At 40.6% G+C, this 144,179-nt stretch overlaps 1 protein-coding gene across 3 annotated transcripts; it reads right to left on the bottom strand.

Annotated features, from left to right (window-relative positions):
* Nucleotides 1–46,979: 46,979 nt before the first annotated feature.
* On the bottom strand, nucleotides 46,980–133,891 carry s100p (S100 calcium binding protein P). 3 transcript variants are annotated; one of them, XM_079245219.1, is made up of 5 exons: nucleotides 133,597–133,891; nucleotides 124,243–124,382; nucleotides 123,971–124,141; nucleotides 48,399–48,594; nucleotides 46,980–47,403 (listed from the first exon to the last, which is right to left on the bottom strand). In XM_079245219.1, the coding sequence occupies exons 2-5, from the start codon at nucleotides 124,290–124,292 to the stop codon at nucleotides 47,119–47,121; spliced, it is 702 nt and encodes a 233-aa protein (XP_079101345.1). In that variant the 5' UTR covers nucleotides 124,293–124,382; nucleotides 133,597–133,891; the 3' UTR covers nucleotides 46,980–47,118. The 3 variants fall into 3 exon arrangements, with proteins under 3 accessions (XP_079101345.1, XP_079101344.1, XP_079101346.1); XM_079245218.1 differs by having other exon boundaries at nucleotides 124,243–124,350; XM_079245220.1 differs by lacking the exon at nucleotides 133,597–133,891 and adding an exon at nucleotides 128,322–128,406 and having other exon boundaries at nucleotides 124,243–124,350.
* Between the last annotated feature and the right edge of the window lie 10,288 nt (nucleotides 133,892–144,179).

Raw genomic sequence — 144,179 nt, 5'->3', positions numbered from 1 at the left:
GACGTATTCTATCAGACTGGGATGTATTCTATCAGAATGGGATGTATTCTATCAGACTGGGACGTATTCTAGTGGACTGGGATGTATTCTATCAGACTGGGACGTCATCTAGTAGACTGGGATGTATTCTATCAGACTGGGATGTATTCTATCAGACTGGGACGTATTCTATCAGACTGGGATGTATTCTATCAGACTGGGACGTATTCTATCAGACTGGGATGTATTCTATCAGACTGGGACGGATTCTAGTAGACTGGGACGTATTCTATCAGACTGGGACGTATTCTATCAGACTGGGACGTATTCTAGTAGACTGGGATGTATTCTATCAGACTGGGACGTCATCTAGTAGACTGGGATGTATTCTATCAGACTGGGATGTATTCTATCAGAATGGGATGTATTCTATCAGACTGGGACGTATTCTATCAGACTGGGATGTATTCTATCAGACTGGGACGTATTCTATCAGACTGGGATGTATTCTATCAGACTGGGACGGATTCTAGTAGACTGGGACGTATTCTATCAGACTGGGACGTATTCCATCAGACTGGGACGTATTCTAGTAGACTCAGACGTATTTGTATCAGACTGGGATGTATTCTATCAGACTGGGACATATTCTATCAGACTGGGATGTATTCTATCAGAATGGGATGTATTCTATCAGACTGGGACGTATTCTAGTGGACTGGGATGTATTCTATCAGACTGGGACGTCATCTAGTAGACTGGGATGTATTCTATCAGACTGGGATGTATTCTATCAGAATGGGATGTATTCTATCAGACTGGGACGTATTCTATCAGACTGGGATGTATTCTATCAGACTGGGACGTATTCTATCAGACTGGGATGTATTCTATCAGACTGGGACGGATTCTAGTAGACTGGGACGTATTCTATCAGACTGGGACGTATTCTATCAGACTGGGACGTATTCTAGTAGACTGGGATGTATTCTATCAGACTGGGATGTATTCTATCAGACTGGGACGTATTCCATCAGACTGGGACGTATTCTAGTAGACTCAGACGTATTTGTATCAGACTGGGATGTATTCTATCAGACTGGGACATATTCTATCAGACTGGGATGTATTCTATCAGAATGGGATGTATTCTATCAGACTGGGACGTATTCTAGTGGACTGGGATGTATTCTATCAGACTGGGACGTCATCTAGTAGACTGGGATGTATTCTATCAGACTGGGATGTATTCTATCAGACAGGGACGTATTCTATCAGACTGGGATGTATTCTATCAGACTGGGACGGATTATAGTAGACTGGGACGTATTCTATCAGACTGGGACGTATTCTATCAGACTGGGACGTATTCTAGTAGACTGGGATGTATTCTATCAGACTGGGATGTATTCTATCAGACTGGGACGTATTCCATCAGACTGGGACGTATTCTAGTAGACTCAGACGTATTCTATCAGACTGGGATGTATTCTATCAGACTGGGACGTATTCTATCAGACTGGGACGTATTCTAGTAGACTGGGATGTATTCTATCAGACTGGGATGTATTCTATCAGACTGGGACGTATTCCATCAGACTGGGACGTATTCTATCAGACTGGGACGTATTCTATCAGACTGGGACGTATTCTATCAGACTGGAATGTATTCTATCAGACTGGGACGTATTCTATCAGACTGGGATGTATTCTATCAGACTGGGACGTATTCTATCAGACTGGGATGTATTCTATCAGACTGGGACGGATTCTAGTAGACTGGGACGTATTCTATCAGACTGGGACGTATTCTATCAGACTGGGACGTATTCTAGTAGACTGGGATGTATTCTATCAGACTGGGATGTATTCTATCAGACTGGGACGTATTCCATCAGACTGGGACGTATTCTAGTAGACTCAGACGTATTTGTATCAGACTGGGATGTATTCTATCAGACTGGGACGTATTCTATCAGACTGGGATGTATTCTATCAGAATGGGATGTATTCTATCAGACTGGGACGTATTCTAGTGGACTGGGATGTATTCTATCAGACTGGGACGTCATCTAGTAGACTGGGACGTATTCTATCAGACTGGGATGTATTCTATCAGAATGGGATGTATTCTATCAGACTGGGACGTATTCTATCAGACTGGGATGTATTCTATCAGACTGGGACGTATTCTATCAGACTGGGATGTATTCTATCAGACTGGGACGGATTATAGTAGACTGGGACGTATTCTATCAGACTGGGACGTATTCTATCAGACTGGGACGTATTCTAGTAGACTGGGATGTATTCTATCAGACTGGGATGTATTCTATCAGACTGGGACGTATTCCATCAGACTGGGACGTATTCTAGTAGACTCAGACGTATTCTAGTAGACTGGGATGTATTCTATCAGACTGGGACGTATTCTATCAGACTGGGACGTATTCTAGTAGACTGGGATGTATTCTATCAGACTGGGATGTATTCTATCAGACTGGGACGTATTCCATCAGACTGGGACGTATTCTATCAGACTGGGACGTATTCTATCAGACTGGGACGTATTCTATCAGACTGGAATGTATTCTATCAGACTGGGACGTATTCTAGTAGACTGGGATGTATTCTATCAGACTGGGATGTATTCTATCAGACTGGGATGTATTCTATCAGACTGGGACGTATTCTAGTAGACTGGGACGTATTCTATCAGACTGGGACGAATTCTAGTAGACTGGGACGTATTCTAGTAGACTGGGATGTATTCTAGTAGACTGTGACGTATTCTATCAGACTGGGATGTATTCTATCAGACTGGGATGTATTTTATCAGACTGGGACGTATTCTATCAGACTGGGACGTATTCTAGTAGACTGGGACGTATTCTATCAGACTGGGACGTATTCTATCAGACTGGGATGTATTCTATCAGACTGGGACGTATTCTATCAGACTGGGATGTATTCTATCAGACTGGGACGTATTCTATCAGACTGGGACGTATTTTATCAGACTGGGACGTATTCTATCAGACTGGGATGTATTCTATCAGAATGGGATGTATTCTATCAGACTGGGACGTATTCTATCAGACTGGGACGTATTCTATCAGACTGGGATGTATTCTATCAGACTGGGACGTATTCTATCAGACTGGGACGTATTCTATCAGACTGGGATGTATTCTATCAGAATGGGATGTATTCTATCAGACTGGGATGTATTCTATCAGACTGGGACGTATTCTATCAGACTGGGATGTATTCTATCAGACTGGGACGGATTCTAGTAGACTGGGATGTATTCTATCAGACTGGGACGTATTCTATCAGACTGGGACGTATTCTAGTAGACTGGGATGTATTCTATCAGACTGGGATGTATTCTATCAGACTGGGACGTATTCTATCAGACTGGGACGTATTCTAGTAGACTCAGACGTATTCTAGTAGACTGGGATGTATTCTATCAGACTGGGATGTATTCAATCAGACTGGGACGTATTCTATCAGACTGGGACGTATTCTAGTAGACTCAGACGTATTCTAGTAGACTGGGATGTATTCTATCAGACTGGGACGTATTCTATCAGACTGGGACGTATTCTAGTAGACTGGGATGTATTCTATCAGACTGGGATGTATTCTATCAGACTGGGACGTATTCCATCAGACTGGGACGTATTCTATCAGACTGGGACGTATTCTATCAGACTGGGACGTATTCTATCAGACTGGAATGTATTCTATCAGACTGGGACGTATTCTAGCAGACTGGGATGTATTCTATCAGACTGCAATGTATTCTATCAGACTGGGATGTATTCTAGTAGACTGGGATGTATTCTATCAGACTGGGATGTATTCTATCAGACTGGGACGTATTCTAGTAGATTGGGATGTATTCCATCAGACTGGGACGTATTCTTTCAGACTGGGATGTATTCTATCAGACTGGGACGTATTCTATCAGACTGGGACGTATTCTAGTAGACTGGGACGTATTCTAGTAGACTGGGATGTATTCTATCAGACTGGGATGTATTCTATCAGACTGGGACGTATTCTAGTAGACTGGGATGTATTATATCAGACTGGGACGTATTCTATCAGACTGGGATGTATTCTATCAGACTGGGACGTATTCTAGTAGACTGGGATGTATTCTATCAGACTGGGATGTATTCTATCAGACTCAGACGTATTCTAGTAGACTAGGACGTATTCTATCAGACTGGGACGTATTCTATCAGACTGGGATGTATTCTAGTAGACTCAGACGTATTCTAGTAGACTGGGACGTATTCTATCAGACTGGGACGTATTCTAGTAGACTGGGACGTATTCTATCAGACTGGGACGAATTCTAGTAGACTGGGACGTATTCTAGTAGACTGGGATGTATTCTAGTAGACTGTGACGTATTCTATCAGAATGGGATGTATTCTATCAGACTGGGATGTATTTTATCAGACTGGGACGTATTCTATCAGACTGGGACGTATTCTAGTAGACTGGGACGTATTCTATCAGACTGGGACGTATTCTATCAGACTGGGATGTATTCTATCAGAATGGGATGTATTCTATCAGACTGGGACGTATTCTAGTGGACTGGGATGTATTCTATCAGACTGGGACGTCATCTAGTAGACTGGGATGTATTCTATCAGACTGGGATGTATTCTATCAGAATGGGATGTATTCTATCAGACTGGGACGTATTCTATCAGACTGGGATGTATTCTATCAGACTGGGACGTATTCTATCAGACTGGGATGTATTCTATCAGACTGGGACGGATTCTAGTAGACTGGGACGTATTCTATCAGACTGGGACGTATTCTATCAGACTGGGACGTATTCTAGTAGACTGGGATGTATTCTATCAGACTGGGATGTATTCTGTCAGACTGGGACGTATTCCATCAGACTGGGACGTATTCTAGTAGACTCAGACGTATTTGTATCAGACTGGGATGTATTCTATCAGACTGGGACGTATTCTATCAGACTGGGATGTATTCTATCAGAATGGGATGTATTCTATCAGACTGGGACGTATTCTAGTGGACTGGGATGTATTCTATCAGACTGGGACGTCATCTAGTAGACTGGGATGTATTCTATCAGACTGGGATGTATTCTATCAGAATGGGATGTATTCTATCAGACTGGGACGTATTCTATCAGACTGGGATGTATTCTATCAGACTGGGACGTATTCTATCAGACTGGGATGTATTCTATCAGACTGGGACGGATTCTAGTAGACTGGGACGTATTCTATCAGACTGGGACGTATTCTATCAGACTGGGACGTATTCTAGTAGACTGGGATGTATTCTATCAGACTGGGATGTATTCTATTAGACTGGGACGTATTCCATCAGACTGGGACGTATTCTAGTAGACTCAGACGTATTCTAGTAGACTGGGATGTATTCTATCAGACTGGGACGTATTCTATCAGACTGGGACGTATTCTAGTAGACTGGGATGTATTCTATCAGACTGGGATGTATTCTATCAGACTGGGACGTATTCCATCAGACTGGGACGTATTCTATCAGACTGGGACGTATTCTATCAGACTGGGACGTATTCTATCAGACTGGAATGTATTCTATCAGACTGGGACGTATTCTAGTAGACTGGGATGTATTCTATCAGACTGGGATGTATTCTATCAGACTGGGATGTATTCTATCAGACTGGGACGTATTCTAGTAGACTTGGACGTATTCTATCAGACTGGGACGAATTCTAGTAGACTGGGACGTATTCTAGTAGACTGGGATGTATTCTAGTAGACTGTGACGTATTCTATCAGACTGGGATGTATTCTATCAGACTGGGATGTATTTTATCAGACTGGGACGTATTCTATCAGACTGGGACGTATTCTAGTAGACTGGGACGTATTCTATCAGACTGGGACGTATTCTATCAGACTGGGATGTATTCTATCAGACTGGGACGTATTCTATCAGACTGGGATGTATTCTATCAGACTGGCACGTATTCTATCAGACTGGGACGTATTCTATCAGACTGGGACGTATTCTATCAGACTGGGATGTATTCTATCAGAATGGGATGCATTCTATCAGACTGGGACGTATTCTACTAGACTGGGATGTATTCTATCAGACTGGGACGTCATCTAGTAGACTGGGATGTATTCTATCAGACTGGGATGTATTCTATCAGAATGGGATGTATTCTATCAGGCTGGGACGTATTCTATCAGACTGGGATGTATTCTATCAGACTGGGACGTATTCTATCAGACTGGGATGTATTCTATCAGACTGGGATGTATTCTATCAGACTGGGACGTATTCTATCAGACTGGGACGTATTCTAGTAGACTCAGACGTATTCTAGTAGACTGGGATGTATTCTATCAGACTGGGATGTATTCAATCAGACTGGGACGTATTCTATCAGACTGGGACGTATTCTAGTAGACTCAGACGTATTCTAGTAGACTGGGATGTATTCTATCAGACTGGGACGTATTCTATCAGACTGGGACGTATTCTAGTAGACTGGGATGTATTCTATCAGACTGGGATGTATTCTATCAGACTGGGACGTATTCCATCAGACTGGGACGTATTCTATCAGACTGGGACGTATTCTATAAGACTGGGACGTATTCTATCAGACTGGAATGTATTCTATCAGACTGGGACGTATTCTAGCAGACTGGGATGTATTCTATCAGACTGCAATGTATTCTATCAGACTGGGACGTATTCTATCAGACTGGGACGTATTCTATCAGACTGGAATGTATTCTATCAGACTGGGATGTATTCTAGTAGACTGGGATGTATTCTATCAGACTGGGATGTATTCTATCAGACTGGGACGTATTCTAGTAGATTGGGATGTATTCCATCAGACTGGGACGTATTCTATCAGACTGGGATGTATTCTATCAGACTGGGACGTATTCTATCAGACTGGGACGTATTCTATCAGACTGGGACGTATTCTATCAGACTGGGATGTATTCTATCAGAATGGGATGTATTCTATCAGACTGGGACATATTCTAGTAGACTGGGATGTATTCTATCAGACTGGGACGTATTCTAGTAGACTGGGATGTATTCTATCAGACTGGGACGTATTCTAGTAGACTGGGATGTATTCTATCAGACTGGGATGTATTTTATCAGACTGGGACGTATTCTATCAGACTGGGACGTATTCTAGTAGACTGGGACGTATTCTATCAGACTGGGACGTATTCTATCAGACTGGGATGTATTCTATCAGACTGGGACGTATTCTATCAGACTGGGATGTATTCTATCAGACTGGGACGGATTCTAGTAGACTGGGATGTATTCTATCAGACTGGGACGTATTCTATCAGACTGGGACGTATTCTAGTAGACTGGGATGTATTCTATCAGACTGGGATGTATTCTATCAGACTGGGACGTATTCTATCAGACTGGGACGTATTCTAGTAGACTCAGACGTATTCTAGTAGACTGGGATGTATTCTATCAGACTGGGACGTATTCTATCAGACTGGGATGTATTCTATCAGACTGGGACGTATTCTATCAGACTGGGACGTTTTCTATCAGACTGGGACGTATTCTATCAGACTGGGATGTATTCTATCAGAATGGGATGTATTCTATCAGACTGGGACGTATTCTATCAGACTGGGACGTATTCTATCAGACTGGGATGTATTCTATCAGACTGGGATGTATTCAATCAGACTGGGACGTATTCTATCAGACTGGGACGTATTCTAGTAGACTCAGACGTATTCTAGTAGACTGGGATGTATTCTATCAGACTGGGACGTATTCTATCAGACTGGGACGTATTCTAGTAGACTGGGATGTATTCTATCAGACTGGGATGTATTCTATCAGACTGGGACGTATTCCATCAGACTGGGACGTATTCTATCAGACTGGGACGTATTCTATCAGACTGGGACGTATTCTATCAGACTGGAATGTATTCTATCAGACTGGGACGTATTCTAGCAGACTGGGATGTATTCTATCAGACTGGGATGTATTCTATCAGACTGGGACGTATTCTTTCAGACTGGGATGTATTCTATCAGACTGGGACGTATTCTATCAGACTGGGACGTATTCTAGTAGACTGGGACGTATTCTAGTAGACTGGGATGTATTCTATCAGACTGGGACGTATTCTATCAGACTGGGACGTATTCTAGTAGACTGGGACGTATTCTAGTAGACTGGGATGTATTCTATCAGACTGGGATGTATTCTATCAGACTGGGACGTATTCTAGTAGACTGGGATGTATTATATCAGACTGGGACGTATTCTATCAGACTGGGACGTATTCTATCAGACTGGGACGTATTCTAGTAGACTGGGATGTATTCTATCAGACTGGGATGTATTCTATCAGACTGGGACGTATTCCATCAGACTGGGACGTATTCTATCAGACTGGGATGTATTCTATCAGACTGGGACGTATTCTATCAGACTGGGATGTATTCTATCAGAATGGGATGTATTCTATCAGACTGGGACGTATTCTAGTGGACTGGGATGTATTCTATCAGACTCAGACGTATTCTAGTAGACCAGGACGTATTCTATCAGACTGGGACGTATTCTATCAGACTGGGATGTATTCTAGTAGACTCAGACGTATTCTAGTAGACTGGGACGTATTCTATCAGACTGGGACGTATTCTAGTAGACTGGGACGTATTCTATCAGACTGGGACGAATTCTAGTAGACTGGGACGTATTCTAGTAGACTGGGATGTATTCTAGTAGACTGTGACGTATTCTATCAGACTGGGACGTATTCTATCAGACTGGGATGTATTCTATCAGAATGGGATGTATTCTATCAGACTGGGACGTATTCTAGTGGACTGGGATGTATTCTATCAGACTGGGACGTCATCTAGTAGACTGGGATGTATTCTATCAGACTGGGATGTATTCTATCAGAATGGGATGTATTCTATCAGACTGGGACGTATTCTATCAGACTGGGATGTATTCTATCAGACTGGGACGTATTCTATCAGACTGGGATGTATTCTATCAGACTGGGACGGATTCTAGTAGACTGGGACGTATTCTATCAGACTGGGACGTATTCTATCAGACTGGGACGTATTCTAGTAGACTGGGATGTATTCTATCAGACTGGGATGTATTCTATCAGACTGGGACGTATTCCATCAGACTGGGACGTATTCTAGTAGACTCAGACGTATTTGTATCAGACTGGGATGTATTCTATCAGACTGGGACGTATTCTATCAGACTGGGATGTATTCTATCAGAATGGGATGTATTCTATCAGACTGGGACGTATTCTAGTGGACTGGGATGTATTCTATCAGACTGGGACGTCATCTAGTAGACTGGGATGTATTCTATCAGACTGGGATGTATTCTATCAGAATGGGATGTATTCTATCAGACTGGGACGTATTCTATCAGACTGGGATGTATTCTATCAGACTGGGACGTATTCTATCAGACTGGGATGTATTCTATCAGACTGGGACGGATTCTAGTAGACTGGGACGTATTCTATCAGACTGGGACGTATTCTATCAGACTGGGACGTATTCTAGTAGACTGGGATGTATTCTATCAGACTGGGATGTATTCTATTAGACTGGGACGTATTCCATCAGACTGGGACGTATTCTAGTAGACTCAGACGTATTCTAGTAGACTGGGATGTATTCTATCAGACTGGGACGTATTCTATCAGACTGGGACGTATTCTAGTAGACTGGGATGTATTCTATCAGACTGGGATGTATTCTATCAGACTGGGACGTATTCCATCAGACTGGGACGTATTCTATCAGACTGGGACGTATTCTATCAGACTGGGACGTATTCTATCAGACTGGGATGTATTCTATCAGACTGGGATGTATTTTATCAGACTGGGACGTATTCTATCAGACTGGGACGTATTCTAGTAGACTGGGACGTATTCTATCAGACTGGGACGTATTCTATCAGACTGGGATGTATTCTATCAGACTGGGACGTATTCTATCAGACTGGGATGTATTCTATCAGACTGGGACGTATTCTATCAGACTGGGACGTATTCTATCAGACTGGGACGTATTCTATCAGACTGGGATGTATTCTATCAGAATGGGATGTATTCTATCAGACTGGGACGTATTCTAGTAGACTGGGATGTATTCTATCAGACTGGGATGTATTCTATCAGACTGGGACGTATTCCATCAGACTGGGACGTATTCTATCAGACTGGGACGTATTCTATAAGACTGGGATGTATTCTAGTAGATTGGGATGTATTCTATCAGACTGGGATGTATTCTATCAGACTGGGACGTATTCTACTAGACTGGGATGTATTCTATCAGACTGGGACGTCATCTAGTAGACTGGGATGTATTCTATCAGAATGGGATGTATTCTATCAGGCTGGGACGTATTCTATCAGACTGGGATGTATTCTATCAGACTGGGACGTATTCTATCAGACTGGGACGTATTCTAGTAGACTGGGATGTATTCTATCAGACTGGGATGTATTCTATCAGACTGGGACGTATTCTATCAGACTGGGACGTATTCTAGTAGACTCAGACGTATTCTAGTAGACTGGGATGTATTCTATCAGACTGGGACGTATTCTAGTAGACTGGGACGTATTCTATCAGACTGGGACGAATTCTAGTAGACTGGGACGTATTCTAGTAGACTGGGATGTATTCTAGTAGACTGTGACGTATTCTATCAGACTGGGATGTATTCTATCAGACTGGGATGTATTTTATCAGACTGGGACGTATTCTATCAGACTGGGACGTATTCTAGTAGACTGGGACGTATTCTATCAGACTGGGACGTATTCTATCAGACTGGGATGTATTCTATCAGACTGGGACGTATTCTATCAGACTGGGATGTATTCTATCAGACTGAGACGTATTCTATCAGACTGGGACGTATTCTATCAGACTGGGACGTATTCTATCAGACTGGGATGTATTCTATCAGAATGGGATGTATTCTATCAGACTGGGACGTATTCTACTAGACTGGGATGTATTCTATCAGACTGGGACGTCATCTAGTAGACTGGGATGTATTCTATCAGACTGGGATGTATTCTATCAGAATGGGATGTATTCTATCAGGCTGGGACGTATTCTATCAGACTGGGATGTATTCTATCAGACTGGGACGTATTCTATCAGACTGGGATGTATTCTATCAGACTGGGACGTATTCTAGTAGACTGGGATGTATTCTATCAGACTGGGATGTATTCTATCAGACTGGGACGTATTCCATCAGACTGGGACGTATTCTATCAGACTGGGACGTATTCTATAAGACTGGGACGTATTCTATCAGACTGGAATGTATTCTATCAGACTGGGACGTATTCTAGCAGACTGGGATGTATTCTATCAGACTGCAATGTATTCTATCAGACTGGGACGTATTCTATCAGACTGGGACGTATTCTATCAGACTGGAATGTATTCTATCAGACTGGGATGTATTCTAGTAGACTGGGATGTATTCTATCAGACTGGGATGTATTCTATCAGACTGGGACGTATTCTAGTAGATTGGGATGTATTCTATCAGACTGGGACGTATTCTAGTAGACTGGTATGTATTCTATCAGACTGGGATGTATTCTATCAGACTGGGACGTATTCTATCAGACTGGGATGTATTCTATCAGACTGGGACGTATTCTATCAGACTGGGATGTATTCTATCAGACTGGGACGTATTCTATCAGACTGGGACGTATTCTATCAGACTGGGACGTATTCTATCAGACTGGGATGTATTCTATCAGAATGGGATGTATTCTATCAGACTGGGACATATTCTAGTAGACTGGGATGTATTCTATCAGACTGGGACGTATTCTAGTAGACTGGGATGTATTCTATCAGACTGGGACGTATTCTAGTAGACTGGGATGTATTCTATCAGACTGGGATGTATTCTATCAGACTGGGACGTATTCTAGTAGATTGGGATGTATTCTATCAGACTGGGACGTATTCTAGTAGACTGGTATGTATTCTATCAGACTGGGATGTATTCTATCAGACTGGGACGTATTCTATCAGACTGGGATGTATTCTTTCAGACTGGGACGTATTCTATCAGACTGGGATGTATTCTATCAGACTGGGACGTATTCTATCAGACTGGGACGTATTCTATCAGACTGGGATGTATTCTAGTAGATTGGGATGTATTCTATCAGACTGGGATGTATTCTATCAGACTGGGACGTATTCTACTAGACTGGGATGTATTCTATCAGACTGGGACGTCATCTAGTAGACTGGGATGTATTCTATCAGACTGGGATGTATTCTATCAGAATGGGATGTATTCTATCAGGCTGGGACGTATTCTATCAGACTGGGATGTATTCTATCAGACTGGGATGTATTCTATCAGACTGGGACGGATTCTAGTAGACTGGGATGTATTCTATCAGACTGGGACGTATTCTATCAGACTGGGACGTATTCTAGTAGACTGGGATGTATTCTATCAGACTGGGATGTATTCTATCAGACTGGGACGTATTCTATCAGACTGGGACGTATTCTAGTAGACTCAGACGTATTCTAGTAGACTGGGATGTATTCTATCAGACTGGGACGTATTCTATCAGACTGGGACGTATTCTAGTAGACTGGGATGTATTCTATCAGACTGGGATGTATTCTATCAGACTGGGACGTATTCCATCAGACTGGGACGTATTCTATCAGACTGGGACGTATTCTATCAGACTGGAATGTATTCTATCAGACTGGGACGTATTCTAGCAGACTGGGATGTATTCTATCAGACTGCAATGTATTCTATCAGACTGGGACGTATTCTATCAGACTGGGACGTATTCTATCAGACTGGAATGTATTCTATCAGACTGGGATGTATTCTAGTAGACTGGGATGTATTCTATCAGACTGGGATGTATTCTATCAGACTGGGACGTATTCTAGTAGATTGGGATGTATTCTATCAGACTGGGACGTATTCTAGTAGACTGGTATGTATTCTATCAGACTGGGACGTATTCTATCAGACTGGGATGTATTCTATCAGACTGGGACGTATTCTATCAGACTGGGATGTATTCTATCAGACTGGGACGTATTCTATCAGACTGGGACGTATTCTAGTAGACTGGTATGTATTCTATCAGACTGGGACGTATTCTATCAGACTGGGATGTATTCTATCAGACTGGGACGTATTCTATCAGACTGGGATGTATTCTATCAGACTGGGACGTATTCTATCAGACTGGGACGTATTCTAGTAGATTGGGATGTATTCTATCAGACTGGGACGTATTCTAGTAGACTCAGACGTATTTGTATCAGACTGGGAAGTATTCTATCAGACTGGGATGTATTCTATCAGACTGGGATGTATTCTATCAGACTGGGACGTATTCTATCAGACTGGGACGTATTCTATCAGACTGGAATGTATTCTATCAGACTGGGACGTATTCTAGTAGACTGGGATGTATTCTATCAGACTGGGATGTATTCTATCAGACTGGGACGTATTCTAGTAGATTGGGATGTATTCTATCAGACTGGGACGTATTCTAGTAGACTGGGATGTATTCTATCAGACTGGGATGTATTCTATCAGACTGGGACGTATTCTAGTAGACTCAGACGTATTCTATCAGACTGGGATGTATTCTATCAGACTGGGACGTATTCTAGTAGACTGGGACGTATTCTATCAGAGTGGGATGTATTCTATCAGACTGGGATGTATTCTATCAGAATGGGATGTATTCTATCAGACTGGGATGTATTCTATCAGACTGGGATGTATTCTATCAAACTGGGATGTATTCTAGTAGACTGGGATGTATTCTATTAGACTGGGACGTATTCTTTCAGACTGGGATGTATTCTATCAGACTGGGACGTATTCTATCAGACTGGGACGTATTCTAGTAGACTGGGACGTATTCTAGTAGACTGGGATGTATTCTATCAGACTGGGATGTATTCTATCAGACTGGGACGTATTCTAGTAGACTGTGATGTATTCTATCAGACTGGGACGTATTCTATCAGACTGGGATGTATTCTATCAGACTGGGACTTATTCTAGTAGACTGGGATGTATTCTATCAGACTGGGATGTATTCTATCAGACTCAGACGTATTCTAGTAGACTGGGACGTATTCTATCAGACTGGGACGTATTCTAGTAGACTGGGACGTATTCTAGTAGACTGGGATGTATTCTATCAGACTGGGATGTATTCTATCAGACTGGGACGTATTCTAGTAGACTGTGATGTATTCTATCAGACTGGGACGTATTCTATCAGACTGGGATGTATTCTATCAGACTGGGACGTATTCTAGTAGACTGGGACGTATTCTATCAGAGTGGGATGTATTCTATCAGACTGGGATGTATTCTATCAGAATGGGATGTATTCTATCAGACTGGGATGTATTCTATCAGACTGGGATGTATTCTATCAAACTGGGATGTATTCTAGTAGACTGGGATGTATTCTATTAGACTGGGACGTATTCTTTCAGACTGGGATGTATTCTATCAGACTGGGACGTATTCTATCAGACTGGGACGTATTCTAGTAGACTGGGACGTATTCTAGTAGACTGGGATGTATTCTATCAGACTGGGACGAATTCTAGTAGACTGGGACGTATTCTAGTAGACTGGGATGTATTCTAGTAGACTAGGATGTATTCTATCAGACTGGGATGTATTCTATCAGACTGGGACGTATTCCATCAGACTGGGACGTATTCTATCAGACTGGGACGTATTCTATCAGACTGGAATGTATTCTATAAGACTGGGACGTATTCTTGTAGACTGGGATGTATTCTATCAGACTGGGATGTATTCTATCAGACTGGGACGTATTCTAGTAGATTGGGATGTATTCTATCAGACTGGGACGTATTCTAGTAGACTGGGATGTATTCTATCAGACTGGGATGTATTCTATCAGACTGGGACGTATTCTATCAGACTGGGACGAATTCTAGTAGACTGGGACGTATTCTAGTAGATTGGGATGTATTCTAGTAGACTGGGACGTATTCTATCAGACTGGGATGTATTCTATCAGACTGGGATGTATTTTATCAGACTGGGACGTATTCTATCAGACTGGGACGTATTCTAGTAGACTGGGACGTATTCTATCAGACTGGGACGTATTCTATCAGACTGGGATGTATTCTATCAGACTGGGACGTATTCTATCAGACTGGGATGTATTCTATCAGACTGGGACGTATTCTATCAGACTGGGACGTATTCTATCAGACTGGGACGTATTCTATCAGACTGGGATGTATTCTATCAGAATGGGATGTATTCTATCAGACTGGGACGTATTCTACTAGACTGGGATGTATTCTATCAGACTGGGACGTCATCTAGTAGACTGGGATGTATTCTATCAGACTGGGATGTATTCTATCAGAATGGGATGTATTCTATCAGGCTGGGACGTATTCTATCAGACTGGGATGTATTCTATCAGACTGGGACGTATTCTATCAGACTGGGATGTATTCTATCAGACTGGGACGGATTCTAGTAGACTGGGATGTATTCTATCAGACTGGGACGTATTCTATCAGACTGGGACGTATTCTAGTAGACTGGGATGTATTCTATCAGACTGGGATGTATTCTATCAGACTGGGACGTATTCTATCAGACTGGGACGTATTCTAGTAGACTCAGACGTATTCTAGTAGACTGGGATGTATTCTATCAGACTGGGACGTATTCTATCAGACTGGGACGTATTCTAGTAGACTGGGATGTATTCTATCAGACTGGGATGTATTCTATCAGACTGGGACGTATTCCATCAGACTGGGACGTATTCTATCAGACTGGGACGTATTATATCAGACTGGGACGTATTCTATCAGACTGGAATGTATTCTATCAGACTGGGACGTATTCTAGCAGACTGGGATGTATTCTATCAGACTGCAATGTATTCTATCAGACTGGGACGTATTCTATCAGACTGGGACGTATTCTATCAGACTGGAATGTATTCTATCAGACTGGGATGTATTCTAGTAGACTGGGATGTATTCTATCAGACTGGGATGTATTCTATCAGACTGGGACGTATTCTAGTAGATTGGGATGTATTCTATCAGACTGGGACGTATTCTAGTAGACTGGGATGTATTCTAGTAGACTGTGACGTATTCTATCAGACTGGGATGTATTCTATCAGACTGGGATGTATTTTATCAGACTGGGACGTATTCTATCAGACTGGGACGTATTCTAGTAGACTGGGACGTATTCTATCAGACTGGGACGTATTCTATCAGACTGGGATGTATTCTATCAGACTGGGACGTATTCTATCAGACTGGGATGTATTCTATCAGACTGGGACGTATTCTATCAGACTGGGACGTATTCTATCAGACTGGGACGTATTCTATCAGACTGGGATGTATTCTATCAGAATGGGATGTATTCTATCAGACTGGGACGTATTCTACTAGACTGGGATGTATTCTATCAGACTGGGACGTCATCTAGTAGACTGGGATGTATTCTATCAGACTGGGATGTATTCTATCAGAATGGGATGTATTCTATCAGGCTGGGACGTATTCTATCAGACTGGGATGTATTCTATCAGACTGGGACGTATTCTATCAGACTGGGATGTATTCTATCAGACTGGGACGGATTCTAGTAGACTGGGATGTATTCTATCAGACTGGGACGTATTCTATCAGACTGGGACGTATTCTAGTAGACTGGGATGTATTCTATCAGACTGGGATGTATTCTATCAGACTGGGACGTATTCTATCAGACTGGGACGTATTCTAGTAGACTCAGACGTATTCTAGTAGACTGGGATGTATTCTATCAGACTGGGACGTATTCTATCAGACTGGGACGTATTCTAGTAGACTGGGATGTATTCTATCAGACTGGGATGTATTCTATCAGACTGGGACGTATTCCATCAGACTGGGACGTATTCTATCAGACTGGGACGTATTATATCAGACTGGGACGTATTCTATCAGACTGGAATGTATTCTATCAGACTGGGACGTATTCTAGCAGACTGGGATGTATTCTATCAGACTGCAATGTATTCTATCAGACTGGGACGTATTCTATCAGACTGGGACGTATTCTATCAGACTGGAATGTATTCTATCAGACTGGGATGTATTCTAGTAGACTGGGATGTATTCTATCAGACTGGGATGTATTCTATCAGACTGGGACGTATTCTAGTAGATTGGGATGTATTCTATCAGACTGGGATGTATTCTAGTAGACTGGGATGTATTCTATCAGACTGGGATGTATTCTATCAGACTGGGACGTATTCTATCAGACTGGGATGTATTCTATCAGACTGGGACGTATTCTATCAGACTGGGATGTATTCTATCAGACTGGGACGTATTCTATCAGACTGGGACGTATTCTATCAGACTGGGATGTATTCTAGTAGACTGGGATGTATTCTATCAGACTGGGATGTATTCTATCAGACTGGGACGTATTCTAGTAGACTCAGACGTATTTGTATCAGACTGGGATGTATTCTATCAGACTGGGATGTATTCTATCAGACTGGGATGTATTCTATCAGACTGGGACGTATTCTATCAGACTGGGATGTATTCTATCAGACTGGGATGTATTCTATCAGACTGGGACGTATTCTATCAGACTGGGATGTATTCTATCAGAATGGGATGTATTCTATCAGACTGGGACGTATTCTACTAGACTGGGATGTATTCTATCAGACTGGGACGTCATCTAGTAGACTGGGATGTATTCTATCAGACTGGGATGTATTCTATCAGAATGGGATGTATTCTATCAGGCTGGGACGTATTCTATCAGACTGGGATGTATTCTATCAGACTGGGACGTATTCTATCAGACTGGGATGTATTCTATCAGACTGGGACGGATTCTAGTAGACTGGGATGTATTCTATCAGACTGGGACGTATTCTATCAGACTGGGACGTATTCTAGTAGACTGGGATGTATTCTATCAGACTGGGATGTATTCTATCAGACTGGGACGTATTCTATCAGACTGGGACGTATTCTAGTAGACTCAGACGTATTCTAGTAGACTGGGATGTATTCTATCAGACTGGGACGTATTCTATCAGACTGGGACGTATTCTAGTAGACTGGGATGTATTCTATCAGACTGGGATGTATTCTATCAGACTGGGACGTATTCCATCAGACTGGGACGTATTCTATCAGACTGGGACGTATTCTATCAGACTGGGACGTATTCTATCAGACTGGAATGTATTCTATCAGACTGGGACGTATTCTAGCAGACTGGGATGTATTCTATCAGACTGCAATGTATTCTATCAGACTGGGACGTATTCTATCAGACTGGGACGTATTCTATCAGACTGGAATGTATTCTATCAGACTGGGATGTATTCTAGTAGACTGGGATGTATTCTATCAGACTGGGATGTATTCTATCAGACTGGGACGTATTCTAGTAGATTGGGATGTATTCTATCAGACTGGGATGTATTCTAGTAGACTGGGATGTATTCTATCAGACTGGGATGTATTCTATCAGACTGGGACGTATTCTATCAGACTGGGATGTATTCTATCAGACTGGGACGTATTCTATCAGACTGGGATGTATTCTATCAGACTGGGACGTATTCCATCAGACTGGGACGTATTCTATCAGACTGGGATGTATTCTAGTAGACTGGGATGTATTCTATCAGACTGGGATGTATTCTATCAGACTGGGACGTATTCTAGTAGACTCAGACGTATTTGTATCAGACTGGGATGTATTCTATCAGACTGGGATGTATTCTATCAGACTGGGATGTATTCTATCAGACTGGGATGTATTCTATCAGACTGGGACGTATTCTAGGAGACTCAGACGTATTCTAGTAGACTGGGATGTATTCTATCAGGCTGGGATGTATTCTATCAAACTGGGATGTATTCTAGTAGACTGGGATGTATTCTATTAGACTGGGATGTATTCTATCAGACTGGGATGTATTCTATCAGACTGGGACGTATTCTATCAGACTGGGATGTATTCTATCAGACTGGGACGTATTCTATCAGACTGGGACGTATTCTATCAGACTGGGACGTATTCTAGTAGACTGGGATGTATTCTATCAGACTGGGATGTATTCTATCAGACTCAGACGTATTCTAGTAGACTAGGACGTATTCTATCAGACTGGGACGTATTCTAGTAGACTGGGATGTATTCTATCAGACTGGGATGTATTCTATCAGACTCAGACGTATTCTAGTAGACTAGGACGTATTCTATCAGACTGGGACGTATTCTATCAGACTGGGATGTATTCTAGTAGACTCAGACGTATTCTAGTAGACTGGGACGTATTCTATCAGACTGGGACGTATTCTAGTAGACTGGGATGTATTCTATCAGACTGGGATGTATTCTATCAGACTGGGAGGTATTCTATCAGACTGGGACGTATTCTAGGAGACTCAGACGTATTCTAGTAGACTGGGATGTATTCTATCAGACTGGGACGTATTCTATCAGACTGGGACGTATTCTAGTAGACTAGGATGTATTCTATCAGACTGGGATGTATTCTATCAGACTGGGACGTATTCCATCAGACTGGGACGTATTCTATCAGACTGGGACGTATTCTATCAGACTGGAATGTATTCTATAAGACTGGGACGTATTCTTGTAGACTGGGATGTATTCTATCAGACTGGGATGTATTCTATCAGACTGGGACGTATTCTAGTAGATTGGGATGTATTCTATCAGACTGGGACGTATTCTAGTAGACTGGGATGTATTCTATCAGACTGGGATGTATTCTATCAGACTGGGACGTATTCTATCAGACTGGGACGAATTCTAGTAGACTGGGACGTATTCTAGTAGACTGGGATGTATTCTAGTAGACTAGGATGTATTCTATCAGACTGGGATGTATTCTATCAGACTGGGACGTATTCCATCAGACTGGGACGTATTCTATCAGACTGGGACGTATTCTATCAGACTGGAATGTATTCTATAAGACTGGGACGTATTCTTGTAGACTGGGATGTATTCTATCAGACTGGGATGTATTCTATCAGACTGGGACGTATTCTAGTAGATTGGGATGTATTCTATCAGACTGGGACGTATTCTAGTAGACTGGGATGTATTCTATCAGACTGGGATGTATTCTATCAGACTGGGACGTATTCTATCAGACTGGGACGAATTCTAGTAGACTGGGACGTATTCTAGTAGACTGGGATGTATTCTAGTAGACTGTGACGTATTCTATCAGACTGGGATGTATTCTATCAGACTGGGATGTATTTTATCAGACTGGGACGTATTCTATCAGACTGGGACGTATTCTAGTAGACTGGGACGTATTCTATCAGACTGGGACGTATTCTATCAGACTGGGATGTATTCTATCAGACTGGGACGTATTCTATCAGACTGGGATGTATTCTATCAGACTGGGACATATTCTATCAGACTGGGACGTATTCTATCAGACTGGGACGTATTCTATCAGACGGGGATGTATTCTATCAGAATGGGATGTATTCTATCAGACTGGGACGTATTCTACTAGACTGGGATGTATTCTATCAGACTGGGACGTCATCTAGTAGACTGGGATGTATTCTATCAGACTGGGATGTATTCTATCAGAATGGGATGTATTCTATCAGGCTGGGACGTATTCTATCAGACTGGGATGTATTCTATCAGACTGGGACGTATTCTATCAGACTGGGATGTATTCTATCAGACTGGGACGGATTCTAGTAGACTGGGATGTATTCTATCAGACTGGGACGTATTCTATCAGACTGGGACGTATTCTAGTAGACTGGGATGTATTCTATCAGACTGGGATGTATTCTATCAGACTGGGACGTATTCTATCAGACTGGGACGTATTCTAGTAGACTCAGACGTATTCTAGTAGACTGGGATGTATTCTATCAGACTGGGACGTATTCTATCAGACTGGGACGTATTCTAGTAGACTGGGATGTATTCTATCAGACTGGGATGTATTCTATCAGACTGGGACGTATTCCATCAGACTGGGACGTATTCTATCAGACTGGGACGTATTATATCAGACTGGGACGTATTCTATCAGACTGGAATGTATTCTATCAGACTGGGACGTATTCTAGCAGACTGGGATGTATTCTATCAGACTGCAATGTATTCTATCAGACTGGGACGTATTCTATCAGACTGGGACGTATTCTATCAGACTGGAATGTATTCTATCAGACTGGGATGTATTCTAGTAGACTGGGATGTATTCTATCAGACTGGGATGTATTCTATCAGACTGGGACGTATTCTAGTAGATTGGGATGTATTCTATCAGACTGGGATGTATTCTAGTAGACTGGGATGTATTCTATCAGACTGGGATGTATTCTATCAGACTGGGACGTATTCTATCAGACTGGGATGTATTCTATCAGACTGGGACGTATTCTATCAGACTGGGATGTATTCTATCAGACTGGGACGTATTCTATCAGACTGGGACGTATTCTATCAGACTGGGATGTATTCTAGTAGACTGGGATGTATTCTATCAGACTGGGATGTATTCTATCAGACTGGGACGTATTCTAGTAGACTCAGACGTATTTGTATCAGACTGGGATGTATTCTATCAGACTGGGATGTATTCTATCAGACTGGGATGTATTCTATCAGACTGGGACGTATTCTATCAGACTGGGATGTATTCTATCAGACTGGGATGTATTCTATCAGACTGGGACGTATTCTATCAGACTGGGATGTATTCTATCAGAATGGGATGTATTCTATCAGACTGGGACGTATTCTACTAGACTGGGATGTATTCTATCAGACTGGGACGTCATCTAGTAGACTGGGATGTATTCTATCAGACTGGGATGTATTCTATCAGAATGGGATGTATTCTATCAGGCTGGGACGTATTCTATCAGACTGGGATGTATTCTATCAGACTGGGACGTATTCTATCAGACTGGGATGTATTCTATCAGACTGGGACGGATTCTAGTAGACTGGGATGTATTCTATCAGACTGGGACGTATTCTATCAGACTGGGACGTATTCTAGTAGACTGGGATGTATTCTATCAGACTGGGATGTATTCTATCAGACTGGGACGTATTCTATCAGACTGGGACGTATTCTAGTAGACTCAGACGTATTCTAGTAGACTGGGATGTATTCTATCAGACTGGGATGTATTCTAGTAGACTGGGATGTATTCTATCAGACTGGGATGTATTCTATCAGACTGGGACGTATTCTATCAGACTGGGATGTATTCTATCAGACTGGGACGTATTCTATCAGACTGGGATGTATTCTATCAGACTGGGACGTATTCCATCAGACTGGGACGTATTCTATCAGACTGGGATGTATTCTAGTAGACTGGGATGTATTCTATCAGACTGGGATGTATTCTATCAGACTGGGACGTATTCTAGTAGACTCAGACGTATTTGTATCAGACTGGGATGTATTCTATCAGACTGGGATGTATTCTATCAGACTGGGATGTATTCTATCAGACTGGGATGTATTCTATCAGACTGGGACGTATTCTAGGAGACTCAGACGTATTCTAGTAGACTGGGATGTATTCTATCAGGCTGGGATGTATTCTATCAAACTGGGATGTATTCTAGTAGACTGGGATGTATTCTATTAGACTGGGATGTATTCTATCAGACTGGGATGTATTCTATCAGACTGGGACGTATTCTATCAGACTGGGATGTATTCTATCAGACTGGGACGTATTCTATCAGACTGGGACGTATTCTATCAGACTGGGACGTATTCTAGTAGACTGGGATGTATTCTATCAGACTGGGATGTATTCTATCAGACTCAGACGTATTCTAGTAGACTAGGACGTATTCTATCAGACTGGGACGTATTCTAGTAGACTGGGATGTATTCTATCAGACTGGGATGTATTCTATCAGACTCAGACGTATTCTAGTAGACTAGGACGTATTCTATCAGACTGGGACGTATTCTATCAGACTGGGATGTATTCTAGTAGACTCAGACGTATTCTAGTAGACTGGGACGTATTCTATCAGACTGGGACGTATTCTAGTAGACTGGGATGTATTCTATCAGACTGGGATGTATTCTATCAGACTGGGAGGTATTCTATCAGACTGGGACGTATTCTAGGAGACTCAGACGTATTCTAGTAGACTGGGATGTATTCTATCAGACTGGGACGTATTCTATCAGACTGGGACGTATTCTAGTAGACTAGGATGTATTCTATCAGACTGGGATGTATTCTATCAGACTGGGACGTATTCCATCAGACTGGGACGTATTCTATCAGACTGGGACGTATTCTATCAGACTGGAATGTATTCTATAAGACTGGGACGTATTCTTGTAGACTGGGATGTATTCTATCAGACTGGGATGTATTCTATCAGACTGGGACGTATTCTAGTAGATTGGGATGTATTCTATCAGACTGGGACGTATTCTAGTAGACTGGGATGTATTCTATCAGACTGGGATGTATTCTATCAGACTGGGACGTATTCTATCAGACTGGGACGAATTCTAGTAGACTGGGACGTATTCTAGTAGACTGGGATGTATTCTAGTAGACTAGGATGTATTCTATCAGACTGGGATGTATTCTATCAGACTGGGACGTATTCCATCAGACTGGGACGTATTCTATCAGACTGGGACGTATTCTATCAGACTGGAATGTATTCTATAAGACTGGGACGTATTCTTGTAGACTGGGATGTATTCTATCAGACTGGGATGTATTCTATCAGACTGGGACGTATTCTAGTAGATTGGGATGTATTCTATCAGACTGGGACGTATTCTAGTAGACTGGGATGTATTCTATCAGACTGGGATGTATTCTATCAGACTGGGACGTATTCTATCAGACTGGGACGAATTCTAGTAGACTGGGACGTATTCTAGTAGACTGGGATGTATTCTAGTAGACTGTGACGTATTCTATCAGACTGGGATGTATTCTATCAGACTGGGATGTATTTTATCAGACTGGGACGTATTCTATCAGACTGGGACGTATTCTAGTAGACTGGGACGTATTCTATCAGACTGGGACGTATTCTATCAGACTGGGATGTATTCTATCAGACTGGGACGTATTCTATCAGACTGGGATGTATTCTATCAGACTGGGACGTATTCTATCAGACTGGGACGTATTCTATCAGACTGGGACGTATTCTATCAGACGGGGATGTATTCTATCAGAATGGGATGTATTCTATCAGACTGGGACGTATTCTACTAGACTGGGATGTATTCTATCAGACTGGGACGTCATCTAGTAGACTGGGATGTATTCTATCAGACTGGGATGTATTCTATCAGAATGGGATGTATTCTATCAGGCTGGGACGTATTCTATCAGACTGGGATGTATTCTATCAGACTGGGACGTATTCTATCAGACTGGGATGTATTCTATCAGACTGGGACGGATTCTAGTAGACTGGGATGTATTCTATCAGACTGGGACGTATTCTATCAGACTGGGACGTATTCTAGTAGACTGGGATGTATTCTATCAGACTGGGATGTATTCTATCAGACTGGGACGTATTCTATCAGACTGGGACGTATTCTAGTAGACTCAGACGTATTCTAGTAGACTGGGATGTATTCTATCAGACTGGGACGTATTCTATCAGACTGGGACGTATTCTAGTAGACTGGGATGTATTCTATCAGACTGGGATGTATTCTATCAGACTGGGACGTATTCCATCAGACTGGGACGTATTCTATCAGACTGGGACGTATTATATCAGACTGGGACGTATTCTATCAGACTGGAATGTATTCTATCAGACTGGGACGTATTCTAGCAGACTGGGATGTATTCTATCAGACTGCAATGTATTCTATCAGACTGGGACGTATTCTATCAGACTGGGACGTATTCTATCAGACTGGAATGTATTCTATCAGACTGGGATGTATTCTAGTAGCCCGGGATGTATTCTATCAGACTGGGATGTATTCTATCAGACTGGGACGTATTCTAGTAGATTGGGATGTATTCTATCAGACTGGGATGTATTCTAGTAGACTGGGATGTATTCTATCAGACTGGGATGTATTCTATCAGACTGGGACGTATTCTATCAGACTGGGATGTATTCTATCAGACTGGGACGTATTCTATCAGACTGGGATGTATTCTATCAGACTGGGACGTATTCTATCAGACTGGGACGTATTCTATCAGACTGGGATGTATTCTAGTAGACTGGGATGTATTCTATCAGACTGGGATGTATTCTATCAGACTGGGACGTATTCTAGTAGACTCAGACGTATTTGTATCAGACTGGGATGTATTCTATCAGACTGGGATGTATTCTATCAGACTGGGATGTATTCTATCAGACTGGGACGTATTCTATCAGACTGGGATGTATTCTATCAGACTGGGATGTATTCTATCAGACTGGGACGTATTCTATCAGACTGGGATGTATTCTATCAGAATGGGATGTATTCTATCAGACTGGGACGTATTCTACTAGACTGGGATGTATTCTATCAGACTGGGACGTCATCTAGTAGACTGGGATGTATTCTATCAGACTGGGATGTATTCTATCAGAATGGGATGTATTCTATCAGGCTGGGACGTATTCTATCAGACTGGGATGTATTCTATCAGACTGGGACGTATTCTATCAGACTGGGATGTATTCTATCAGACTGGGACGGATTCTAGTAGACTGGGATGTATTCTATCAGACTGGGACGTATTCTATCAGACTGGGACGTATTCTAGTAGACTGGGATGTATTCTATCAGACTGGGATGTATTCTATCAGACTGGGACGTATTCTATCAGACTGGGACGTATTCTAGTAGACTCAGACGTATTCTAGTAGACTGGGATGTATTCTATCAGACTGGGACGTATTCTATCAGACTGGGACGTATTCTAGTAGACTGGGATGTATTCTATCAGACTGGGATGTATTCTATCAGACTGGGACGTATTCCATCAGACTGGGACGTATTCTATCAGACTGGGACGTATTCTATCAGACTGGGACGTATTCTATCAGACTGGAATGTATTCTATCAGACTGGGACGTATTCTAGCAGACTGGGATGTATTCTATCAGACTGCAATGTATTCTATCAGACTGGGACGTATTCTATCAGACTGGGACGTATTCTATCAGACTGGAATGTATTCTATCAGACTGGGATGTATTCTAGTAGACTGGGATGTATTCTATCAGACTGGGATGTATTCTATCAGACTGGGACGTATTCTAGTAGATTGGGATGTATTCTATCAGACTGGGATGTATTCTATCAGACTGGGACGTATTCTATCAGACTGGGATGTATTCTATCAGACTGGGACGTATTCTATCAGACTGGGATGTATTCTATCAGACTGGGACGTATTCCATCAGACTGGGACGTATTCTATCAGACTGGGATGTATTCTAGTAGACTGGGATGTATTCTATCAGACTGGGATGTATTCTATCAGACTGGGATGTATTCTATCAGACTGGGACGTATTCTAGTAGACTCAGACGTATTTGTATCAGACTGGGATGTATTCTATCAGACTGGGATGTATTCTATCAGACTGGGATGTATTCTATCAGACTGGGACGTATTCTATCAGACTGGGATGTATTCTATCAGACTGGGACGTATTCTATCAGACTGGGACGTATTCTATCAGACTGGGATGTATTCTATCAGAATGGGATGTATTCTATCAGACTGGGACATATTCTAGTAGACTGGGATGTATTCTATTAGACTGGGACGTATTCTAGTAGACTGGGATGTATTCTATCAGACTGGGACGTATTCTAGTAGACTGGGATGTATTCTATCAGACTGGGACGTATTCTAGTAGACTGGGATGCATTCTATCAGACTGGGACGTATTCTATCAGACTGGGACGTATTCTATCAGACTGGGACGGATTCTAGTAGACTGGGATGTATTCTATCAGACTGGGACGTATTCTATCAGACTGGGACGTATTCTAGGAGACTCAGACGTATTCTAGTAGACTGGGATGTATTCTATCAGACTGGGACGTATTCTAGTAGACTCAGACGTATTTGTATCAGACTGGGATGTATTCTATCAGACTGGGATGTATTCTATCAGACTGGGATGTATTCTATCAGACTGGGACGTATTCTATCAGACTGGGATGTATTCTATCAGACTGGGACGTATTCTATCAGACTGGGACGTATTCTATCAGACTGGGATGTATTCTATCAGAATGGGATGTATTCTATCAGACTGGGACATATTCTAGTAGACTGGGATGTATTCTATTAGACTGGGACGTATTCTAGTAGACTGGGATGTATTCTATCAGACTGCGACGTATTCTAGTAGACTGGGATGCATTCTATCAGACTGGGACGTATTCTATCAGACTGGGACGGATTCTAGTAGACTGGGATGTATTCTATCAGACTGGGACATATTCTAGTAGACTGGGATGTATTCTATCAGACTGGGACGTATTCTAGTAGACTGGGATGTATTCTATCAGACTGGGACGTATTCTAGTAGACTGGGATGCATTCTATCAGACTGGGACGTATTCTATCAGACTGGGACGGATTCTAGTAGACTGGGATGTATTCTATCAGACTGGGACATATTCTAGTAGACTGGGATGTATTCTATCAGACTGGGACGTATTCTAGTAGACTGGGATGTATTCTATCAGACTGGGACGTATTCTAGTAGACTGGGATGTAGTCTATCAGACTGGGACGTATTCTATCAGACTGGGACGGATTCTAGTAGACTGGGATGTATTCTATCAGACTGGGACGTATTCTATCAGACTGGGACGTATTCTAGGAGACTCAGACGTATTCTAGTAGACTGGGATGTATTCTATCAGACTGGGACGTATTCTATCAGACTGGGACGTATTCTAGTAGACTGGGATGTATTCTATCAGACTGGGATGTATTCTATCAGACTGGGACGTATTCCATCAGACTGGGACGTATTCTATCAGACTGGGACGTATTCTATCAGACTGGGACGTATTCTATCAGACTGGAATGTATTCTATCAGACTGGGACGTATTCTAGTAGACTGGGATGTATTCTATCAGACTGGGACGTATTTTAGTAGACTGGGATGTATTCTATCAGACTGGGATGTATTCTATCAGACTGGGACGTATTCTAGTAGACTCAGACGTATTCTATCAGACTGGGATGTATTCTATCAGACTGGGATGTATTCTATCAGACTGGGACGTATTCTAGTAGACTGGGACGTATTCTATCAGAGTGGGATGTATTCTATCAGACTGGGATGTATTCTATCAGAATGGGATGTATTCTATCAGACAGGGATGTATTCTATCAGACTGGGATGTATTCTATCAGACTGGGATGTATTCTAGTAGACTGGGATGTATTCTATTAGACTGGGACGTATTCTTTCAGACTGGGATGTATTCTATCAGACTGGGACGTATTCTATCAGACTGGGATGTATTCTAGTAGACTGGGACGTATTCTAGTAGACTGGGATGTATTCTATCAGACTGGGATGTATTCTATCAGACTGGGACGTATTCTAGTAGACTGGGATGTATTCTATCAGACTGGGACGTATTCTATCAGACTGGGATGTATTCTATCAGACTGGGACGTATTCTAGTAGACTGGGATGTATTCTATCAGACTGGGATGTATTCTATCAGACTCAGACGTATTCTAGTAGACTAGGACGTATTCTATCAGACTGGGACGTATTCTATCAGACTGGGACGTATTCTATCAGACTGGGATGTATTCTAGTAGACTCAGACGTATTCTAGTACACTGGGACGTATTCTATCAGACTGGGACGTATTCTAGTAGACTGGGATGTATTCTATCAGACTGGGATGTATTCTATCAGACTGGGACGTATTCTATCAGACTGGGACGTATTCTAGGAGACTCAGACGTATTCTAGTAGACTGGGATGTATTCTATCAGAGTGGGACGTATTCTATCAGACTGGGACGTATTCTAGTAGACTGGGATGTATTCTATCAGACTGGGATGTATTCTAGTAGACTGGGATGTATTCTATCAGACTGGGATGTATTCTATCAGACTGGGACGTATTCTATCAGACTGGGATGTATTCTATCAGACTGGGACGTATTCTATCAGACTGGGATGTATTCTATCAGACTGGGACGTATTCCATCAGACTGGGACGTATTCTATCAGACTGGGATGTATTCTAGTAGACTGGGATGTATTCTATCAGACTGGGATGTATTCTATCAGACTGGGATGTATTCTATCAGACTGGGATGTATTCTAGTAGACTCAGACGTATTTGTATCAGACTGGGATGTATTCTATCAGACTGGGATGTATTCTATCAGACTGGGATGTATTCTATCAGACTGGGACGTATTCTATCAGACTGGGATGTATTCTATCAGACTGGGACGTATTCTATCAGACTGGGACGTATTCTATCAGACTGGGATGTATTCTATCAGAATGGGATGTATTCTATCAGACTGGGACATATTCTAGTAGACTGGGATGTATTCTATTAGACTGGGACGTATTCTAGTAGACTGGGATGTATTCTATCAGACTGGGACGTATTCTAGTAGACTGGGATGCATTCTATCAGACTGGGACGTATTCTATCAGACTGGGACGGATTCTAGTAGACTGGGATGTATTCTATCAGACTGGGACATATTCTAGTAGACGGTGATGTATTCTATCAGACAGGGACGTATTCTAGTAGACTGGGATGTATTCTATCAGACTGGGACGTATTCTATCAGACTGGGACGTATTCTAGGAGACTCAGACGTATTCTAGTAGACTGGGATGTAGTCTATCAGACTGGGATGTATTCTATCAGACTGGGATGTATTCTATCAGACTGGGACGTATTCTATCAGACTGGGATGTATTCTATCAGACTGGGACGTATTCTATCAGACTGGGACGTATTCTATCAGACTGGGACGTATTCTAGTAGACTGGGATGTATTCTATCAGACTGGGATGTATTCTAGTAGACTGGGATGTATTCTAGGAGACTCAGACGTATTCTAGTAGACTGGGATGTATTCTATCAGACTGGGACGTATTCTATCAGACTGGGACGGATTCTAGTAGACTGGGATATATTCTATCAGACTGGGACGTATTCTATCAGACTGGGACGTATTCTAGGAGACTCAGACGTATTCTAGTAGACTGGGATGTAGTCTATCAGACTGGGATGTATTCTATCAGACTGGGATGTATTCTATCAGACTGGGACGTATTCTATCAGACTGGGATGTATTCTATCAGACTGGGACGTATTCTATCAGACTGGGACGTATTCTATCAGACTGGGATGTATTCTATCAGACTGGGACGGATTCTAGTAGACTGGGATGTATTCTATCAGACTGGGACATATTCTAGTAGACTGGGATGTATTCTATCAGACTGGGACGTATTCTAGTAGACTGGGATGTATTCTATCAGACTGGGACGTATTCTAGTAGACTGGGATGCATTCTATCAGACTGGGACGTATTCTATCAGACTGGGACGGATTCTAGTAGACTGGGATGTATTCTATCAGACTGGGACATATTCTAGTAGACTGGGATGTATTCTATCAGACTGGGACGTATTCTAGTAGACTGGGATGTATTCTATCAGACTGGGACGTATTCTAGTAGACTGGGATGTAGTCTATCAGACTGGGACGTATTCTATCAGACTGGGACGGATTCTAGTAGACTGGGATGTATTCTATCAGACTGGGACGTATTCTATCAGACTGGGACGTATTCTAGGAGACTCAGACGTATTCTAGTAGACTGGGATGTATTCTATCAGACTGGGACGTATTCTATCAGGCTGGGACGTATTCTAGTAGACTGGGATGTATTCTATCAGACTGGGATGTATTCTATCAGACTGGGACGTATTCCATCAGACTGGGACGTATTCTATCAGACTGGGACGTATTCTATCAGACTGGAATGTATTCTATCAGACTGGGACGTATTCTAGTAGACTGGGATGTATTCTATCAGACTGGGACGTATTCTAGTAGACTGGGATGTATTCTATCAGACTGGGATGTATTCTATCAGACTGGGACGTATTCTAGTAGACTCAGACGTATTCTATCAGACTGGGATGTATTCTATCAGACTGGGATGTATTCTATCAGACTGGGACGTATTCTAGTAGACTGGGATGTATTCTATCAGACTGGGATGTATTCTATCAGACTCAGACGTATTCTAGTAGACTAGGACGTATTCTATCAGACTGGGACGTATTCTATCAGACTGGGACGTATTCTATCAGACTGGGATGTATTCTAGTAGACTCAGACGTATTCTAGTACACTGGGACGTATTCTATCAGACTGGGACGTATTCTAGTAGACTGGGATGTATTCTATCAGACTGGGATGTATTCTATCAGACTGGGACGTATTCTATCAGACTGGGACGTATTCTAGGAGACTCAGACGTATTCTAGTAGACTGGGATGTATTCTATCAGAGTGGGACGTATTCTATCAGACTGGGACGTATTCTAGTAGACTGGGATGTATTCTATCAGACTGGGATGTATTCTAGTAGACTGGGATGTATTCTATCAGACTGGGATGTATTCTATCAGACTGGGACGTATTCTATCAGACTGGGATGTATTCTATCAGACTTGGACGTATTCTATCAGACTGGGATGTATTCTATCAGACTGGGACGTATTCCATCAGACTGGGACGTATTCTATCAGACTGGGATGTATTCTAGTAGACTGGGATGTATTCTATCAGACTGGGATGTATTCTATCAGACTGGGATGTATTCTATCAGACTGGGATGTATTCTAGTAGACTCAGACGTATTTGTATCAGACTGGGATGTATTCTATCAGACTGGGATGTATTCTATCAGACTGGGATGTATTCTATCAGACTGGGACGTATTCTATCAGACTGGGATGTATTCTATCAGACTGGGACGTATTCTATCAGACTGGGACGTATTCTATCAGACTGGGATGTATTCTATCAGAATGGGATGTATTCTATCAGACTGGGACATATTCTAGTAGACTGGGATGTATTCTATTAGACTGGGACGTATTCTAGTAGACTGGGATGTATTCTATCAGACTGGGACGTATTCTAGTAGACTGGGATGCATTCTATCAGACTGGGACGTATTCTATCAGACTGGGACGGATTCTAGTAGACTGGGATGTATTCTATCAGACTGGGACATATTCTAGTAGACGGTGATGTATTCTATCAGACAGGGACGTATTCTAGTAGACTGGGATGTATTCTATCAGACTGGGACGTATTCTATCAGACTGGGACGTATTCTAGGAGACTCAGACGTATTCTAGTAGACTGGGATGTAGTCTATCAGACTGGGATGTATTCTATCAGACTGGGATGTATTCTATCAGACTGGGACGTATTCTATCAGACTGGGATGTATTCTATCAGACTGGGACGTATTCTATCAGACTGGGACGTATTCTATCAGACTGGGACGTATTCTAGTAGACTGGGATGTATTCTATCAGACTGGGATGTATTCTAGTAGACTGGGATGTATTCTAGGAGACTCAGACGTATTCTAGTAGACTGGGATGTATTCTATCAGACTGGGACGTATTCTATCAGACTGGGACGGATTCTAGTAGACTGGGATATATTCTATCAGACTGGGACGTATTCTATCAGACTGGGACGTATTCTAGGAGACTCAGACGTATTCTAGTAGACTGGGATGTAGTCTATCAGACTGGGATGTATTCTATCAGACTGGGATGTATTCTATCAGACTGGGACGTATTCTATCAGACTGGGATGTATTCTATCAGACTGGGACGTATTCTATCAGACTGGGACGTATTCTATCAGACTGGGATGTATTCTATCAGACTGGGACGGATTCTAGTAGACTGGGATGTATTCTATCAGACTGGGACATATTCTAGTAGACTGGGATGTATTCTATCAGACTGGGACGTATTCTAGTAGACTGGGATGTATTCTATCAGACTGGGACGTATTCTAGTAGACTGGGATGCATTCTATCAGACTGGGACGTATTCTATCAGACTGGGACGGATTCTAGTAGACTGGGATGTATTCTATCAGACTGGGACATATTCTAGTAGACTGGGATGTATTCTATCAGACTGGGACGTATTCTAGTAGACTGGGATGTATTCTATCAGACTGGGACGTATTCTAGTAGACTGGGATGTAGTCTATCAGACTGGGACGTATTCTATCAGACTGGGACGGATTCTAGTAGACTGGGATGTATTCTATCAGACTGGGACGTATTCTATCAGACTGGGACGTATTCTAGGAGACTCAGACGTATTCTAGTAGACTGGGATGTATTCTATCAGACTGGGACGTATTCTATCAGGCTGGGACGTATTCTAGTAGACTGGGATGTATTCTATCAGACTGGGATGTATTCTATCAGACTGGGACGTATTCCATCAGACTGGGACGTATTCTATCAGACTGGGACGTATTCTATCAGACTGGGACGTATTCTATCAGACTGGAATGTATTCTATCAGACTGGGACGTATTCTAGTAGACTGGGATGTATTCTATCAGACTGGGACGTATTCTAGTAGACTGGGATGTATTCTATCAGACTGGGATGTATTCTATCAGACTGGGACGTATTCTAGTAGACTCAGACGTATTCTATCAGACTGGGATGTATTCTATCAGACTGGGATGTATTCTATCAGACTGGGACGTATTCTAGTAGACTGGGACGTATTCTATCAGAGTGGGATGTATTCTATCAGACTGGGATGTATTCTATCAGAATGGGATGTATTCTATCAGACTGGGATGTATTCTATCAGACTGGGATGTATTCTATCAGACTGGGATGTATTCTAGTAGACTGGGATGTATTCTATTAGACTGGGACGTATTCTTTCAGACTGGGATGTATTCTATCAGACTGGGACGTATTCTATCAGACTGGGACGTATTCTAGTAGACTGGGACGTATTCTAGTAGACTGGGATGTATTCTATCAGACTGGGACGTATTCTAGTAGACTGGGATGTATTCTATCAGACTGGGACGTATTCTATCAGACTGGGATGTATTCTATCAGACTGGGACGTATTCTAGTAGACTGGGATGTATTCTATCAGACTGGGATGTATTCTATCAGACTCAGACGTATTCTAGTAGACTAGGACGTATTCTATCAGACTGGGACGTATTCTATCAGACTGGGACGTATTCAATCAGACTGGGATGTATTCTAGTAGACTCAGACGTATTCTAGTACACTGGGACGTATTCTATCAGACTGGGACGTATTCTAGTAGACTGGGATGTATTCTATCAGACTGGGATGTATTCTATCAGACTGGGACGTATTCTATCAGACTGGGACGTATTCTAGGAGACTCAGACGTATTCTAGTAGACTGGGATGTATTCTATCAGAGTGGGACGTATTCTATCAGACTGGGACGTATTCTAGTAGACTGGGATGTATTCTATCAGACTGGGATGTATTCTATCAGACTCAGACGTATTCTAGTAGACTAGGACGTATTCTATCAGACTGGGACGTATTCTAGTAGACTGGGATGTATTCTATCAGACTGGGATGTATTCTAGTAGACTGGGATGTATTCTATCAGACTGGGATGTATTCTATCAGACTGGGACGTATTCTATCAGACTGGGATGTATTCTATCAGACTGGGACGTATTCTATCAGACTGGGATGTATTCTATCAGACTGGGACGTATTCTATCAGACTGGGACGTATTCTATCAGACTGGGATGTATTCTAGTAGACTGGGATGTATTCTATCAGACTGGGATGTATTCTATCAGACTGGGATGTATTCTATCAGACTGGGACGTATTCTAGTAGACTCAGACGTATTTGTATCAGACTGGGATGTATTCTATCAGACTGGGATGTATTCTATCAGACTGGGATGTATTCTATCAGACTGGGACGTATTCTATCAGACTGGGATGTATTCTATCAGACTGGGACGTATTCTATCAGACTGGGACGTATTCTATCAGACTGGGATGTATTCTATCAGAATGGGATGTATTCTATCAGACTGGGACATATTCTAGTAGACTGGGATGTATTCTATTAGACTGGGACGTATTCTAGTAGACTGGGATGTATTCTATCAGACTGGGACGTATTCTAGTAGACTGGGATGCATTCTATCAGACTGGGACGTATTCTATCAGACTGGGACGGATTCTAGTAGACTGGGATGTATTCTATCAGAATGGGACATATTCTAGTAGACTGGGATGTATTCTATCAGACTGGGACGGATTCTAGTAGACTGGGATGTATTCTATCAGACTGGGACGTATTCTATCAGACTGGGACGTATTCTAGTAGACTGGGATGTATTCTATCAGACTGGGATGTATTCTATCAGACTGGGACGTATTCTATCAGACTGGGACGTATTCTAGGAGACTCAGACGTATTCTAGTAGACTGGGATGTATTCTATCAGACTGGGACGTATTCTATCAGACTGGGACGTATTCTAGTAGACTGGGATGTATTCTATCAGACTGGGATGTATTCTATCAGACTGGGACGTATTCCATCAGACTGGGACGTATTCTATCAGACTGGGACGCATTCTATCAGACTGGGACGTATTCTATCAGACTGGAATGTATTCTATCAGACTGGGACGTATTCTAGTAGACTGGGATGTATTCTATCAGACTGGGATGTATTCTATCAGACTGGGACGTATTCTGGTAGATTGGGATGTATTCTATCAGACTGGGACGTATTCTAGTAGACTGGGATGTATTCTATCAGACTGGGATGTATTCTATCAGACTGGGACGTATTCTAGTAGACTCAGACGTATTCTATCAGACTGGGATGTATTCTATCAGACTGGGATGTATTCTATCAGACTGGGACGTATTCTAGTAGACTGGGACGTATTCTATCAGAGTGGGATGTATTCTATCAGACTGGGATGTATTCTATCAGAATGGGATGTATTCTATCAGACTGGGATGTATTCTATCAGACTGGGATGTATTCTATCAGACTGGGATGTATTCTAGTAGACTGGGATGTATTCTATTAGACTGGGACGTATTCTTTCAGACTGGGATGTATTCTATCAGACTGGGACGTATTCTATCAGACTGGGACGTATTCTAGTAGACTGGGACGTATTCTAGTAGACTGGGATGTATTCTATCAGACTGGGATGTAGTCTATCAGACTGGGACGTATTCTAGTAGACTGGGATGTATTCTATCAGACTGGGACGTATTCTATCAGACTGGGATGTATTCTATCAGACTGGGACGTATTCTAGTAGACTGGGATGTATTCTATCAGACTGGGATGTATTCTATCAGACTCAGACGTATTCTAGTAGACTAGGACGTATTCTATCAGACTGGGACGTATTCTATCAGACTGGGACGTATTCTATCAGACTGGGATGTATTCTAGTAGACTCAGACGTATTCTAGTACACTGGGACGTATTCTATCAGACTGGGACGTATTCTAGTAGACTGGGATGTATTCTATCAGACTGGGATGTATTCTATCAGACTGGGACATATTCTATCAGATTGGGACGTATTCTAGGAGACTCAGACGTATTCTAGTAGACTGGGATGTATTCTATCAGACTGGGACGTATTCTATCAGACTGGGACGTATTCTAGTAGACTGGGATGTATTCTATCAGACTGGGATGTATTCTATCAGACTCAGACGTATTCTAGTAGACTAGGACGTATTCTATCAGACTGGGACGTATTCTAGTAGACTGGGATGTATTCTATCAGACTGGGATGTATTCTATCAGACTGGGACGTATTCTAGTAGACTCAGACGTATTCTATCAGACTGGGATGTATTTTATCAGACTGGGATGTATTCTATCAGACTGGGACGTATTCTAGTAGACTGGGACGTATTCTATCAGAGTGGGATGTATTCTATCAGACTGGGATGTAGTCTATCAGAATGGGATGTATTCTATCAGACTGGAATGTATTCTATCAGACTGGGATGTATTCTATCAAACTGGGATGTATTCTAGTAGACTGGGATGTATTCTATTAGACTGGGACGTATTCTTTCAGACTGGGATGTATTCTATCAGACTGGGACGTATTCTATCAGACTGGGACGTATTCTAGTAGACTGGGACGTATTCTAGTAGACTGGGATGTATTCTATCAGACTGGGATGTATTCTATCAGACTCAGACGTATTCTAGTAGACTAGGACGTTTTCTATCAGACTGGGACGTATTCTATCAGACTGGGACGTATTCTATCAGACTGGGATGTATTCTAGTAGACTCAGACGTATTCTAGTACACTGGGACGTATTCTATCAGACTGGGACGTATTCTAGTAGACTGGGATGTATTCTATCAGACTGGGATGTATTCTATCAGACTCAGACGTATTCTAGTAGACTAGGACGTATTCTATCAGACTGGGACGTATTCTATCAGACTGGGATGTATTCTAGTAGACTCAGACGTATTCTAGTAGACTGGGACGTATTCTATCAGACTGGGACGTATTCTAGTAGACATGGATGTATTCTATCAGACTGGGATGTATTCTATCAAACTGGGACGTATTCTATCAGACTGGGACGTATTCTAGGAGACTCAGACGTATTCTAGTGGACTGGGATGTATTCTATCAGACTGGGACGTATTCTATCAGACTGGGACGTATTCTATCAGACTGGGACGTATTCTAGTAGACTGGGACGTATTCTAGTAGACTGGGATGTATTCTATCAGACTGGGATGTATTCTATCAGACTCAGACGTATTCTAGTAGACTGGGATGTATTCTATCAGACTGGGATGTATTCTAGTAGACTGGGATGTATTCTATCAGACTGGGATGTATTCTATCAGACTGGGACGTATTCTATCAGACTGGGATGTATTCTATCAGACTGGGACGTATTCTATCAGACTGGGATGTATTCTATCAGACTGGGACGTATTCTATCAGACTGGGACGTATTCTATCAGACTGGGATGTATTCTAGTAGACTGGGATGTATTCTATCAGACTGGGATGTATTCTATCAGACTGGGATGTATTCTATCAGACTGGGACGTATTCTAGTAGACTCAGACGTATTTGTATCAGACTGGGATGTATTCTATCAGACTGGGATGTATTCTATCAGACTGGGATGTATTCTATCAGACTGGGACGTATTCTATCAGACTGGGATGTATTCTATCAGACTGGGACGTATTCTATCAGACTGGGACGTATTCTATCAGACTGGGATGTATTCTATCAGAATGGGATGTATTCTATCAGACTGGGACATATTCTAGTAGACTGGGATGTATTCTATTAGACTGGGACGTATTCTAGTAGACTGGGATGTATTCTATCAGACTGGGACGTATTCTAGTAGACTGGGATGCATTCTATCAGACTGGGACGTATTCTATCAGACTGGGACGGATTCTAGTAGACTGGGATGTATTCTATCAGAATGGGACATATTCTAGTAGACTGGGATGTATTCTATCAGACTGGGACGGATTCTAGTAGACTGGGATGTATTCTATCAGACTGGGACGTATTCTATCAGACTGGGACGTATTCTAGTAGACTGGGATGTATTCTATCAGACTGGGATGTATTCTATCAGACTGGGACGTATTCTATCAGACTGGGACGTATTCTAGGAGACTCAGACGTATTCTAGTAGACTGGGATGTATTCTATCAGACTGGGACGTATTCTATCAGACTGGGACGTATTCTAGTAGACTGGGATGTATTCTATCAGACTGGGATGTATTCTATCAGACTGGGACGTATTCCATCAGACTGGGACGTATTCTATCAGACTGGGACGCATTCTATCAGACTGGGACGTATTCTATCAGACTGGAATGTATTCTATCAGACTGGGACGTATTCTAGTAGACTGGGATGTATTCTATCAGACTGGGATGTATTCTATCAGACTGGGACGTATTCTGGTAGATTGGGATGTATTCTATCAGACTGGGACGTATTCTAGTAGACTGGGATGTATTCTATCAGACTGGGATGTATTCTATCAGACTGGGACGTATTCTAGTAGACTCAGACGTATTCTATCAGACTGGGATGTATTCTATCAGACTGGGACGTATTCTAGTAGACTGGGACGTATTCTAGTAGACTGGGATGTATTCTATCAGACTGGGATGTAATCTATCAGACTGGGACGTATTCTAGTAGACTGGGATGTATTCTATCAGACTGGGACGTATTCTATCAGACTGGGATGTATTCTATCAGACTGGGACGTATTCTAGTAGACTGGGATGTATTCTATCACACTGGGATGTATTCTATCAGACTCAGACGTATTCTAGTAGACTAGGACGTATTCTATCAGACTGGGACGTATTCTATCAGACTGGGACGTATTCTATCAGACTGGGATGTATTCTAGTAGACTCAGACGTATTCTAGTACACTGGGACGTATTCTATCAGACTGGGACGTATTCTAGTAGACTGGGATGTATTCTATCAGACTGGGATGTATTCTATCAGACTGGGACGTATTCTATCAGACTGGGACGTATTCTAGGAGACTCAGACGTATTCTAGTAGACTGGGATGTATTCTATCAGAGTGGGACGTATTCTATCAGACTGGGACGTATTCTAGTAGACTGGGATGTATTCTATCAGACTGGGATGTATTCTATCAGACTCAGACGTATTCTAGTAGACTAGGACGTATTCTATCAGACTGGGACGTATTCTAGTAGACTGGGATGTATTCTATCAGACTGGGATGTATTCTAGTAGACTGGGATGTATTCTATCAGACTGGGATGTATTCTATCAGACTGGGACGTATTCTATCAGACTGGGATGTATTCTATCAGACTGGGACGTATTCTATCAGACTGGGACGTATTCTATCAGACTGGGATGTATTCTAGTAGACTGGGATGTATTCTATCAGACTGGGATGTATTCTATCAGACTGGGACGTGTTCTAGTAGACTCAGACGTATTTGTATCAGACTGGGATGTATTCTATCAGACTGGGATGTATTCTATCAGACTGGGATGTATTCTATCAGACTGGGACGTATTCTATCAGACTGGGATGTATTCTATCAGACTGGGACGTATTCTATCAGACTGGGACGTATTCTATCAGACTGGGATGTATTCTATCAGAATGGGATGTATTCTATCAGACTGGGACATATTCTAGTAGACTGGGATGTATTCTATTAGACTGGGACGTATTCTAGTAGACTGGGATGTATTCTATCAGACTGGGACGTATTCTAGTAGACTGGGATGCATTCTATCAGACTGGGACGTATTCTATCAGACTGGGACGGATTCTAGTAGACTGGGATGTATTCTATCAGAATGGGACATATTCTAGTAGACTGGGATGTATTCTATCAGACTGGGACGTATTCTAGTAGACTGGGATGTATTCTATCAGACTGGGACGTATTCTAGTAGACTGGGATGTAGTCTATCAGACTGGGACGTATTCTATCAGACTGGGACGGATTCTAGTAGACTGGGATGTATTCTATCAGACTGGGACGTATTCTATCAGACTGGGACGTATTCTATCAGACTGGGACGTATTCTATCAGACTGGGACGTATTCTATCAGACTGGGATGTATTCTATCAGACTGGGACGTATTCTAGTAGACTGGGATGTATTCTATCAGACTGGGACGTATTCTAGTAGACTGGGACGTATTTTACTAGACTGGGACGTATTCTTTCAGACTGGGACGTATTCTATCAGACTGGGACGTATTCTAGTAGACTGGGATGTATTCTATCAGACTGGGATGTATTCTATCAGACTGGGATGTATTCTATCAGACTGGGACGTATTCTATCAGACTGGGATGTATTCTATCAGACTGGGACGTATTCTATCAGACTGGGACGTATTCTATCAGACTGGGACGTATTCTATCAGACTGGGATGTATTCTATCAGAATGGGATGTATTCTATCAAACTGGGATGTATTCTATCAGACTGGGACGTATTCTAGTAGACTGGGATGTATTCTATCAGACTGGGACGTATTCTAGTAGACTGGGACGTATTCTATCAGAGTGGGACGTATTTTACTAGACTGGGACGTATTCTAGTAGACTGGGACGTATTCTATCAGACTGGGACGTCATCTAGTAGACTGGGATGTATTCTATCAGACTGGGATGTATTCTATCAGAATGGGATGTATTCTATCAGACTGGGACGTATTCTATCAGACTGGGATGTATTCTATCAGACTGGGACGTATTCTATCAGACTGGGATGTATTCTATCAGACTGGGACGGATTCTAGTAGACTGGGATGTATTCTATCAGACTGGGACGTATTCTATCAGACTGGGACGTATTCTAGTAAACTGGGATGTATTCTATCAGACTGGGATGTATTCTTTCAGACTGGGACGTATTCTATCAGACTGGGACGTATTCTAGTAGACTCAGACGTATTCTAGTAGACTGGGATGTATTCTATCAGACTGGGACGTATTCTATCAGACTGGGACGTATTCTAGTAGACTGGGATGTATTCTATCAGACTGGGATGTATTCTATCAGACTGGGACGTATTCCATCAGACTGGGACGTATTCTATCAGACTGGGACGTATTCTATCAGACTGGGACGTATTCTATCAGACTGGAATGTATTCTATCAGACTGGGACGTATTCTATCAGACTGGGACGTATTCTATCAGACTGGGATGTATTCTATCAGACTGGGACGTATTCTAGTAGACTGGGATGTATTCTATCAGACTGGGACGTATTCTAGTAGACTGGGACGTATTTTACTAGACTGGGACGTATTCTTTCAGACTGGGACGTATTCTATCAGACTGGGACGTATTCTAGTAGACTGGGATGTATTCTATCAGACTGGGACGTATTCTAGTAGACTGGGACGTATTCTATCAGAGTGGGACGTATTTTACTAGACTGGGACGTATTCTAGTAGACTGGGACGTATTCCATCAGACTGGGACGTCATCTAGTAGACTGGGATGTATTCTATCAGACTGGGATGTATTCTATCAGAATGGGATGTATTCTATCAGACTGGGACGTATTCTATCAGACTGGGATGTATTCTATCAGACTGGGACGTATTCTATCAGACTGGGATGTATTCTATCAGACTGGGACGGATTCTAGTAGACTGGGATGTATTCTATCAGACTGGGACGTATTCTATCAGACTGGGACGTATTCTAGTAAACTGGGATGTATTCTATCAGACTGGGATGTATTCTTTCAGACTGGGACGTATTCTATCAGACTGGGACGTATTCTAGTAGACTCAGACGTATTCTAGTAGACTGGGATGTATTCTATCAGACTGGGACGTATTCTATCAGACTGGGACGTATTCTAGTAGACTGGGATGTATTCTATCAGACTGGGATGTATTCTATCAGACTGGGACGTATTCCATCAGACTGGGACGTATTCTATCAGACTGGGACGTATTCTATCAGACTGGGACGTATTCTATCAGACTGGAATGTATTCTATCAGACTGGGACGTATTCTATCAGACTGGGACGTATTCTATCAGACTGGGATGTATTCTATCAGACTGGGACGTATTCTAGTAGACTGGGATGTATTCTATCAGACTGGGACGTATTCTAGTAGACTGGGACGTATTTTACTAGACTGGGACGTATTCTTTCAGACTGGGACGTATTCTATCAGACTGGGACGTATTCTAGTAGACTGGGATGTATTCTATCAGACTGGGACGTATTCTAGTAGACTGGGACGTATTCTATCAGAGTGGGACGTATTTTACTAGACTGGGACGTATTCTAGTAGACTGGGACGTATTCTATCAGACTGGGACGTCATCTAGTAGACTGGGATGTATTCTATCAGACTGGGATGTATTCTATCAGAATGGGATGTATTCTATCAGACTGGGACGTATTCTATCAGACTGGGATGTATTCTATCAGACTGGGACGTATTCTATCAGACTGGGATGTATTCTATCAGACTGGGACGGATTCTAGTAGACTGGGATGTATTCTATCAGACTGGGACGTATTCTTTCAGACTGGGACGTATTCTATCAGACTGGGACGTATTCTAGTAGACTGGGATGTATTCTATCAGACTGGGATGTATTCTATCAGACTGGGATGTATTCTATCAGACTGGGACGTATTCTATCAGACTGGGATGTATTCTATCAGACTGGGACGTATTCTATCAGACTGGGACGTATTCTATCAGACTGGGATGTATTCTATCAGACTGGGATGTATTCTATCAGAATGGGATGTATTCTATCAAACTGGGATGTATTCTATCAGACTGGGACGTATTCTAGTAGACTGGGATGTATTCTATCAGACTGGGACGTATTCTAGTAGACTGGGACGTATTCTATCAGAGTGGGATGTATTTTACTAGACTGGGACGTATTCTAGTAGACTGGGACGTATTCTATCAGACTGGGACGTCATCTAGTAGACTGGGATGTATTCTATCAGACTGGGATGTATTCTATCAGAATGGGATGTATTCTATCAGACTGGGACGTATTCTATCAGACTGGGATGTATTCTATCAGACTGGGACGTATTCTATCAGACTGGGATGTATTCTATCAGACTGGGACGGATTCTAGTAGACTGGGATGTATTCTATCAGACTGGGACGTATTCTATCAGACTGGGACGTATACTAGTAAACTGGGATGTATTCTATCAGACTGGGATGTATTCTTTCAGACTGGGACGTATTCTATCAGACTGGGACGTATTCTAGTAGACTCAGACGTATTCTAGTAGACTGGGATGTATTCTATCAGACTGGGACGTATTCTATCAGACTGGGACGTATTCTAGTAGACTGGGATGTATTCTATCAGACTGGGATGTATTCTATCAGACTGGGACGTATTCCATCAGACTGGGACGTATTCTATCAGACTGGGACGTATTCTATCAGACTGGGACGTATTCTATCAGACTGGAATGTATTCTATCAGACTGGGACGTATTCTAGTAGACTGGGATGTATTCTATCAGACTGGGATGTATTCTATCAGACTGGGATGTATTCTATCAGACTGGGACGTATTCTATCAGACTGGGACGTATTCTATCAGACTGGGATGTATTCTATCAGACTGGGACGTATTCTAGTAGACTGGGACGTATTCTTTCAGACTGGGACGTATTCTATCAGACTGGGACGTATTCTAGTAGACTGGGATGTATTCTATCAGACTGGGATATATTCTATCAGACTGGGATGTATTCTATCAGACTGGGACGTATTCTATCAGACTGGGATGTATTCTATCAGACTGGGACGTATTCTATCAGACTGGGACGTATTCTATCAGACTGGGATGTATTCTATCAGACTGGGATGTATTCTATCAGAATGGGATGTATTCTATCAAACTGGGATGTATTCTATCAGACTGGGACGTATTCTAGTAGACTGGGATGTATTCTATCAGACTGGGACGTATTCTGGTAGACTGGGACGTATTCTATCAGAGTGGGACGTATTTTACTAGACTGGGACGTATTCTATCAGACTGGGACGTATTCCATCAGAGTGGGACGTATTCTAGTAGACTGGGATGTATTCTATCAGACTGGGATGTATTCTATCAGACTGGGATGTATTCTATCAGACTGGGACGTATTCTATCAGACTGGGACGTATTCTATCAGACTGGGATGTATTCTATCAGACTGGGACGTATTCTATCAGGCTGGGACGTATTCTATCAGAGTGGGATGTATTCTATCAGACTGGGATGTATTCTATCATACTGGGATGTATTCTATCAAACTGGGATGTATTCTAGTAGACTGGGATGTATTCTATCAGACTGGGACGTATTCTAGTAGACTCAGACGTATTCTAGTAGACTGGGACGTATTCTATCAGACTGGGACGTATTCTTTCAGACTGGGATGTATTCTATCAGACTGGGACGTATTCTATCAGACTGGGACGTATTCTAGTAGAATGGGACGTATTCTAGTAGACTGGGATGTATTCTATCAGACTGGGATGTATTCTATCAGACTGGGACGTATTCTATCAGACTGGGACGTATTCTAGTAGACTGGGATGTATTCTATCAGACTGGGATGTATTCTAGTAGACTGGGACGTATTCTATCAGACTGGGATGTATTCTTTCAGACTGGGACGTATTCTATCAGACTGGGATGTATTCTAGTAGACTCAGACGTATTCTAGTAGACTGGGACATATTCTATCAGACTGGGACGTATTCTAGTAGACTGGGACGTATTCTATCAGACTGGGACGAATTCTAGTAGACTGGGACGTATTCTAGTAGACTGGGACGTATTCTATCAGACTGGGATGTCTTCTATCAGACTGGGATGTATTCTATCAGACTGGGACGTATTCTTTCAGACTGGGATGTATTCTATCAGACTGGGACGTATTCTATCAGACTGGGACGTATTCTAGTAGACTGGGACGTATTCTAGTAGACTGGGACGTATTCTATCAGACTGGGATGTATTCTATCAGACTGGGACATATTCTATCAGACTGGGACGTATTCTTTCAGACTGGGATGTATTCTATCAGACTGGGACGTATTCTATCAGACTGGGACGTATTCTAGTAGAATGGGACGTATTCTAGTAGACTGGGATGTATTCTATCAGACTGGGATGTATTCTATCAGACTGGGATGTATTCTATCAGACTGGGACGTATTCTAGTAGACTGGGATGTATTCTATCAGACTGGGACGTATTCTATCAGACTGGGATGTATTCTATCAGACTGGGACATATTCTATCAGACTGGGACGTACTCTTTCAGACTGGGATGTATTCTATCAGACTGGGACGTATTCTATCAGACTGGGACGTATTCTAGTAGAATGGGACGTATTCTAGTAGACTGGGATGTATTCTATCAGACTGGGATGTATTCTATCAGACTGGGATGTATTCTATCAGACTGGGACGTATTCTAGTAGACTGGGATGTATTCTATCAGACTGGGATGTATTCTATCAGACTCAGACGTATTCTAGTAGACTGGGACGTATTCTATCAGACTGGGACGTATTCTTTCAGACTGGGACGTATTCTATCAGACTGGGATGTATTCTAGTAGACTCAGACGTATTCTAGTAGACTGGGACGTATTCTATCAGACTGGGACGTATTCTAGTAGACTGGGACGTATTCTATCAGACTGGGACGAATTCTAGTAGTCTGGGACGTATTCTAGTAGACTGGGACGTATTCTAGTAGACTGGGACGTATTCTATCAGACTGGGACGTATTCTAGTAGACTGGGACGTATTCTATCAGACTGGGACGTATTCTAGTAGACTGGGACGTATTTTAGCTGGTGTGGATGTCGTCGCATATGTATTAGCAGCAAAGAAAACTGATGTGAAGAATGTTCATGCCAGGTAAACCTCCCTGCAGGAGACAAATAACAGGAAGAAAGAAGTGATTCTGTTTGTCTGTGGGAAGGTGAAACATCTTTAATGAGTTGAGAATTTTCAAACATGAAAATTTCAGATTAAAGAGCTTCAACCTCCATCAGCAGGTTCACCGGGAACTCAACTCCACAACATCTCTAGATGTCTGTTAGTTCCAGCAGTCCAGTGGCCGAACACAGGCAATGTCCAAGCTTTACAGTCTCTGTGTCCTCTGGTCCTGGTCCATGTGGTTTTACGTGTGCTCCTCTTCATTTTTTGATGCGGCTCAGTCTGTCACACATGATGGACAAGTACTGGGTCAGCTTCACCATGGCGATGATGATGCTCCCTATGATCAAGGTGCAGGTTGGCCAGAACAAGGAGTGGAAGACGGCAACTCTGCCGTAGATCTGGGTGAAAATGGCGCTGTGTGTTCTGTCAGTGGGGTCAACAAAACACTGAACCGTGTGCTGCGACCTGAGACGCTCAGACATGTTCTGAACTATGAAGTGTGTTGCAGCATAGTCTTTACGGCACCTCGGGACGTAGAAACACTGAAAAACAGGACAGAAAAGAGGAAAAACATGGAAGTCACATTATTTTACACAGAGAAAGAAACAGAATTAGGTGTGTAATGTGTTCCAGCTAAAGAACATTTCCGTAGACGTATATTCAGATCTCAACCAGAATAATGTCACATTACCTTTCCCACAGGGAGAGAAGCGTAGAGACTCTGTTATATCTCAGGGAGTATTTATCACATTTCCTTCTTGTTTAAAACATCTTTTCTATATTTCAGCTGGAAAACAAACTTGAAACAACATAAACGTAACGGATAATCGCACAGCTTAAATATAAATTTAAACCTAAATATGAAATGCTTCTACCACACTTAAACCTCGCCCACAGTGGCGCAGCGTGGGCATTGTCCATTAGTTTTCTCTGCTGTGTATTTGTTGAGGTAAAATTGGGCGGAGTCTAACAGCATGCATGTAGAGCATTTTGATTCAATCAAATATTTAGATTTTACATTTAACATTAAGATTTAGATTTATTTCATAAATTTGACATCAAATTCAGATTTAGACAAAGTATTGAGACTCAACATGCAATATTTACCAAGTTAGAATTTAAACCTGTGTATAGCGTTTGAAAAATAATCATTTACTGTGTAAAATTTACATCAAATTTAAACATTTATATTCATAATTTAATCTATATTTAGTTTAATTAAATTTTAATATTTATTTGACGAGAAGAGAAACATTTATAGTTTATATATTGGATATTTAACATTTCACATTTAAAAGATGACATAAAATTTAGATTAAATATTTAGATGAGAACATTTAGATATAATTTATATACGACCTGTATGGCTATGCTTTTTAGTTATGTTAATGGTTTGTTTTTTAACTAATATCCATGTCAGATGTAGGAAAATGTCCTAAATAGTGGAGATTAATAATGACAATGTATCCGCTACATCTTTTAAACATTTTTACACTGCACTGAAAACAAATGAAAAAAGCCGTTGGAAGATGCGTACCTCTGGGTTGTTCTCTTGCGTCTCCTCGTTGTGCAGCAGTCGCATCACTCTTCCTGATGAGTTGAGGCTGACGTAGACTTGGAGGCAGGGATAGCGGGAGTTCTTCCAGCACTCTGATCCACAGCTGTATGAGCAGTTCACGTCCCACACAATGGTAGCATTCAGAATGGTGCACGTATCTTCATGTGTCCACAGACTGTGGGAAAGAACTGATGTAACTTCATCTGGGGATGGGATGGAATAATTCTATTCCTTTGTTTCAGTCACCTGACTTTTAAAGACCGACAGACTTCCAGCTAAACAAACAACATGGCTGACGTTCCATCTAAACAAACAACATGGCTGACGTTCCATCTAAACAAACAACATGGCTTACGTTCCAGCTAAACAACATGGCTTATGTTCCATCTAAACAACATGACTTACGTTCCATCTAAACAACATGACTTACGTTCCATCTAAACAAACAACATGGCTTACGTTCCATCTAAACAACATGGCTTACGTTCCATCTAAACAACATGGCTTACGTTCCATCTAAACAAACAACATGGCTGACGTTCCATCTAAACAAACAACATGGCTGAAGTTCCATCTAAACAACATGACTTACGTTCCATCTAAACAAGCAACATGGCTGAAGTTCCATCTAAACAAAGAACATGGCTGAAGTTCCATCTAAACAACATGACCTAAGTTCCATCTAAACAAACAACATGGCTGAAGTTCCAGCTAAACAAGATGGCTTATGTTCCATCTAAACAACATGGCTTACGTTCCATCTAAACAAGAAACATGGCTGAAGTTCCATCTAAACAAACAACATGGCTGAAGTTCCATCTAAACAACATGGCTTACGTTCCATCTAAACAACATGACTTACGTTCCATCTAAACAAACAACATGGCTGACGTTCCATCTAAACAAACAACATGGCTGAAGTTCCATCTAAACAACATGACCTAAGTTCCATCTAAACAAACAACATGGCTGAAGTTCCATCTAAACAACATGACTTACGTTCCATCTAAACAACATGACTTACGTTCCATCTAAACAAACAACATGGCTTACGTTCCATCTAAACAACATGGCTTACGTTCCATCTAAACAACATGGCTTACGTTCCATCTAAACAAACAACATGGCTGACGTTCCATCTAAACAAACAACATGGCTGAAGTTCCATCTAAACAACATGACTTACGTTCCATCTAAACAAGAAACATGGCTGAAGTTCCATCTAAACAAACAACATGGCTTACGTTCCATCTAAACAACATGGCTTACGTTCCATCTAAACAACATGACTTACGTTCCATCTAAACAAACAACATGGCTGACGTTCCATCTAAACAAACAACATGGCTGAAGTTCCATCTAAACAACATGACCTAAGTTCCATCTAAACAAACAACATGGCTGAAGTTCCATCTAAACAACATGACTTACGTTCCATCTAAACAACATGACTTACGTTCCATCTAAACAACATGACTTACGTTCCATCTAAACAAACAACATGGCTTACGTTCCATCTAAACAACATGACTTACGTTCCATCTAAACAAACAACATGGCTTACGTTCCATCTAAACAACATGACTTACGTTCCATCTAAACAAACAACATGGCTTACGTTCCATCTAAACAACATGACTTACGTTCCATCTAAACAAACAACATGGCTTACGTTCCATCTAAACAACATGACTTACGTTCCATCTAAACAAACAACATGGCTTACGTTCCATCTAAACAACATGACTTACGTTCCATCTAAACAAACAACATGGCTTACGTTCCATCTAAACAAACAACATGGCTGAAGTTCCGTCTAAACAAACAACATGGCTGAAGTTCCATCTAAACAACATGACTTACGTTCCATCTAAACAAACAACATGGCTTACGTTCCATCTAAACAAAATGACTTACGTTCCATCTAAACAAACAACATGGCTTACGTTCAATCTAAACAAACAACATGGCTTACGTTCCATCTAAACAAACAACATGGCTTACGTTCCATCTAAACAAACAACATGGCTTACGTTCCATCTAAACAAACATGGCTGAAGTTCCATCTAAACAAACAACATGGCTGACGTTCCATCTAAACAAACAACATGGCTTACGTTCCATCTAAACAAACAACATGGCTGACGTTCCATCTAAACAAACAACATGGCTGAAGTTCCATCTAAACAAACAACATGGCTGAAGTTCCATCTAAACAAACAACATGGCTGACGTTCCATCTAAACAAACAACATGGCTGAAGTTCCATCTAAAAAAACATGACTTACGTTCCATCTAAACAACATGACTTACGTTCCATCTAAACAAACAACATGGCTGACGTTCCATTTAAACAAACAACATGGCTGAAGTTCCATCTAAACAACATGACCTAAGTTCCATCTAAACAAACAACATGGCTGAAGTTCCAGCTAAACAAGATGGCTTATGTTCCATCTAAACAACATGGCTTACGTTCCATCTAAACAAGAAACATGGCTGAAGTTCCATCTAAACAAACAACATGGCTGAAGTTCCATCTAAACAACATGGCTTACGTTCCATCTAAACAACATGACTTACGTTCCATCTAAACAAACAACATGGCTGACGTTCCATCTAAACAAACAACATGGCTTACGTTCCATCTAAACAACATGACTGACGTTCCATCTAAACAAACAATAATGGCTTACGTTCCATCTAAACAACATGAATTACGTTCCATCTAAACAACATGACTTACGTTCCATCTAAACAACATGACTTACGTTCCATCTAAACAAACAACATGGCTTATGTTCCATCTAAACAACATGACTTACGTTCCATCTAAACAAACAACATGGCTTACGTTCCATCTAAACAACATGACTTACGTTCCATCTAAACAAACAACATGGCTTACGTTCCATTGAAACAAAAAACATGGCTTACGTTCCATCTAAACAACATGACTTACGTTCCATCTAAACAAACAACATGGCTTACGTTCCATCTAAACAACATGACTTACGTTCCATCTAAACAAACAACATGGCTTACGTTCCATCTAAACAACAAGACTTACGTTCCATCTAAACAAACAACATGGCTTACGTTCCATCTAAACAAACAACATGACTTACGTTCCATCTAAACAAACAACATGGCTGACGTTCCATCTAAACAAACAACATGGCTTACGTTCCATCTAAACAAACAACATGGCTGACGTTCCATCTAAACAAACAACATGGCTGAAGTTCCATCTAAACAACATGACTTACGTTCCATCTAAACAAGCAACATGGCTGAAGTTCCATCTAAACAAACACCATGGCTGAAGTTCCATCTAAACAAACAACATGGCTTACGTTCAATCTAAACAACATGACTTACGTTCCATCTAAACAAACAACATGGCTTACGTTCCATCTAAACAAACAACATGGCTTACGTTCCATCTAAACAACATGGCTTACGTTCCATCTAAACAACATGACTTACGTTCCATCTAAACAAACAACATGGCTTACGTTCCATCTAAACAACATGACTTACGTTCCATCTAAACAAACAACATGGCTTACGTTCCATCTAAACAAACAACATGGCTTACGTTCCATCTAAACAAACAACATGGCTTACGTTCCATCTAAACAAACAACACGGCTTACGTTCCATCTAAACAAACAACATGGCTGACGTTCCATCTAAACAAACAACATGGCTGAAGTACCATCTAAACAACATGACTTACGTTCCATCTAAACAAGCAACATGGCTGAAGTTCCATCTAAACAAACACCATGGCTGAAGTTCCATCTTAACAAACAACATGGCTTACGTTCAATCTAAACAACATGACTTACGTTCCATCTAAACAAACAACATGGCTTACGTTCCATCTAAACAAACAACATGGCTTACGTTCCATCTAAACAACATGACTTACGTTCCATCTAAACAAACAACATTGCTTAAGTTCCATCTAAACAAACAACATGGCTTACGTTCCATCTAAACAAACAACATGGCTGACGTTCCATCTAAACCAACAACATGGCTGAAGTTCCATCTAAAAAAACAACATGATTACGTTCCATCTATACAAAAAACATGGCTGAAGTTCCAGCTAAACAAGATGGCTTATGTTCTATCTAAACAACATGGCTTACGTTCCATCTAAACAAACAACATGGCTGACGTTCCATCTAAACAAACAACATGGCTTACGTTCCAGCTAAACAAGATGGCTTATGTTCCATCTAAACAACATGGCTTACGTTCCATCTAAACAAACAACATGGCTGACGTTCCATCTAAACAAACAACATGGCTGAAGTTCCATCTAAACAAACAACATGGCTGAAGTTCCATCTAAACAACATGACTGAAGTTCCATCTAAACAAACAACATGGCTTACGTTCCATCTAAACAACATGACTTACGTTCCATCTAAACAAACAACATGGCTTACGTTCCATCTAAACAACATGACTTACGTTCCATCTAAACAAACAACATGGCTGACGTTCCATCTAAACAACATGACTTACGTTCCATCTAAACAAACAACATGGCTTACGTTCCATCTAAACAACATGACTTACGTTCCATCTAAACAACATGACTTACGTTCCATCTAAACAACATGACTTACGTTCCATCTTAACAACATGACTTACGTTCCATCTAAACAAACAACATGGCTTACTTTCCATCTAAACAACATGACTTACGTTCCATCTAAACAAACAACATGGCTTACGTTCCGTCTAAACAAAAAACATGGCTTACGTTCCATCTTAACAACATGACTTACGTTCCATCTAAACAAACCACATGGCTTACGTTCCATCTAAACAACATGACTTACGTTCCATCTAAACAAACAACATGGCTTACGTTCCATCTAAACAAACAACATGGCTTACGTTCCATCTAAACAACATGACTTACGTTCCATCTAAACAAACAACATGGCTTACGTTCCATCTAAACAACATGACTTACGTTCAATCTAAACAGACAACATGGCTTACGTTCCATCTAAACAAACAACATGGCTTACGTTCCATCTAAACAAACAACATGGCTTACGTTCCATCTAAACAAACAACATGGCTGACGTTCCATCTAAACAAACAACATGGCTTACGTTCCATCTAAACAAACAACATGGCTGACGTTCCATCTAAACAAACAACATGGCTGAAGTTCCATCTAAACAAACAACATGGCTGAAGTTCCATCTAAACAAACAACATGGCTGACGTTCCATCTAAACAAACAACATGGCTGAAGTTCCATCTAGAAAAACAACATGACTTACGTTCCATCTAAACAAACAACATGGCTGAAGTTCCAGCTAAACAAGATGGCTTATGTTCCATCTAAACAACATGGCTTACGTTCCATCTAAACAAACAACATGGCTTACGTTCCATCTAAACAACATGACTTACGTTCCATCTAAACAAACAACATGGCTGACGTTCCATCTAAACAAACAACATGGCTTACGTTCCATCTAAAGAACATGACTTACGTTCCATCTAAACAAACAACATGGCTTACGTTCCATATAAACAAACAACATGGCTTACGTTCCATCTAAACAACATGACTTACGTTCCATCTAAACAAACAACATGGCTTACGTTCCATCTAAACAACATGACTTACGTTCCATCTAAACAAACAACATGGCTTACATTCCATCTAAACAAACAACATGGCTTACGTTCCATCTAAACAACATGACTTACGTTCCATCTAAACAAACAACATGGCTTACGTTCCATCTAAACAACATGACTTACGTTCAATCTAAACAGACAACATGGCTTACGTTCCATCTAAACAAACAACATGGCTTACGTTCCATCTAAACAAACAACATGGCTTACGTTCCATCTAAACAAACAACATGGCTGACGTTCCATCTAAACAAACAACATGGCTTACGTTCCATCTAAACAAACAACATGGCTGACGTTCCATCTAAACAAACAACATGGCTGAAGTTCCATCTAAACAAACAACATGGCTGAAGTTCCATCTAAACAAACAACATGGCTGACGTTCCATCTAAACAAACAACATGGCTGAAGTTCCATCTAGAAAAACAACATGACTTACGTTCCATCTAAACAAACAACATGGCTGAAGTTCCAGCTAAACAAGATGGCTGACGTTCCATCTAAACAACATGGCTTACGTTCCATCTAAACAAGCAACATGGCTGAAGTTCCATCTAAACAAACAACATGGCTGAAGTTCCATCTAAACAACATGGCTTACGTTCCATCTAAACAACATGACCTAAGTTCCATCTAAACAAACAACATGGCTGAAGTTCCATCTAAACAACATGACTTACGTTCCATCTAAACAACATGACTTACGTTCCATCTAAACAAACAACATGGCTGAAGTTCCAGCTAAACAAGATGGCTTATGTTCCATCTAAACAACATGGCTGAAGTTCCATCTAAACAAGCAACATGGCTGAAGTTCCATCTAAACAAACAACATGGCTGAAGTTCCATCTAAACAACATGGCTTACGTTCCATCTAAACAAACAACATGGCTGACGTTCCATCTAAACAAACAACATGGCTTACGTTCCAGCTAAACAAGATGGCTTATGTTCCATCTAAACAACATGGCTTACGTTCCATCTAAACAAACAACATGGCTGACGTTCCATCTAAACAAACAACATGGCTGAAGTTCCATCTAAACAAACAACATGGCTGAAGTTCCATCTAAACAACATGACTGAAGTTCCATCTAAACAAACAACATGGCTTACGTTCCATCTAAACAACATGACTTACGATCCATCTAAACAAACAACATGGCTTACGTTCCATCTAAACAACATGACTTACGTTCCATCTAAACAAACAACATGGCTGACGTTCCATCTAAACAACATGACTTACGTTCCATCTAAACAAACAACATGGCTGAAGTTCCATCTAAACAACATGGCTTACGTTCCATCTAAACAAACAACATGGCTTACGTTCCATCTAAACAAACAACATGGCTGACGTTCCATCTAAACAAACAACATGGCTTACGTTCCATCTAAACAAACAACATGGCTGACGTTCCATCTAAACAAACAACATGGCTGAAGTTCCATCTAAACAAACAACATGGCTGAAGTTCCATCTAAACAAACAACATGGCTGACGTTCCATCTAAACAAACAACATGGCTGAAGTTCCATCTAGAAAAACAACATGACTTACGTTCCATCTAAACAAACAACATGGCTGAAGTTCCAGCTAAACAACATGGCTTATGTTCCATCTAAACAACATGGCTGACGTTCCAACTAAACAAACAACATGGCTGAAGTTCCATCTAAACAACATGACCTAAGTTCCATCTAAACAAACAACATGGCTGAAGTTCCATCTAAACAACATGACTTACGCTCCATCTAAACAACATGACTTACGTTCCATCTAAACAAACAACATGGCTGAAGTTCCAGCTAAACAAGATGGCTTATGTTCCATCTAAACAACATGGCTGAAGTTCCATCTAAACAAGCAACATGGCTGAAGTTCCATCTAAACAAACAACATGTCTGAAGTTCCATCTAAACAACATGGCTTACGTTCCATCTAAACAACATGACTTACGTTCCATCTAAACAAACAACATGGCTGACGTTCCAACTAAACAAACAACATGGCTGAAGTTCCATCTAAACAACATGACCTAAGTTCCATCTAAACAAACAACATGGCTGAAGTTCCATCTAAACAACATGACTTACGTTCCATCTAAACAAACACCATGGCTGAAGTTCCATCTAAACAAACAACATGGCTTACGTTCAATCTAAACAACATGACTTACGTTCCATCTAAACAAACAACATGGCTTACGTTCCATCTAAACAAACAACATGGCTTACGTTCCATCTAAACAACATGGCTTACGTTCCATCTAAACAACATGACAGACGTTCCATCTAAACAAACAACATGGCTTACGTTCCATCTAAACAACATGACTTACGTTCCATCTAAACAAACAACATGGCTTACGTTCCATCTAAACAAACAACATGGCTTACGTTCCATCTAAACAAACAACATGGCTTACGTTCCATCTAAACAAACAACACGGCTTACGTTCCATCTAAACAAACAACATGGCTGACGTTCCATCTAAACAAACAACATGGCTGAAGTTCCATCTAAACAACATGACTTACGTTCCATCTAAACAAGCAACATGGCTGAAGTTCCATCTAAACAAACACCATGGCTGAAGTTCCATCTTAACAAACAACATGGCTTACGTTCAATCTAAACAACATGACTTACGTTCCATCTAAACAAACAACATGGCTTACGTTCCATCTAAACAAACAACATGGCTTACGTTCCATCTAAACAACATGACTTACGTTCCATCTAAACAAACAACATTGCTTAAGTTCCATCTAAACAAACAACATGGCTTACGTTCCATCTAAACAAACAACATGGCTGACGTTCCATCTAAACCAACAACATGGCTGAAGTTCCATCTAAAAAAACAACATGATTACGTTCCATCTAAACAAAAAACATGGCTGAAGTTCCAGCTAAACAAGATGGCTTATGTTCTATCTAAACAACATGGCTTACGTTCCATCTAAACAAACAACATGGCTGACGTTCCATCTAAACAAACAACATGGCTTACGTTCCATCTAAACAAACAACATGGCTGACGTTCCATCTAAACAAACAACATGGCTGAAGTTCCATCTAAACAAACAACATGGCTGAAGTTCCATCTAAACAACATGACTGAAGTTCCATCTAAACAAACAACATGGCTTACGTTCCATCTAAACAACATGACTTACGTTCCATCTAAACAAACAACATGGCTGACGTTCCATCTAAACAACATGACTTACGTTCCATCTAAACAAACAACATGGCTTACGTTCCATCTAAACAACATGACTTACGTTCCATCTAAACAACATGACTTACGTTCCATCTAAACAACATGACTTACGTTCCATCTTAACAACATGACTTACGTTCCATCTAAACAAACAACATGGCTTACGTTCCATCTAAACAAACAACATGGCTTACGTTCCATCTAAACAACATGACTTACGTTCCATCTAAACAAACAACATGGCTTACGTTCCATCTAAACAACATGACTTACGTTCAATCTAAACAGACAACATGGCTTACGTTCCATCTAAACAAACAACATGGCTTACGTTCCATCTAAACAAACAACATGGCTTACGTTCCATCTAAACAAACAACATGGCTGACGGTCCATCTAAACAAACAACATGGCTTACGTTCCATCTAAACAAACAACATGGCTGACGTTCCATCTAAACAAACAACATGGCTGAAGTTCCATCTAAACAAACAACATGGCTGAAGTTCCATCTAAACAAACAACATGGCTGACGTTCCATCTAAACAAACAACATGGCTGAAGTTCCATCTAGAAAAACAACATGACTTACGTTCCATCTAAACAAACAACATGGCTGAAGTTCCAGCTAAACAAGATGGCTTATGTTCCATCTAAACAACATGGCTTACGTTCCATCTAAACAAACAACATGGCTTACGTTCCATCTAAACAACATGACTTACGTTCCATCTAAACAAACAACATGGCTGACGTTCCATCTAAACAAACAACATGGCTTACGTTCCATCTAAAGAACATGACTTACGTTCAATCTAAACAGACAACATGGCTTACGTTCCATCTAAACAAACAACATGGCTGAAGTTCCAGCTAAACAAGATGGCTTATGTTCCATCTAAACAACATGGCTTACGTTCCATCTAAACAAACAACATGGCTTACGTTCCATCTAAACAACATGGCTTACGTTCCATCTAAACAAACAACATGGCTTACGTTCCATCTAAACAAACAACATGGCTTACGTTCCATCTAAACAAACAACATGGCTGACGTTCCATCTAAACAAACAACATGGCTTACGTTCCATCTAAACAAACAACATGTCTGACGTTCCATCTAAACAAACAACATGGCTGAAGTTCCATCTAAACAAACAACATGGCTGAAGTTCCATCTAAACAAACAACATGGCTTACGTTCCATCTAAACAACATGACTTACGTTCCATCTAAACAAACAACATGGCTGACGTTCCAACTAAACAAACAACATGGCTGAAGTTCCATCTAAACAACATGACCTAAGTTCCATCTAAACAAACAACATGGCTGAAGTTCCATCTAAACAACATGACTTACGTTCCATCTAAACAACATGACTTACGTTCCATCTAAACAAACAACATGGCTGAAGTTCCAGCTAAACAAGATGGCTTATGTTCCATCTAAACAACATGGCTGAAGTTCCATCTAAACAAGCAACATGGCTGAAGTTCCATCTAAACAAACAACATGGCTGAAGTTCCATCTAAACAACATGGCTTACGTTCCATCTAAACAAACAACATGGCTGACGTTCCATCTAAACAAACAACATGGCTGAAGTTCCATCTAAAAAAACAACATGATTACGTTCCATCTAAACAAACAACATGGCTGAAGTTCCAGCTAAACAAGATGGGTTATGCTCCATCTAAACAACATGGCTTACGTTCCATCTAAACAAACAACATGGCTGACGTTCCATCTAAACAAACAACATGGCTTACGTTCCAGCTAAACAAGATGGCTTATGTTCCATCTAAACAACATGGCTTACGTTCCATCTAAACAAACAACATGGCTGACGTTCCATCTAAACAAACAACATGGCTGAAGTTCCATCTAAACAAACAACATGGCTGAAGTTCCATCTAAACAACATGACTGAAGTTCCATCTAAACAAACAACATGGCTTACGTTCCATCTAAACAACATGACTGAAGTTCCATCTAAACAAACAACATGGCTTACGTTCCATCTAAACAACATGACTTACGTTCCATCTAAACAAACAACATGGCTGATGTTCCATCTAAACAACATGACTTACGTTCCATCTAAACAAACAACATGGCTTACGTTCCATCTAAACAAACAACACGGCTTACGTTCCATCTAAACAAACAACATGGCTGACGTTCCATCTAAACAAACAACATGGCTGAAGTTCCATCTAAACAACATGACTTACGTTCCATCTAAACAAGCAACATGGCTGAAGTTCCATCTAAACAAACACCATGGCTGAAGTTCCATCTTAACAAACAACATGGCTTACGTTCCATCTAAACAAACAACATGGCTTACGTTCCATCTAAACAACATGACTTACGTTCAATCTAAACAGACAACATGGCTTACGTTCCATCTAAACAAACAACATGGCTTACGTTCCATCTAAACAAACAACATGGCTTACGTTCCATCTAAACAAACAACATGGCTGACGGTCCATCTAAACAAACAACATGGCTTACGTTCCATCTAAACAAACAACATGGCTGACGTTCCATCTAAACAAACAACATGGCTGAAGTTCCATCTAAACAAACAACATGGCTGAAGTTCCATCTAAACAAACAACATGGCTGACGTTCCATCTAAACAAACAACATGGCTGAAGTTCCATCTAGAAAAACAACATGACTTACGTTCCATCTAAACAAACAACATGGCTGAAGTTCCAGCTAAACAAGATGGCTTATGTTCCATCTAAACAACATGGCTTACGTTCCATCTAAACAAACAACATGGCTTACGTTCCATCTAAACAACATGACTTACGTTCCATCTAAACAAACAACATGGCTGACGTTCCATCTAAACAAACAACATGGCTTACGTTCCATCTAAAGAACATGACTTACGTTCAATCTAAACAGACAACATGGCTTACGTTCCATCTAAACAAACAACATGGCTGAAGTTCCAGCTAAACAAGATGGCTTATGTTCCATCTAAACAACATGGCTTACGTTCCATCTAAACAAACAACATGGCTTACGTTCCATCTAAACAACATGGCTTACGTTCCATCTAAACAAACAACATGGCTTACGTTCCATCTAAACAAACAACATGGCTTACGTTCCATCTAAACAAACAACATGGCTGACGTTCCATCTAAACAAACAACATGGCTTACGTTCCATCTAAACAAACAACATGTCTGACGTTCCATCTAAACAAACAACATGGCTGAAGTTCCATCTAAACAAACAACATGGCTGAAGTTCCATCTAAACAAACAACATGGCTTACGTTCCATCTAAACAACATGACTTACGTTCCATCTAAACAAACAACATGGCTGACGTTCCAACTAAACAAACAACATGGCTGAAGTTCCATCTAAACAACATGACCTAAGTTCCATCTAAACAAACAACATGGCTGAAGTTCCATCTAAACAACATGACTTACGTTCCATCTAAACAACATGACTTACGTTCCATCTAAACAAACAACATGGCTGAAGTTCCAGCTAAACAAGATGGCTTATGTTCCATCTAAACAACATGGCTGAAGTTCCATCTAAACAAGCAACATGGCTGAAGTTCCATCTAAACAAACAACATGGCTGAAGTTCCATCTAAACAACATGGCTTACGTTCCATCTAAACAAACAACATGGCTGACGTTCCATCTAAACAAACAACATGGCTGAAGTTCCATCTAAAAAAACAACATGATTACGTTCCATCTAAACAAACAACATGGCTGAAGTTCCAGCTAAACAAGATGGGTTATGCTCCATCTAAACAACATGGCTTACGTTCCATCTAAACAAACAACATGGCTGACGTTCCATCTAAACAAACAACATGGCTTACGTTCCAGCTAAACAAGATGGCTTATGTTCCATCTAAACAACATGGCTTACGTTCCATCTAAACAAACAACATGGCTGACGTTCCATCTAAACAAACAACATGGCTGAAGTTCCATCTAAACAAACAACATGGCTGAAGTTCCATCTAAACAACATGACTGAAGTTCCATCTAAACAAACAACATGGCTTACGTTCCATCTAAACAACATGACTGAAGTTCCATCTAAACAAACAACATGGCTTACGTTCCATCTAAACAACATGACTTACGTTCCATCTAAACAAACAACATGGCTGATGTTCCATCTAAACAACATGACTTACGTTCCATCTAAACAAACAACATGGCTTACGTTCCATCTAAACAAACAACACGGCTTACGTTCCATCTAAACAAACAACATGGCTGACGTTCCATCTAAACAAACAACATGGCTGAAGTTCCATCTAAACAACATGACTTACGTTCCATCTAAACAAGCAACATGGCTGAAGTTCCATCTAAACAAACACCATGGCTGAAGTTCCATCTTAACAAACAACATGGCTTACGTTCAATCTAAACAACATGACTTACGTTCCATCTAAACAAACAACATGGCTTATGTTCCATCTAAACAAACAACATGGCTTACGTTCCATCTAAACAACATGACTTACGTTCCATCTAAACAAACAACATTGCTTAAGTTCCATCTAAACAAACAACATGGCTTACGTTCCATCTAAACAAACAACATGGCTGACGTTCCATCTAAACCAACAACATGGCTGAAGTTCCATCTAAAAAAACAACATGATTACGTTCCATCTAAACAAAAAACATGGCTGAAGTTCCAGCTAAACAAGATGGCTTATGTTCTATCTAAACAACATGGCTTACGTTCCATCTAAACAAACAACATGGCTGACGTTCCATCTAAACAAACAACATGGCTTACGTTCCATCTAAACAAACAACATGGCTGACGTTCCATCTAAACAAACAACATGGCTGAAGTTCCATCTAAACAACATGACTGAAGTTCCATGTAAACAAACAACATGGCTTACGTTCCATCTAAACAACATGACTTACCTTCCATCTAAACAAACAACATGGCTTACGTTCCATCTAAACAACATGACTTACGTTCCATCTAAACAAACAACATGGCTGACGTTCCATCTAAACAACATGACTTACGTTCCATCTAAACAAACAACATGGCTTACGTTCCATCTAAACAACATGACTTACGTTCCATCTAAACAACATGACTTACGTTCCATCTAAACAACATGACTTACGTTCCATCTTAACAACATGACTTACGTTCCATCTAAACAAACAACATGGCTTACGTTCCATCTAAACAAACAACATGGCTTACGTTCCATCTAAACAACATGACTTACGTTCCATCTAAACAAACAACATGGCTTACGTTCCATCTAAACAAACAACATGGCTTACGTTCCATCTAAACAACATGACTTACGTTCCATCTAAACAAACAACATGGCTTACGTTCCATCTAAACAACATGACTTACGTTCAATCTAAACAGACAACATGGCTTACGTTCCATCTAAACAAACAACATGGCTTACGTTCCATCTAAACAAACAACATGGCTTACGTTCCATCTAAACAAACAACATGGCTGACGGTCCATCTAAACAAACAACATGGCTTACGTTCCATCTAAACAAACAACATGGCTGACGTTCCATCTAAACAAACAACATGGCTGAAGTTCCATCTAAACAAACAACATGGCTGAAGTTCCATCTAAACAAACAACATGGCTGACGTTCCATCTAAACAAACAACATGGCTGAAGTTCCATCTAGAAAAACAACATGACTTACGTTCCATCTAAACAAACAACATGGCTGAAGTTCCAGCTAAACAAGATGGCTTATGTTCCATCTAAACAACATGGCTTACGTTCCATCTAAACAAACAACATGGCTTACGTTCCATCTAAACAACATGACTTACGTTCCATCTAAACAAACAACATGGCTGACGTTCCATCTAAACAAACAACATGGCTTACGTTCCATCTAAAGAACATGACTTACGTTCCATCTAAACAAACAACATGGCTTACGTTCCATCTAAACAAACAACATGGCTTACGTTCCATCTAAACAACATGACTTACGTTCCATCTAAACAAACAACATGGCTTACGTTCCATCTAAACAACATGACTTACGTTCCATCTAAACAAACAACATGGCTTACGTTCCATCTAAACAAACAACATGGCTTACGTTCCATCTAAACAACATGACTTTCGTTCCATCTAAACAAACAACATGGCTTACGTTCCATCTAAACAACATGACTTACGTTCAATCTAAACAGACAACATGGCTTACGTTCCATCTAAACAAACAGCATGGCTTACGTTCCATCTAAACAAACAACATGGCTTACGTTCCATCTAAACAAACAACATGGCTGACGTTCCATCTAAACAAACAACATGGCTTACGTTCCATCTAAACAAACAACATGGCTGACGTTCCATCTAAACAAACAACATGGCTGAAGTTCCATCTAAACAAACAACATGGCTGAAGTTCCATCTAAACAAACAACATGGCTGACGTTCCATCTAAACAAACAACATGGCTGAAGTTCCATCTAGAAAAACAACATGACTTACGTTCCATCTAAACAAACAACATGGCTGAAGTTCCAGCTAAACAAGATGGCTTATGTTCCATCTAAACAACATGGCTTACGTTCCATCTAAACAAGCAACATGGCTGAAGTTCCATCTAAACAAACAACATGGCTGAAGTTCCATTTAAACAACATGGGTTACGTTCCATCTAAACAACATGACTTACGTTCCATCTAAACAAACAACATGGCTGACGTTCCAACTAAACAAACAACATGGCTGAAGTTCCATCTAAACAACATGACCTAAGTTCCATCTAAACAAACAACATGGCTGAAGTTCCATCTAAACAACATGACTTACGTTCCATCTAAACAACATGACTTACGTTCCATCTAAACAACATGACTTACGTTCCATCTAAACAAACAACATGGCTGACGTTCCATCTAAACAAACAACATGGCTGAAGTTCCATCTAGAAAAACAACATGACTTACGTTCCATCTAAACAAACAACATGGCTGAAGTTCCAGCTAAACAAGATGGCTTATGTTCCATCTAAACAACATGGCTTACGTTCCATCTAAACAAGCAACATGGCTGAAGTTCCATCTAAACAAACTACAATGCTGAAGTTCCATCTAAACAACATGGCTTACGTTCCATCTAAACAACATGACTTACGTTCCATCTAAACAAACAACATGGCTGACGTTCCAACTAAACAAACAACATGGCTGAAGTTCCATCTAAACAACATGACCTAAGTTCCATCTAAACAAACAACATGGCTGAAGTTCCATCTAAACAACATGACTTACGTTCCATCTAAACAACATGACTTACGTTCCATCTAAACAAACAACATGGCTGAAGTTCCAGCTAAACAAGATGGCTTATGTTCCATCTAAACAACATGGCTGAAGTTCCATCTAAACAAGCAACATGGCTGAAGTTCCATCTAAACAAACAACATGGCTGAAGTTCCATCTAAACAACATGGCTTACGTTCCATCTAAACAAACAACATGGCTGACGTTCCATCTAAACAAACAACATGGCTGAAGTTCCATCTAAAAAAACAACATGATTACGTTCCATCTAAACAAACAACATGGCTGAAGTTCCAGCTAAACAAGATGGGTTATGCTCCATCTAAACAACATGGCTTACGTTCCATCTAAACAAACAACATGGCTGACGTTCCATCTAAACAAACAACATGGCTTACGTTCCAGCTAAACAAGATGGCTTATGTTCCATCTAAACAACATGGCTTACGTTCCATCTAAACAAACAACATGGCTGACGTTCCATCTAAACAAACAACATGGCTGAAGTTCCATCTAAACAAACAACATGGCTGAAGTTCCATCTAAACAACATGACTGAAGTTCCATCTAAACAAACAACATGGCTTACGTTCCATCTAAACAACATGACTTACGTTCCATCTAAACAAACAACATGGCTTACGTTCCATCTAAACAACATGACTTACGTTCCATCTAAACAAACAACATGGCTGACGTTCCATCTAAACAACATGACTTACGTTCCATCTAAACAAACAACATGGCTTACGTTCCATCTAAACAACATGACTTACGTTCCATCTAAACAACATGACTTACGTTCCATCTAAACAACATGACTTACGTTCCATCTAAACAACATGACTTACGTTCCATCTAAACAAACAACATGGCTTACGTTCCATCTAAACAACATGACTTACGTTCCATCTAAACAAACAACATGGCTTACGTTCCATCTAAACAACATGACTTACGTTCCATCTAAACAAACAACATGGCTTATGTTCCATCTAAACAACATGACTTACGTTCCATCTAAACAAACAACATGGCTGACGTTCCATCTAAACAAAAAACATGGCTTACGTTCCATCTAAACAACATGACTTACGTTCCATCTAAACAAACAACATGGCTTACGTTCCATCTAAACAACATGACTTACGTTCCATCTAAACAAACAACATGGCTGACGTTCCATCTAAACAAACAACATGGCTTACGTTCCATCTAAACAACATGACTTACGTTCCATCTAAACAAACAACATGGCTTACGTTCCATCTAAACAAACAACATGGCTTACGTTCCATCTAAACAACATGACTTACGTTCCATCTAAACAAACAACATGGCTTACGTTCCATCTAAACAAACAACATGGCTTACGTTCCATCTAAACAACATGACTTACGTTCCATCTAAACAAACAACATGGCTTACGTTCCATCTAAACAACATGACTTACGTTCAATCTAAACAGACAACATGGCTTACGTTCCATCTAAACAAACAACATGGCTTACGTTCCATCTAAACAAACAACATGGCTTACGTTCCATCTAAACAAACAACATGGCTTACGTTCCATCTAAACAACATGACTTACGTTCCATCTAAAAAAACAACATGGCTTACGTTCCATCTAAACAACATGACTTACGTTCAATCTAAACAGACAACATGGCTTACGTTCCATCTAAACAAACAACATGGCTTACGTTCCATCTAAACAAACAACATGGCTTACGTTCCATCTAAACAAACAACATGGCTTACGTTCCATCTAAACAAACAACATGGCTGACGTTCCATCTAAACAAACAACATGGCTTACGTTCCATCTAAACAAACAACATGGCTGACGTTCCATCTAAACAAACAACATGGCTGAAGTTCCATCTAAACAAACAACATGGCTGAAGTTCCATCTAAACAAACAACATGGCTGACGTTCCATCTAAACAAACAACATGGCTGAAGTTCCATCTAGAAAAACAACATGACTTACGTTCCATCTAAACAAACAACATGGCTGAAGTTCCAGCTAAACAAGATGGCTTATGTTCCATCTAAACAACATGGCTTACGTTCCATCTAAACAAGCAACATGGCTGAAGTTCCATCTAAACAAACAACATGGCTGAAGTTCCATTTAAACAACATGGGTTACGTTCCATCTAAACAACATGACTTACGTTCCATCTAAACAAACAACATGGCTGACGTTCCAACTAAACAAACAACATGGCTGAAGTTCCATCTAAACAACATGACCTAAGTTCCATCTAAACAAACAACATGGCTGAAGTTCCATCTAAACAACATGACTTACGTTCCATCTAAACAACATGACTTACGTTCCATCTAAACAACATGACTTACGTTCCATCTAAACAAACAACATGACTTACGTTCCATCTAAACAAACAACATGGCTGAAGTTCCAGCTAAACAAGATGGCTTATGTTCCATCTAAACAACATGGCTTACGTTCCATCTAAACAAGCAACATGGCTGAAGTTCCATCTAAACAAACAACATGTCTGAAGTTCCATCTAAACAACATGGCTTACGTTCCATCTAAACAACATGACTTACGTTCCATCTAAACAAACAACATGGCTGACGTTCCAACTAAACAAACAACATGGCTGAAGTTCCATCTAAACAACATGACCTAAGTTCCATCTAAACAAACAACATGGCTGAAGTTCCATCTAAACAACATGACTTACGTTCCATCTAAACTAGCAACATGGCTGAAGTTCCATCTAAACAAACACCATGGCTGAAGTTCCATCTAAACAAACAACATGGCTTACGTTCAATCTAAACAACATGACTTACGTTCCATCTAAACAAACAACATGGCTTACGTTCCATCTAAACAAACAACATGGCTTACGTTCCATCTAAACAACATGGATTACGTTCCATCTAAACAACATGACTTACGTTCCATCTAAACAAACAACATGGCTTACGTTCCATCTAAACAACATGACTTACGTTCCATCTAAACAAACAACATGGCTGACGTTCCAACTAAACAAACAACATGGCTGAAGTTCCATCTAAACAACATGACCTAAGTTCCATCTAAACAAACAACATGGCTGAAGTTCCATCTAAACAACATGACTTATGTTCCATCTAAACAACATGGCTTACGTTCCATCTAAACAAACAACATGGCTGACGTTCCATCTAAACAAACAACATGGCTTACCTTCCAGCTAAACAAGATGGCTTATGTTCCATCTAAACAACATGGCTGAAGTTCCATCTAAACAAACAACATGGCTTACGTTCCATCTAAACAACATGACTGAAGTTCCATCTAAACAAACACCATGGCTTATGTTCCATCTAAACAAAAAACATGGCTTACGTTCCATCTAAACAACATGACTTACGTTCCATCTAAACAAACAACATGGCTTACGTTCCATCTAAACAACATGACTTACGTTCCATCTAAACAAACAACATGGCTTACGTTCCATCTAAACAACATGACTTACGTTCCATCTAAACAAACAACATGGCTGACGTTCCATCTAAACAAACAACATGACTTACGTTCCATCTAAACAAACAACATGGCTTACGTTCCATCTAAACAAACAACATGGCTTACGTTCCATCTAAACAACATGGCTTACGTTCCATCTAAACAACATGACTTACGTTCCATCTAAACAAACAACATGGCTTACGTTCCATCTAAACAACATGACTTACGTTCCATCTAAACAAACAACATGGCTGACGTTCCAACTAAACAAACAACATGGCTGAAGTTCCATCTAAACAACATGACCTAAGTTCCATCTAAACAAACAACATGGCTGAAGTTCCATCTAAACAACATGACTTATGTTCCATCTAAACAACATGGCTTACGTTCCATCTAAACAAACAACATGGCTGACGTTCCATCTAAACAAACAACATGGCTTACGTTCCAGCTAAACAAGATGGCTTATGTTCCATCTAAACAACATGGCTTACGTTCAATCTAAACAAACAACATGGCTGACGTTCCATCTAAACAAACAACATGGCTGAAGTTCCATCTAAACAACATGACTGAAGTTCCATCTAAACAAACAACATGGCTTACGTTCCATCTAAACAACATGACTTACGTTCCATCTAAACAAACAACATGGCTTACGTTCCATCTAAACAACATGACTTACGTTCCATCTAAACAAACAACATGGCTGACGTTCCATCTAAACAACATGACTTACGTTCCATCTAAACAACATGACTTACGTTCCATCTAAACAACATGACTTACGTTCCATCTAAACAACATGACTTACGTTCCATCTAAACAAACAACATGGCTTACGTTCCATCTAAACAACATGACTTACGTTCCATCTAAACAAGCAACATGGCTGAAGTTCCATCTAAACAAACAACATGGCTGAAGTTCCATCTAAACAACATGGCTTACGTTCCATCTAAACAACATGACTTACGTTCCATCTAAACAAACAACATGGCTGACGTTCCAACTAAACAAACAACATGGCTGAAGTTCCATCTAAACAACATGACCTAAGTTCCATCTAAACAAACAACATGGCTGAAGTTCCATCTAAACAACATGACTTACGTTCCATCTAAACAACATGGCTGACGTTCCATCTAAACAAACAACATGACCTAAGTTCCATCTAAACAAACAACATGGCTGAAGTTCCATCTAAACAACATGACTTACGTTCCATCTAAACAACATGGCTGACGTTCCATCTAAACAAACAACATGACTTACGTTCCATCTAAACAAACAACATGGCTGAAGTTCCAGCTAAACAAGATTGCTTATGTTCCATCTAAACAACATGACTTACGTTCCATCTAAACAAACAACATGGCTTACGTTCCATCTAAACAACATGACTTACGTTCCATCTAAACAAACAACATGGCTTACGCTCCATCAAAACAAAAAACATGGCTTACGTTCCATCTAAACAACATGACTTACGTTCCATCTAAACAAACAACATGGCATACGTTCCATCTAAACAACATGACTTACGTTCCATCTAAACAAACAACATGACTTACGTTCCATCTAAACAACATGACTTACGTTCCATCTAAACAAACAACATGGCTTACGTTCCATCTAAACAACATGTCTTACGTTCCATCTAAACAAACAACATGGCTTACGTTCCATCTAAACAACATGACTTACGTTCCATCTAAACAAACAACATGGCTTACGTTCCATCTAAACAAACAACATGGCTGACGTTCCATCTAAACAAACAACATGGCTTACGTTCCAGCTAAACAAGATGGCTTATGTTCCATCTAAACAACATGGCTTACGTTCAATCTAAACAAACAACATGGCTGACGTTCCATCTAAACAAACAACATGGCTGAAGTTCCATCTAAACAACATGACTGAAGTTCCATCTAAACAAACAACATGGCTTACGTTCCATCTAAACAACATGACTTACGTTCCATCTAAACAAACAACATGGCTTACGTTCCATCTAAACAACATGACTTACGTTCCATCTAAACAAACAACATGGCTGACGTTCCATCTAAACAACATGACTTACGTTCCATCTAAACAACATGACTTACGTTCCATCTAAACAACATGACTTACGTTCCATCTAAACAACATGACTTACGTTCCATCTAAACAAACAACATGGCTTACGTTCCATCTAAACAACATGACTTACGTTCCATCTAAACAAGCAACATGGCTGAAGTTCCATCTAAACAAACAACATGGCTGAAGTTCCATCTAAACAACATGGCTTACGTTCCATCTAAACAACATGACTTACGTTCCATCTAAACAAACAACATGGCTGACGTTCCAACTAAACAAACAACATGGCTGAAGTTCCATCTAAACAACATGACCTAAGTTCCATCTAAACAAACAACATGGCTGAAGTTCCATCTAAACAACATGACTTACGTTCCATCTAAACAACATGGCTGACGTTCCATCTAAACAAACAACATGACCTAAGTTCCATCTAAACAAACAACATGGCTGAAGTTCCATCTAAACAACATGACTTACGTTCCATCTAAACAACATGGCTGACGTTCCATCTAAACAAACAACATGACTTACGTTCCATCTAAACAAACAACATGGCTGAAGTTCCAGCTAAACAAGATTGCTTATGTTCCATCTAAACAACATGACTTACGTTCCATCTAAACAAACAACATGGCTTACGTTCCATCTAAACAACATGACTTACGTTCCATCTAAACAAACAACATGGCTTACGCTCCATCAAAACAAAAAACATGGCTTACGTTCCATCTAAACAACATGACTTACGTTCCATCTAAACAAACAACATGGCATACGTTCCATCTAAACAACATGACTTACGTTCCATCTAAACAAACAACATGACTTACGTTCCATCTAAACAACATGACTTACGTTCCATCTAAACAAACAACATGGCTGACGTTCCATCTAAACAAACAACATGACCTAAGTTCCATCTAAACAAACAACATGGCTGAAGTTCCATCTAAACAACATGACTTACGTTCCATCTAAACAACATGGCTTACGTTCCATCTAAACAACATGACTTACGTTCCATCTAAACAAACAACATGGCTGACGTTCCATCTAAACAACATGACTTACGTTCCATCTAAACAACATGACTTACGTTCCATCTAAACAACATGACTTACGTTCCATCTAAACAACATGACTTACGTTCCATCTAAACAAACAACATGGCTTACGTTCCATCTAAACAACATGACTTACGTTCCATCTAAACAAGCAACATGGCTGAAGTTCCATCTAAACAAACAACATGGCTGAAGTTCCATCTAAACAACATGGCTTACGTTCCATCTAAACAACATGACTTACGTTCCATCTAAACAAACAACATGGCTGACGTTCCAACTAAACAAACAACATGGCTGAAGTTCCATCTAAACAACATGACCTAAGTTCCATCTAAACAAACAACATGGCTGAAGTTCCATCTAAACAACATGACTTACGTTCCATCTAAACAACATGGCTGACGTTCCATCTAAACAAACAACATGACCTAAGTTCCATCTAAACAAACAACATGGCTGAAGTTCCATCTAAACAACATGACTTACGTTCCATCTAAACAACATGGCTGACGTTCCATCTAAACAAACAACATGACTTACGTTCCATCTAAACAAACAACATGGCTGAAGTTCCAGCTAAACAAGATTGCTTATGTTCCATCTAAACAACATGACTTACGTTCCATCTAAACAAACAACATGGCTTACGTTCCATCTAAACAACATGACTTACGTTCCATCTAAACAAACAACATGGCTTACGCTCCATCAAAACAAAAAACATGGCTTACGTTCCATCTAAACAACATGACTTACGTTCCATCTAAACAAACAACATGGCATACGTTCCATCTAAACAACATGACTTACGTTCCATCTAAACAAACAACATGACTTACGTTCCATCTAAACAACATGACTTACGTTCCATCTAAACAAACAACATGGCTTACGTTCCATCTAAACAACATGTCTTACGTTCCATCTAAACAAACAACATGGCTTACGTTCCATCTAAACAACATGACTTACGTTCCATCTAAACAAACAACATGGCTTACGTTCCATCTAAACAAACAACATGGCTTACGTTCCATCTAAACAAACAACATGGCTGACGTTCCATCTAAACAAACAACATGGCTGAAGTTCCATCTAAACAACATGACTTACGTTCCATCTAAACAAGCAACATGGCTGAAGTTCCATCTAAACAAACACCATGGCTGAAGTTCCATCTAAACAAACAACATGGCTTACGTTCCATCTAAACAAACAACATGGCTTACGTTCCATCTAAACAACATGGCTTACATTCCATCTAAACAACATGACTTACGTTCCATCTAAACAAACAACATGGCTTACGTTCCATCTAAACAACATGACTTACGTTCCATCTAAACAAACAACATGGCTGACGTTCCAACTAAACAAACAACATGGCTTACGTTCCATCTAAACAAACAACATGGCTGACGTTCCATCTAAACAAACAACATGGCTGAAGTTCCATCTAAAAAAAACAACATGACTTACGTTCCATCTAAACAAACAACATGGCTGAAGTTCCAGATAAACAAGATGGCTTATGTTCCATCTAAACAACATGGCTTACGTTCCATCTAAACAAACAACATGGCTGACGTTCCATCTAAACAAACAACATGGCTTACGTTCCATCTAAACAAGATGGCTTATGTTCCATCTAAACAACATGGCTTACGTTCCATCTAAACAAACAACATGGCTGACGTTCCATCTAAACAAACAACATGGCTGAAGTTCCATCTAAACAAACAACATGGCTGAAGTTCCATCTAAACAACATGACTGAAGTTCCATCTAAACAAACAACATGGCTTACGTTCCATCTAAACAAACAACATGGCTTACGTTCCATCTAAACAACACGACTTACGTTCCATCTAAACAAACAACATGGCTGACGTTCCATCTAAACAACATGACTTACGTTCCATCTAAACAAACAACATGGCTTACGTTCCATCTAAACAAACAACATGGCTTACGTTCCATCTAAACAACATGACTTACATTCCATCTAAACAAACAACATGGCTTACGTTCCATCTAAACAACATGACTTACGTTCCATCTAAACAAACAACATGGCTTACGTTCCATCTAAACAAACAACATGGCTTATGTTCCATCTAAACAACATGACTTACGTTCCATCTAAACAAACAACATGGCTTACGTTCCATCTAAACAACATGACTTACGTTCAATCTAAACAGACAACATGGCTTACGTTCCATCTAAAGAAACAACATGGCTTACGTTCCATCTAAACAAACAACATGGCTTACGTTCCATCTAAACAAACAACATGGCTGACGTTCCATCTAAACAAACAACATGGCTTACGTTCCATCTAAACAAACAACATGGCTGACGTTCCATCTAAACAAACAACATGGCTGAAGTTCCATCTAAACAAACAACATGGCTGAAGTTCCATCTAAACAAACAACATGGCTGACGTTCCATCTAAACAAACAACATGGCTGAAGTTCCATCTAGAAAAACAACATGACTTACGATCCATCTAAACAAACAACATGGCTGAAGTTCCAGCTAAACAAGATGGCTTATGTTCCATCTAAACAACATGACTTACGTTCCATCTAAACAACATGGCTGAAGTTCCATCTAAACAAACAACATGACCTAAGTTCCATCTAAACAAACAACATGGCTGAAGTTCCATCTAAACAACATGACTTACGTTCCATCTAAACAACATGGCTGACGTTCCATCTAAACAAACAACATGACTTACGTTCCATCTAAACAAACAACATGGCTGAAGTTCCAGCTAAACAAGATTGCTTATGTTCCATCTAAACAACATGACTTACGTTCCATCTAAACAAACAACATGGCTTACGTTCCATCTAAACAACATGACTTACGTTCCATCTAAACAAACAACATGGCTTACGCTCCATCAAAACAAAAAACATGGCTTACGTTCCATCTAAACAACATGACTTACGTTCCATCTAAACAAACAACATGGCATACGTTCCATCTAAACAACATGACTTACGTTCCATCTAAACAAACAACATGACTTACGTTCCATCTAAACAACATGACTTACGTTCCATCTAAACAAACAACATGGCTTACGTTCCATCTAAACAACATGTCTTACGTTCCATCTAAACAAACAACATGGCTTACGTTCCATCTAAACAACATGACTTACGTTCCATCTAAACAAACAACATGGCTTACGTTCCATCTAAACAAACAACATGGCTTACGTTCCATCTAAACAAACAACATGGCTGACGTTCCATCTAAACAAACAACATGGCTGAAGTTCCATCTAAACAACATGACTTACGTTCCATCTAAACAAGCAACATGGCTGAAGTTCCATCTAAACAAACACCATGGCTGAAGTTCCATCTAAACAAACAACATGGCTTACGTTCCATCTAAACAAACAACATGGCTTACGTTCCATCTAAACAACATGGCTTACATTCCATCTAAACAACATGACTTACGTTCCATCTAAACAAACAACATGGCTTACGTTCCATCTAAACAACATGACTTACGTTCCATCTAAACAAACAACATGGCTGACGTTCCAACTAAACAAACAACATGGCTTACGTTCCATCTAAACAAACAACATGGCTGACGTTCCATCTAAACAAACAACATGGCTGAAGTTCCATCTAAAAAAAACAACATGACTTACGTTCCATCTAAACAAACAACATGGCTGAAGTTCCAGATAAACAAGATGGCTTATGTTCCATCTAAACAACATGGCTTACGTTCCATCTAAACAAACAACATGGCTGACGTTCCATCTAAACAAACAACATGGCTTACGTTCCATCTAAACAAGATGGCTTATGTTCCATCTAAACAACATGGCTTACGTTCCATCTAAACAAACAACATGGCTGACGTTCCATCTAAACAAACAACATGGCTGAAGTTCCATCTAAACAAACAACATGGCTGAAGTTCCATCTAAACAACATGACTGAAGTTCCATCTAAACAAACAACATGGCTTACGTTCCATCTAAACAAACAACATGGCTTACGTTCCATCTAAACAACACGACTTACGTTCCATCTAAACAAACAACATGGCTGACGTTCCATCTAAACAACATGACTTACGTTCCATCTAAACAAACAACATGGCTTACGTTCCATCTAAACAAACAACATGGCTTACGTTCCATCTAAACAACATGACTTACTTTCCATCTAAACAAACAACATGGCTTACGTTCCATCTAAACAACATGACTTACGTTCCATCTAAACAAACAACATGGCTTACGTTCCATCTAAACAAACAACATGGCTTATGTTCCATCTAAACAACATGACTTACGTTCCATCTAAACAAACAACATGGCTTACGTTCCATCTAAACAACATGACTTACGTTCAATCTAAACAGACAACATGGCTTACGTTCCATCTAAAGAAACAACATGGCTTACGTTCCATCTAAACAAACAACATGGCTTACGTTCCATCTAAACAAACAACATGGCTGACGTTCCATCTAAACAAACAACATGGCTTACGTTCCATCTAAACAAACAACATGGCTGACGTTCCATCTAAACAAACAACATGGCTGAAGTTCCATCTAAACAAACAACATGGCTGAAGTTCCATCTAAACAAACAACATGGCTGACGTTCCATCTAAACAAACAACATGGCTGAAGTTCCATCTAGAAAAACAACATGACTTACGATCCATCTAAACAAACAACATGGCTGAAGTTCCAGCTAAACAAGATGGCTTATGTTCCATCTAAACAACATGGCTTACGTTCCATCTAAACAAGCAACATGGCTGAAGTTCCATCTAAACAAACAACATGGCTGAAGTTCCATCTAAACAACATGGCTTACGTTCCATCTAAACAACATGACTTACGTTCCATCTAAACAAACAACATGGCTGACGTTCCAACTAAACAAACAACATGGCTGAAGTTCCATCTAAACAACATGACCTAAGTTCCATCTAAACAAACAACATGGCTGAAGTTCCATCTAAACAACATGACTTACGTTCCATCTAAACAACATGACTTACGTTCCATCTAAACAACATGACTTACGTTCCATCTAAACAAACAACATGACTTACGTTCCATCTAAACAAACAACATGGCTGAAGTTCCAGCTAAACAAGATGGCTTATGTTCCATCTAAACAACATGGCTTACGTTCCATCTAAACAAGCAACATGGCTGAAGTTCCATCTAAACAAACAACATGGCTGAAGTTCCATCTAAACAACATGGCTTACGTTCCATCTAAACAACATGACTTACGTTCCATCTAAACAAACAACATGGCTGACGTTCCAACTAAACAAACAACATGGCTGAAGTTCCATCTAAACAACATGACCTAAGTTCCATCTAAACAAACAACATGGCTTACGTTCCATCTAAACAACATGACTTACGTTCCATCTAAACAAGCAACATGGCTGAAGTTCCATCTAAACAAACACCATGGCTGAAGTTCCATCTAAACAAACAACATGGCTTACGTTCAATCTAAACAACATGACTTACGTTCCATCTAAACAAACAACATGGCTTACGTTCCATCTAAACAAACAACATGGCTTACGTTCCATCTAAACAACATGGCTTACGTTCCATCTAAACAACATGACTTACGTTCCATCTAAACAAACAACATGGCTGACGTTCCAACTAAACAAACAACATGGCTGAAGTTCCATCTAAACAACATGACCTAAGTTCCATCTAAACAAACAACATGGCTGAAGTTCCATCTAAACAACATGACTTATGTTCCATCTAAACAACATGGCTTACGTTCCATCTAAACAAACAACATGGCTGACGTTCCATCTAAACAAACAACATGGCTTACGTTCCAGCTAAACAAGATGGCTTATGTTCCATCTAAACAACATGGCTTACGTTCCATCTAAACAAACAACATGGCTGACGTTCCATCTAAACAAACAACATGGCTGAAGTTCCATCTAAACAAACAACATGGCTTACGTTCCATCTAAACAACATGACTTACGTTCCATCTAAACAAACAACATGGCTTACGTTCCATCTAAACAACATGACTTACGTTCCATCTAAACAAACAACATGGCTTACGTTCCATCTAAACAACATGACTTACGTTCCATCTAAACAAACAACATGGCTGACGTTCCATCTAAACAACATGACTTACGTTCCATCTAAACAAACAACATGGCTTACGTTCCATCTAAACAACATGACTTACGTTCCATCTAAACAACATGACTTACGTTCCATCTAAACAACATGACTTACGTTCCATCTTAACAACATGACTTACGTTCCATCTAAACAAACAACATGGCTTACGTTCCATCTAAACAACATGACTTACGTTCCATCTAAACAAACAACATGGCTTACGTTCCATCTAAACAACATGACTTACGTTCCATCAAAACAAACAACATGGCTTATGTTCCATCTAAACAACATGACTTACGTTCCATCTAAACAAACAACATAGCTGACGTTCCATCTAAACAAAAAACATGGCTTACGTTCCATCTAAACAACATGACTTACGTTCCATCTAAACAAACAACATGGCTTACGTTCCATCTAAACAACATGACTTACGTTCCATCTAAACAAACAACATGGCTGACGTTCCATCTAAACAAACAACATGGCTTACGTTCCATCTAAACAACATGACTTACGTTCCATTTAAACAAACAACATGGCTTACGTTCCATCTAAACAAACAACATGGCTGACGTTCCATCTAAACAACATGACTTACGTTCCATCTAAACAAACAACATGGCTTACGTTCCATCTAAACAACATGACTTACGTTCCATCTAAACAAACAACATGGCTTACGTTCCATCTAAACAAACATCATGGCTTACGTTCCATCTAAACAACATGGCTTACGTTCCATCTAAACAACATGACTTACGTTCCATCTAAACAAACAACATGGCTTACGTTCCATCTAAACAACATGACTTACGTTCCATCTAAACAAACAACATGGCTTACGTTCCATCTAAACAACATGACTTACGTTCCATCTAAACAAACAACATGGCTTACGTTCCATCTAAACAAACAACATGGCTTACGTTCCATCTAAACAACATGACTTACGTTCCATCTAAACAAACAACATGGCTTATGTTCCATCTAAACAACATGACTTACGTTCAATCTAAACAGACAACATGGCTTACGTTCCATCTAAACAAACAACATGGCTTACGTTCCATCTAAACAAACAACATGGCTTACGCTCCATCTAAACAAACAACATGGCTTACGTTCCATCTAAACAAACAACATGGCTGACGTTCCATCTAAACAAACAACATGGCTTACGTTCCATCTAAACAAACAACATGGCTGACGTTCCATCTAAACAAACAACATGGCTGAAGTTCCATCTAAACAAACAACATGGCTGAAGTTCCATCTAAACAAACAACATGGCTGACGTTCCATCTAAACAAACAACATGGCTGAAGTTCCATCTAGAAAAACAACATGACTTACGTTCCATCTAAACAAACAACATGGCTGAAGTTCCAGCTAAACAAGATGGCTTATGTTCCATCTAAACAACATGGCTTACGTTCCATCTAAACAAGCAACATGGCTGAAGTTCCATCTAAACAAACAACATGGCTGAAGTTCCATCTAAACAACATGGCTTACGTTCCATCTAAACAACATGACTTACGTTCCATCTAAACAAACAACATGGCTGAAGTTCCATCTAAACAACATGACCTAAGTTCCATCCAAACAAACAACATGGCTGAAGTTCCATCTAAACAACATGACTTACGTTCCATCTAAACAACATGACTTACGTTCCATCTAAACAACATGGCTGACGTTCCATCTAAACAAACAACATGACTTACGTTCCATCTAAACAAACAACATGGCTGAAGTACCAGCTAAACAAGATGGCTTATGTTCCATCTAAACAACATGGCTTACGTTCCATCTAAACAAGCAACATGGCTGAAGTTCCATCTAAACAAACAACATGGCTGAAGTTCCATCTAAACAACATGGCTTACGTTCCATCTAAACAACATGACTTACGTTCCATCTAAACAAACAACATGGCTGACGTTCCAACTAAACAAACAACATGGCTGAAGTTCCATCTAAACAACATGACCTAAGTTCCATCTAAACAAACAACATGGCTGAAGTTCCATCTAAACAATATGACTTACGTTCCATCTAAACAACATGACTTACGTTCCATCTAAACAACATGACTTACGTTCCATCTAAACAAACAACATGGCTTACGTTCCATCTAAACAACATGACTTACGTTCCATCTAAACAAACAACATGGCTTACGTTCCATCTAAACAACATGACTTACGTTCCATCTAAACAAACAACATGGCTTACGTTCCATCTAAACAACATGACTTACGTTCCATCTAAACAAACAACATGGCTTACGCTCCATCTAAACAAAAAACATGGCTTACGTTCCATCTAAACAAACAACATGGCTGACGTTCCATCTAAACAAACAACATGGCTGAAGTTCCATCTAAACAACATGACTTACGTTCCATCTAAACAAGCAACATGGCTGAAGTTACATCTAAACAAACACCATGGCTGAAGTTCCATCTAAACAAACAACATGGCTTACGTTCAATCTAAACAACATGACTTACGTTCCATCTAAACAAACAACATGGCTTACGTTCCATCTAAACAAACAACATGGCTTACGTTCCATCTAAACAACATGGCTTACGTTCCATCTAAACAACATGACTTACGTTCCATCTAAACAAACAACATGGCTTACGTTCCATCTAAACAACATGACTTACGTTCCATCTAAACAAACAACATGGCTGACGTTCCAACTAAACAAACAACATGGCTTACGTTCCATCTAAACAAACAACATGGCTGACGTTCCATCTAAACAAACAACATGGCTGAAGTTCCATCTAAAAAAACAACATGACTTACGTTCCATCTAAACAAACAACATGGCTGAAGTTCCAGCTAAACAAGATGGCTTATGTTCCATCTAAACAACATGGCTTACGTTCCATCTAAACAAACAACATGGCTGACGTTCCATCTAAACAAACAACATGGCTTACGTTCCATCTAAACAAGATGGCTTATGTTCCATCTAAACAACATAGCTTACGTTCCATCTAAACAAACAACATGGCTGACGTTCCATCTAAACAAACAACATGGCTGAAGTTCCATCTAAACAACATGACTGAAGTTCCATCTAAACAAACAACATGGCTTACGTTCCATCTAAACAACATGACTTACGTTCCATCTAAACAAACAACATGGCTGACGTTCCATCTAAACAACATGACTTACGTTCCATCTAAACAAACAACATGGCTGACGTTCCATCTAAACAACATGACTTACGTTCCATCTAAACAACATGACTTACGTTCCATCTTAACAACATGACTTACGTTCCATATAAACAAATAACATGGCTTACGTTCCATCTAAACAACATGACTTACGTTCCATCTAAACAAACAACATGGCTTACGTTCCATCTAAACAACATGACTTACGTTCCATCTAAACAAACAACATGGCTTACGTTCCATCTAAACAAACAACATGGCTTACATTCCATCTAAACAACATGACTTACGTTCCATCTAAACAAACAACATGGCTTATGTTCCATCTAAACAACATGACTTACGTTCCATCTAAACAAACAACATGGCTGACGTTCCATCTAAAGAAACAACATGGCTTACGTTCCATCTAAACAACATGACTTACGTTCCATCTAAACAAACAACATGGCTTATGTTCCATCTAAACAACATGACTCACGTTCCATCTAAAGAAACAACATGGCTTACGTTCCATCTAAACAAACAACATGGCTTACGTTCCATCTAAACAAACAACATGGCTTACGTTCCATCTAAACAAACAACATGGCTTACGTTCCATCTAAACAAACAACATGGCTGACGTTCCATCTAAACAAACAACATGGCTGAAGTTCCATCTAAACAAACAACATGGCTTACGTTCCATGAAAACAAACAACATGGCTGACGTTCCATCTAAACAACATGGCTTACGTTCCATCTAAACAAAGAACATGGCTGAAGTTCCATCTAAAAAAACAACATGACTTACGTTCCATCTAAACAAACAACATGGCTGAAGTTCCAGCTAAACAAGATGGCTTATGTTCCATCTAAACAACATGGCTTACGTTCCATCTAAACAAACAACATGGCTGACGTTCCATCTAAACAAACAACATGGCTTACGTTCCATCTAAACAAACAACATGGCTTACGTTCCATCTAAACAAACAACATGGCTGATGTTCCATCTAAACAAACAACATGGCTTACGTTCCAGCTAAACAAGATGGCTTATGTTCCATCTAAACAACATGACTTACGTTCCATCTAAACAACATGACTTACGTTCCATCTAAACAAACAACATGGCTGACGTTCCATCTAAACAAACAACATGGCTGAAGTTCCATCTAAACAACATGACTTACGTTCCATCTAAACAAACAACATGGCTGAAGTTCCATCTAAACAAACAACATGGCTTACGTTCCAGCTAAACAAGATGGCTTATGTTCCATCTAAACAACATGACTTACGTTCCATCTAAACAACATGACTTACGTTCCATCTAAACAAACAACATGGCTGACGTTCCATCTAAACAAACAACATGGCTGAAGTTCCATCTAAACAACATGACTTACGTTCCATCTAAACAAACAACATGGCTGAAGTTCCATCTAAACAAACAACATGGCTTACATTCCATCTAAACAACATGGATTACGTTCCATCTAAACAACATGACTTACGTTCCATCTAAACAACATGACTTACGTTCCATCTAAACAAACAACATGGCTGACGTTCCATCTAAACAAACAACATGGCTTACATTCCATCTAAACAACATGACTTACGTTCCATCTAAACAAACAACATGGCTGACGTTCCATCTAAACAACATGACTTACGTTCCATCTAAACAACATGACTTACGTTCCATCTAAACAAACAACATGGCTTAGGTTCCATCTAAACAACATGACTTACGTTCCATCTAAACAAACAACATGGCTTACGTTCCATCTAAACAACATGACTTACGTTCCATCTAAACAAACAACATGGCTTACGTTCCATCTAAACAAACAACATGGCTTACATTCCGTCTAAACAACATGACTTACGTTCCATCCAAACAAACAACATGGCTTATGTTCCATCTAAACAACATGACTTACGTTCCATCTAAACAAACAACATGGCTGACGTTCCATCTAAACAAACAACATGGCTGAAGTTCCATCTAAACAACATGACTTACGTTCCATCTAAACAAACAACATGGCTGAAGTTCCATCTAAACAAACAACATGGCTTACATTCCATCTAAACAACATGGATTACGTTCCATCTAAACAACATGACTTACGTTCCATCTAAACAACATGACTTACGTTCCATCTAAACAAACAACATGGCTGACGTTCCATCTAAACAAACAACATGGCTGAAGTTCCATCTAAACAACATGACTTACGTTCCATCTAAACAACATGACGTACGTTCCATCTAAACAACATGACTTACGTTCCATCTAAACAAACAACATGGCTTACGTTCCATCTAAACAAACAACATGGCTTACGTTCCATCTAAACAACATGGCTTACGTTCCATCTAAACAACATGACTTACGTTGCATCTAAACAAACAACATGGCTTACGTTCCATCTAAACAACATGACTTACGTTCCATCTAAACAAACAACATGGCTGACGTTCCAACTAAACAAACAACATGGCTTACGTTCCATCTAAACAAACAACATGGCTGACGTTCCATCTAAACAAACAACATGGCTGAAGTTCCATCTAAAAAAACATGACTTACGTTCCATCTAAACAAACAACATGGCTGAAGTTCCAGCTAAACAAGATGGCTTATGTTCCATCTAAACAACATGGCTTACGTTCCATCTAAACAAACAACATGGCTGACGTTCCATCTAAACAAACAACATGGCTTACGTTCCATCTAAACAAGATGGCTTATGTTCCATCTAAACAACATGGCTTACGTTCCATCTAAACAAACAACATGGCTGACGTTCCATCTAAACAAACAACATGGCTGAAGTTCCATCTAAACAAACAACATGGCTTACGTTCCATCTAAACAACATGACTTACGTTCCATCTAAACAAACAACATGGCTGACGTTCCATCTAAACAAACAACATGGCTTACATTCCATCTAAACAACATGACTTACGTTCCATCTAAACAAACAACATGGCTGACGTTCCATCTAAACAACATGACTTACGTTCCATCTAAACAACATGACTTACGTTCCATCTAAACAAACAACATGGCTTACGTTCCATCTAAACAACATGACTTACGTTCCATCTAAACAAACAACATGGCTTACGTTCCATCTAAACAACATGACTTACGTTCCATCTAAACAAACAACATGGCTTACGTTCCATCTAAACAAACAACATGGCTTACATTCCGTCTAAACAACATGACTTACGTTCCATCCAAACAAACAACATGGCTTATGTTCCATCTAAACAACATGACTTACGTTCCATCTAAACAAACAACATGGCTGACGTTCCATCTAAACAAACAACATGGCTGAAGTTCCATCTAAACAACATGACTTACGTTCCATCTAAACAAACAACATGGCTGAAGTTCCATCTAAACAAACAACATGGCTTACATTCCATCTAAACAACATGGATTACGTTCCATCTAAACAACATGACTTACGTTCCATCTAAACAACATGACTTACGTTCCATCTAAACAAACAACATGGCTGACGTTCCATCTAAACAAACAACATGGCTGAAGTTCCATCTAAACAACATGACTTACGTTCCATCTAAACAACATGACGTACGTTCCATCTAAACAACATGACTTACGTTCCATCTAAACAAACAACATGGCTTACGTTCCATCTAAACAAACAACATGGCTTACGTTCCATCTAAACAACATGGCTTACGTTCCATCTAAACAACATGACTTACGTTGCATCTAAACAAACAACATGGCTTACGTTCCATCTAAACAACATGACTTACGTTCCATCTAAACAAACAACATGGCTGACGTTCCAACTAAACAAACAACATGGCTTACGTTCCATCTAAACAAACAACATGGCTGACGTTCCATCTAAACAAACAACATGGCTGAAGTTCCATCTAAAAAAACATGACTTACGTTCCATCTAAACAAACAACATGGCTGAAGTTCCACCTAAACAAGATGGCTTATGTTCCATCTAAACAACATGGCTTACGTTCCATCTAAACAAACAACATGGCTGACGTTCCATCTAAACAAACAACATGGCTTACGTTCCATCTAAACAAGATGGCTTATGTTCCATCTAAACAACATGGCTTACGTTCCATCTAAACAAACAACATGGCTGACGTTCCATCTAAACAAACAACATGGCTGAAGTTCCATCTAAACAAACAACATGGCTTACGTTCCATCTAAACAACATGACTTACGTTCCATCTAAACAAACAACATGGCTTACATTCCATCTAAACAACATGACTTACGTTCCATCTAAACAAACAACATGGCTTACGTTCCATCTAAACAACATGACTTACGTTCCATCTAAACAAACAACATGGCTGACGTTCCATCTAAACAACATGACTTACGTTCCATCTAAACAAACAACATGGCTGACGTTCCATCTAAACAACATGACTTACGTTCCATATAAACAACATGACTTACGACCCATCTTAACAACATGACTTACGTTCCATATAAACAAACAACATGGCTTACGTTCCATCTAAACAACATGACTTACGTTCCATCTAAACAAACAACATGGCTTACGTTCCATCTAAACAACATGACTTACGTTCCATCTAAACAAACAACATGGCTTACGTTCCATCTAAACAAACAACATGGCTTATGTTCCATCTAAACAACATGACTTACGTTCCATCTAAACAAACAACATGGCTGACGTTCCATCTAAAGAAACAACATGGCTTACGTTCCATCTAAACAACATGACATACGTTCCATCTAAACAAACAACATGGCTTATGTTCCATTTAAACAACATGACTCACGTTCCATCTAAACAAACAACATGGCTGACGTTCCATCTAAACAAACAACATGGCTGAAGTTCCATCTAAACAACATGACTTACGTTCCATCTAAACAAACAACATGGCTGAAGTTCCATCTAAACAGACAACATGGCTTACATTCCATCTAAACAACATGGATTACGTTCCATCTAAACAACATGACTTACGTTCCATCTAAACAACATGACTTTCGTTCCATCTAAAGAAACAACATGGCTGACGTTCCATCTAAACAAACAACATGGCTTACATTCCATCTAAACAACATGACTTACGTTCCATCTAAACAAACAACATGGCTGACGTTCCATCTAAACAACATGACTTACGTTCCATCTAAACAACATGACTTACGTTCCATCTAAACAAACAACATGGCTTACGTTCCATCTAAACAACATGACTTACGTTCCATCTAAACAAACAACATGGCTTACGTTCCATCTAAACAACATGACTCACGTTCCATCTAAACAAACAACATGGCTGAAGTTCCATCTAAACAAACAACATGGCTTACGTTCCATCTAAACAAACAACATGGCTTACGTTCCATCTAAACAAACAACATGGCTTACGTTCCATCTAAACAAACAACATGGCTTACGTTCCATCTAAACAAACAACATGGCTGACGTTCCATCTAAACAAACAACATGGCTTACGTTCCAGCTAAACAAGATGGCTTATGTTCCATCTAAACAACATGGCTTACGTTCCATCTAAACAAAAAACATGGCTGACTTTCCATCTAAACAAACAACATGGCTGAAGTTCCATCTAAACAAACAACATGGCTGAAGTTCCATCTAAACAAACAACATGGCTTACGTTCCATCTAAACAAACAACATGGCTGAAGTTCCATCTAAACAAACAACATGGCTTACGTTCCATCTAAACAACATGACTTACGTTCCATCTAAACAAACAACATGGCTGAAGTTCCATCTAAACAAACAACATGGCTGAAGTTCCATCTAAACAACATGACTTACGTTCCATCTAAACAAACAACATGGCTTATGTTCCAGCTAAACAAGATGGCTTATGTTCCATCTTAACAACATGGCTGAAGTTCCATCTAAACAAACAACATGGATTACGTTCCATCTAAACAAACAACATGGCTGACGTTCCATCTAAACAAACAACATGGCTTACGTTCCAGCTAAACAAGATGGCTTATGTTCCATCTAAACAACATGACTTACGTTCCATCTAAACAACATGACTTACGTTCCATCTAAACAAACAACATGGCTGACGTTCCATCTAAACAAACAACATGGCTGAAGTTCCATCTAAACAACATGACTTACGTTCCATCTAAACCAACAACATGGCTGAAGTTCCATCTAAACAACATGGATTACGTTCCATCTAAACAACATGATTTACGTTCCATCTAAACAACATGACTTACGTTCCATCTAAACAAACAACATGGCTTACATTCCATCTAAACAACATGACTTACGTTCCATCTAAACAAACAACATGGCTGACGTTCCATCTAAACAACATGACTTACGTTCCATCTAAACAACATGACTTACGTTCCATCTAAACAAACAACATGGCTTACGTTCCATCTAAACAACATGACTTACGTTCCATCTAAACAAACAACATGGCTGACGTTCCATCTAAACAACATGACTTACGTTCCATCTAAACAACATGACTTACGTTCCATCTAAACAAACAACATGGCTTACGTTCCATCTAAACAACATGACTTACGTTCCATCTAAACAAACAACATGGCTTACGTTCCATCTAAACAACATGACTTACGTTCCATCTAAACAAACAACATGGCTGAAGTTCCATCTAAACAAACAACATGGCTGACGTTCCATCTAAACAACATGACTTACGTTCCATCTAAACAAACAACATGACTTACGTTCCATCTAAACAAACAACATGGCTGAAGTTCCAGCTACACAAGATGGCTTATGTTCCATCTAAACAACATGGCTGAAGTTCCATCTAAACAAACAACATGGCTGACGTTCCATCTAAACAACATGACTTACGTTCCATCTAGAAAAACAACATGACTTACGTTCCATCTAAACAAACAACATGGCTGAAGTTCCAGCTAAACAAGATGGCTTATGTTCCATCTAAACAACATGGCTTACGTTCCATCTAAACAAGCAACATGGCTTACGTTCCATCTAAACAAACAACATGGCTTACGTTCCATCTAAACAACATGACTTACGTTCCATCTAAACAAACAACATGGCTTACGTTCCATCTAAACAACATGACTTACGTTCCATCTAAACAAACAACATGGCCTACGTTCCATCTAAACAAACAACATGGCTTACATTCCATCTAAACAACATGACTTACGTTCCATCTAAACAAACAACATGGCTTATGTTCCATCTAAACAACATGACTTACGTTCCATCTAAACAAACAACATGGCTTACGTTCCATCTAAACAAACAACATGGCTTACGTTCCATCTAAACAACATGACTTACGTTCCATCTAAACAAACAACATGGCTGAAGTTCCATCTAAACAACATGACTCACGTTCCATCTAAACAAACAACATGGCTTACGTTCCATCTAAACAAACAACATGGCTTACGTTCCATCTAAAAAAACAACATGACTTACGTTTCATCTAAACAAACAACATGGCTGAAGTTCCAGCTAAACAAGATGGCTTATGTTCCATCTAAACAACATGGCTTACGTTCCATCTAAACAAACAACATGGCTGACTTTCCATCTAAACAAACAACATGGCTGAAGTTCCATCTAAACAAACAACATGGCTTACGTTCCATCTAAACAAACAACATGGCTGAAGTTCCATCTAAACAAACAACATGGCTGAAGTTCCATCTAAACAACATGACTTACGTTCCATCTAAACAAACAACATGGCTGAAGAGCCATCTAAACAAACAACATGGCTGAAGTTCCATCTAAACAACATGACTTACGTTCCATCTAAACAAACAACATGGCTTATGTTCCAGCAAAACAAGATGGCTTATGTTCCATCTAAACAACATGGCTGAAGTTCCATCTAAACAAACAACATGACTTACGTTCCATCTAAACAAACAACATGGCTTACGTTCCATCTAAACAACATGGCTTACGTTCCATCTAAACAACATGGCTTACGTTCCATCTAAACAACTTGACTTACGTTCCATCTAAACAAACAACATGGCTGACGTTCCATCTAAACAAACAACATGGCTGAAGTTCCATCTAAACAACATGACTTACGTTCCATCTAAACAAACAACATGGCTGAAGTTCCATCTAAACAAACAACATGGCTTACATTCCACCTAAACAACATGGCTGAAGTTCCATCTAAACAACATGACTTACGTTCCATCTAAACAACATGACTTACGTTCCATCTAAACAAACAACATGGCTGACGTTCCATCTAAACAAACAACATGGCTGAAGTTCCATCTAAACAACATGACTTACGTTCCATCTAAACAAACAACATGGCTGACGTTCCATCTAAACAAACAACATGGCTTAAATTCCATCTAAACAACATGACTTACGTTCCATCTAAACAAACAACATGGCTGACGTTCCATCTAAACAACATGACTCACGTTCCATCTAAACAAACAACATGGCTGAAGTTCCATCTAAACAAACAACATGGCTTACGTTCCATCTAAACAAACAACATGGCTTACGTTCCATCTAAACAAACAACATGGCTTACGTTCCATCTAAACAAACAACATGGCTTACGTTCCATCTAAACAAACAACATGGCTGACGTTCCATCTAAACAAACAACATGGCTTACGTTCCAGCTAAACAAGATGGCTTATGTTCCATCTAAACAACATGGCTTACGTTCCATCTAAACAAAAAACATGGCTGACTTTCCATCTAAACAAACAACATGGCTGAAGTTCCATCTAAACAAACAACATGGCTGAAGTTCCATCTAAACAAACAACATGGCTTACGTTCCATCTAAACAAACAACATGGCTGAAGTTCCATCTAAACAAACAACATGGCTGAAGTTCCATCTAAACAACATGACTTACGTTCCATCTAAACAAACAACATGGCTTACGTTCCATCTAAACAAACAACATGGCTGAAGTTCCATCTAAACAACATGACTTACGTTCCATGTAAACAAACAACATGGCTTATGTTCCAGCTAAACAAGATGGCTTATGTTCCATCTAAACAACATGGCTGAAGTTCCATCTAAACAAACAACATGGCTTACGTTCCATCTAAACAAACAACATGGCTTACGTTCCATCTAAACAACATGGCTTACGTTCCATCTAAACAACATGGCTTACGTTCCATCTAAACAACATGACTTACGTTCCATCTAAACAAACAACATGGCTGACGTTCCATCTAAACAAACAACATGGCTGAAGTTCCATCTAAACAACATGACTTACGTTCCATCTAAACAAACAACATGGCTGAAGTTCCATCTAAACAAACAACATGGTTTACATTCCACCTAAACAACATGGCTTACGTTCCATCTAAACAACATGACTTACGTTCCATCTAAACAAACAACATGGCTTACGTTCCATCTAAACAACATGACTTACGTTCCATCTAAACAAACAACATGGCTTACATTCCATCTAAACAAACAACATGGCTTACATTCCATCTAAACAACATGACTTACGTTCCATCTAAACAAACAACATGGCTTACGTTCCATCTAAACAAACAACATGGCTGAAGTTCCATCTAAACAACATGACTTACGTTCCATGTAAACAAACAACATGGCTTATGTTCCAGCTAAACAAGATGGCTTATGTTCCATCTAAACAACATGGCTGAAGTTCCATCTAAACAAACAACATGGCTTACGTTCCATCTAAACAAACAACATGGCTTACGTTCCATCTAAACAACATGGCTTACGTTCCATCTAAACAACATGGCTTACGTTCCATCTAAACAACATGACTTACGTTCCATCTAAACAAACAACATGGCTGACGTTCCATCTAAACAAACAACATGGCTGAAGTTCCATCTAAACAACATGACTTACGTTCCATCTAAACAAACAACATGGCTGAAGTTCCATCTAAACAAACAACATGGCTTACATTCCACCTAAACAACATGGCTTACGTTCCATCTAAACAACATGACTTACGTTCCATCTAAACAAACAACATGGCTTACGTTCCATCTAAACAACATGACTTACGTTCCATCTAAACAAACAACATGGCTTACATTCCATCTAAACAAACAACATGGCTTACATTCCATCTAAACAACATGACTTACGTTCCATCTAAACAACATGACTTACGTTCCATCTAAACAAACAACATGGCTTACGTTCCATCTAAACAACATGACTTACGTTCCATCTAAACAAACAACATGGCTTACGTTCCATCTAAACAACATGACTTACGTTCCATCTGAACAAACAACATGGCTTACGTTCCATCTAAACAAACAACATGGCTTACATTCCATCTAAACAACATGACTTACGTTCCATCCAAACAAACAACATGGCTTATGTTCCATCTAAACAACATGACTTACGTTCCATCTAAACAAACAACATGGCTGACGTTCCATCTAAACAAACAACATGGCTTAAGTTCCATCTAAACAACATGACTTACGTTCCATCTAAACAAACAACATGGCTGAAGTTCCATCTAAACAAACAACATGGCTTACATTCCATCTAAACAACATGGATTACGTTCCATCTAAACAACATGACTTACGTTCCATCTAAACAACATGACTTACGTTCCATCTAAACTAACAACATGGCTGACGTTCCATCTAAACAAACAACATGGCTTACATTCCATCTAAACAACATGACTTACGTTCCATCTAAACAAACAACATGGCTGACGTTCCATCTAAACAACATGACTTACGTTCCATCTAAACAACATGACTTACGTTCCATCTAAACAAACAACATGGCTTACGTTCCATCTAAACAAGCAACATGGCTGAAGTTCCATCTAAACAAACACCATGGCTGAAGTTCCATCTAAACAAACAACATGGCTTACGTTCAATCTAAACAACATGACTTACGTTCCATCTAAACAAACAACATGGCTTACGTTCCATCTAAACAACATGGCTTACGTTCCATCTAAACAACATGACTTACGTTCCATCTAAACAAACAACATGGCTTACGTTCCATCTAAACAACATGACTTACGTTCCATCTAAACAAACAACATGGCTGACGTTCCAACTAAACAAACAACATGGCTTACGTTCCATCTAAACAAACAACATGGCTGACGTTCCATCTAAACAAACAACATGGCTGAAGTTCCAGCTAAACAAGATGGCTTATGTTCCATCTAAACAACATGGCTTACGTTCCATCTAAACAAACAACATGGCTGACGTTCCATCTAAACAAACAACATGGCTTACGTTCCATCTAAACAAGATGGCTTATGTTCCATCTAAACAACATGGCTTACGTTCCATCTAAACAAACAACATGGCTGACGTTCCATCTAAACAAACAACATGGCTGAAGTTCCATCTAAACAAACAACATGGCTTACGTTCCATCTAAACAACATGACTTACGTTCCATCTAAACAAACAACATGGCTTACGTTCCATCTAAACAACATGACTTACGTTCCATCTAAACAAACAACATGGCTTACGTTCCATCTAAACAACATGACTTACGTTCCATCTAAACAAACAACATGGCTGACGATCCATCTAAACAACATGACTTACGTTCCATCTTAACAACATGACTTACGTTCCATATAAACAAACAACATGGCTTACGTTCCATCTAAACAACATGACTTACGTTCCATCTAAACAAACAACATGGCTTACGTTCCATCTAAACAACATGACTTACGTTCCATCTAAACAAACAACATGGATTACGTTCCATCTAAACAAACAACATGGCTTACATTCCATCTAAACAACATGACTTACGTTCCATCTAAACAAACAACATGGCTTATGTTCCATCTAAACAACATGACTTACGTTCCATCTAAACAAACAACATGGCTGACGTTCCATCTAAAGAAACAACATGGCTTACGTTCCATCTAAACAACATGACTTACGTTCCATCTAAACAAACAACATGGCTTACGTTCCATCTAAACAACATGACTTACGTTCCATCTAAACAAACAACATGGCTTACGTTCCATCTAAACAACATGACTTACGTTCCATCTAAACAAACAACATGGCTGACGTTCCATCTAAACAACATGACTTACGTTCCATCTAAACAAACAACATGGCTGACGTTCCATCTAAACAACATGACTTACGTTCCATCTAAACAACATGACTTACGTTCCATCTTAACAACATGACTTACGTTCCATATAAACAAACAACATGGGTTACGTTCCATCTAAACAACATGACTTACGTTCCATCTAAACAAACAACATGGCTTACGTTCCATCTAAACAACATGACTTACGTTCCATCTAAACAAACAACATGGCTTACGTTCCATCTAAACAAACAACATGGCTTACATTCCATCTAAACAACATGACTTATGTTCCATCTAAACAAACAACATGGCTTATGTTCCATCTAAACAACATGACTTACGTTCCATCTAAACAACATGACTCACGTTCCATCTAAAGAAACAACATGGCTTACGTTCCATCTAAACAACATGACTCACGTTCCATGTAAACAAACAACATGGCTGACGTTCCATCTAAACAACATGGCTTACGTTCCATCTAAACAAAGAACATGGCTGAAGTTCCATCTAAAAAAACAACATGACTTACGTTCCATATAAACAAACAACATGGCTGAAGTTCCAGCTAAACAAGATGGCTTATGTTCCATCTAAACAAGATGGCTTACGTTCCATCTAAACAAACAACATGGCTGACGTTCCATCTAAACAAACAACATGGCTTACGTTCCATCTAAAGAAACAACATGGCTTACGTTCCATATAAACAAACAACATGGCTGAAGTTCCAGCTAAACAAGATGGCTTATGTTCCATCTAAACAACATGGCTTACGTTCCATCTAAACAAACAACATGGCTGACGTTCCATCTAAACAAACAACATGGCTTACGTTCCATCTAAACAAACAACATGGCTGACGTTCCATCTAAACAAACAACATGGCTTACGTTCCATCTAAACAAACAACATGGCTTACGTTCCATCTAAACAAACAACATGGCTGACGTTCCATCTAAACAAACAACATGGCTTACGTTCCAGCTAAACAAGATGGCTTATGTTCCATCTAAACAAACAACATGGCTTATGTTCCATCTAAACAACATGACTTACGTTCCATCTAAACAAACAACATGGCTGACGTTCCATCTAAACAAACAACATGGCTTACATTCCATCTAAACAACATGACTTACGTTCCATCTAAACAAACAACATGGCTTATGTTCCATCTAAACAACATGACTTACGTTCCATCTAAACAAACAACATGGCTGACGTTCCATCTAAAGAAACAACATGGCTTACGTTCCATCTAAACAACATGACTTACGTTCCATCTAAACAAACAACATGGCTTACGTTCCATCTAAACAACATGACTTACGTTCCATCTAAACAAACAACATGGCTTACGTTCCATCTAAACAACATGACTTACGTTCCATCTAAACAAACAACATGGCTGACGTTCCATCTAAACAACATGACTTACGTTCCATCTAAACAAACAACATGGCTGACGTTCCATCTAAACAACATGACTTACGTTCCATCTAAACAACATGACTTACGTTCCATCTTAACAACATGACTTACGTTCCATATAAACAAACAACATGGGTTACGTTCCATCTAAACAACATGACTTACGTTCCATCTAAACAAACAACATGGCTTACGTTCCATCTAAACAACATGACTTACGTTCCATCTAAACAAACAACATGGCTTACGTTCCATCTAAACAAACAACATGGCTTACATTCCATCTAAACAACATGACTTATGTTCCATCTAAACAAACAACATGGCTTATGTTCCATCTAAACAACATGACTTACGTTCCATCTAAACAACATGACTCACGTTCCATCTAAAGAAACAACATGGCTTACGTTCCATCTAAACAACATGACTCACGTTCCATCTAAAGAAACAACATGGCTTACGTTCCATCTAAACAAACAACATGGCTTACGTTCCATCTAAACAAACAACATGGCTGACGTTCCATCTAAACAAACAACATGGCTGAAGTTCCATCTAAACAAACAACATGGCTTACGTTCCATGTAAACAAACAACATGGCTGACGTTCCATCTAAACAACATGGCTTACGTTCCATCTAAACAAAGAACATGGCTGAAGTTCCATCTAAAAAAACAACATGACTTACGTTCCATATAAACAAACAACATGGCTTACGTTCCATCTAAACAACATGACTTACGTTCCATCTAAACAAACAACATGGCTTACGTTCCATCTAAACAAACAACATGGCTTACATTCCATCTAAACAACATGACTTATGTTCCATCTAAACAAACAACATGGCTTATGTTCCATCTAAACAACATGACTTACGTTCCATCTAAACAACATGACTCACGTTCCATCTAAAGAAACAACATGGCTTACGTTCCATCTAAACAACATGACTCACGTTCCATCTAAAGAAACAACATGGCTTACGTTCCATCTAAACAAACAACATGGCTTACGTTCCATCTAAACAAACAACATGGCTGACGTTCCATCTAAACAAACAACATGGCTGAAGTTCCATCTAAACAAACAACATGGCTTACGTTCCATGTAAACAAACAACATGGCTGACGTTCCATCTAAACAACATGGCTTACGTTCCATCTAAACAAAGAACATGGCTGAAGTTCCATCTAAAAAAACAACATGACTTACGTTCCATATAAACAAACAACATGGCTGAAGTTCCAGCTAAACAAGATGGCTTATGTTCCATCTAAACAAGATGGCTTACGTTCCATCTAAACAAACAACATGGCTGACGTTCCATCTAAACAAACAACATGGCTTACGTTCCATCTAAAGAAACAACATGGCTTACGTTCCATATAAACAAACAACATGGCTGAAGTTCCAGCTAAACAAGATGGCTTATGTTCCATCTAAACAACATGGCTTACGTTCCATCTAAACAAACAACATGGCTTACGTTCCATCTAAACAAACAACATGGCTTACGTTCCATCTAAACAAACAACATGGCTGACGTTCCATCTAAACAAACAACATGGCTTACGTTCCATCTAAACAAACAACATGGCTTACGTTCCATCTAAACAAACAACATGGCTGACGTTCCATCTAAACAAACAACATGGCTTACGTTCCAGCTAAACAAGATGGCTTATGTTCCATCTAAACAAACAACATGGCTTATGTTCCATCTAAACAACATGACTTACGTTCCATCTAAACAAACAACATGGCTGACGTTCCATCTAAACAAACAACATGGCTTACATTCCATCTAAACAACATGACTTACGTTCCATCTAAACAAACAACATGGCTTATGTTCCATCTAAACAACATGACTTACGTTCCATCTAAACAAACAACATGGCTGACGTTCCATCTAAAGAAACAACATGGCTTACGTTCCATCTAAACAACATGACTTACGTTCCATCTAAACAAACAACATGGCTTACGTTCCATCTAAACAACATGACTTACGTTCCATCTAAACAAACAACATGGCTTACGTTCCATCTAAACAACATGACTTACGTTCCATCTAAACAAACAACATGGCTGACGTTCCATCTAAACAACATGACTTACGTTCCATCTAAACAAACAACATGGCTGACGTTCCATCTAAACAACATGACTTACGTTCCATCTAAACAACATGACTTACGTTCCATCTTAACAACATGACTTACGTTCCATATAAACAAACAACATGGGTTACGTTCCATCTAAACAACATGACTTACGTTCCATCTAAACAAACAACATGGCTTACGTTCCATCTAAACAACATGACTTACGTTCCATCTAAACAAACAACATGGCTTACGTTCCATCTAAACAAACAACATGGCTTACATTCCATCTAAACAACATGACTTATGTTCCATCTAAACAAACAACATGGCTTATGTTCCATCTAAACAACATGACTTACGTTCCATCTAAACAACATGACTCACGTTCCATCTAAAGAAACAACATGGCTTACGTTCCATCTAAACAACATGACTCACGTTCCATCTAAAGAAACAACATGGCTTACGTTCCATCTAAACAAACAACATGGCTTACGTTCCATCTAAACAAACAACATGGCTGACGTTCCATCTAAACAAACAACATGGCTGAAGTTCCATCTAAACAAACAACATGGCTTACGTTCCATGTAAACAAACAACATGGCTGACGTTCCATCTAAACAACATGGCTTACGTTCCATCTAAACAAAGAACATGGCTGAAGTTCCATCTAAAAAAACAACATGACTTACGTTCCATATAAACAAACAACATGGCTGAAGTTCCAGCTAAACAAGATGGCTTATGTTCCATCTAAACAAGATGGCTTACGTTCCATCTAAACAAACAACATGGCTGACGTTCCATCTAAACAAACAACATGGCTTACGTTCCATCTAAAGAAACAACATGGCTTACGTTCCATATAAACAAACAACATGGCTGAAGTTCCAGCTAAACAAGATGGCTTATGTTCCATCTAAACAACATGGCTTACGTTCCATCTAAACAAACAACATGGCTGACGTTCCATCTAAACAAACAACATGGCTTACGTTCCATCTAAACAAACAACATGGCTTACGTTCCATCTAAACAAACAACATGGCTGACGTTCCATCTAAACAAACAACATGGCTTACGTTCCATCTAAACAAACAACATGGCTTACGTTCCATCTAAACAAACAACATGGCTGACGTTCCATCTAAACAAACAACATGGCTTACGTTCCAGCTAAACAAGATGGCTTATGTTCCATCTAAACAACATGACTTACGTTCCATCTAAACAACATGACTTACGTTCCATCTAAACAAACAACATGGCTGACGTTCCATCTAAACAAACAACATGGCTGAAGTTCCATCTAAACAACATGACTTACGTTCCATCTAAACAAACAACATGGCTGAAGCTCCATCTAAACAAACAACATGGCTTACATTCCATCTAAACAACATGGATTACGTTCCATCTAAACAACATGGCTTACGTTCCATCTAAACAACATGACTTACGTTCCATCTAAACAACATGACTCACGTTCCATCTAAACAAACAACATGGCTTACGTTCCATCTAAACAAACAACATGGCTGACGTTCCATCTAAACAAACAACATGGCTTACGTTCCATCTAAAGAAACAACATGGCTTACGTTCCATATAAACAAACAACATGGCTGAAGTTCCAGCTAAACAAGATGGCTTATGTTCCATCTAAACAACATGGCTTACGTTCCATCTAAACAAACAACATGGCTGACGTTCCATCTAAACAAACAACATGGCTTACGTTCCATCTAAACAAACAACATGGCTTACGTTCCATCTAAACAAACAACATGGCTGACGTTCCATCTAAACAAACAACATGGCTTACGTTCCATCTAAACAAACGACATGGCTTACGTTCCATCTAAACAAACAACATGGCTGACGTTCCATCTAAACAAACAACATGGCTTACGTTCCAGCTAAACAAGATGGCTTATGTTCCATCTAAACAACATGACTTACGTTCCATCTAAACAACATGACTTACGTTCCATCTAAACAAACAACATGGCTGACGTTCCATCTAAACAAACAACATGGCTGAAGTTCCATCTAAACAAACAACATGGCTTACGTTCCATGTAAACAAACAACATGGCTGACGTTCCATCTAAACAACATGGCTTACGTTCCATCTAAACAAAGAACATGGCTGAAGTTCCATCTAAAAAAACAACATGACTTACGTTCCATATAAACAAACAACATGGCTGAAGTTCCAGCTAAACAAGATGGCTTATGTTCCATCTAAACAAGATGGCTTACGTTCCATCTAAACAAACAACATGGCTGACGTTCCATCTAAACAAACAACATGGCTTACGTTCCATCTAAAGAAACAACATGGCTTACGTTCCATATAAACAAACAACATGGCTGAAGTTCCAGCTAAACAAGATGGCTTATGTTCCATCTAAACAACATGGCTTACGTTCCATCTAAACAAACAACATGGCTGACGTTCCATCTAAACAAACAACATGGCTTACGTTCCATCTAAACAAACAACATGGCTTACGTTCCATCTAAACAAACAACATGGCTTACGTTCCATCTAAACAAACAACATGGCTGACGTTCCATCTAAACAAACAACATGGCTTACGTTCCAGCTAAACAAGATGGCTTATGTTCCATCTAAACAACATGACTTACGTTCCATCTAAACAACATGACTTACGTTCCATCTAAACAAACAACATGGCTGACGTTCCATCTAAACAAACAACATGGCTGAAGTTCCATCTAAACAACATGACTTACGTTCCATCTAAACAAACAACATGGCTGAAGCTCCATCTAAACAAACAACATGGCTTACATTCCATCTAAACAACATGGATTACGTTCCATCTAAACAACATGGCTTACGTTCCATCTAAACAACATGACTTACGTTCCATCTAAACAACATGACTCAGGTTCCATCTAAACAAACAACATGGCTTACGTTCCATCTAAACAAACAACATGGCTGACGTTCCATCTAAACAAACAACATGGCTTACGTTCCATCTAAAGAAACAACATGGCTTACGTTCCATATAAACAAACAACATGGCTGAAGTTCCAGCTAAACAAGATGGCTTATGTTCCATCTAAACAACATGGCTTACGTTCCATCTAAACAAACAACATGGCTGACGTTCCATCTAAACAAACAACATGGCTTACGTTCCATCTAAACAAACAACATGGCTTACGTTCCATCTAAACAAACAACATGGCTGACGTTCCATCTAAACAAACAACATGGCTTACGTTCCATCTAAACAAACGACATGGCTTACGTTCCATCTAAACAAACAACATGGCTGACGTTCCATCTAAACAAACAACATGGCTTACGTTCCAGCTAAACAAGATGGCTTATGTTCCATCTAAACAACATGACTTACGTTCCATCTAAACAACATGACTTACGTTCCATCTAAACAAACAACATGGCTGACGTTCCATCTAAACAAACAACATGGCTGAAGTTCCATCTAAACAACATGACTTACGTTCCATCTAAACAAACAACATGGCTGAAGCTCCATCTAAACAAACAACATGGCTTACATTCCATCTAAACAACATGGATTACGTTCCATCTAAACAACATGACTTACGTTCCATCTAAACAACATGACTTACGTTCCATCTAAACAAACAACATGGCTGACGTTCCATCTAAACAAACAACATGGCTTACATTCCATCTAAACAACATGACTTACGTTCCATCTAAACAAACAACATGGCTGACGTTCCATCTAAACAACATGACTTACGTTCCATCTAAACAACATGACTTACGTTCCATCTAAACAAACAACATGGCTTACGTTCCATCTAAACAACATGACTTACGTTCCATCTAAACAAACAACATGGCTTACGTTCCATCTAAACAACATGACTGACGTTCCATCTAAACAAACAACATGGCTTACGTTCCATCTAAACAAACAACATGGCTTACATTCCATCTAAACAACATGACTTACGTTCCATCCAAACAAACAACATGGCTTATGTTCCATCTAAACAACATGACTTACGTTCCATCTAAACAAACAACATGGCTGACGTTCCATCTAAACAAACAACATGGCTGAAGTTCCATCTAAACAACATGACTTACGTTCCATCTAAACAAACAACATGGCTGAAGTTCCATCTAAACAAACAACATGGCTTACATTCCATCTAAACAACATGGATTACGTTCCATCTAACAACATGACTTACGTTCCATCTAAACAACATGACTTACGTTCCATCTAAAGAAACAACATGGCTGACGTTCCATCTAAACAAACAACATGGCTTACATTCCATCTAAACAACATGACTTACGTTCCATCTAAACAAACAACATGGCTGACGTTCCATCTAAACAACATGACTTACGTTCCATCTAAACAACATGACTTACGTTCCATCTAAACAAACAACATGGCTTACGTTCCATCTAAACAACATGACTTACGTTCCATCTAAACAAACAACATGGCTTACGTTCCATCTAAACAACATGACTTACGTTCCATCTAAACAAACAACATGGCTGAAGTTCCATCTAAACAAACAACATGGCTGAAGTTCCATCTAAACAACATGACTTACGTTCCATCTAAACAAACAACATGGCTTACGTTCCATCTAAACAAACAACATGGCTTACATTCCATCTAAACAACATGACTTACGTTCCATCTAAACAAACAACATGGCTTATGTTCCATCTAAACAACATGACTTACGTTCCATCTAAACAAACAACATGGCTTACGTTCCATCTAAACAACATGACTTACGTTCTATCTAAACAAACAACATGGCTGACGTTCCATCTAAACAACATGACTTACGTTCCATCTAAACAACATGGCTTACGTTCCATCTAAACAAACAACATGGCTGAAGTTCCATCTAAACAAACAACATGGCTGACCTTCCATCTAAACAAACAACATGGCTTACGTTACATCTAAAGAAACAACATGGCTTACGTTCCATCTAAAGAAACAACATGGCTTACGTTCCATCTAAACAAACAACATGGCTTACGTTCCATCTAAACAAACAACATGGCTTACGTTCCATCTAAACAAACAACATGGCTGAAGTTCCATCTAAACAAACAACATGGCTGAAGTTCCAGCTAAACAAGATGGCTTATGTTCCATCTAAACAACATGGCTTACGTTCCATCTAAACAAACAACATGGCTTACGTTCCATCTAAACAAAAAACATGGCTGACGTTCCATCTAAACAAACAACATGGCTTACGTTCCAGCTAAACAAGATGGCTTATGTTCCATCTAAACAACATGGCTTACGTTCCATCTAAACAAACAACATGGCTGACGTTCCATCTAAACAAACAACATGGCTGAAGTTCCATCTAAACAAACAACATGGCTGAAGTTCCATCTAAACAAACAACATGGCTGAAGTTCCATCTAAACAAACAACATGGCTGACGTTCCATCTAAACAAACAACATGGCTGAAGTTCCATCTAAACAACATGACTTACGTTCCATCTAAACAAACAACATGGCTGAAGATCCATCTAAACAACATGACTTACGTTCCATCTAAACAAACAACATGGCTTTCGTTCCAGCTAAACAAGATGGCCTATGTTCCATCTAAACAACAAGACTTACGTTCCATCTAAACAACATGACTTACGTTCCAACTAAACAAACAACATGGCTTACTTTCCATCTAAACAACATGGCTTACGTTCCATCTAAACAACATGGCTTACGTTCCATCTAAACAACATGACTTACGTTCCATCTAAACAAACAACATGGCTGACGTTCCATCTAAACAAACAACATGGCTGAAGTTCCATGTAAACAACATGACTTACGTTCCATCTAAACAAACAACATGGCTGAAGTTCCATCTAAACAAACAACATGGCTTACATTCCATCTAAACAACATGGCTTACGTTCCATCTAAACAACATGACTTACGTTCCATCTAAACAACATGACTTACGTTCCATCTAAACAAACAACATGGCTGACGTTCCATCTAAACAAACAACATGGCTGAAGTTCCATCTAAACAACATGACTTACGTTCCATCTAAACAAACAACATGGCTGACGTTCCATCTAAACAACATGGCTTACGTTCCATCTAAACAAACAACATGGCTGACGTTCCATCTAAACAAACAACATGGCTTACGTTCCATCTAAACAAGATGGCTTATGTTCCATCTAAACAACATGGCTTACGTTCCATCTAAACAAACAACATGGCTGACGTTCCATCTAAACAAACAACATGGCTGAAGTTCCATCTAAACAAACAACATGGCTTACGTTCCATCTAAACAACATGACTTACGTTCCATCTAAACAAACAACATGGCTTACGTTCCATCTAAACAACATGACTTACGTTCCATCTAAACAAACAACATGGCTTACGTTCCATCTAAACAACATGACTTACGTTCCATCTAAACAAACAACATGGCTGACGTTCCATCTAAACAACATGACTTACGTTCCATCTAAACAAACAACATGGCTGACGATCCATCTAAACAACATGACTTACGTTCCATCTAAACAACATGACTTACGTTCCATCTTAACAACATGACTTACGTTCCATATAAACAAACAACATGGCTTACGTTCCATCTAAACAACATGACTTACGTTCCATCTAAACAAACAACATGGCTTACGTTCCATCTAAACAACATGACTTACGTTCCATCTAAACAAACAACATGGCTTACGTTCCATCTAAACAAACAACATGGCTTACATTCCATCTAAACAACATGACTTACGTTCCATCTAAACAAACAACATGGCTTATGTTCCATCTAAACAACATGACTTACGTTCCATCTAAACAAACAACATGGCTGACGTTCCATCTAAAGAAACAACATGGCTTACGTTCCATCTAAACAACATGACTTACGTTCCATCTAAACAAACAACATGGCTTACGGTCCATCTAAACAACATGACTTACGTTCCATCTAAACAAACAACATGGCTTACGTTCCATCTAAACAACATGACTTACGTTCCATCTAAACAAACAACATGGCTGACGTTCCATCTAAACAACATGACTTACGTTCCATCTAAACAAACAACATGGCTGACGTTCCATCTAAACAACATGACTTACGTTCCATCTAAACAACATGACTTACGTTCCATCTTAACAACATGACTTACGTTCCATATAAACAAACAACATGGGTTACGTTCCATCTAAACAACATGACTTACGTTCCATCTAAACAAACAACATGGCTTACGTTCCATCTAAACAACATGACTTACGTTCCATCTAAACAAACAACATGGCTTACGTTCCATCTAAACAAACAACATGGCTTACATTCCATCTAAACAACATGACTTATGTTCCATCTAAACAAACAACATGGCTTATGTTCCATCTAAACAACATGACTTACGTTCCATCTAAACAACATGACTCACGTTCCATCTAAAGAAACAACATGGCTTACGTTCCATCTAAACAACATGACTCACGTTCCATCTAAAGAAACAACATGGCTTACGTTCCATCTAAACAAACAACATGGCTTACGTTCCATGTAAACAAACAACATGGCTGACGTTCCATCTAAACAACATGGCTTACGTTCCATCTAAACAAAGAACATGGCTGAAGTTCCATCTAAAAAAACAACATGACTTACGTTCCATATAAACAAACAACATGGCTGAAGTTCCAGCTAAACAAGATGGCTTATGTTCCATCTAAACAAGATGGCTTACGTTCCATCTAAACAAACAACATGGCTGACGTTCCATCTAAACAACATGACTTACGTTCCATCTAAACAACATGGCTTACGTTCCATCTAAACAAACAACATGGCTGAAGTTCCATCTAAACAAACAACATGGCTGACCTTCCATCTAAACAAACAACATGGCTTACGTTACATCTAAAGAAACAACATGGCTTACGTTCCATCTAAAGAAACAACATGGCTTACGTTCCATCTAAACAAACAACATGGCTTACGTTCCATCTAAACAAACAACATGGCTTACGTTCCATCTAAACAAACAACATGGCTTACGTTCCATCTAAACAAACAACATGGCTGACGTTCCATCTAAACAAACAACATGGCTGAAGTTCCATCTAAACAAACAACATGGCTTACGTTCCATCTAAACAAACAACATGGCTGACGTTCCATCTAAACAACATGGCTTATGTTCCATCTAAACAAACAACATGGCTTACGTTCCATCTAAACAAACAACATGGCTGAAGTTCCATCTAAACAAACAACATGGCTGAAGTTCCAGCTAAACAAGATGGCTTATGTTCCATCTAAACAACATGGCTTACGTTCCATCTAAACAAACAACATGGCTTACGTTCCATCTAAACAAAAAACATGGCTGACGTTCCATCTAAACAAACAACATGGCTTACGTTCCAGCTAAACAAGATGGCTTATGTTCCATCTAAACAACATGGCTTACGTTCCATCTAAACAAACAACATGGCTGACGTTCCATCTAAACAAACAACATGGCTGAAGTTCCATCTAAACAAACAACATGGCTGAAGTTCCATCTAAACAAACAACATGGCTTACGTTCCATCTAAACAAACAACATGGCTGACGTTCCATCTAAACAAACAACATGGCTGAAGTTCCATCTAAACAACATGACTTACGTTCCATCTAAACAAACAACATGGCTGAAGATCCATCTAAACAACATGACTTACGTTCCATCTAAACAAACAACATGGCTTTCGTTCCAGCTAAACAAGATGGCCTATGTTCCATCTAAACAACATGACTTACGTTCCATCTAAACAACATGACTTACGTTCCAACTAAACAAACAACATGGCTTACTTTCCATCTAAACAACATGGCTTACGTTCCATCTAAACAACATGGCTTACGTTCCATCTAAACAACATGACTTACGTTCCATCTAAACAAACAACATGGCTGACGTTCCATCTAAACAAACAACATGGCTGAAGTTCCATGTAAACAACATGACTTACGTTCCATCTAAACAAACAACATGGCTGAAGTTCCATCTAAACAAACAACATGGCTTACATTCCATCTAAACAACATGGCTTACGTTCCATCTAAACAACATGACTTACGTTCCATCTAAACAACATGACTTACGTTCCATCTAAACAAACAACATGGCTGACGTTCCATCTAAACAAACAACATGGCTGAAGTTCCATCTAAACAACATGACTTACGTTCCATCTAAACAAACAACATGGCTGACGTTCCATCTAAACAACATGGCTTACGTTCCATCTAAACAAACAACATGGCTGACGTTCCATCTAAACAAACAACATGGCTTACGTTCCATCTAAACAAGATGGCTTATGTTCCATCTAAACAACATGGCTTACGTTCCATCTAAACAAACAACATGGCTGACGTTCCATCTAAACAAACAACATGGCTGAAGTTCCATCTAAACAAACAACATGGCTTACGTTCCATCTAAACAACATGACTTACGTTCCATCTAAACAAACAACATGGCTTACGTTCCATCTAAACAACATGACTTACGTTCCATCTAAACAAACAACATGGCTTACGTTCCATCTAAACAACATGACTTACGTTCCATCTAAACAAACAACATGGCTGACGTTCCATCTAAACAACATGACTTACGTTCCATCTAAACAAACAACATGGCTGACGATCCATCTAAACAACATGACTTACGTTCCATCTAAACAACATGACTTACGTTCCATCTTAACAACATGACTTACGTTCCATATAAACAAACAACATGGCTTACGTTCCATCTAAACAACATGACTTACGTTCCATCTAAACAAACAACATGGCTTACGTTCCATCTAAACAACATGACTTACGTTCCATCTAAACAAACAACATGGCTTACGTTCCATCTAAACAAACAACATGGCTTACATTCCATCTAAACAACATGACTTACGTTCCATCTAAACAAACAACATGGCTTATGTTCCATCTAAACAACATGACTTACGTTCCATCTAAACAAACAACATGGCTGACGTTCCATCTAAAGAAACAACATGGCTTACGTTCCATCTAAACAACATGACTTACGTTCCATCTAAACAAACAACATGGCTTACGGTCCATCTAAACAACATGACTTACGTTCCATCTAAACAAACAACATGGCTTACGTTCCATCTAAACAACATGACTTACGTTCCATCTAAACAAACAACATGGCTGACGTTCCATCTAAACAACATGACTTACGTTCCATCTAAACAAACAACATGGCTGACGTTCCATCTAAACAACATGACTTACGTTCCATCTAAACAACATGACTTACGTTCCATCTTAACAACATGACTTACGTTCCATATAAACAAACAACATGGGTTACGTTCCATCTAAACAACATGACTTACGTTCCATCTAAACAAACAACATGGCTTACGTTCCATCTAAACAACATGACTTACGTTCCATCTAAACAAACAACATGGCTTACGTTCCATCTAAACAAACAACATGGCTTACATTCCATCTAAACAACATGACTTATGTTCCATCTAAACAAACAACATGGCTTATGTTCCATCTAAACAACATGACTTACGTTCCATCTAAACAACATGACTCACGTTCCATCTAAAGAAACAACATGGCTTACGTTCCATCTAAACAACATGACTCACGTTCCATCTAAAGAAACAACATGGCTTACGTTCCATCTAAACAAACAACATGGCTTACGTTCCATCTAAACAAACAACATGGCTGACGTTCCATCTAAACAAACAACATGGCTGAAGTTCCATCTAAACAAACAACATGGCTTACGTTCCATGTAAACAAACAACATGGCTGACGTTCCATCTAAACAACATGGCTTACGTTCCATCTAAACAAAGAACATGGCTGAAGTTCCATCTAAAAAAACAACATGACTTACGTTCCATATAAACAAACAACATGGCTGAAGTTCCAGCTAAACAAGATGGCTTATGTTCCATCTAAACAAGATGGCTTACGTTCCATCTAAACAAACAACATGGCTGACGTTCCATCTAAACAAACAACATGGCTTACGTTCCATATAAACAAACAACATGGCTGAAGTTCCAGCTAAACAAGATGGCTTATGTTCCATCTAAACAACATGGCTTACGTTCCATCTAAACAAACAACATGGCTGACGTTCCATCTAAACAAACAACATGGCTTACGTTCCATCTAAACAAACAACATGGCTTCCGTTCCATCTAAACAAACAACATGGCTGACGTTCCATCTAAACAAACAACATGGCTTACGTTCCATCTAAACAAACAACATGGCTTACGTTCCATCAAAACAAACAACATGGCTGACGTTCCATCTAAACAAACAACATGGCTTACGTTCCAGCTAAACAAGATGGCTTATGTTCCATCTAAACAACATGACTTACGTTCCATCTAAACAAACAACATGGCTGACGTTCCATCTAAACAAACAACATGGCTGAAGTTCCATCTAAACAACATGACTTACGTTCCATCTAAACAAACAACATGGCTGAAGCTCCATCTAAACAACATGGATTACGTTCCATCTAAACAACATGGCTTACGTTCCATCTAAACAACATGACTTACGTTCCATCTAAACAACATGACTCACGTTCCATCTAAACAAACAACATGGCTTACGTTCCATCTAAACAAACAACATGGCTGACGTTCCATCTAAACAAACAACATGGCTTACGTTCCATCTAAAGAAACAACATGGCTTACGTTCCATATAAACAAACAACATGGCTGAAGTTCCAGCTAAACAAGATGGCTTATGTTCCATCTAAACAACATGGCTTACGTTCCATCTAAACAAACAACATGGCTGACGTTCCATCTAAACAAACAACATGGCTTACGTTCCATCTAAACAAACAACATGGCTTACGTTCCATCTAAACAAACAACATGGCTGACGTTCCATCTAAACAAACAACATGGCTTACGTTCCATCTAAACAAACAACATGGCTTACGTTCCATCTAAACAAACAACATGGCTGACGTTCCATCTAAACAAACAACATGGCTTACGTTCCAGCTAAACAAGATGGCTTATGTTCCATCTAAACAACATGACTTACGTTCCATCTAAACAACATGACTTACGTTCCATCTAAACAAACAACATGGCTGACGTTCCATCTAAACAAACAGCATGGCTGAAGTTCCATCTAAACAACATGACTTACGTTCCATCTAAACAAACAACATGGCTGAAGCTCCATCTAAACAAACAACATGGCTTACATTCCATCTAAACAACATGGATTACGTTCCATCTAAACAACATGACTTACGTTCCATCTAAACAACATGACTTACGTTCCATCTAAACAAACAACATGGCTGACGTTCCATCTAAACAAACAACATGGCTTACATTCCATCTAAACAACATGACTTACGTTCCATCTAAACAAACAACATGGCTGACGTTCCATCTAAACAACATGACTTACGTTCCATCTAAACAACATGACTTACGTTCCATCTAAACAAACAACATGGCTTACGTTCCATCTAAACAACATGACTTACGTTCCATCTAAACAAACAACATGGCTTACGTTCCATCTAAACAACATGACTGACGTTCCATCTAAACAAACAACATGGCTTACGTTCCATCTAAACAAACAACATGGCTTACATTCCATCTAAACAACATGACTTACGTTCCATCCAAACAAACAACATGGCTTATGTTCCATCTAAACAACATGACTTACGTTCCATCTAAACAAACAACATGGCTGACGTTCCATCTAAACAAACAACATGGCTGAAGTTCTATCTAAACAACATGACTTACGTTCCATCTAAACAAACAACATGGCTGAAGTTCCATCTAAACAAACAACATGGCTTACATTCCATCTAAACAACATGGATTACGTTCCATCTAACAACATGACTTACGTTCCATCTAAACAACATGACTTACGTTCCATCTAAAGAAACAACATGGCTGACGTTCCATCTAAACAAACAACATGGCTTACATTCCATCTAAACAACATGACTTACGTTCCATCTAAACAAACAACATGGCTGACGTTCCATCTAAACAACATGACTTACGTTCCATCTAAACAACATGACTTACGTTCCATCTAAACAAACAACATGGCTTACGTTCCATCTAAACAACATGACTTACGTTCCATCTAAACAAACAACATGGCTTACGTTCCATCTAAACAACATGACTTACGTTCCATCTAAACAAACAACATGGCTGAAGTTCCATCTAAACAAACAACATGGCTGAAGTTCCATCTAAACAACATGACTTACGTTCCATCTAAACAAACAACATGGCTTACGTTCCATCTAAACAAACAACATGGCTTACATTCCATCTAAACAACATGACTTACGTTCCATCTAAACAAACAACATGGCTTATGTTCCATCTAAACAACATGACTTACGTTCCATCTAAACAAACAACATGGCTTACGTTCCATCTAAACAACATGACTTACGTTCTATCTAAACAAACAACATGGCTGACGTTCCATCTAAACAACATGACTTACGTTCCATCTAAACAACATGGCTTACGTTCCATCTAAACAAACAACATGGCTGAAGTTCCATGTAAACAACATGACTTACGTTCCATCTAAACAAACAACATGGCTTACATTCCATCTAAACAACATGGCTTACGTTCCATCTAAACAACATGACTTACGTTCCATCTAAACAACATGACTTACGTTCCATCTAAACAAACAACATGGCTGACGTTCCATCTAAACAAACAACATGGCTGAAGTTCCATCTAAACAACATGACTTACGTTCCATCTAAACAAACAACATGGCTGACGTTCCATCTAAACAACATGGCTTACGTTCCATCTAAACAAACAACATGGCTGACGTTCCATCTAAACAAACAACATGGCTTACGTTCCATCTAAACAAGATGGCTTATGTTCCATCTAAACAACATGGCTTACGTTCCATCTAAACAAACAACATGGCTGACGTTCCATCTAAACAAACAACATGGCTTACGTTCCATCTAAACAAACAACATGGCTTACGTTCCATCTAAACAACATGACTTACGTTCCATCTAAACAAACAACATGGCTTACGTTCCATCTAAACAACATGACTTACGTTCCATCTAAACAAACAACATGGCTTACGTTCAATCTAAACAACATGACTTACGTTCCATCTAAACAAACAACATGGCTGACGTTCCATCTAAACAACATGACTTACGTTCCATCTAAACAAACAACATGGCTGACGATCCATCTAAACAACATGACTTACGTTCCATCTAAACAACATGACTTACGTTCCATCTTAACAACATGACTTACGTTCCATATAAACAAACAACATGGCTTACGTTCCATCTAAACAACATGACTTACGTTCCATCTAAACAAACAACATGGCTTACGTTCCATCTAAACAACATGACTTACGTTCCATCTAAACAAACAACATGGCTTACGTTCCATCTAAACAAACAACATGGCTTACATTCCATCTAAACAACATGACTTACGTTCCATCTAAACAAACAACATGGCTTATGTTCCATCTAAACAACATGACTTACGTTCCATCTAAACAAACAACATGGCTGACGTTCCATCTAAAGAAACAACATGGCTTACGTTCCATCTAAACAACATGACTTACGTTCCATCTAAACAAACAACATGGCTTACGTTCCATCTAAACAACATGACTTACGTTCCATCTAAACAAACAACATGGCTTACGTTCCATCTAAACAACATGACTTACGTTCCATCTAAACAAACAACATGGCTGACGTTCCATCTAAACAACATGACTTACGTTCCATCTAAACAAACAACATGGCTGACGTTCCATCTAAACAACATGACTTACGTTCCATCTAAACAACATGACTTACGTTCCATCTTAACAACATGACTTACGTTCCATATAAACAAACAACATGGGTTACGTTCCATCTAAACAACATGACTTACGTTCCATCTAAACAAACAACATGGCTTACGTTCCATCTAAACAACATGACTTACGTTCCATCTAAACAAACAACATGGCTTACGTTCCATCTAAACAAACAACATGGCTTACATTCCATCTAAACAACATGACTTATGTTCCATCTAAACAAACAACATGGCTTATGTTCCATCTAAACAACATGACTTACGTTCCATCTAAACAACATGACTCACGTTCCATCTAAAGAAACAACATGGCTTACGTTCCATCTAAACAACATGACTCACGTTCCATCTAAAGAAACAACATGGCTTACGTTCCATCTAAACAAACAACATGGCTTACGTTCCATCTAAACAAACAACATGGCTGACGTTCCATCTAAACAAACAACATGGCTGAAGTTCCATCTAAACAAACAACATGGCTTACGTTCCATGTAAACAAACAACATGGCTGACGTTCCATCTAAACAACATGGCTTACGTTCCATCTAAACAAAGAACATGGCTGAAGTTCCATCTAAAAAAACAACATGACTTACGTTCCATATAAACAAACAACATGGCTGAAGTTCCAGCTAAACCAGATGGCTTATGTTCCATCTAAACAAGATGGCTTACGTTCCATCTAAACAAACAACATGGCTGACGTTCCATCTAAACAAACAACATGGCTTACGTTCCATCTAAAGAAACAACATGGCTTACGTTCCATATAAACAAACAACATGGCTGAAGTTCCAGCTAAACAAGATGGCTTATGTTCCATCTAAACAACATGGCTTACGTTCCATCTAAACAAACAACATGGCTGACGTTCCATCTAAACAAACAACATGGCTTACGTTCCATCTAAACAAACAACATGGCTTACGTTCCATCTAAACAAACAACATGGCTGACGTTCCATCTAAACAAACAACATGGCTTACGTTCCATCTAAACAAACAACATGGCTTACGTTCCATCTAAACAAACAACATGGCTGACGTTCCATCTAAACAAACAACATGGCTTACGTTCCAGCTAAACAAGATGGCTTATGTTCCATCTAAACAACATGGCTTACGTTCCATCTAAACAAACAACATGGCTGACGTTCCATCTAAACAAACAACATGGCTGAAGTTCCATCTAAACAAACAACATGGCTTACGTTCCATGTAAACAAACAACATGGCTGACGTTCCATCTAAACAACATGGCTTACGTTCCATCTAAACAAAGAACATGGCTGAAGTTCCATCTAAAAAAACAACATGACTTACGTTCCATATAAACAAACAACATGTCTGAAGTTCCAGCTAAACCAGATGGCTTATGTTCCATCTAAACAAGATGGCTTACGTTCCATCTAAACAAACAACATGGCTGACGTTCCATCTAAACAAACAACATGGCTTACGTTCCATCTAAAGAAACAACATGGCTTACGTTCCATATAAACAAACAACATGGCTGAAGTTCCAGCTAAACAAGATGGCTTATGTTCCATCTAAACAACATGGCTTACGTTCCATCTAAACAAACAACATGGCTGACGTTCCATCTAAACAAACAACATGGCTTACGTTCCATCTAAACAAACAACATGGCTTACGTTCCATCTAAACAAACAACATGGCTGACGTTCCATCTAAACAAACAACATGGCTTACGTTCCATCTAAACAAACAACATGGCTTACGTTCCATCTAAACAAACAACATGGCTGACGTTCCATCTAAACAAACAACATGGCTTACGTTCCAGCTAAACAAGATGGCTTATGTTCCATCTAAACAACATGACTTACGTTCCATCTAAACAACATGACTTACGTTCCATCTAAACAAACAACATGGCTGACGTTCCATCTAAACAAACAACATGGCTGAAGTTCCATCTAAACAACATGACTTACGTTCCATCTAAACAAACAACATGGCTGAAGCTCCATCTAAACAAACAACATGGCTTACATTCCATCTAAACAACATGGATTACGTTCCATCTAAACAACATGGCTTACGTTCCATCTAAACAACATGACTTACGTTCCATCTAAACAACATGACTCACGTTCCATCTAAACAAACAACATGGCTTACGTTCCATCTAAACAAACAACATGGCTGACGTTCCATCTAAACAAACAACATGGCTTACGTTCCATCTAAAGAAACAACATGGCTTACGTTCCATATAAACAAACAACATGGCTGAAGTTCCAGCTAAACAAGATGGCTTATGTTCCATCTAAACAACATGGCTTACGTTCCATCTAAACAAACAACATGGCTGACGTTCCATCTAAACAAACAACATGGCTTACGTTCCATCTAAACAAACAACATGGCTTACGTTCCATCTAAACAAACAACATGGCTGACGTTCCATCTAAACAAACAACATGGCTTACGTTCCATCTAAACAAACAACATGGCTTACGTTCCATCTAAACAAACAACATGGCTGACGTTCCATCTAAACAAACAACATGGCTTACGTTCCAGCTAAACAAGATGGCTTATGTTCCATCTAAACAACATGACTTACGTTCCATCTAAACAACATGACTTACGTTCCATCTAAACAAACAACATGGCTGACGTTCCATCTAAACAAACAACATGGCTGAAGTTCCATCTAAACAACATGACTTACGTTCCATCTAAACAAACAACATGGCTGAAGCTCCATCTAAACAAACAACATGGCTTACATTCCATCTAAACAACATGGATTACGTTCCATCTAAACAACATGACTTACGTTCCATCTAAACAACATGACTTACGTTCCATCTAAACAAACAACATGGCTGACGTTCCATCTAAACAAACAACATGGCTTACATTCCATCTAAACAACATGACTTACGTTCCATCTAAACAAACAACATGGCTGACGTTCCATCTAAACAACATGACTTACGTTCCATCTAAACAACATGACTTACGTTCCATCTAAACAAACAACATGGCTTACGTTCCATCTAAACAACATGACTTACGTTCCATCTAAACAAACAACATGGCTTACGTTCCATCTAAACAACATGACTGACGTTCCATCTAAACAAACAACATGGCTTACGTTCCATCTAAACAAACAACATGGCTTACATTCCATCTAAACAACATGACTTACGTTCCATCCAAACAAACAACATGGCTTATGTTCCATCTAAACAACATGACTTACGTTCCATCTAAACAAACAACATGGCTGACGTTCCATCTAAACAAACAACATGGCTGAAGTTCCATCTAAACAACATGACTTACGTTCCATCTAAACAAACAACATGGCTGAAGTTCCATCTAAACAAACAACATGGCTTACATTCCATCTAAACAACATGGATTACGTTCCATCTAACAACATGACTTACGTTCCATCTAAACAACATGACTTACGTTCCATCTAAAGAAACAACATGGCTGACGTTCCATCTAAACAAACAACATGGCTTACATTCCATCTAAACAACATGACTTACGTTCCATCTAAACAAACAACATGGCTGACGTTCCATCTAAACAACATGACTTACGTTCCATCTAAACAACATGACTTACGTTCCATCTAAACAAACAACATGGCTTACGTTCCATCTAAACAACATGACTTACGTTCCATCTAAACAAACAACATGGCTTACGTTCCATCTAAACAACATGACTTACGTTCCATCTAAACAAACAACATGGCTAAAGTTCCATCTAAACAAACAACATGGCTGAAGTTCCATCTAAACAACATGACTTACGTTCCATCTAAACAAACAACATGGCTTACGTTCCATCTAAACAAACAACATGGCTTACATTCCATCTAAACAACATGACTTACGTTCCATCTAAACAAACAACATGGCTTATGTTCCATCTAAACAACATGACTTACGTTCCATCTAAACAAACAACATGGCTTACGTTCCATCTAAACAACATGACTTACGTTCTATCTAAACAAACAACATGGCTGACGTTCCATCTAAACAACATGACTTATGTTCCATCTAAACAACATGGCTTACGTTCCATCTAAACAAACAACATGGCTGAAGTTCCATCTAAACAAACAACATGGCTGACCTTCCATCTAAACAAACAACATGGCTTACGTTACATCTAAAGAAACAACATGGCTTACGTTCCATCTAAAGAAACAACATGGCTTACGTTCCATCTAAACAAACAACATGGCTTACGTTCCATCTAAACAAACAACATGGCTTACGTTCCATCTAAACAAACAACATGGCTGACGTTCCATCTAAACAAACAACATGGCTGAAGTTCCATCTAAACAAACAACATGGCTTACGTTCCATCTAAACAAACAACATGGCTGACGTTCCATCTAAACAACATGGCTTATGTTCCATCTAAACAAACAACATGGCTTACGTTCCATCTAAACAAACAACATGGCTGAAGTTCCATCTAAACAAACAACATGGCTGAAGTTCCAGCTAAACAAGATGGCTTATGTTCCATCTAAACAACATGGCTTACGTTCCATCTAAACAAACAACATGGCTTACGTTCCATCTAAACAAAAAACATGGCTGACGTTCCATCTAAACAAACAACATGGCTTACGTTCCAGCTAAACAAGATGGCTTATGTTCCATCTAAACAACATGGCTTACGTTCCATCTAAACAAACAACATGGCTGACGTTCCATCTAAACAAACAACATGGCTGAAGTTCCATCTAAACAAACAACATGGCTGAAGTTCCATCTAAACAAACAACATGGCTTACGTTCCATCTAAACAAACAACATGGCTGACGTTCCATCTAAACAAACAACATGGCTGAAGTTCCATCTAAACAACATGACTTACGTTCCATCTAAACAAACAACATGGCTGAAGATCCATCTAAACAACATGACTTACGTTCCATCTAAACAAACAACATGGCTTTCGTTCCAGCTAAACAAGATGGCCTATGTTCCATCTAAACAACATGACTTACGTTCCATCTAAACAACATGACTTACGTTCCAACTAAACAAACAACATGGCTTACTTTCCATCTAAACAACATGGCTTACGTTCCATCTAAACAACATGGCTTACGTTCCATCTAAACAACATGACTTACGTTCCATCTAAACAAACAACATGGCTGACGTTCCATCTAAACAAACAACATGGCTGAAGTTCCATGTAAACAACATGACTTACGTTCCATCTAAACAAACAACATGGCTGAAGTTCCATCTAAACAAACAACATGGCTTACATTCCATCTAAACAACATGGCTTACGTTCCATCTAAACAACATGACTTACGTTCCATCTAAACAACATGACTTACGTTCCATCTAAACAAACAACATGGCTGACGTTCCATCTAAACAAACAACATGGCTGAAGTTCCATCTAAACAACATGACTTACGTTCCATCTAAACAAACAACATGGCTGACGTTCCATCTAAACAACATGACTTACGTTCCATCTAAACAAACAACATGGCTTACGTTCCATCTAAACAACATGACTTACGTTCCATCTAAACAAACAACATGGCTTACGTTCCATCTAAACAACATGACTTACGTTCCATCTAAAAAAACAACATGGCCTACGTTCCATCTAAACAAACAACATGGCTTACTTTCCATCTAAACAACATGACTTACGTTCCATCTAAACAAACAACATGGCTTATGTTCCATCTAAACAACATGACTTACGTTCCATCTAAACAAACAACATGGCTTACGTTCCATCTAAACAAACAACATGGCTTACGTTCCATCTAAACAACATGACTTACGTTCCATCTAAACAAACAACATGGCTGAAGTTCCATCTAAACAACATGACTCACGTTCCACCTAAACAAACAACATGGCTTACGTTCCATCTAAACAAACAACATGGCTTACGTTCCATCTAAACAAACAACATGACTTACGTTTCATCTAAACAAACAACATGGCTGAAGTTCCAGCTAAACAAGATGGCTTATGTTCCATCTAAACAACATGGCTTACGTTCCATCTAAACAAACAACATGGCTGACTTTCCATCTAAACAAACAACATGGCTGAAGTTCCATCTAAACAAACAACATGGCTGAAGTTCCATCTAAACAAACAACATGGCTTACGTTCCATCTAAACAAACAACATGGCTGAAGTTCCATCTAAACAAACAACATGGCTTACGTTCCATCTAAACAACATGACTTACGTTCCATCTAAACAAACAACATGGCTGAAGTTCCATCTAAACAAACAACATGGCTGAAGTTCCATCTAAACAACATGACTTACGTTCCATCTAAACAAACAACATGGCTTATGTTCCAGCTAAACAAGATGGCTTATGTTCCATCTAAACAACATGGCTTACGTTCCATCTAAACAAACAACATGGCTTACGTTCCATCTAAACAACATGGCTTACGTTCCATCTAAACAACATGACTTACGTTCCATCTAAACAAACAACATGGCTGACGTTCCATCTAAACAAACAACATGGCTGAAGTTCCATCTAAACAACATGACTTACGTTCCATCTAAACAAACAACATGGCTGACGTTCCATCTAAACAAACAACATGGCTGAAGTTCCATCTAAACAAACAACATGGCTTACATTCCACCTAAACAACATGGCTTACGTTCCATCTAAACAACATGACTTACGTTCCATCTAAACAACATGACTTACGTTCCATCTAAACAAACAACATGGCTGACGTTCCATCTAAACAAACAACATGGCTGAAGTTCCATCTAAACAACATGACTTACGTTCCATCTAAACAAACAACATGGCTGACGTTCCATCTAAACAACATGACTTACGTTCCATCTAAACAACATGACTTACGTTCCATCTAAACAAACAACATGGCTTACGTTCCATCTAAACAACATGGCTTACGTTCCATCTAAACAAACAACATGGCTTACATTCCATCTAAACAACATGACTTACGTTCCATCTAAACAAACAACATGGCTTATGTTCCATCTAAACAACATGACTTACGTTCCATCTAAACAAACAACATGGCTGACGTTCCATCTAAACAACATGACTCACGTTCCATCTAAACAAACAACATGGCTGAAGTTCCATCTAAACAAACAACATGGCTTACGTTCCATCTAAACAAACAACATGGCTTACGTTCCATCTAAACAAACAACATGGCTTACGTTCCATCTAAACAAACAACATGGCTTACGTTCCATCTAAACAAACAACATGGCTGACGTTCCATCTAAACAAACAACATGGCTTACGTTCCATCTAAACAAGATGGCTTATGTTCCATCTAAACAACATGGCTTACGTTCCATCTAAACAAAAAACATGGCTGACTTTCCATCTAAACAAACAACATGGCTGAAGTTCCATCTAAACAAACAACATGGCTGAAGTTCCATCTAAACAAACAACATGGCTGAAGTTCCATCTAAACAAACAACATGGCTTACGTTCCATCTAAACAACATGACTTACGTTCCATCTAAACAAACAACATGGCTGAAGTTCCATCTAAACAACATGACTTACGTTCCATCTAAACAAACAACATGGCTTATGTTCCAGCTAAACAAGATGGCTTATGTTCCATCTAAACAACATGGCTGAAGTTCCATCTAAACAAACAACATGGCTTACATTCCATCTAAACAAACAACATGGCTTACGTTCCATCTAAACAACATGGCTTACGTTCCATCTAAACAACATGGCTTACGTTCCATCTAAACAACATGACTTACGTTCCATCTAAACAAACAACATGGCTGACGTTCCATCTAAACAAACAACATGGCTGAAGTTCCATCTAAACAACATGACTTACGTTCCATCTAAACAAACAACATGGCTGAAGTTCCATCTAAACAAACAACATGGCTTACATTCCACCTAAACAACATGGCTTACGTTCCATCTAAACAACATGACTTACGTTCCATCTAAACAACATGACTTACGTTCCATCTAAACAAACAACATGGCTGACGTTCCATCTAAACAAACAACATGGCTGAAGTTCCATCTAAACAACATGACTTACGTTCCATCTAAACAAACAACATGGCTGACGTTCCATCTAAACAACATGACTTACGTTCCATCTAAACAACATGACTTACGTTCCATCTAAACAACATGACTTACGTTCCATCTAAACAAACAACATGGCTTACGTTCCATCTAAACAACATGGCTTACGTTCCATCTAAACAAACAACATGGCTTACATTCCATCTAAACAACATGACTTACGTTCCATCTAAACAAACAACATGGCTTATGTTCCAACTAACCAACATGACTTACGTTCCATCTAAACAACATGACTTACGTTCCATCTAAACAACATGGCTTACGTTCCATCTAAACAAAAAACATGGCTTACGTTCCATCTAAACAAACAACATGGCTGACGTTCCATCTAAACAAACAACATGGCTTACGTTCCAGCTAAACAAGATGGCTTATGTTCCATCTAAACAACATGGCTTACGTTCCATCTAAACAAAAAACATGGCTGACGTTCCATCTAAACAAACAACATGGCTGAAGTTCCATCTAAACAAACAACATGGCTGAAGTTCCATCTAAACAAACAACATGGCTTACGTTCCATCTAAACAAACAACATGGCTGAAGTTCCATCTAAACAAACAACATGGCTTACGTTCCATCTAAACAACATGACTTACGTTCCATCTAAACAAACAACATGGCTGAAGTTCCATCTAAACAAACAACATGGCTGAAGTTCCATCTAAACAACATGACTTACGTTCCATCTAAACAAACAACATGGCTTATGTTCCAGCTAAACAAGATGGCTTATGTTCCATCTAAACAACATGGCTGAAGTTCCATCTAAACAAACAACATGGCTTACGTTCAATCTAAACAAACAACATGGCTTACGTTCCATCTAAACAACATGGCTTACGTTCCATCTAAACAACATGGCTTACGTTCCATCTAAACAACATGACTTACGTTCCATCTAAACAAACAACATGGCTGACGTTCCATCTAAACAAACAACATGGCTGAAGTTCCATCTAAACAACATGACTTACGTTCCATCTAAACAAACAACATGGCTGAAGTTCCATCTAAACAAACAACATGGCTTACATTCCACCTAAACAACATGGCTTACGTTCCATCTAAACAACATGACTTACGTTCCATCTAAACAACATGACTTACGTTCCATCTAAACAACATGACTTACGTTCCATCTAAACAACATGGCTTACGTTCCATCTAAACAAACAACATGGCTTACGTTCCATCTAAACAAACAACATGGCTGACGTTCCATCTAAACAAACAACATGGCTTACGTTCCAGCTAAACAAGATGGCTTATGTTCCATCTAAACAACATGGCTTACGTTCCATCTAAACAAAAAACATGGCTGACTTTCCATCTAAACAAACAACATGGCTGAAGTTCCATCTAAAAAAACAACATGGCTTACATTCCATCTAAACAAACAACATGGCTTACGTTCCATCTAAACAAACAACATGGCTGAAGTTCCATCTAAACAAACAACATGGCTTACGTTCCATCTAAACAACATGACTTACGTTCCATCTAAACAAACAACATGGCTGAAGTTCCATCTAAACAAACAACATGGCTGAAGTTCCATTTAAACAACATGACTTACGTTCCATCTAAACAAACAACATGGCTTATGTTCCAGCTAAACAAGATGGCTTATGTTCCATCTAAACAACATGGCTGAAGTTCCATCTAAACAAACAACATGGCTTACGTTCCATCTAAACAAACAACATGGCTTACGTTCCATCTAAACAACATGGCTTACGTTCCATCTAAACAACATGGCTTACGTTCCATCTAAACAACATGACTTACGTTCCATCTAAACAAACAACATGGCTGACGTTCCATCTAAACAAACAACATGGCTTACGTTCCATCTAAACAACATGACTTACGTTCCATCTAAACAAACAACATGGCTGAAGTTCCATCTAAACAAACAACATGGCTTACATTCCACCTAAACAACATGGCTTACGTTCCATCTAAACAACATGACTTACGTTCCATCTAAACAACATGACTTACGTTCCATCTAAACAAACAACATGGCTGACGTTCCATCTAAACAAACAACATGGCTGAAGTTCCATCTAAACAACATGACTTACGTTCCATCTAAACAAACAACATGGCTGACGTTCCATCTAAACAACATGACTTACGTTCCATCTAAACAACATGACTTACGTTCCATCTAAACAACATGACTTACGTTCCATCTAAACAAACAACATGGCTTACGTTCCATCTAAACAACATGGCTTACGTTCCATCTAAACAAACAACATGGCTTACATTCCATCTAAACAACATGACTTACGTTCCATCTAAACAACATGACTTACGTTCCATCTAAACAAACAACATGGCTGACGTTCCATCTAAACAAACAACATGGCTGAAGTTCCATCTAAACAACATGACTTACGTTCCATCTAAACAAACAACATGGCTTATGTTCCATCTAAACAACATGACTTACGTTCCATCTAAACAAACAACATGGCTTACGTTCCATCTAAACAAACAACATGGCTTACGTTCCATCTAAACAACATGACTTACGTTCCATCTAAACAAACAACATGGCTGACGTTCCATCTAAACAACATGACTCACGTTCCATCTAAACAAACAACATGGCTGAAGTTCCATCTAAACAAACAACATGGCTTACGTTCCATCTAAACAAACAACATGGCTTACGTTCCATCTAAACAAACAACATGGCTTACGTTCCATCTAAACAAACAACATGGCTTACGTTCCATCTAAACAAACAACATGGCTGACGTTCCATCTAAACAAACAACATGGCCTACGTTCCATCTAAACAAACAACATGGCTGAAGTTCCATCTAAACAAACAACATGGCTGACGTTCCATCTAAACAACATGGCTTACGTTCCATCTAAACAAAAAACATGGCTGAAGTTCCATCTAAAAAAACAACATGACTTACGTTCCATCTAAACAAACAACATGGCTGAAGTTCCAGCTAAACAAGATGGCTTATGTTCCATCTAAACAACATGGCTTACGTTCCATCTAAACAAACAACATGGCTGACGTTCCATCTAAACAAACAACATGGCTTACGTTCCATCTAAACAAACAACATGGCTTACGTTCCATCTAAACAAACAACATGGCTGACGTTCCATCTAAACAAACAACATGGCTTACGTTCCAGCTAAACAAGATGGCTTATGTTCCATCTAAACAACATGGCTTAAGTTCCATCTAAACAAACAACATGGCTGACGTTCCATCTAAACAAACAACATGGCTGAAGTTCCATCTAAACAAACAACATGGCTGAAGTTCCATCTAAACAACATGGCTTACGTGCCATCTAAACAAACAACATGGCTTACGTTCCATATAAACAAACAACATGGCTGACGTTCCATCTAAACAAACAACATGGCTTACGTTCCAGCTAAACAAGATGGCTTATGTTCCATCTAAACAACATGGCTTACGTTCCATCTAAACAAACAACATGGCTTACGTTCCATGTAAACAAACAACATTGCTTACGTTCCATCTAAACAAACAACATGGCTGACGTTCCATCTAAACAAACAACATGGCTTACGTTCCATCTAAACAACATGGCTTACGTGCCATCTAAACAAACAACATGGCTTATGTTCCATCTAAACAACATGACTTACGTTCCATCTAAACAAACAACATGGCTTACGTTCCATCTAAACAAACAACATGGCTTACGTTCCATCTAAACAACATGGCTTACGTTCCATCTAAACAAACAACATTGCTTACGTTCCATCTAAACAAACAACATGGATGACGTTCCATCTAAACAAACAACATGGCTTACGTTCCATCTAAACAAACAACATGGATGACGTTCCATCTAAACAAACAAACAACATGGGATGAGGAAGCAGCTCCAGATTGTTATCTCCATCATCTCTCCCGGCTAACAGAGCAGGAGCTGAACGAGCCTTTTAACCAGATAATCTCTGAAACTCTGATGTGATCTGACTTCTGAACCAGCCAAACATTGATGAGAACTTTTCTCTCCATCTCTGATTAAACCTCTCCAGACTTCATGAGGAATGTTATTCCAGGTCTCTTATAGTGCAGCTGCTTTGTTTTACTCTTATTTTCTCTATCTTTAAAATGAACTGGTTGACCCCCATCTCCTGCAACTCCACAAGGTATCAGTGTGGGGATTCAGAGTTGTTTACGAAACAAGAAATTTTTATTTCATAGCCATTATTTCTGCATTTTAAGTAACACTTTTTGAGCAGATTTTACCTGTCAGAGTAGGAGCGCAGTATGGTGATGCCCAGGACAAAGTACATCATGACGGAAAAGAGGACCATGCTAAGACCCAGCAGAATGGCTCTGTCCTCTCCCGCCCGCAGAGCCGTCACCGTCTTCCTCCTGTCTAGGACCTCGTAGTCTCGGATCCTCTGGTAAATGGATCTGAAAAAGGGCAGCAGGAAGTCTTTTGACTTGTGTTTCACACACTCCCTCCATCTTCTGGGATCTACATGAAACACAAGCAAGAAGAAATAAAACCCTACTTGCGGTCACTTCTTCCATCCGGAGCTTTGCTTCCTGCCCACAGAAACATGGTCTCTGAGGAATGTGGTGATGGCAAACTGCCGCTGCTAATAGAAGAGCTGACCCACCTGCAAAACACACAGCGTTTGTATACGGATACCTGAAAGAGAAGAGTCTTGTCTTCATCTTGTCTCATTTTCACAGAGATTACATGATGATGATAACGTGATAATCTAAGAGCATCTAAATGAACGGTAGTAGGGATACTGCATGGAGTCTCATTCCAATCAGATTAAACCTCATGGAGTCTCAATCTGATCAGATTAAACCTCATGGAGTCTCATTCCGATCAGATTAAACCTCATGGAGTCTCAATCTGATCAGATTAAACCTCATGGAGTCTCATTCCGATCAGATTAAACCTCATGGAGTCTCATTTCAATCAGATTAAACCACATGGAGTCTCAATCTGATCAGATTAAACCTCATGGAGTCTCATTCCGATCAGATTAAACCTCATGGAGTCTCATTTCAATCAGATTAAACATCTTGGAGTCACATTCTGATCAGATTAAACCACACGTAGTCACATTCTGATCAGATTAAACCTCATGGAGTCTCATTCTGATCAGATTAAACCTCATTGAGTCTCATTCTGATCAGATTAAACCTCATGGAGTCTCGTTTCAATCAGATTAATCGTCTTGGAGTCACATTCTGATCAGATAAAACCACACGTTGTCACATTCTGATCAGATTAAACCTCATGGAGTCTCATTCTGATCAGATTAAACCTCATTGAGTCTCATTCTGATCAGATTAAACCTCATTGAGTCTCATTCTGATCAGATTAAACCACACGTAGTCACATTCTGATCAGATTAAACCTCATGGAGTCTCATTCTGATCAGATTAAACCTCATTGAGTCTTATTCTGATCAGATTAAACCTCATGGAGTCTCGTTTCAATCAGATTAATCGTCTTGGAGTCACATTCTGATCAGATAAAACCACACGTTGTCACATTCTAATCAGATTAAACCTCATGGAGTCTCATTTCAATCAGATTAAACGTCTTGGAGTCACATTCTGATCAGATTAAACCTCATGGAGTCTCATTTCAATCAGATTAAAAGTCTTGGAGTCACATTCTGATCAGATTAGACCACTCGTTGTCACATTCTAATCAGATTAAACTTTATGGAGTCACATTCTGATCAGATTAAACCTTATGGAGTCTCATTCCAATCAGATTAAACCTCATGGAGTCACATTCTGATCAGATTAAACCTCATGGAGTCTAACTTCAATCAGATTAAACCATTTGTGGACAAAAAAATCCTCTTTTTCTTATTCTTTTTAAAAAAAAATTTATTATTTTTTTAAATAAAAATCCTTATAAAAATCTTTGTAGATTCATAACTTTTTCAACTTTTTGCTCAAATTAAATCAACAACACAAAGTTTTAGCAACACAACATATAATGTGTCTCAAACCAGATCTGTTTCTGCAGTTCTGTGAAGAGGTTTTCTTTTCTGACTGACATTTTCAGCACTTTGTCAAGATAAAAAAAACAACTAACAAAACAAGCTTGGTTTTTATTTGCATGTTACCCTTCAGGCTTTACATACTAGTTTAATTCTGAAACAACTGATGTTGATGCTCTAAGGATCATCTTAATTCAAGATGCGTTTCTATGATCTTTGTGTCAGAGTCTGAACCATGGTGTTAAACTGGTTTTAAAGATCCTGATCCCTGTGGGATCCCAGCGAGATCAGGACAAAATGAAGCTCATCTTCTGTGTAAGTCCTCTCTAGCACCAACACCAAATATATTTCAGCTGACAGGCAGGCTGCAGGTAAACCGGAGAGGTGAAAGCAACCCTGGACATATTCTGCATGTTCATGTGTCAACACTGAGATGCCTCACCATGCCTTGTACTTATTTACAATCTGAGCTTAACAAGTCTTTCAGCAGCCATCAATACGAGTTCCTTCCTGCCCTGAAAGGTTCAGACGGTTCTGGCTTCGACACGCAGCCTGAAGGCTCAACATGCTTTTCCTTGTATGACACGCTTCAGTTTTAAATGTCAACCATCCCCTGATTCCCACAATATACCTCACTACACCTATTTTTACTGAATACACAATGTTAATGGTAGCATAATGAAATGATATATTAATTACTGAATAAATATCCACAAAAAAGTTTAAAAGACCCACCCGTGTTTCACTAATTTACAGCGACTGTGTTCTCTCACAGTTTTATTGTATGCAGAGTTGTATGTTATTAAATGACTGGAAGACATCATTTACAGAGTTTATGCCTGATTAATATTCATGATGCAGGAATATGTTCTATTGATCTAGTCCTACATAGGACTGGAGCTGGGGAGGGGGGCATGGTGGCAAAGTCCAATTCTGAAATCTGACTGGACACTGCAGGTGGCACGTCATGTCATGGACTGGTCAGTGTGGGAGGATCTTTCCAGACCTGCATGGATCACCAGTATCACCAGTACCACCAGTATCACTACACCAGTGTAAAGTAAATATTACTTTCCTGAATATTTCTGGTTGCCATTTGTCTGCACATTTCTGGAAGAGATTTTGTCTCGGTGCAGCTCTGACTACCAACGTCATGCCATGATGTTAGCATGATGTTAGCATGATGTTAGCCTGAAGCTACGCAGCTGCACTAATTTTAGATTAGGCTTAAGCTAATGTGGCAAAACTGGGTCATATTAGGTTTTCAGTGAGTATATTTAGGGACGACACGTCAACTACCAGGCAGTAGACCAGACCAGATCCTCAGACTGCTGCATCTGGATCCGGTCTACCACCAGGCCGTAGACCAGACCACCGGGATCCGGTCCACCGTCAGGCCGTAGACCAGACCACCGGAATCCGGTCCACCGTCAGGCCGTAGACCAGACCACCGGGATCCGGTCCACCGTCAGGCCGTAGACCAGACCACCGGGATCCGGTCCACCGTCAGGCCGTAGATTAGACCACCGGGATCCGGTCCACCGTCAGGCCGTAGACCAGACCACCGGGATCCGGTCCACCGTCAGGCCGTAGACCAGACCACCGGGATCCGGTCCACCGTCAGGCCGTAGACCAGACCACCGGGATCCGGTCAACCGTCAGGCCGTAGACCAGACCACCGGGATCCGGTCCACCGTCAGGCCGTAGACCAGACCACCGGGATCCGGTCCACCGTCAGGCCGTAGACCAGACCACCGGGATCCGGTCCACCGTCAGGCCGTAGATTAGACCACCGGGATCCGGTCCACCGTCAGGCCGTAGACCAGACCACCGGGATCCGGTCCACCGTCAGGCCGTAGATTAGACCACCGGGATCCGGTCCACCGTCAGGCCGTAGATTAGACCACCGGGATCCGGTCCACCGTCAGGCCGTAGATTAGACCCAATCCCTGTGCATCTTATCTTTCTTTGATCTTTTTTATCTTGTTTCTGATCCAGATTGTTGATGTAAAGTTGTTTTATGTCTCTCTCATGTGACGTCAGTCGTCACAGCAGTGTTAAGAGAGGAACACACTCCTTTATGTCCTTCATGACCACACACACCTCAGTTTGTGTCAAACTTAGTCACATTGTTTCCTTTCATGAACTGCTGTTTGCTTCAGACTGAGGTTGAACTGACAGCCTATCAGAGGGCTTGCAGTCTTGTTTTAATGTGGAAAAACTTTTAACCTAAAATAAATGTGGTGTTGACATGATGCGTGTGTCTGTGTGTGTGTTCTCTCAGAACGTGTGTTGGTTTGATGAATGAATGACAAGTGTGTCAGTGCATCCATACAAAGATGTGTGTCTTGGTGTTATATTTGTCTAAAGACGCTGATCTTTTGAACTAATGGAAAAACTGCAGCGACACACTCATGGGTGGCATGCGGGCGTGCTGTCTGCAGCACATTGCTGTAATTCCTTTGCAGTTTAGCATCTGCAGCACAAATGAACACACTCCCTCATAAATGTTGACATTGTGAAGGTCAATTAAACTCTGCAGCCAGGGAGAAACGTGACTTTGCCCAGTGCTGCTTTAATAAATAATAATCCTGTACAGCAATGTTTTTAACCTGTCTTGATCAAGCAAATGCAGCCATGTCCCCTCCAAGGATCGTAGGCGGACTAAGAGGGCCAAGTCCTGGGCCACCAGCAGCCTTTACAGAGAACTGAGTCCACCAAAACAGCTCCTAGATACAGCTGCCTGTAAGGACCACAATACAGAAATGTAAAAGTTGCAGCATCAGTGTGCATGCAAACATGTTGGGACTGTGTAAAATAACAACACAATGCACTGATTTCCAAATCTCATCAACTGGCCTTTTCTTCCCAGTAGAAGATAAACAACATATCAGATGAGGCTGCTCTTTCCCATCTGGTGGAAAACATGAGCTGACTGTCAGTCGGATGCTGCATCTGCGTCCTGCTGTGATCGTTGTTTGTTTTGGTCACAGTTTAGACCAAAAATGTTTTTTTTGTTGCTCTATGATCAGGTTTTCAGCACCTCACATGAACGAAATGAGAAATGGTGCTTTGAACAAAAAAGTCTGTGAAATGACTGTCGAATAGAAGATGGAGAAAATTTTTACTGCTTTCCTGCTTGGAGGAAGAGAGAAGGTTGGCAAATCCCAAACCTAACAGTAAGAATAATAATACACCTGTAAGCAAAATGTCTAGACGTGTGTAATATCTCAATAATACTCTATGTAACTCATCTTATTTGAACAATAGGGCCATTCAAAAATGCTGATATTTGACTGTTTTGCTAGCTCACTTTCTATATGTTACCATTTAAGAAATAAATTAACCGATCCACTACGCTGCATGTTTTCATAGCGGACGCTGTTGCTGCAAGTGTCGATAAAGGCAAAGCTTTCCAGGTCACACGATCACATGAGAGACGGATTCGTCACTGCAGAGTTAGAAAGTCTGGTTTCTGAAGAGGGCAGACCCCGCAGAGCCCCAACACATGAAAAGCCCAGAAATGATCTATTATTACTCACATTAGGCCGACGTTTGGCTGAAAAGTTACACCCTACCCGTTTAAAGGCAGGGTAGGAGATCCTGGAAAAAACTGTGCAAGCAAGCTAGCTTGTATCCATCCATCCATTCTCCACTGCTTATCCGGGGTCGGGTCGCGGGGGCAGCAGCCTAAGCAGGGAAGCCCAGACTTCCCTCTCCCCAGCCACATTTGCCAACTCTGCGGGGGGATCCCGAGGCGTTCCCAGGCCAGCCGAGAGATATAATCCCTCCAGCGTGTCCTGGGTCTTCCCCGGGGTCTCCTCCAAGAGGGACGTGCCTGGAACACCTCACCAGGGAGGTCCAGGAGGCATCCTGACCAGATGCCAGAGCCACCTCAACTGGTTCCTCTCGATGCGGAGGAGCAGCGGCTCTACTCTGATCTCCTCCTGGATGACCGAGCTCCTCACCCTATCTCTAAGGGAGAGCCCGGCCACCCTGCGGAGGACACTCATTTCAGCTGCCTGTATACGAGATCTCCTTCTTTCGGTCACGACCCACAGCTCATGACCATAGGTGAGGGTAGGAACGTAGATCGACTGGTAAATCGAGAGCTTCGCCTTCTGGCTCAGCTCCTTCTTCACCACGACAGACCGGCGCAGAGTCCGCATTACTGCAGACGCCGCACCGATCCGTCTGTCGATCTCGCGCTCCATCCTTCCCTCACTCGTGAACAAGACCCCGAGATATTTAAACTCCTCCACTTGAGGCAGGACCTGACTCCCGACCTGAAGAGGGCAATCCACCCTATTCCGGCTGAGGACCATGGTCTCAGATTTGGAGGTGCTGATTCTCATCCCAGCCGCTTCACACTCGGCCGCGAATCGCTCAAGCGAGAGCTGGAGATCACGACCAGATGAAGCCAACAGGACCACGTCATCCACAAAAAGCAGAGACCCAATCCTGAGGCCACCAAGCCGGATCCCCTCAACACAAGCTCAGGCTCCTTCCCCACCAGAGAGGTGATGTTCCACGTCCCTAGAGCCAGCTTCTGCAGCCGGGGATCGGACCGCCAGGGTCCCCACCTTTTGCTGCCGCCCAGCTCACATTGCACCCGACCCCTACGGCTCCTCCTGCAGATGGAGCCCACGGGAGGTGGGGCCCATGTAACCCTTTCGGGCTGAGCCCGACCGGGCCCCATGGGCGAAGGCCCGGCCACCGGACGCTCACTCTCATACCCCACCCCCAGGCCTGGTTTCAGAGGGGGGGTCCCAATAACCCGCGCCACCAAATCGGTTCCCCTCAACACCTCGGCTGCGCCTAGAAATTCTGTCCATATAAGTTATGAGCAGAATCGGTGATAAAGGGCAGCCTTGGCGGAGTCCAACCCTCACCGGAAACTAATCCGACTTACTACCGGCAATGCGGACCAAGCTCTGACACCTGTTGTACATGGACCAGACAGCTCGTACAAGGGGGTCCAGTACCCCATACTCCCGGAGTACCCCCCCACAGGAGCCCCCGGGGGACACGGTCGAATGCCTTCTCCGGGTCCACAAAGCACATGTAGACTGGTTGGGCAAACTCCCATGCCCCCTCCAGGACCCCAAAGAGGGTATAGAGCTGGTCCACTGTTCCGCGACCAGGACGAAAACCACACTGCTCCTCCTCAATCCGGGATTCGACAATCCGGTGGACCCTCCTCTCCAGGACCCCTGAATAGACCTTACCAGGGAGGCTGAGGAGTGTGATTCCCCTGTAATTGGAACACACCCTCCGGTCCCCCTTCTTAAAAAGGGGGACCACCACCCCAGTCTGCCAATCCAGCGGTACTGCCCCCGATGTCCACGCGATGCTGCAGAGGCGTGTCAGCCAGGACAGCCCCACAGCATCCAGAGCCTTAAGGAACTCCGGGCGGATCTCATCCACCCCTGGTGCCTTGCCGCCAAGGAGCTTTTTGACCACCTCAGCGACTTCAGCCCCAGAGATAGGAGAGTCCACCCCTGAGTCCCCCAGCTCTGCTTCCTCATGGGAAGACGTGTTGGTAGGATTGAGGAGGTCTTCGAAGTATTCCCTCCACCGACCCACAACGTCCCAAGTTGAGGTCAGCAGCTCCCCACCTCCACTGTACACAGTATTGATGGAGCACTGCTTCCCCCTCCTGAGCCGCCGGATGGTGGACCAGAATCTCCTCGAAGCCGTCCGGAAGTCTTTCTCCATGGCCTCGCCGAACTCCTCCCATGCCCGAGTTTTTGTTTTACACTGGAGTTGTATGACTTCAGCAGAGTTAATTTCTTCAGGAGGGAAGAAACATGAAGAGGTTGTTGCTGTAGCTGGATGTTACAGCCAGATATGTAGACGGGCTGTTGTGTTGTATTTGTACGTATGTGGTAACGTATTTATGTGTTAGGTATGTAAACCAGTCTGCAGCATAGAGACCAGCCAGGAGAAGAAAACAGAACAGGCTGGACTGGGCAAACATCCTCACCAAGATGAAATGAGCAACACAGAAATTCTGTGTCAGGTTTATTTCCATGAGTTACTTCATTCTAGACTGAATGTTTGAAAGCACAAAACTAAGAAAAAGTCTGGATTGTAAAGTCCGTCTTAAAGCATCTGGTTGTCAACACCAATCACCATAGCTGAGCGAAATATTGACAGAAATATACGTCAGTTTGTTTAAATGGACATGCAGCCACATACTGGGTCTCTAAACGTAATCAGGCCATGATGTCAATATTTACTCCTCCTGTGTGCGTACGTCAGCTGGTTGGTTGATGACCAACCTCTTTGTTGCAGCTTAGTGACCATTTCAGTCCAGTGAAATCTACACCGTGATAAGACGGTCAGTGGTCCTGACCGTCCCAGATGACCTTCACGCTCAAGGTTTCTCACAACAGATAAAAATTCATTCTTGTTCATTTCATTATACATTGTTAAGGGGGAGTGGAAACCTGGCTGCCCATGGTTCCCTGATTAATCTAGAGATAGAAGTAAACAAGTCCACGTCATGCATTAGACGGTTATAATGCACGACGCAGAGTCTAGAACACCACAGCAGATTAAATGCCTCTACACTTGTTTGGTTTATTAAAATGACCTAAAAAAAATATGTGACAATTATGTTAAATGTTTAAGCTCTCTGATTGGTGGAAAGTCTGACAGGAAGCGTCTTCATCATCATGTCCAGGTGGAAATAGAGGTCTCTTAGCAACATGATGAAGATGTGATAAATAATGGTGGATTTACCATCTAGAGTCTCTGAATAAACACTACATGTTGTGTCTGGATTGTAAACCTCCTGGACGGATAGAAACGCTGGAAAACCTCCGTAGACCAGCTGGAGGGTCACATGACCATCACAGTTCCACATTGAGAACTGGTGGTGGAACCGATAGTGACCCTGAAGATCTAGTGGGTTTTTAAGAGTTAATGTCAGTGAAAATTGTGAATATAATAAAGATAATTATAAATGGGGAACATACACGTTTAAAAAAAAAATATTTTTTTTTTAAAATGCAATCATCATTTTCTGCCCTTTCCTGCTTCTCTTGACAACTTTGCCAGGTTAGTTTACATGACTCCTCTTTTTCTCCTAATTTTTTATTTATCTGTTTTCTGTCTGGGTCATTAGCTTTATGGGTTTCCTGTAAATTATATTTGTTCTTTATTGCATTTTATTTATGTTTTAAGATCTGATATCCTTTATATTTTAAAACTGAAGACCTGTTGTTTTCTAATTTGCCTGAAAGATTTATGAGATCTAAACATAATTGTGTTTTTTCATTCCATCAGTCATTTTCATTGGGATTGATCGCCTGCTTTGAAAATCACAATCTAACTGCAATGTAATATACACATATACTGTATTTTAACAGGGAAAAAAATCCTGTTATTCTGTCATCCTGCAGGCTCGTTTAGACCCTCATGGTTTCGACCTCTAGACTGCATGTTTGACACTCCTGTTTTAAAGCATAAAAGCAGGATACCAGATCTCTGTTGTGTGGACCATAAATAACCAGTTTGGAGACAGAAGCCAGCTCAGAGGCCTGGTCGTGTCAACACTCCAGCTACAGCCTGTGCTGCATGACAGGCCTGGACGAGGCAACAGCAGGAGTTGAGCATTGTACAGTTTTCACATAGTGGTAGCAGCTCTCATCATCAGGTAGGTATGAGGTCAGGACATCGACCACAGCTGTCTATTTGGTAGCAGCAGGTGTCTGTCTAACTGTGTAACTGTACAAATACACCATGCCCACACTGCTACTCATGTTAAAATAAACAGAAGATACATTACTTACTAAAGTCACTAAACACACAGTTTCTTCATGTAAGGGTAGAAAATCAAAGCTATGATTTGACAGGAATCTGAGGATAAAAGAAACTCACCTTGTTTCTGACGAGGGTGTTGAACAAAGATCTAGTGTGAAACTGTGGGAGCAGTTGTCCCCTGACATGGCACCATCCACCCCACAGCAACTCCTCCCTTCAGCATGTTATCGTTTACCTTCACCCAAACTTCCCCTGCTCTGTAAAGCTCTCAGTGCGTCCGAAGCCGTCCCAGTAGACACAAGTAAACATGCTCACCCCTCCTCTAAAAGCTCACAACATAATCTGTTCCCAGATCCGTCTGAGCAGGAGCTGATCAATCCTCATGTGGATCCATGAGATGAGCCCAGCCTGCCTTCTGACTGCTCTTCTGTCCCAAGCTGTCTGGCCGAGTTCCACCTCATCTTTCAGTGGGAATGTGGGACTGGCTGCTTGTGTGGGAGTAGCTGTGGTTGGGCGGGGAGGAAATAAACATGTCTGAGATAAGAACGCTCTTCTGGCATTGTGTCTCTGCACTGTCAACGTTTTACACAAGTTGAGCGACATAAATCTGCACAGACTTTATTTTCTAAACTAAGTTCCTGCGTGAATCTGGAGGAACTTCCTTCAGCCAGATGTTCTGGTCCAGTCGCACCTCTCAGCGGAAACAACTCGTGTTGTTCAGCTGAAAATATCCAAGACAAGTTAAACACACACACACACACACACACACATCAATGCAACATGCATGTTTAGACGGTAATCAATATGTCTCTCTTGTGATAAACGGGACAAGAAAATGACAGTTATATGTTTGTAGAATATTTATGTTCCATAAATCTTTACAGAGTAAATATTAAAAAAGTGAAAAGTATCAGTGTAAATGTCAATAAAGGCGTCTGCTGTATGTGGAAAAATTTAGCCCTTTAATGACAGGATTGGTGGCCGGTGTCCCTGCGATGGACTGGCGAGCTGTCCAGGGTGTACCCTGCCTGTCGCCCAAAGCCAGCTGGGATAGGCTCCAGCTTCCCCGCCACCCTGAATTGGATTAAGCGGTTCAGAAAATGAATGAATGAATGAATGACATGATTGTACAAGTATTTTTTTATTTATCATTTTATTTAATCCTATTTATTTACCCATAAAGACCCGACAAATTGAAAAAATGATCAGATGAGTAAAATCTTTTGAATATGAGGTTTTTATTTGTCCCTTTAAAGCTGCTCTATGCTGCTATGTCTAGTTTTCTGAGCTTTTTTACAGTGTTAAATACTCAGACATGTGAACGGCACCGTGTGTTATCACCTAAACGCATGTTGGAGTTGACAGCACTCTCTACGTTTGGTTTCCATGGCAACAGAAACTTGTAGTTTTACAGTTTTTCTACTTTGGAATTTTTAGTGACGTCCTGAGGGAGGGACTCAGTGATTGGTCATCTTCTCTAGGTTGTGCACGTTCATGAGTAGAAAGCCACGCCCATCTTCACTGCTCAGTATAAGTTCTCCAGCAGTTGACCAATCAGGTGCAGCCGCTGGCAGGAGGCGGAGCTTTCTCTGTTAGCGTGTTTCTGGCAGAGGCTGATCTGAGAGGATCAATATAACATGACTGAAGGGGTTTGTGGAAAATGCTGGAATATTTCTTGCCTTTCTGGACTTGCATATTAAATTAAATCAGACTGAAATGTGAATCATGGAGACACTTTAAAGACACGCTACAGAACTTTTACCTGTTAGCTCTCTCCAGCCAGCAGAAGACCATTTTACGATGACTCTTGTTTTGTCTCTTTTAATTTTTTAAACTTCTCGAGTTTCTTTACTAAATCAGAGACGTTGCGTGTTCAAAACAGCCAGTTCCTTATTTTACTGTGAAGCAAAACTGTGCTGCAATGTCACGCAGCGTCCCGGATGTAAAAGTTGTCACTGTGTCGTCGAACAAGTCCGAGGTGCAGACTTTTCAGGTCAGAAAGTTACATAATGCATCTTGAACAAATGAAAATTGAAAAAGTACCAAATTTTTAGGGATATTTACCATTTATTACCATGAGATGTGCCAAATGTTTTACAGTGTAATCCTCTGCTTTCTGGTGTACATTAAGGGGGAGAAGGCAAAAGTCATTTTGTCTTCCACAGGATTTTTAAGCAAAGTTTGGACCATAAAATGATGTCAAATGTCTCAGAAACTGTATGTCTTACTATGTCACGCTGGGACTTTGTGGGTTAACCAGGTGATGCCTCCGTGTCCTGGCCGAGACAGCAGCTGAGTTAAACACTAAGTTTTATAAACAAAAACCAACTAAAATCACATGTAGCTTCTAGCAGATTATTCAGCAAGTGGTCATGAAGTTTTCTCCTGTTTGGAGGATTGTTTCCTGGCATAAGGAGCAGCAGACATGGGAAGCTCATTCCACCTCAGTTTGCAGGATTGAAAATGATAAAAGATCCTGTAAATGAAACTATGAAGTCATGACGTGTTCGGGTTGAGAGGTGGGAGGAGACAACAACAGCTCTGAGACCATGGCGACGTCCCAGCATTCATATGCTGAAGGTTTCTGTATGAAATCTGGTGACTTACCTACAATGAAATAAAAAGCAAAACAAATGAGTTTTGTTTTCACCTGTTGGTCAAAGTTTCAGGTCGAACAAGTGGGTTTAGAAAGGATTTTCATCTGTCTGGAAAAAATTACCAAACTTTTTATATATCCAGCAAGAATACATCAATGATTTATGTTATTGTAAATCCACTCATGTTTCAGGCGGCCATGTTTGTAGTTCTACAAGTCCTACATGTAGTTCCAGGATTGTCTGGTATGGACTAAACAGGGATAATGTAGAAGCTACAAATCCATGCAGAACTCTGGGAAGCGTAAAGGGGCAGCAGCATGTGTTGGTGGGTTTTGAAGAAGCTTGATGATGACCCCATGATGTCTTTTCTTGACTTGCCTTATTGTGTTTTGTCAAAACAAAACTTCCAACAGTTTTCACGGCGCCGAATCTTCCGCTGTGCACGCACGTGCAACCATCCATATCGGAACAGCTACTGGTGCCCGCACGGCCATACCTCATTACATCGGACGTCAGTGTCCAGAAATACGAGAAACACTGTTGTTTATGTACCAGGCCTGTAAACAGAGCTGTAACAGAAACATGCAAAAACACAGAGAAGACATGGAAGTTTTACGTGAAGAAGATGGTGAAGAACAGAGCTGAAAGACATTTCTGTAGATATTATAAAAGCAGTGAACAAAGCTCTGCAATCCTCCATTATTATATCTGTGGGTTTGCACATGCAGGTTGGGGTAGAGGCGGAGCCATGTCTCGTTCAGGAAAGATGTGCATGACTTGTAAACATGGCAACTAAACTGTAGAGATTTAGAGAACTGGTTTAGACTCAGAAAACATTAACCTCCTCATGGATGAAACATACAAACGGTTAAAGATACACTAAACGTGTCATCTGTGTCTGCGTGGACGTGAGATAAATCATTCACCTAAAGGACAGATCAGCAGTGACCAAGCCTTTTCTCATCTGCACATCCATCACGTCTGAAACACACACACACACTGTTTCCATGTTTCCACACATCTTCCTGCTACTATCTACCTGCTATCCTCACTGCAGCACCTCCACCTCAGCTGCATCCCAAACGTCTTCCTGGCTTTATTCCAGCCATAGAGGATCATTATTTTCCTGCTTTTCTCATCACTTGTTGATCTTTGGCTGCTCCTGATTGGACGTTACCGTCAGTTTAAGCTCTCTGATTGGTGGAAAGACAGGAAGTGTCTTCATCATCATGTCCAGGTGGAAATAGAGGTCTCTTAGCAACATGGTAGTGATGGTGATGAAGATGTGATAAATAATGGTGGATTTACCATCTAGAGTCTCTGAATAAACACTACATGTTGTGTCTGGATTGTAGACCTCCTGGACGGATAGAAACGCTGGATGATGGTGGAAGTGATCGACCCGGGTGCGATCTGGTCGAGTTTTAAGGGTTTTAAGCTTCCAGAGAAAAGCTTCATGTGTGAATTTAAATGAAAAGGTGATTATTGTCCTGACTGCAGGAAAACATGAAGATAAGAAGCCAATCCACTGCAGGGAAACTTGGTCCACACAGACAGTTGTTTTCTAGCTTTTCTTGCTGGTGTCAACAAGGTCAAGGACAGCATGTCTTTGATCTATTAAAGCCACAGAAGGATTGTCTGTAAACATATACACACAGATACTGTCCATAGCTGTCCCCTCCTGCGCCTTTAGACGGCTGCACAGACACACACCAACACATGCTTCCAGCAACCACCGCCGGGAGGCCAGGAAAGTCAGGTGACGTGGTGTGGGCACAGGTGCTGCAGCTCTGTCATGCTTGCATGCCTTCACAAGCAAACACTTACCAGAGTTTAGCCTAGTCCAGACTACCCAAACAACAACTACCTCCTCGTCCTCAGATGTCATGATTTATGACCTGCCCACCGTTGGGGACTTTTTTGTTTTTGTGGACACATATTCATGTCCTCACAACATGACAGACTCCAGGAGACACACACAAAGGGTGTGTTTCAGCAGTGATGTAATGCTTCTGTTTCTGGAAGGTTATTTGAATGGCATTTGTTAGTGAGTATGTAGCATGCAGTTGTCTATTCCTGACTGCCAGCTGAGCAGCGAGACTCACAACGCAGCTTTCCAAACGGCAACACTGCAGCCTTTAAACAAATCACAAGTTAACTATAAATCCGACTGGAATAAAAACTCCTTAAGAAGCTTCCTGGATGTGTTTCTCTACTCTTTTAATTAGATCACCAAACAATAGTAAAATAAAATCAATAATAAAACTGATCTATAACATGCTAGTTAAATTATTAAATGAAAATTATCAATAAAAAACAGATTGTTAAACTTACGGCCTAGGGGCCAAAACTGGTCCAGCCATCAGGAGGACTTTGGTGAATGTAAAATAACATAAACAGTGGTATTTTATTAAAGTAACTGTAATCTCTAATGTTCCCAGGGAAGGTTTAAGTATGAAACATTTTCATGGCAGAAGAACGACTTTTATATTGTGATAAGCAAGTAAACGGACAATTTCCCATGTTGTCAACATTGATTTGTCTTTTTCTTTTCTTTTTTTCTTATTTTCTGTTTTCTACAACCGCTGATCTTTTGATCGGGTCCCCCTTAAAAAGAAGTTTTGACGTCAACGTGCCACTATCATGTCTTGCAACCACCATGTCATGCAACCATCATGTCCTGCAACCATAGTGTCCTGCAACCATGATGTCCTGCAACCATCATGTCCTGCAACCATCATGTCCTGAAACCATAGTGTACTGCAACCATGATGTCCTGCAACCATCATGTCCTGCAACCATGATGTCCTGCAACCATGGTGTCCTGCAACCATGGTGTCCTGCAACCATCATGTCCTGCAACCATCGTGTCCTGCAACCATCATGTCCTGCAACCATAGTGTACTGCAACCATGATGTCCTGCAACCATCATGTCCTGCAACCATGATGTCCTGCAACCATGGTGTCCTGCAACCATCGTGTCCTGCAACCATGGTGTCCCGCAAACATGGTGTCCTGCAACCATGGTGTCCTGCAACCATCATGTCCTGCAACCATGGTGTCCTGACACCATGGTGTCCTGCATCAATAGTGTCCCGCAGCCATTGTGTCCCGCAACCTTTGTGTCCTGCAAACATGGTGTCCTGCAACCACCGTGACCTGCAGCCATGGTGTCCTGCAACCATGTTGTCCTGCAACCATCATGTCCTGCAACCATGGTGTCCTGCAACCATCATGTCCTGCAACCATGGTGTCCTGCAACCATCATGTCCTGCAACCATCAAGTCCTGCATCAATAGTGTACCGCAGCCATTGTGTCCCGCAACTATTGTGTCCCGCAACTATGGTGTCCCACAACCATGGTGTCCCACAACCATGGTGTCCCGCATCCATGGTGTCATGCAACCATCATGTCCTGCAAGCATGGTGTCCTGCAACAATCATGTCCCGCAACCATAGTGTCCTGCAACCATAATGTCCTGCAACCATGGTGTCCTGCAACCATCATGTCCTGCAACCATGGTGTCCTGCAACCATGGTGTCCTGCAGCCATGATGTCCTGCAACCATAGTGTCTGGCAACTATGGTGTCCTGTAACCATCATGTCCTGCAACCATGGTGTCCTGCAACCATCATGTCCTGCAACCATCATGTCCTGCAACCATGGTGTCCTGCAATCATGGTGTCCTGCAACCATGGTGTCCTGCATCCATGGTGTCCTGCAACCATTGTGTCCTGCAACCATGGTGTCCTGCAACCATGGTGTCCTGCAACCATCATGTCCTGCCACTATCATGTCTTTCAACCATCATGTCCTGCAACCATGATGTCCTGCAACCATCATGTCCTGCAACCATGGTGTCCTGCAACCATGGTGTCCTGCAACCATGGTGCCCTGCAACCATGGTGTCCCGCAACCATGGTGTCCTGCAACCATGGTGTCCTGCAACCATCATGTCCTGCAACCATGGTGTCCTGCAACCATGGTGTCCTGCAACCATCATGTCCTGCAACCATTGTGTCATTCAACCATCATGTCCTGCAACCATGTTGTCCTGCAACAATCATGTCCTGCAACCATGGTGTCCTGCAACCATCATGTCCTGCAACCATGGTGTCCTGCAACCATGGTGTCCTGCAACCATGGTGTCCCACAACCATGGTGTCCCACAACCATGGTGTCCTGCATCCATGGTGTCCTGCAACCATCGTGTCCTGCAACCATGGTGTCCTCCAACCATGGTGTCCTGCAGCCATGGTGTCCTGCAACCATGGTGTCCTGCAACCATGGTGTCCCACAACCATGGTGTCCCACAACCATGGTGTCCCACAACCATGGTGTCCTGCAACCATCATGTCCTGCAACCATGGTGTCCTGCAACCATGGTGTCCTGCAGCCATGGTGTCCTGCAACCATAGCGTCTGGCAACCATGGTGTCCCGCAGCCATGGTGTACCGCAACCTTTGTGTCCCGCAACCATGGTGTCCCGCAACCATGGTGTCCTGCAACGATGGTGTCCGGCAACCACCGTGACCTGCAACCATGTTGTCCTGCAACCATCATGTCCTGCAACCATCATGTCCTGCATCAATAGTGTCCCGCAGCCATTGTGTCCTGCAACCTTTGTGTCCCGCAACCATGGCTTCCCGCAACCAGTGTCCCGCAACAATTGTGTCCCGCAACTATGGTGTCCCACATCCATGGTGTCCTGCAACCATGGGGTCCAACAACCATGGTGTCCCGCATCCATGGTGTCCTGCAACCATGGTGTCCTGCAACCATCATGTCCTGCAACCATGGTGTCCTGCAACCATCATGTCCTGCAACCATAGTGTCCTGCAACCATCATGTCCTACAACCATGGTGTCCTGCAACCATGGTGTCCTGCAACCATCATGTCCTGCAACCATGGTGTCCTGCAACCATCATGTCCCGCAACCATGGTGTCCCACAACCATGGTGTCCTGAAACCATCATGTCCTGCAACCATGGTGTCCTGCAACCATCATGTCCTGCAACCATGGTGTCCTGCAATCATGGTGTCCTGCAACCATGGTGTCCTGCAACCATGGTGTCCTGCAACCATCGTGTCCTGCAACCATGGTGTCCTGCAACCATGGTGTCCTGCATCAATAGTGTGCCGCAGCCATTGTGTCCCGCAACCTTTGTGTCCTGCAAACATGGTGTCCTGCAACCATCATGTCCTGCAACTATAATGTCTGGCAACCATCATGTCCTGCAACCATGGAGTCCTGCAACCATAGTGTCCTGCAACCATGATGTCCTGCAACCATGATGTCCTGCAACCATCATGTCCTGCAACCATGATGTCCTGCAACCATGGTGTCCTGCAGCCATGGTGTCCTGCAGCCATGGTGTCCTGCAACCATAGTGTCCTGCAACAATCATGTCCTGCAACCATGGTGTCCTGCAACCATGGTGTCCTGCAACCATGGTGTCCTGCAGCCATGGTGTCCTGCAACCATAGCGTCTGGCAACTATGGTGTCCTGCAACCATCATGTCCTGCAACCATGGTGTCCTGCAGCCATGGTGTCCCGCAACCATGGTGTCCTGCAACCATGGTGTCCTGAAACCATCATGTGCTGCAACCATCATGTCCTGCATCAATAGTGTCCCGCAGCCATTGTGTCCTGCAACCTTTGTGTCCCGCAACCATGGTGTCCCGCAACCTTTGTGTCCCGCATCCATGGTGTCATGCAACCATCATGTCCTGCAAGCATGGTGTCCTGCAACCATGGTGTCCTGCAGCCATGGTGTCCTGCAACCATAGTGTCCTGCAACAATCATGTCCTGCAACCATGGTGTCCTGCAACCATGGTGTCCTGCAACCATCATGTCCTGCAACCATAGTGTCCTGCAACCATGGTGTCCTGCAACCATGGTGTCCTGCAAGCATGGTGTCCTGCAACCATCATGTCCTGCAACCATAGTGTCCTGCAACCATGGTGTCCTGCAACCATGGTGTCCTGCAAGCATGGTGTCCTGCAACCATGGTGTCCTGCAGCCATGGTGTCCTGCAACCATAGTGTCTGGTAACTATAGTGTCCTGCAACCATCATGTCCTGCAACCATGGTGTCCTGTAACCATCATGTCCCGCAACCATAGTGTCCTGCAACCATAATGTCCTGCAACCATGGTGTCCTGCAACCATCATGTCCTGCAACCATGGTGTCCTGCAACCATCATGTCCTGCAACCATGGTGTCCTGCAAACATGATGTCCTGCATCAATAGTGTCCCGCAGCCATGGTGTCCTGCAAACATGATGTCCTGCATCAATAGTGTCCCGCAGCCATTGTGTCCCGCAACCTTTGTGTCCTGCAAACATGGTGTCCTGCAACCATCATGTCCTGCCACTATCATGTTTTGCAACCATCATGTCCTGCAACCATGGTGTCCTGCAACCATCATGTCCTGAAACCATAGTGTCCTGCAACCATGATGTCCTGCAACCATCATGTCCTGCAACCATGGTGTCCTGCAACCATCATGTCCTGCAACCATCATGTCCTGCAACCATGGTGTCCCGCAGCCATGGTGTCCCGCAACCTTTGTGTCCTGCAACCATCATGTCCTGCAACCATGGTGTCCTGCAACCATCATGTCCTGCAACCATAGTGTCCTGCAACCATGATGTCCTGCAACCATCATGTCCTGCAACCATCATGTCCTTCAACCATCATGTCCTGCAACCATCACGTCCTGCAACCATAGTGTCCTGCAACCATGATGTCCTGCAACCATGGTGTCCTGCAACCAACATGTCCTGCAACCATGGTGTCCCGCAGCCCTTGTGTCCCGCAACCTTTGTGTCCCGCAACCATGGTGTGCCGCAACCATGGTGTCCTGCAACCATGGTGTCCTGCAACCATGGTGTCCTGCAACCATGGTGTCCTGCAACCACCGTGTCCTGCAGCCATGGTGTCCTGCAACCATAGTGTCTGGCAACTATGGTGTCCTGCAACCATCATGTCCTGCAACCATGGTGTCCTGCAACCATCATGTCCCGCAACCATAGTGTCCGGCAACCATCATGTCCGGCAACCATTATGTCCTGCAACCATGGTGTCCTGCAACCATGGTGTCCTGCAACCATCATGTCCTGCAACCATGGTGTCCTGCAACCATCATGTCCTGCAACCATGGTGTCCTGCAACCATGGTGTCCTTCAACCATGGTGTCCTGCAACCATGGTGTCCTGCAACCACCGTGACCTGCAGCCATGGTGTCCTGCAACCATGGTGTCCTGCAACAATCATGTCCTGCAACCATGGTGTCCTGCAACCATCATGTCCTGCAACCATGGTGTCCTGCAACCATGGTGTCCTGCAACCATCATGTCCTGCAACCATGGTGTCCTGCAACCATCATGTCCTGCAACCATGGTGTCCTGCAACCATCATGTCCCGCAACCATAGTGTCCTGCAACCATCATGTCCTGCAACCATAGTGTCCGGCAACCATCATGTCCGACAACCATTATGTCCTGCAACCATGGTGTCCTGCAACCATTGTGTCCTGCAACCATGTTGTCCTGCAACCATGTTGTCCTGCAACCATCATGTCCTGCAACCATCATGTCCTGCATCAATAGTGTCCCGCAGCCAATGTGTCCTGCAACCTTTGTGTCCCGCAACCATCATGTCCTGCATCAATAGTGTCCCGCAGCCATTGTGTCCCGCAACGATTGTGTCCCGCAACTATGGTGTCCCACAACCATTGTGTCCTGCAACCATCATGTCCTGCAACCATGGTGTCCTGCAACCATGGTGTCCTGCAACCATCATGTCCTGCAACCATGGTGTCCTGCAACCATCATGTCCTGCAACCATGGTGTCCTGCAACCATAGTGTCCTGCAACCATCATGTCTTGCAACCATGGTGTCCCACATCCATGGTGTCCTGCATCAATAGTGTCCCGCAACCATGGTGTCCCGCAACCATGGTGTCCTGCAACCATCATGTCCTGCAACCATCATGTCCTGCAACCATGGTGTCCTGCAACCATGGTGTCCTCCAACCAAGGTGTCCTGCAGCCATGGTGTCCTGCAGCCATGGAGTCCTGCAACAATAGTGTCT

The sequence above is a fragment of the Telmatherina bonti genome (assembly GCF_933228915.1).
Source record: "Telmatherina bonti genome assembly, chromosome: 8".
Classification (NCBI taxonomy): Eukaryota; Metazoa; Chordata; class Actinopteri; order Atheriniformes; family Telmatherinidae; genus Telmatherina; species Telmatherina bonti.
This window is presented reverse-complemented; position numbering and strand designations above follow the sequence as displayed.

What these genes read in the sequence shown, in the direction of transcription:
- s100p (XM_079245218.1), bottom strand. Translation starts at nt 133,664, where the DNA reads ATGTCAGGGGACAACTGCTCCCACAGTTTCACACTAGATCTTTGTTCA. An exon ending in ACACCCTCGTCAGAAACAAG is followed by an intron (nt 124,351 to 133,596) that starts GTGAGTTTCTTT and finishes TGTGTTTTGCAG; the next exon opens with GTGGGTCAGCTCTTCTATTA. An exon ending in GATGGAAGAAGTGACCGCAA is followed by an intron (nt 124,142 to 124,242) that starts GTAGGGTTTTAT and finishes GCCCTTTTTCAG; the next exon opens with ATCCATTTACCAGAGGATCC.